Source organism: Homo sapiens, chromosome 2, assembly GCF_000001405.40.
Source record: "Homo sapiens chromosome 2, GRCh38.p14 Primary Assembly".
Classification (NCBI taxonomy): domain Eukaryota; kingdom Metazoa; phylum Chordata; class Mammalia; order Primates; family Hominidae; genus Homo; species Homo sapiens.
The window spans coordinates 146,521,629-146,665,807 of NC_000002.12; the positions used below are offsets into that span (position 1 = coordinate 146,521,629).

General features: G+C 35.3%; 1 long non-coding RNA gene and 1 pseudogene across 2 annotated transcripts, besides 6 other annotated features; one reads left to right on the top strand and one right to left on the bottom strand.

Moving 5' to 3' along the window:
• Positions 17,754-18,383: an enhancer, noted in NCBI's record as "OCT4-NANOG-H3K27ac hESC enhancer chr2:147296950-147297579 (GRCh37/hg19 assembly coordinates)". NCBI's record gives its function as "activates a minimal SCP1, AML or CMV promoter by ChIP-STARR-seq in naive and primed H9 embryonic stem cells {active_cell/tissue: H9 hESC(naive and primed)}" and the evidence as "EXISTENCE:reporter gene assay evidence [ECO:0000049][PMID:30033119]".
• Positions 18,384-19,014: an enhancer, noted in NCBI's record as "OCT4-NANOG-H3K27ac hESC enhancer chr2:147297580-147298210 (GRCh37/hg19 assembly coordinates)". NCBI's record gives its function as "activates a minimal SCP1, AML or CMV promoter by ChIP-STARR-seq in naive and primed H9 embryonic stem cells {active_cell/tissue: H9 hESC(naive and primed)}" and the evidence as "EXISTENCE:reporter gene assay evidence [ECO:0000049][PMID:30033119]".
• Positions 18,393-18,687: a silencer, noted in NCBI's record as "tiled region #508; HepG2 Repressive non-DNase unmatched - State 24:Quies, and K562 Repressive non-DNase unmatched - State 24:Quies". NCBI's record gives its function as "represses a minimal TATA promoter and a strong SV40 promoter by Sharpr-MPRA in HepG2 and K562 cells {active_cell/tissue: HepG2 | K562}" and the evidence as "EXISTENCE:reporter gene assay evidence [ECO:0000049][PMID:27701403]".
• Positions 19,015-19,643: an enhancer, noted in NCBI's record as "OCT4-NANOG-H3K27ac hESC enhancer chr2:147298211-147298839 (GRCh37/hg19 assembly coordinates)". NCBI's record gives its function as "activates a minimal SCP1, AML or CMV promoter by ChIP-STARR-seq in naive and primed H9 embryonic stem cells {active_cell/tissue: H9 hESC(naive and primed)}" and the evidence as "EXISTENCE:reporter gene assay evidence [ECO:0000049][PMID:30033119]".
• Positions 20,160-20,671: an enhancer, noted in NCBI's record as "NANOG-H3K27ac hESC enhancer chr2:147299356-147299867 (GRCh37/hg19 assembly coordinates)". NCBI's record gives its function as "activates a minimal SCP1, AML or CMV promoter by ChIP-STARR-seq in primed H9 embryonic stem cells {active_cell/tissue: H9 hESC(primed)}" and the evidence as "EXISTENCE:reporter gene assay evidence [ECO:0000049][PMID:30033119]".
• LOC124907895 (uncharacterized) lies at positions 33,834-69,870 on the bottom strand. The gene is made up of 2 exons (XR_007087254.1): positions 69,270-69,870; positions 33,834-37,446 (listed from the first exon to the last, which is right to left on the bottom strand). It is a non-coding gene; the product is annotated as an uncharacterized LOC124907895 (long non-coding RNA).
• Positions 65,429-69,362, top strand: PABPC1P2 (poly(A) binding protein cytoplasmic 1 pseudogene 2; annotated as a pseudogene). The gene has a single exon (NR_026904.1). The product of NR_026904.1 is annotated as a poly(A) binding protein cytoplasmic 1 pseudogene 2 (transcript).
• Positions 112,224-113,423: an enhancer, noted in NCBI's record as "BRD4-independent group 4 enhancer chr2:147391420-147392619 (GRCh37/hg19 assembly coordinates)". NCBI's record gives its function as "activates an origin of replication core promoter dependent on BRD2, P300/CBP, MED14 and CDK7 cofactors, and independent of BRD4, by STARR-seq in HCT116 cells {active_cell/tissue: HCT116}" and the evidence as "EXISTENCE:reporter gene assay evidence [ECO:0000049][PMID:35650434]".

Sequence of the window (144,179 nt, forward strand, 5' to 3'; positions counted from 1 at the left end):
GCAGAATGAATTACACTGTTTCTGTACAGGGTCAGTGTTGAGCATCTAACACAGCTCAGGATGGGCAAGAACAAATATAGTGGCATCTCAGGTTTCCAAGATTGACACCATTACTTTACTCTAAACTCTTTTCTTTTGCTTTCAATTCTAATTTCAAACCAGAGAACCTTAGCAGTATTAAAGAAAATGATGAGTCTCGCTATTCAAAGTGTGGTCCACAGACGGCAACAACAGCATTACCTGGGAGCTTGTTAGAAATGCAAAATAATCCTGCATCTTCTGAGTTAGAATCTGTATTTTAACAAACCCTCAGGTGATTAGCATGTACATTAAAGTTTGTTAAACACTAATTTGGAGACCTGAAAGATGTTCTAGTTATATTCAGTATTAAAAACCCTCTCTTTTTCCCCAAGTTCTGTCTGTGAAATATCACTTGCTAACATCTTTTACAAGGCTAACCTGGATTACAGCACTCCTTTGAGAGAAAATATACTAATTATTCAAACAGTAAAAATAAAATATTAGTATAAAAGTTAAGGAATGTTTCATTTTTATGGAAAAATAAATGAGGCAAACAGGTAGAAATCAGTTTTGTGGTTTAACAAACAATGTATTGCCTGACTGTAATTTTTTTTCTACTTTGTACTTTATTTTCCCTGAAATTCACTTCTATATTAAATCTAAACCTAGTCACATGTAGTTAACAGCAGATGGGTTCCTCAATCAAACTATTAGAAGAAAAGCAAGAAACTTTCTTTTGGACATCGGAACATAAATTCAAATAACTGAAAATCAGCTAAGAGGATTTTACCACAGAAGACAATGGGTATTATTTAAATATTTTCAACATCATTTTCTTTTCAAAGTAGATGGAATGTGAATTAAACTTCATTTTAACATCTAAATCATATCTTTTTCTTTCAAAGTGTCTGTGAAAAAAAAAAGTTCCTGCATGCATTATTTGTAATAGGGACATGCTCACCTATAAACTGATGTAAAACGTGTCCCTTTTTGGCTGTGACTGCCTAAGTAATGAGGCAATGGAGAGAGTAAAATTTCCCATTCCCACACCCGTCACAGGCACCAGCATTGACTTCACACAGGCTCTTCTTAACTGTGAACCTTTCCTGGGACTAAACATGCACAATGCATGAGATTGTATATTTGCTCTTCAATTCTTTAGTTTTTGTAAATAAAAATGTCCTGCAGCGTTTAGCTTTTGTTCATTTTAGATACAACTGTAAAAGTGGAAAATAACATAATTTCATTCAACTTATAGTAGGTTCTGCTTGCTGGAAAATAATACTGTTGTTCAATTGAATCAGTCCTTCAAAGTAATCAAACCAGCTAAGTTCCTAGAATATTCCATAAGAGTAAAATTGTTTTCTAATCTTCACTGAGATCCTATTCAATAAGGCCATTTTCTTATCAAACTATACATTTGAGAACAAAATATCACATTTTAACAGGTACTATAAACATTTTAATTCTGTTAGGGCCAAAATAATGATAAACATGGATAATAGTAATAATCTCTTTCCCCAAAGAGTCTTAGAAATCCTAATTTACTGACTGGTAGCTACTTTCACTAAGTAGAAATACAGTAATTTAATAATCTTACCATAGCAGTTTTCACAGAAGAAAATTAACTAATTCATTATTGCTTATAATTTGCTGAGGCATAGCTGCCATATTTGTAAAATCAGCAGGTTCTGAAAAAAAATACAAGTTTTTAAATGAATGTTCAATTTTCCCCTAAACACATAAATGATACAATTACTTAGCTCCCTCTAGTGCCAATTTCTAATATAAACTTAATTATAATAACTGTATTCACCATGCAATTTTGAAGCAAATTAAAATTTTACTTGGCAATAATTAAGTAAACTTTCAAGGGTTTTATAGGTTGAGTTTGAGATCAGAGCCAAGCAAGATTCACGGATGACACTGTCATAGGTAGGCTCATGACTACAGTTACAGTAACAGTATTTCTTCACAAATTTTATTTCATATGTTTCAATTAAACACAAATAAACCAATAGAGTGTAAAAGAATGTTGATAAAAGAAATTAAGGCTTGCCATTGAATATTTTTCTACACGTCAATTTAGCTATAACAATCTCACTTAATCTGTGGCTTATATTGATTTTTCTTTGAACAAACAAATTTAAAACCCAAGAAGAAAGACACATCAAAGCTTCTATCAAGGTATAGAGAATAAAATTAAATTTTCAACTGTAGAGGAAAACAGAGCAGGCAGAACATATAATTTTAAAAAATTATAATAAAAACAGCTAACTTAATAAAATGACTTATTAACGTATGTTTCCTGGAGATTTCTCTTAGGCTGAAGCATATAATTGAAGACTTTTATTTCTAAGTAAAGGTAACATAATTACTTTTATTAGGTAAATTGTTTTGTATTGAATGCATTTAAAGAAAAGATAACAAGGAGGAAGAGGAGAGTAGTCAAAAATAGAATCTCATTCAATGAAAAACTGTAATAAAACTAGTGGATTTTCTAGGAACACAACTTTCCACAACAGTTTGTATATTCATTGCTCTTTTATTTTGTAATATAGTCTAAAGGCTAAGAGGGATGACAGCATGAATTTAGGAATCAAATGATATGTATTTGTTTAACAGAACTATGGTTAGTCAGTAAAATACAGATATTGCTTCAAATTAATAAGGCTCATGAAAATTAAAGAAAACGTGTATGTGAAACACACAGTTGAAAAATGATAGTTAATAACTTTTTTCTGTTGTGTTAGTAATTTTTAAATGTTCATAGAATAAAAACATATAATTGAATTGTACTTGTGATCATTGGTAACGTAAACATTATTCCTTAGTGCTGAGAATTAGTACTTTTAAAAATTAACTTATTTTTATTTCAATAAACATTTTTGTCCCAAATAAAAAGAAGAAATCTTTTCTAGAATAATACATGAGATTTTTACTTCTGTTTATTATTAGAGGGTATTATTATTATTGAGATGGAGTCTTGCTCTTGTTGCTCAGGCTGGAGTGCAATGGCGCAATCTTGGCTCACTGCAACCCTTGCCTCCCAAGTTCATGCAATTTTCCTGCCTCAGCCTCCAGAGTAGCTGGGATTACAGGCACCTGTCACCATGCCCAGCTAATCTTTTGTATTTTTAGTACAGGTGGGGTTTCACAATGTTGGCCAGACTAGTCTCAAACTCCTGACCTCAAGTGATCCACCCGCCTTGGCCTCCCAAAGTGCTGGGATTACAGGGGTGAGCCACCGCGCCCCGCCTACTTCTATTTATTTGTGTCATAATGACCCTGATTCAATTTGAATGACTGGACATTAATTCTATAAGGAAGGCAAGAGTCTTGGCCCCTGTATTGGCTCCTACTCCTTCTAATTCCTTCTATTTGCAATTTCCATTTGGCAAGGTTGGACAAGTGCCTTTCTTCTTGTGCAGTATTATGGGTAATTGCCTTCCACAGTTGTTCCAATAAAAATAAATAAATAAGCCACATGCAGGGAGAAGCTTTGGAAAATGCTCTGTACCAATACAATGGGTTAATTTTATTGTGATAGATGTTAATAAGACAACTTACCTGCAATGCTCATAGAGAGAGCTCTCCTTCTTTCTCCTGCCATTGAAGTTCCTTCAGTGACTACCTTTTCACCTATCCTATTCTTGACATACCTGCTTGACTTCTGAAACATTGTGGTAGATGGATTAATGAAATAATTTATCTCAAAAAAAAAGGAATAATAGATGACATTTTTGTGCTAAAAAAATTAATAAATATTATAAGCTGTCTTTTCTCTATGCTGAATGCAGAGATGTCACAGACAATATTCTGAAAAGTGTATACAAGCATATCTCATTTTATTGTGCTTCATTTTTATTTAAATTTTACTTCACAGATATTACTTTTTTTAACAAATTGAAGGAATTATAGCAGCCTTGTGACTAGCAATTCCTTGGGTGCCATTTTTCAAACAACATGAGCTCCCTTTGTGTCTCTGTGTCACATTTTGGTAATTCTCACCATATTTCAAATGTTTTCTTATTATATCTGCTATGATAATCTGGATCAGTGATCTTCGACGTTACTATTGTAATTACTTTGGGGCATCACAAACCATACCCATGTAAGATAGAAAACTTAATAGATAAATATTGTGTGTGTTCTGACCACCCCACTGACTGCCCATTCCTCTATCTCTCTCCCTTTCCTTAGACATCCCTGTTCCCTAAGATACAACAACATTAAAATCGGGCCAATTAAAAACACTACAATGGCCTCCAAGTATTCAAGTGAAAGAGTTGCATATCTCTCACTCTAAATCAAAGGTAGACATGATTAAGCTTAGTGAGGAAGGCATGACAAAAGCTGAGATGGACCAAAAACTAAGCCTTATGTGTCAGTTAGTCAAGTTGTAAATGCAAAGGAAAAGTTCTTGAAGGAAATTAAAAGTGCTACCCCAGTGAACATATTAATAATAAAAAAGCAAAATAGCCTTATTTATGATGTGGAGAAAAATTTCAGTAGTTTGAGTAGATCAAACCGGTCTCAACATTCCCTTAAAAGCCAAAGCCTAATCCAGAGCAAGATTCTAACTCTCTTCAATTCTGTGAAGTCTGATAGATGTGAAGAAGCTGCAGAAGAAAAGTTAGAAGCTAGCAAAAGTTGGTTCATGAAGTTTAAGGAAAAACACCATCTCAGTAACATAAAAGTGTAAGGTAAAGTAGGAAGTGCTGATGGAGAAGCTGCAGCAAGTTATCCAGAAGTCCTAGTTAAGATCATCGATGAAGGTGGCTATGCTAACAACTGATTTTCAATGTAGATGAAACAACTTTACATCTACATTGGAGGAAGATGCCATCTAGGGCTTTTGCAACTAGGGAGGAGAAGTCAGTGCCTAGCTTCAAAGCTTCAAAACACAGGTTTACTGTCTTGTTAGGGGCTAATGCAGCTGGTGACTTTGAGTTGAAGACAAGGCTCAATTTACCATTGCAGAAATCCTAGGAGCCTTAAGAATTGTGCTAAATCTACTCTGCCTGTGCCCTATAAATGGAACAACAAAGCTTGGATTACAAAATATCTGTTTACAGCATGGTTTACTGAATATTTTAAGCCCACAGTTGAGAACTACTACTCAGAAAATATTTCTTTCAGAGTATCACTGCTCATGGACAATGTACCTAGTCATTCAAGAGCTCTGATGCAGATGCACTAGAAGATTAATGTCGTTTGTATGCCTGCTAACACAACATCCATTTCGTAGCCCATAGATCAAGGAACAATGTCAACTTTAAGCCTAATTATTTAAGTAATACTTTTTATAAGGCTCTAGCTGCTATAGATAATGACTCCTCTGATGGATCTGGGCAAAGTAAATTAAAAACTTTCTAATAAGGATTCACTATTCTAGATGCCATTAATAACATTCCTGATTCATGCGAAGAGGTCAAAATATCATCAATATTAACACGAGTTTGAAAGAAGCTGATTTCAACCCTCATGGATGACTTTAAGGGGTTCAAAATTTCAGTGGAGAAAGTAACTGCAGATATGGAAGAATTATCAAGAGAGCTAGAATTAGAAGTAAAGCCTAAAGATGTGACTGAATTGCTGCATTCTCATGATAAAACTTTAATGGATGAGAATTCACTTTTTATGAATGAGCAAAGAATGTGGTTTTATGGAATGGAATCTACTCCTGACCAAGATGCTGTGAACACTGTTTAGGTCATTATTTTGACAAAGGATTTAGGATATTCCATAAACTTAGTTGATAAAGCAATGACTCTAGTTTCAAAAGAATTTCTACAGTGGGTAAAATGCTATCAAACAGCATCACATACCAGAGAGAAATCTTTCATGAAAGAAAGAGTCCATCAATCCAGCAAACTTTGTTGTTATGGTGTTTTAAGAAATTGTCATAGCCACTGCAACCTTCAAGCTACCACCACCCTAATCAGTCAGCAGCCATCAACACTGAGGCAAGACCCCCCACCAGCAAAAAGATTATCACTCACTGAAGGCTCAGAAGATTATTAGCATTTTTTAGCACTAAAGTACTTTTTAAAGTATGATATGTCTATTTTTTGGACATAATCTTATTGCACATGTAATAGACTACAGTATAGTATATACATAATTTTATATGCACTGTGAAAACAAAAAAAAATTCTATAACTTATTTTTGTTATGATATTCAGTATCGAACCAAACCCTTGATATCTCTGAGGTATACCTGTGTGTCTAAAATTTTCTGTGAGTTTACAAACTTAAGAGCATTTTAGAAATATTTAAATAAACCTATGCTATTATAATTGTAGTCTTTTATTTTTATTTCTAAATCTTAACAGATAAAGCCTAGTAACTAAATATTACAACACAATTACATGATTAATTAAGAATTTCATCTTTCCTCCCCTCCTTTGATTCAATGAAAGAAACACTTGTAAGTCACCAAAAAAGATAAGGTTTTTCTTCTTACTTGTTGGAAACTAGAGAGTTGGCCTCTATAATTTTCAATTAGGTTGTTACTTTCTCATCTTACTTACCTGTGACCATAACTTTTTTGATCAATTACCATTGTCCACTATTCTAAATGCTCCCTCTTTTACAACTGGATAGATTTGCACTGCTATCAACAGTGAAATTAAATGTACATCTTTAAAAAATCTTCCTTTATTTAGAACTGAAAATACAAGTTAGATTTTTTGCCAGTGGAAAGTTGAAATGTGATTTCCTATACTCTTGAAAAATTTAAATAATTCCCAAGATGTCAGCCCTTTCCACTCTCAAGTACATGGAGGAGGTGCAAATTTTTAGGAAAAGAAAGTTGATTTGGGAAAAAATACGTATTTAACGTGAGAGAAATCTACATTGGTAGATTTCCTGTCTCAGCAGAAAGTCAGATAATCCTGATCTACCTATCAATAGACTAGAGGACAACAGCTAATGAGGTGACTACATTTCATCAAAATTACTCCTTAACCGTGTTTCAATTTTCTTGATTTGCCTACCTTTCCTAGATGGTACAGTTTTGGTTAAAATTAGAAACTTGCAAAGAACAAATTAACCTCACATTCATTTATAGATATAGGCCACAAGGTTAGAATTGCCCTAATTTTAAAGTTACTTCCCAGGAAACAAATAATTCATTCACTAACCATTTGGAGGAAGAAATGTGTATTTTCTGGAACAGCCATAATGAATTTTACTTCAGATTTCCATTTTTCTGTTGAGGCATCTATTGCTGAAAAAGAGTTCAGTACTATGCAGGCAAATAAGAAGTATGTTTTTAAAACCTATTTGGAGAGCCAATTTTAACAGCTTCTCTTTTGTCGCTGGCTAAAGTTTACATCACAAGAATTTGAGTGGAACAAAAAAGAATATGTTCAAGTATTATTATTATGGCTGGATCATGGGCTAATAATAACAACAGTAACAACAAAAACAATAAAACAACTTTTTAGTCTTATGTTCTCAGGGCTTTAAAAATATATATATTACTTCATTTAGTTCTCCCAATAACCTTATGATTCAGGTATCATTATCTAATGAGGTACAGAAAAGTAAAGTCACTTGGTAAAGTCTACTCTGTCCATAAGGAGAACAAGGATGTGAAGGAACTAGGCAATTGGACTCTGGAAACTGAGCCTTTAGCTGAATGACTATTGTCCCAAATATGACAAAGAGGTCTGGATTAATAACACAATAATCATAGAAATGTATATTTATCTGGCAAATTGACACTTTTTCAAAGCAATATTAATTCCTTTATCTCATTCAAACCTCACAAATCTGTTAGACAGATAGGTCTATCATTTTCTCTTTTCTTGAAAATGAGAAAACAGAAGTTGTTCTGTGACTTTCCTAGATTATATCCCTGAAGGTCTGAGGAACAGGACAAAAAAAAAACAAAAACTAGGCATTTTTACTCATAAACACTAATAGTTCATGCTTGTAATTATAAAATTGTCCAATTTTAAATTTTATTAAGGGTTTATCACTTTGAAATCCAGAGTAATGTACTTTTAAATGAACCTTTAAAATAAAAATGTTTTAAATTTTTTTTTAATCTTAGCCAAAACCCATAAGACAAAATGTTTCCAACATCTTATGCTTTCACCTGTTCATAATAGTGCCCTTTATTTAAAGTTTCCCCAAACCAAAATGTAGAAAATAAAGTTCCTTCTGAGTCTGTGATGCCATGTAGTTCTACAATGCCACAAGAGCAACAGCAAAAATACTCTTCTAAAATGGTTTCTGGATAGTACTAAAGGTTAACCCACGTAATAAAACAATGATGTTATTGCCAACTAATTGTATTTCCTGTGTTTTCAGTGAGCTGAACTAATGAACTGATGGATATTGAAACTTAGGTGTTTTATGGCTAAATTATAACCATAATTTCTAAAACGTGTAATATTTTTTCAATATAGCAGCAACACCTGCTGCTAAATACGAAAATGATTAGCCACAAACTAACCTACTATAAAATATCAAAATGCATTTGCCCAATGAAGAACTAATGGGAATTATGCAGATTACATTTCCTTCCCTGCTGAAGGCAACCGAGCTTCACCTCATAGCAAAATGAAAATATAACTCAAATACAAAACAATATATACACAGAGACATAACCAAATACGTTTCTGATTATTTTTAGACAGGTTTCCTTTTCATGTAATTATTTGGCAACAAAGAGCTAAAATAAAGGTTAGAGCATTTGGTGGGTACCTGAATAGCTCTGTGTTAACCAACTAGGAATATTATTCAGATACCTCATACCAAAACACTCATTCAGAATTATAATGTAGATGTGCATGCTAACAGAAACCAATTTCTTACAATACCTTATCATAATTAGATTTATTCTGTAACTTTTCTTAAAGCACTCACTATTCTGCTGATAGCAAAGAATTGGACAGTAAGAAACTTGTGCAATTGGCTGATTGACTTTGGGAATTAGAATGAATTATCTAAGTTTTCTCTTTCTGTAGTACTAAATACTAAATAAAAATCGACTTTAAAATTATTTCCATAGAATTTGTATTGTTGAACAACTCATGATAAAGGTAACTGCTTTTTGTAGCTGTGTGTGTAAACATAGGATGCTTTCTTCTGTAGACAACTTTATTCAAATGAAGAATGCAGAGATGGTGTATCATCATCCTTTTATAGATGAGCGTCACTGAATTATATATAATAAAATATCTTTTTGCACTCTGAGCAACTGGCAAAGAGAAACAGAAGCATCCTTTAAAAGTGAAGATTTTTAGCATATATTTAAATTTAGTTATTTAGATGTGTGTTTCTATTGCTGAAGCTTCAGGACATATTTGCAAATTTTAAAACTACCACCTAATCATTTTGCTGAAAAACAGCAATAGTTAGACATTGCACAAATCATAAAGTGCTTTGCACAAACTCTGGAAACTGTCTTGTCTACAGAAACTTTCCTTAAGCAACAGCAGGGATAAACAGATGGGCCATACCATGTTTTAAAATGCCTATAGCTTTAGATTCTGTTAGAAAAGCTGGCAAAATTATATCCAGGAAAAAAACTGATAAAATTTAATTTCATTGAATGTCATTATGATTATTTGTGCAATAGTAGAAAGGAAATCTTAACTGATCTCCATCCATAAGTATAAAAGAATTGTCAGATCAAAGCAGTTTGCAGAGCATACCACTCTTCACATTGTAAATGATCAAATGAATACATTGAACAGTGTTGCTTTTAGAATTAGAAAGATAGAGGACATAAAAGATAATACAGCAATGCCTTCTGAAAGTGACAAATAATTGTGTTCATTCCCCAGTAGTTGTTTATTGTAATGCCATTCTCTAAACTATAGTAATTGTTTAGAGTAATTTTTTGTTTGTTTTTGGATACTAACATTCTCCACATTTTCTGCACAAATTTTCCTGACTGATCTTACATACAAAGGAGTTTAGAAATCTAAGAACTAACCAAGTATCAGTCAGCAATCTTGAAATTTACAGTTGATTAATAAGCCTAAAAATGTACTATGAAGTCCAAATGAGTCTCACTAAACACTAAAATAATTCATTTGATTTTGGACCGTTCATTCCAGTAACAGGAAGTTTTACACTTATTGTTCATGGTAACTTTGATCATTTAAATACATTCTTAATAATAAAGGCTACTTTTAACTAGTTTCTAGAAAACCAACATATTGAATAGCAGTTGCTGTATCAGTTTATTAGCCTTCAATTTAAACTCTTAAGTAAAAAGTGTTCTTTGGTTAAGCCAAATCACTGAGGACAATTCAGCCAGATGGCCATGGTGCCGATTCAGAAAATATTAAACTGCTTACTGGAATGAGTCAACTGCAGGACTGATTGATTTAGTCACATATTCAAAACTTTTGCTTCTTATCCCATTAAAAGTAGTACTAATGAGCAGCGGCTATGACCTTCCAGTGAGAAGCCACAAGTTCCACAACCCCTCGATATTTACCACCCAAATTTAATCTTTTTAATGGACACCTTAAAAGGGATCTGATAGAAAATACTAAGAGCTGCTCAGATACTAAAACACTTAGGGAGGCTTTTGATTAATGTTGCATGATTAATCAATTGATTAATATAGTTTTCAATACAGATGTTAGGACACTGTCTACTTTAATCAACCATTCTGAAAATAGTGAAGATAAATGCCATACTTTTGTGTCTGCTAAGAAAAAAAAATCCTTTCTTTAAAGGTTTTTAATTATGACATAAGCCTTATTTACCACACGCAAATTTTATCTAATGTTGACATATTTATACATAGGAACCATTAATGAGATAAGTGGGATCCTTTTGGCAAAGCCATATTTTAATCACTTTAAAAATAATTTATTTAGCCATTTTATGGACGTTTCCCTTAATGAGAAATTATTTTAGAATAATGCTGTAAAATGCATTAGAATCTTAAAGTTTTTATTATTATTTTCCAAGACCATTTGTAATTTGTGATAATGCTTTCCACCATACTAAAACTGAAATCTTTATTCCAGTCAAAAATAATCACCCTGTAATTACTGTGACAAACTGCCCAAGCTGTATCATCGTGGCCATTTCAACTAATGATATTGTATTAGAATGCCTAGCAATAGACTTCAAATGGAAAATATAATTATGTGCATTAGTTTGTCTAAGCATTTATAAGATCACATATCCATCAGTTTTCAGGTCTCATAAAGAAAGCCATACATCACTGTCACTGTGAGTTTTGTTATTGAAAGCGCAGGCCTAACAAACTGAGCTTAAGATGTGTATCTTAAATTTCACTTGTTTTGTGGATCACCAAAATCCCTGTAAATCAAGCCAGCATAATTGAGAAGAGCTTTTCCTCTGGTGATGGAGGAACTCTGAGCACAGACCACTTGACACTCTGACTAAACAGAAGACTAGCCAGCCTGAGACAGCTTAATCTAGCTTTTCCACACCTCCTAAATCTGTGGGAGTCTGATTTGGCATAAAAGCCTATGGAATGGCTTTTGGGCAAGGTATCAAATTAAAGGTTTCATACTGTCGGCTCCACTGACCTGAGAGAAATTAGAAGGAAAAAACGTGCAAAAAAATGATGTACGTTTGAGTTGCGAATGGGAGGAAAGAGTTCTTTGAAAAACAAATATGCAATGAACTTGAATAAATTATACTTCAAATAAATGACAGCATTAGAATTAAAATTTGACAATTATTTACTGGACTCTGCACACAACAAATCATAGAACCTTGGGAACGTTGCTCAGCTTTTTTGTCTCCCAGTGTTCTCATTTGTAAAATGAAGCCACAGATGGATTTTTTTACCGTTTCTAGTTTTAGCTTACTCTAACAATGTGAATCAAAGTTGAATTTAAAAAATATTTGCTCTATCAGTTCAAACAAAAAAATACATTAAAAAGCGAAACCTACTTTGGGATAACAAAAGAAAAATGTTTTAATTGGTTGCAAAAAATAACCTATCAACAGGTATAAAAGTTTCTCTTCTACTAGGAATAATTACGTTACAAAATATTATACCCCCATGGACCCAAATTTGAATCTGTTAACTTCTCATGTTGTGTGTTCATTGTCTGTAGAAAGTGATAATTTGTGTGTGATTTTCTCCTAAAATGTGTCACCTGTACATGATGCTGAAAATGTGTTAAAACATGTTCTGGCATCTTTAGATCAGTCTCTACTAGATCTGGAATGAGAAAATTCACTTCTCTATGATATAAACCTAGTAGAGGTGTGTTTCTAAAGAGCAGCACTACTGACATTTTGGGTTGGATCATTCTTTGTGGTGAGGTTATCTTGTATATTCCAGGATGTTTAGTGGCATCCTTGGTCTGTACCTATTAGGTCCTGGTAGAACTCACCCCCACTCCCAGGAGAGAAAACAAAAAATGTCTCTAGATGTTGCCAAATGTCTCCTGGAGGGCAAAATCACCCCTTGTTGAGAATCACTTTCTGACAGTATAAGCAACTAGTAAAAACATTGTTAGACCAAGAAAAAGTAGAATGCTCTGAAGTCATAAATACGTAGATTTTGAAATGATTCCGTGGTTATTTATTTATTTTATGTATCTATACCAAAGCATGTGAAAAAATTTAAGTAACACAAATATTTTTTGGCATTCATGTGTCTTTTTTCTATTGCTGAATCTGAAGATGCTTTCTAAGTCCTGCCTCTGAGAAAAAATTTGACTAGGAATAATTCTTAACCCAATGTTAATCTAATTGGAAAGAAAAGGTCAAAGTCAAAAAAGCCGGGAAATTATTAGATAAGGTAAGATATTTTTCTATTCATGAAAGGGCAGAGTTTGTTGTTGTTTTTTAATAGTCAATTGATTATCATGATTACTCAGCTCAACTAGTTAAGGTTCTCATGACCTCGTGGATGTCCAAGACAACAGCTTCCAGTTGTCATAACCATATATACATATATACCTATGTTTTACATCTTTTAAATTAATACATCATTTTCATAAGTCAGGAATAGTTATTCCTATTCTATAGATTAGAAAACTGAGGCTTAGAAATGTCAATACTACCATTAGGTGACAGAACTAATAGTCAAGTCTAGGTTTTCTAACGCAATGATTTGTGATCTTAACTCACTGTTCTCAGCTAGGATATTTTATTAAATTCTGCATTATTTTTTACAAAGTATAAATTATATCTATTCAGCAGATGAAAATGTTACTCAGTTCTGTTTGCCTCAGCTGTCTACAAGCCAAAAGCTGAGAAATAAATGACTTTATGATCCTATTTTCATATAATGCTCTCCCTTAACTCATAAGTAGGAAAAATTTTAAAAAAAAATCAAATCTTTTTTCCTCTTGAGGCCACTAATTCATCAGTTCATGGTGTATAGACATGATTCTAAACCATATAAAATATTGTAGCACTAAAGTCGTCAGTATTTAATCCCCCAAATTCCAGAATTTAATTCACCATTTCTATGAAGTATTCACCAGGGCCTTAATTTCTGACTTTCTGAGTTCTGGAAGGCTTGTAGGACATGCAGAATAAGATAGTCATCTTTAAACCCCATGTTGAAGACAGGTCTACCATTGTAGGAGCACATTCATTTTTCTCAGTAGGAAATATTACTATTCCTTTGAAAGTCTAATGCTATGCTAACATCAAGTAACATTCAGCAAAATTCTGCCTACATTGTGTTATTTCCATGTTTTGGCGCTATATACATTTGTCTATGCTTTCAACTCAAAAGTTGAGCAATATTGCTTGCTGTATTTTGGTGCCAGCATAGATTTAAGCCATCCAAACAAGACTGCGTATTTGAACTGACAGAGAGTAAATGATTTGCATCTGGCATAACTGATGGTGGTGTCAAAACCTTGGAAGATAATTCATTGGTAAACATATTCCTCTGGATGCCTAGCCACACATGCCCAATTTCCTATCAAGGGATAGAGCCAGATCATTGCCAGAACAATGTGAAATATTTTATACAGATAATTCAAGAGATTATTTTGCTCTGACAGAAAATGGGGGGTGGGGGACGGGAAATGTGGTAGTGTTCCTCATTGATGAGGCAAGATAATTTTTTAACCTTCATTGCAGAAATTAAATTTCATGCAAAAATGCCTTTATGACAACTATGGAGTTGATGAACTAGTAAAAATAATCACAAACAGCAAGCTTAAAAAAAAGTAATCTACAATTCCTTGTTGTAATTGATAAAGAAAAAAAAAGTTTTCATCAGGCCATGACTAAAATGATGACAAAGAAGGAATACAGCATTAAGGCCTTAACACACGTGTGTGAACTACCCAGATCTCTTGAAAGAAATAGTCGTAACTAGATACTGTGCTAAATTCATAACAAATGTTCAATTCTAACAGTAGTTTTACACTAGTAGCCTTTTTGAGATACACAAGCTCAATGGAATAAAAATCTTTGAATCTTTCCATTCCTTTCCATTCTTAAGGAATTTATACATTACTTCAGATGTCTGTGTTAGTCTGTTCTTGCGTTGCCATAAAGGGGTATCTGAGACTGGGTAATTTCTAAAGAGAAGAGATTTAATTGGCTCACAGTTCTGCAGGCTGTACAGGAAGCAGGGTGCTGGCATCTGCTTCTGGCGAGGCCTCAGGAAGCTCACAATCATGGCAGAAGACGACGGGAACCAGCATGTCTCATGGAGAGAGCAGGAGCAAGAGAGAGAGGAGGAGGTCCCTAACTCTTAAACAACCAGATCTCATATGAACTAGCTGAGTGAGAGCTCATCACCATGAGGATGGTGCTAAACCATTCAAGAGGAATCCATCCCCAAGATCCAATCACCTCCCACCAGGTCCCATCTCCAACACTGGAAATCACATTACAACATGAGATTTGGAAAGGACAAACATCCAAAGCACATCAATGACATATGCAAATGGAATTCTGTCCAGGTGTTCATAGAATTGGGTTGAATTAAATAGTCTCTTGAAGAATGAATGCATGTCATATACAGGGAATAAACTTCAAGATAATTTAAATCAAATAAAACACTCTTGCTATTAAACTATATGCACCATAGTTTATTATCTCTCTGATCATTTAGTTGACCTTTCAAGATCTCGTGGCTCAATCAAACACAGCTATTGAGTACCTATTGTGTCATATACTCTGTGCAAAGTATTGGATCTGATAGAAAAATGACTGTGGCTTTTATCTCTGTCTAGCTCTTAGTCCAGGGAGGATATTTAAGAAATTCACTTTTAAAAATATCATGATGGTAGAACACACTATTCCAATAGATATGGGCACAGACTCTGCCTGGGTTATTTCAAAGGCTTCACTGTGAAGGGGATGGTGAAGATGGCCGTCACAGTCTGTATGTTTTTGTCCCCCAAAAATCTGTGTGCTGAAGCCTTAACTACCAGTTTGGCTTTATTCAGAAATGGGAACTCTACAGAAGTAATTAAGGTAAAATAAGGCCTTGATCCAACAAGATTAGCGTCACTATGAGAAGAGATAGGCCGGGTGCGGTGGCTCATGCCTGTAATCCTAGCACTTTGGGAGGCCAAGGCGGGTGGATCACAAGGTCAGGAGATCCAGACCATCCTGGCTCACACGGTGAAACCCTGTCTCTACTAAAAATACAAAAAAGTAGCCAGGTGTGGTGGCACGTGCTTGTAGTCCCAGCTATTCGGGAGGCTGAGGCAGGAGAATGGCATGAACCCAGGAGGCGGAGCTTGTGACTGGGCAACAGAGCGAGACTCCTGTCTGAAAGAAAGAAAGAAAAAGGAAGGGAAGGGAAGGGGAGGGTAGGGGAGGGGAGGGGAGAGGAAGAGAGGGGAGGGGGAGGAGGAGGGGAAGGGGAAGGGGAAGGGAAAGAAAGAAAGGAAGGAAGGAAGGAAGGAAGGAAGGAAGGAAGGAAGGAAGGAAGGAAGGAAAGGGAAGGAAGGAAGGAAGGAAAGGAAGGAAGGAAAAAGAAAGAAAAAGAAGAAAGAAAGAAAGAGAAAGAAAGAAAAAGAAGAAAGAAAGAGACATCATCACTGAGCGCACCCGCTCTCTCTCCCTCTATGTGTGCACACAAAAAAGAGGTTATGTGACCACACAGGGAGATGGTGACTGCCTGCAAGCAAGAGTAGAGCCTCAGAATAAAACCTACCCAGCTGGCATCTTCATCTAAGACTTCACAGCCTCCAGAATTGTCAAAAAATTCATTTCTCTTGTTCAAGCCATCTAGTCTGTTCATTTGTTATAGCAGCCACAGCAGACAAATACAATGATATTTCAGGTGCATTTTCAAAGACGAATCAAAGCTTTCTTACCAAGACAAAACACATGGGAACAGAAATAAGTAAATGGGGAGAAGGGGTAGATGGAGAGTAAAGAAGAGATCAAGAACAAGACAAGGGCAAGGAGCAGCCTGAGTAAAAGAGCCCATTGGAACAAAGCAGGACAGAAAACATATGCATGGTCAGAGGTAGAATGTGAGGAAATTAGCATGTGATTTATTGTTTCTTTTTCCTGTGTCAAGCCAATCTTCTGTTGTCAAGGGAGGTAGGGATAAATAGGTGGCTTAAAGTAAATTGTAAAGGTTTGAAATATTTGCTTTGGGGAATGAAGAAATGAACTAAGCACAAATCAATGGTAATCCAACAGGATTATTAGAGTTAGGTTGGAAAGAGGTTTATAATGACTAATGAGTGTCTTTTGGTGGTGATAGTGATGGTGGGTGTTTTCCATGTGCAACAAAAGTGGAGGAAGTAGATGATCGGATTTGCCAGGTCTGGCTGACTGGCAGGGCAGCTGTGGCAGAAGCAGGAGGTAAGGCTACTGTGGGTGGTGGAAAAGGTTGCCTGGCTAATCCGATGTCCCGGCTGCAATAAAGAAGAAAACGGAAGGGAAGAAAGCAATGAATCCTGTGAATGGGGCAAAGGTGTGAAAAGCTGAAAGAGAGGAAAAGGGGAAAATTTGGTTAGAGGATGAAGGAAAAAAATGATAGATTATATTTAATGGAATTAAGAGACAAGAAGTTTTAAATATATTGGGAATGTATTTTAACTTGCTAAGCATAGCAGAGACTGGAGGAGCTCTTCACCACACCAGTTTCCTTTTCCCTCTGGATATCTGGATAAATCACCACTCTGGAGGGAAGAAAAAGTAGTTTTCTCCTCCCCCATCACAAGGTTCATGGCCAAGGCCCCTATAAACAAAAGACAGATTAACAAGAGAAATGCATAGCAATTTTATTTAATCAAAGTTTTACATGGCATGGGAGCACTCATAAATGAAGGCCTAAAGATGCAGGGAAAACTGTATCTTTATGTTAAGTCCGATGAAAGAAGAGGATAATTGTGGAGAAGAAACATGTCTCAACAAAAAGGAATATGACCTAATGGTAATGAACTGGGGGAAACTCAGGAAGGCCTGTTTGTTTCGTCTTTTCTGTGTCTCAGGCTGATATTCCTCCCCATTTATGGGGCAAGACACTTGTCACATGAGGATCTTCATGGGAGAACGGAAAAGATCAGAGCGTGACCTTCCTAGCTTTTATGGCTTGCTTCGGTGGAGAGGAATTCTAGTTTCTAAGACCCACTTGGGGGAAGAAAATGGGACCGGAGAAGGCAAGGCTGGAGCAGGTCTATGAAACTGTCTTGTTTCTGAGGCCTTCCCAATCTTATTCAGCTCAAAATCGTCAGCATGTCAAAGTGTCATGCTTTCAGGTATCATATTCAGAGCCCAAATAATTCCCATCTGGCTTATGAAGCATAAGAAGAATGGAAATAAGCCACGTTCAAGAATGGGCTGTAGTAACCTCCTGAATGTGATCCCCACTTATTTGACCTTCTGTGGTGACCTTGGAAACCATGTGTTGAAGATGCAGAGCCACACGATGGAAGGAGAACCACAGCCACTTGCAAATCAAAATTACCTGCTTTGACTATTGCCTTAATAATAGAGGGAGAAATATGACATATTTTAGGTATTTCAAGTGGATTATTTTCTGCCAATGTTATAAGAATACTTTTCAATTTCTATAAGATAAATGCTAAGTAAGCTTATGACATGTATGCTCTCATAATGCCATGTGCACTCTCATAATGCCACCCAGCTAATCAGGGAACTGCTGCATGTTTTCATATGAAATATTTTCGGGGTTCCAAAGAGAGTAACTGTAGTAATGACCATAAGCTGTTTAACCAAGTATAATGATTAAATATATAGGCAAATACTTTTACAGATTTTTAACTCAAAATGCCCAAACATATCTTCTGAACACAATCCTTGCTCTCTAGGTGTCAGGCCTCTGAGCCCAAGCTACGCCATCATATCCCCTGTGACCTGCACGTACACATCCAGGTGGCCGGTTCCTGCCTTAACTGATGACATTCCACCACAAAAGAAATGAAAATGGCCTGTTCCTGCCTTAACTGATGGCATTATCTTGTGAAATTCCTTCTCCTGGCTCATCCTGGCTCAAAAGCTCCCCTACTGAGCACCTTGTGACGCCCACTCCTGCCTGCCAGAGAACAACCCCCCTTTTTCCTTTACCTACCCAAATCCTATAAAACGGCCCCACCCCATCTCCCTTTGCTGACTCTCTTTTCAGACTCAGCCCGCCTGCACCCAGGTGATTAAAAGCTTTTATTGTTCACACAAAGCCTGTTTGGTGGTCTCTTCACATGGACGCGCATGAAACTAGGTATCTCTATAAAACAGGGTGGGAGCTGAGTTTTGAGGTAGAAGGGGGAGTTCAGAGAGGTAGAAACCCTGAGGAGAGACTTATGTACCTCAATTCCACTCCTAGCACCTTCTGAGTAGTTTCTCCTCCTCCTGCTTTCAACATGTCTTTGAGTGACACAAACAAAGCCACTGTTTTGGGGAGAAAAAAATGCAATAGTCTCACAACCATTCTTCCTTTTAGCCTCTTAAGTGGTTTTCTAAGAGTATTTTACAGCTTGTTCCTCCAGATAAAAGAAGAGAACATTTTTTAAAAGCAGCCTCTAAAGCCCTATCCTTTCTCTTTTCACTTGGAAGACAAAGAATGCATGTAAATGCTAATGAGAGCTTTTGCATAAACAGAGGAAGAAGCAGTGAAAGGCCTTGTTTCTTAATACCAGAAGTGGCAAAAATAAGTTTTTACCTCGGCTTCTTCTTAACTTGCCAAACTCTAAAGCACTCTCCTCCCAGCCTCCCACATTCTTCTGAGAGCTCAGCCCTGAGGAAGGTGAGGGAAGGTAGAGCTTGGCAAACCAGTATCAATAAGACAGACCATTTGTGAGCTTTAAGGGAGGGTGAGAAATTCTGATGACTAGGCACTGTTTAACAAAGCAAGTACTGAAGACCTGGGGTGCTTTGAAAATAACATGTTTTGGAGTCACTCAGACCTGAGTTAGACACCTTGTTCTATTGTTTAAGAGCTGTTTGCCTCAGATAAGCTATTTCCTTTCCTGGAATCTTGTTTTTTCCTACCTAAACTGTGGGGCGGGGTGGGGGGGGGCAGGGGGAAGTATCAACATCACAGACTTGTTATGAAAATTAAAGATAACAGTTGGCCGGGCACGGTGGGTGGCTCACACCTGTAATCCCAGCACTTTGGGAGGCCAAGTTGGGCGGATCACAAGGTCAGGAGATCAAGACCATCCTGGCTAACATGGTGAAACCTTGTCTCTACTAAAAAGACAAAAAAATTAGCCGGGCGTGGTGGCATGCGCCTGTAGCCCTAGCTACTTGGGAGGCTGAGGAAGGAGAACCACTTGAACCCGTGAGGCAGAGGTTGCAGTGAGCCAAGATCGGGTCACTGCACTCCAGCCTAGGCAACAGAGTGAGACTCTGTCTTGAAAAAAAAAAAAAAAAAAAAAAAAAAAAAAAAAAAACCACGCACACACACACACACACAAAAACAGTTTAAGTAATGTTTGGAGCCTAGTAAGGAAAATATTATATGCGAGCAACTTGATCAGTCAAGAGATATTTGAGTACCCTACTATATGTGATATCAGCTTTGTAATATTAGCAGGGAAATGGTAGGGGAAATAAGGTGAGTGTATTAGGGAATTGGGGTTTGAACACAAAAGTATTTGAGACAGTTCTCAATCCAGAAAGTTTATTTTGCCAAAGCTAAGGATGCATTTGTGACATAGCCTCAGGAGGCCCTGATGACATGTGCCCAAGGTGGTTAGGGCACAGCTTGGTTTTAGACATTTTAGGAAGACATGAGCCATCAACCAATATGTGGGAGATGTACACCGGTTGTGTCTGGAAAGGCTTCCAAGTCACAGGTAGATAAGGAATGAACAGTTGCACTCTTTTGAGTCTTTGATCAGCCTCTCACTAAATATACAATTTACATGTGAAAGGGGGTAGAGAAATAGTCACTTATGCCTTAGTCTGACTCAGTGAATCTGCATTTTTACATAAACAATAAGACAGAGGAAGCAATCAGATATGCATTTGTCTCAGGTGAGCAGAGGAATGACTTCTGTCCTTCCCCGCCCCCACATCTGTGAAGATAAGCTATTAATTTACATTGCCCAAGGTGAAATTCAACAGAACTGTTTTAGGGTAAAAACCTTGAGACCAACAATGAATTCCCTTGTGGGTGAATTTTGAGAGGTATGTAGCTTTAAAAAAAAAAGAAAGAAAGAAAGAAAGAAAAGAAAAAAGAAAAAAATCTTTGTAGCTATCTTATTTAGTAATAAAATGGGAGGTAGTATACTGATGCAGTTCCAAGCTTGACTTTTCCCTTTGGCTTAGTAATTTTGGGGTCCCAAGATTTATTCTCCTTTCACAGAGGAAATAATATGAGTATATGAGGGAATCCTTTGCGCTTTCTTTGCAACTTTTCTGTAAATCTAAAAATAGTCCCAAGTCCAAAGTTTATTAAAAATAAAAAGCAGGAAAGCCACAGCCTATGTCTAATAAGCCTAATAATATGCTTCTTTTCTACACCATTTGTGAAAATTATTTTGTGCTGGGCATGAAACCTGAAGCTGAATTTTAGCTAAGACAAGACCATAGGTGTTTAAAATAATGCCTAACAGCCAGTAGACTTTTAATCAGGCCTAGATGCATTGTAGACATCTGTATTAGTAAAAGTTCTCTAGAGGGACAGAACTAAAAGGAGCTCTCTCTCTCTCTCTCTCTCTCTCTCTCTCCATATATATATATATATATATATCTCCTATGTGTGTATATATATGTATATCCTATGTGTGTGTATATATATATCATATACATGTCACACATAAATATATATACCCTATGTATATATGTATACACACACATAGGGAAATCTATTAACTATTAATTTACATGATCACAAGGTCCCACTGTAGGCTGTCTGCAAGCTGAAGAGCAAGGAGAGCCAGTCTGAGTCCCAAAACTGAAGAACTTGGAGTATGATGCTCGAGGGCAGGAAGCATCCAGCACAGGAGAAAAATGTAGGCTGGGAGACTAGGCCAGTGTTGCCTTTTCACATTTTTCTGCCTGTTTTATATTCACTGGCAGCTTATTAGATGGTGTCCACCAGATTAAGGATGGATCTGCCTTCCCCAGCCCACTGACTCAAATGTTAATGTTGGATAGAAAGTGCTCTAGGAATAAATGCTCGGTGCTACAAAGTGAAACCAGCACTCAGGCCAAAGTTTAATTCTCTAATTAAGGCAATTTACTTCTGCAAAAGGGTGCTACCTGCATCAATCAAGGTCGCAACAGCACAGGGAACAAAGGAGAGCAGCAAGCTTTTATCTCTGACGGTAGTCCCTACCTCTATGTCACTCCCCCATGGGCTGGGGTCGGACCACATATTCTGAGCTGACCCAGTTGGCTACTTGCAAATATTTTTCTAAATATGTAAGGGGGACGTGAGGTACAGTGGTGAAGCTTGTGAGATGTGCAGTTTCTTGGGGATCAATAGGTGCAGGTAACCAAGCGAACAGATGTGAGTTATTGATTAGAGCTGACGGGAAGGGGTTAGGCTGTTTCACAGTAACTAGGTGCAAGGAGGAACAGGAAAGTTGAGTTTAAGAATAAAAGACAAGGAAGTTAGCAGGCTAAATCTTTGAAGAGAAACTCAGAGAAATTCACTGTATCTTACATTAATCTCCTTTGGCAACATCCTCACAGACACACCCAGGATCAATACTTTGTATCCTTAAATCTAATCGAATTGACACTCAGTATTAACCATCACAAGCCCACCCCTTGTCAACTTGAACTCATACACATCTCCTGAGATCATACATAATCTTCAAATAAAGACAATAATAAGATCATAATTACACCTAACATAATACAACTATCCTTTGTACAACTGGAAATGCACCAATCCCCTACTCAAATACTATTACATAAGGTTAACAATACTTCAATGCTGGTATGAATTCAATAAATCTTATGTCACATGATAGAGGAAATAAAGATATTTTCTTAGTACAAGTGTATACATGCACAAACATGTTTTTAGCAAAAGGAGGAGGAAATACTCATGACAATTATAGTCCTCATTTCCGCAGCTGGTCACGTGGTCATAGCTGGTATTGATGACTACCTTCTTCTACTACCCATTCTGTATTCCCTTTGCAAGCACCTTAGGAAGTCATGGATTTTTTCCTGGTGGAGTGACAGAAATCCTCATTCCTGAGAGGTCTGGCCCATTTGTAGTCCTGCCTGGATTGGGCTATTGTAGTTTCCCATTGACCTTAATCACAAGGCATGGTAATACTAACAGATGCCTTAGTGAATCTCCTGTATTCCATGTATACTCTTCCTTACTTCCATTGTGGAGTAGTAGACTGATTTCATCTTGATAGTCCAGGTCAATCACCCCAGACAACACTGTAACTCCCTTCTTAGCCTGTTGACTTAAAGGTAGGAGGAGCCCAAAGTGTCCAGGTGGCAATCATAACTTCCAGTTTAATGGAATCATTGTGTCTCCTGGTGGCAGCATCCCTCCCTCTGGAACTAAGACCTCTAGGCCAGCAGAATGTAATGTTGTGGGAACAGGAAGCAAAAAATTTTGCTAGTGGATCACTGGGGGTGATGGTGAGTGGTGAGTGGTGCTACTTCCACTTCCACTCCTTGATTTCTGGACCTGTGAATCCTGGCTATGGGAGAAACAGTAGCATATATTGGATGCTGACTCAGAGCATACATGGCCTTCTGGAGAACTTGCCTCACCCTGCAAAGTATTGTCACCTAGTCAATGTTGTAATTGTGGCTTCAAAAGGCCATTCCACCGTTCTATCAATCCAGCTGCTTCAGGATGATGGGGAACGTGGTAAGACCAGTAAATTCCATGAGCATGAGCCCATTGCCACACTTCTTTAGCTGTAAAGTGAATGCTTTGGTCAGAGGCAACGCTGTGTGGAATACCATGACGGTGGATAAGGCATTCCATGAGCCCACGGACAGTAGTCTTGGCAGAGGCACTGTGTGAAGGATAGGCTAACCCATATCCAGATTAATTGTCTATTCCAGTGAGGACAAACCTCTGCCCTTTCCATGATGAAAGAAGTCCAATATAATCAACCTGCCACTAGGTAGCTGGCTAATCACCCAGAGGAATTGTGCCATATTGAGGGCTCAGTGCTGGTCTCTGCTGCTGGCAAATTGGGCACTCAGCAGCAGCCATAGCCAGGTCAGCCTTAGTGAGTGGAAGTCCATGTTGCTGAGCCCACGTGCAACTTCCATTCCTGCCTCCATGGCCACTTTGTTCATGATCCCATTGGGTGATGACAGGGTAGCTGGGGAAAGAGGCTGAGTGGTGTCCACAGAATGGGTCATCCTATCCACTTGATATCCTCCTCTGCTGATGTCACCCATTGGTGAGCATCCACATGGGATGCAAATATCTTCACGATTTTTGACCACTCAGAGAGGTCCATCCACATACCTTTTCCCCAAATTTCTTTGTCACCAATTTTCCAATTATCCTTCTTCCAAGTCCCTGACCATCCAGCCAAACCATTGGCTACAGCTCATGAATCAGTATATAATCGCATATCTGGCCATTTCTCCTTCCATGCCAAGTGCACAACCAGGTGCACTGCTCAAAGTTCTGCCCACTGGGAAGATTTCCCTTCAACGCTTTCCTTCAGGGATGTCCTAGAAAGGGGCTGTAGTGCTGCAGCTGTCCACTTTTGGATGGTGGCTGCATATTGTGCAGAACCAGCCATCTGTGAACCAGGCCCTAGTCTTCTCTTCCTGTTGACTGATCATAGGGAACTCCCCATGAGGCCATCAGTGCAGGCTGGGGGAGAGAAGGCAAGGTGGCAGCAGTGGAGACTAGGGGCATTTGAGCCACTTCCTCATGTAAGCTACTTGTGCCTTCAGGACCTGCTCAAGCCCAATCGCATATATACCATTTCCATTTGATGATGGAATGCTGCTGTGCGTGACCCACTTTATGGCTAGATGGGTGAGAAAGCACCCAGTTTATGATAGGCAATTCAGGTGCCATGGTGACTTGATGAACGAAAGTCAAACGTTCAGTTGCTACCAAACCCCAGTAACAGGCCAAGAGTTGTCTCTCAAAAGGAGAGTAGTTATCTGCAGAAGATGCCAGGGACTTGCTTCACAATCCTAGAGGCCTCTGCTGTGATTCAACTATGAGGGCCTGCCAAAGGCTCCAAACAGCATCGCTATCTGCCACTGACATAGCAAGCACTATTGGAAAAGCACAGAAGCCTGGACCTGTTGCAGAGGTTCCTCCTGTTCTGGACCCCACTAAACTGGCAGCCTTTCAGGTCACTCAATAAATGGGCCGAAGTAACACACCCAAATGAGAAATGTGTTGCCTCCAAAATTGAAATAGGCCCACTAGGTGTAGTGACTCTTTCTTGGTTGTAGGAGGGGCCAAATGTAGCAACTTATCCTTCACCTTAGAAGGAATGTCTCAACAGGCCCCACACCACTGGACCCCTAGAAGTCTTACTGAGGTAGAAGGTCCCTGAATTTTAGTCGGATTTATTTTCCATCCTGTGGCACACAAATGTCTCGCCAGTAAGTACAATGTGTTTGCTACTTCTTGCTCACTGGATCCAATCAGCATAATGTCATCAATGTAAAGGACCAGTGTGATATCTTGCAGAAGCAAAAAGCAATCAAGTTCTCTCCAAATAAAATTATGACACAAAGACAGAGAGTTGATATACCCCTGAAATAGGACAGTAAATGTATATTCCTGGCCTTGCCAGCTGAAAGCAAATTGTTTCTGGTGGGCCTTGTGGACAGGAATGGAGAAAAAGACATTTTCCAATTTAATGGCTGCATACCAGGTACCAGGAGATATGTTAATTTGCTTAAGCAATGAAACCACATCTGAGACAGCAGCTGCAATTAGAGTCACCACTTGGTTAACCTTATGATAATCCACTGTCATTCTCCAAGATCCATCTGTCTTCTGCACAGGACAAATGGGAGAGTTTAACAGGGATGTGGTGGGAATCACCACCCATACGTCTTTCAAGTCCTTGATGGTTGCACTAATCTCCACAATCCCTCCAGGGATGCAATATTGTTTTTGATTTACCATTTTTCTAGGTAGAGGCAGCTGTAATGGCTTCCATTTGGCCTTTCCCACCATAAAAGCCCTCACCAGTCAGGGAGCCAATGTGGTGGTTCCACCAGCTGCTAAGTATGTCTATGCCAACTATACATTCTGGCACTGGGGAAATGACCGCAAGATGAGTTCAGGGACCCACTGGACCCAATGTAAGTTGGATCTGAGCTAAAACTCTATTAATTACTTGACCTTCATAAGCCCCTACTTTAACTGGAGGAGGACAATGACGTTTTGGGTCCCCTGGAATCAACGTGAGCTTACAGCCAGCGTCCAGCAGTACCGGAAATGTCTCATTTCCCTTTCCCCAGTGCACAGTTACCCTGGTAAAAGGCTGGAAGTGTCCTTGCAGAAGGATGGGAGAAAGATTCACTGCATAAATTGTCGGTAATGTAGTGGGGTTCTTTCTCAAGGGGACCCAGGGTCCCCTTTATTCAAGGGTTTCTGGGTCTGTAAACTGGCACAAGTCTGGAAATTGATTGAGGGGCCATGATCCTCAGTTTTTATAATTTAGTCTTTTGTCCATTCGACCTCGAGTTTTTCTGCTTGTATAAATTAACTAGGAATGCAGTAGGCTTCCTATCAATTTCACTTCTAAGGAGTCCATGATTAATTCGCCAATGCCAGAGCTCTACATGAGTCAGACTGTTCTGATTGCTGCTTTGCCTCTGCTGTCCATTATGTTAGCTATGCCCACCTTGCCTTTGACAGTTGAGTGCCGCCACTTGGCCCCTGCCACCTCGGGATCCAATTATTCCCATTGTATTTAACTTCTGTAGTCAAGTGACTGCAGTTCCCACTGTTAGATCTGACACACAGAGAAGAGCAATTACAGGACTCTTCAAAGATGCAGGTGCTGCCCTCACAAATCTATTTTGCAAGGCATTGGTTAAGGGTATATCTTCTGGACCCTCCCAGCTGGGATGAGTATGTCTAAAGTGACTAATCCACCCCACCATCCCAATCTCCCTAAGCCTTTGGATCCCTTCCTCTACATTAAACCAAGGGAGATCAGGCATTTCTAGCTCACTCACAGTGGGCAATCTTTTAATCCACATTTCAGCTAACCAGCAAATAAACTATTAGAACCTTTTTTAACTCCTTGAGCTGCAATATTAAAAGCAGAGTCCCTACTTAGTGGGTCCAAATCAATAAATTCAGCCTGATCCAACTCTGTGTTCCTTCCACCATTATCCCACACCCTTAATGTTCATTCCCATGCCTATTCTCCAGATTTCTGTTTATATAAATTAGATAACTCAAATAGTTCTTTTTGAGTGTAGCACACTTCCTCATGGGTCACAGTCTCAATCTCATCTCCAGGGGCCAGCCAGGACTTCAGTCTAGCTATAGTTGTAGAAGCAAACAGGGGTGTTGGGGGTTTCTCCTGAGAAGAATCAACATTATTTTGTCTGGCAACTGCCTCAGGGGAGGTCATCACTGCTGCCTCAGGCAGTGCAGGGTTTATCTCCTCAGACAAAGGTGGAAAGGCTGATGGCAGCATAGGATAGGGAGGGGATATTGTCTCCACTAGAGATGGGAAAGCTGCTCCTTCTGGCAAAAAAGTTTCATCAGAGTTTACAAACTCAGTGTCCCCAGTTTCATCAGGGCCCTCCCACATGTCCCCATTCCAAGTTTCAGGGTCCCATTCTTTTCCAATCAATGCCCTCACTTTAACAGTAGACACCTGTTGAGGCTGTGCATACATCTTTCATTGCAGATCAGCCACTCGCAGAGCTTGTGTCTGTTTTTCCACAATTTCAGCTCTTTCTCTAAAGGAAATAAGACTCTGACTCAGGGCAATCTTAGCAGATTTGAGGCTCAGTATCTGCTTCTGAAGCTGGGAGACAGAGCCCCTGAGTTCATCATTTTCTTTCATCAGTTTGTCCACTGAACTTAGGAACAACCAACCAGGTTCATTATGTTTTCCACATATGGTCAAAAGTATTATGTAGAGAGTCACTAAACTCCTTGCCTCTCAGGAGCAGTGAGTCAGGAATGTCAAATGCATTTATTTTTCATAACTCTCTAAATAGTTCATGCCAAGGACTATCAGTGTTCTTCATACTATTAGAAGTAGAGTCCTTAGCATTGTTGGATCTAATCATATTAAGCAGCCAAATGCAGAAACCCCAAGACCAATGAAATAATTCCATCCTTAATATTCTATTCCTCTAGAACCACTCCTGGTATGAAAATCTGTATTAGTCAGGGTTCTCTAGAGGGACAGAACTAATAGGATATATACATATATATATATATATATATATATATATAGGAGTTTTTAAATATTAACTTACATGGTCATGAGGTCCCACAATAGGCTGTTTGCAAGCTGATGAGCAAGGAGAGCCAGTTCAAGTCCCAAAACTGAAAAACTTGGAGGCCAATGTTCAAGGGCAGGAAGTATCCAGCACGGGAGAAAGATGTAGGCTGGGAGACTAGGCCAGTCTGGACTTTCCACGTTTTTGTGCCTTCTTTATATTCCCTGATTAGATTGTGCCCAACAGATTAAGGGTGGATCTGCCTTCCCCAGCCCACTGGCTCAAATGTTAATCTGTTTTGGCAACACCCTAACAGACAAGCCCAAGATCAATACTTTGTATCCTTCAATCCAATTGAGTTGACACTCAGTATTAACCATCACAACATCCTTCTTTGGGGACCTCTAAAATTTACTAATCCTTTATCTGAATCCACACTCCTTTATCTGAAACTTTTGGGACCAGATATGTTTTGGAACTCAGAATTTTTCAAATCTTAGGGGAAAAAAAAAACCTCACAAAACATACTAAATGAGGTTTGGGACAGCACCCTGTAATAATCACATTATGTTAAGTCTGCAGTGAAATCGAGAATATTTCAAGAAATGAACTGGAGAATATAAATAGTCTCACATTTGGTCAGATGCAGTTTTGCCACCCAATGGGCTGTAGGGGCTGAGGGCCCTGTGAAGGTTCACTGAAAAAACCACTGACATGAGGCAGATTAATAGGAGTAAAGGCATAGAAATGTATTTAACATGTATACATGGGAACCTTCAGAATGAAGACCAAAGATACACGGAAAATTCTCCATTTTTATGCTTAAATTCTACAATGTATGGACAGCCATGTAGAAACAATATTGGAGGAAAAGAGTATGATCTAATATTTAAAGACTGAGTGAGGAAACCCACAAGCCTATCTGTCTAGATTCTTCTTGGCCTCTCTGAGCATATATTTCTTCCTTCTATATATGGAACAAGATCTTCTCTGGAATGGGAGTCTTATAACCTACAGTCAAACAAGGTAGGTCAGATAGTTTCTTTAAGGCCAGTTTTTACACAGATAGGGAAGAGGGAAAGTTAGAGTAATACTTTTAGGTTTTTTGGCTGGCTTTGGGGAAAAGTGGTTCTGGTTTTTATGATACACTTTTGGGAAGAGGGTTTCTAGTTTATATGGCTAGACTTGGGAGAAAATGGGCCTGAGAGACAGGACGGGAGGAAAAGGTCAGAGAAAAACATTTTATTCTGAGGCTGCTGCTGAGCCCTTCATTTTGGGGTATGTTTTCTGAGCCCCAATAGGGCATTCATTTCAGTCTTAAGTGTCTTCAGGACTTAGAAATCCCAGATAACAGAATGTGAATATGCATACTGAAAATATCTTTGAATTATCTGCAGTCAAAGTTTGCTTTCCTTTCTCCCCCACTGCCCTGTAGACAAGTCCTCAGCAGGGGAATTGCTTTCACCTCAGAAGCAGCAGACAAATGTACTCTGTTTACAAGTTTAATAAAGGAAAAAGTAAAACATAAAAACTAAAATCACATTTCTTTGTCCCATTTTGACAATTCTGTGTCTTCTGTCTTCTTGGGATTAATTACCCATCTCCCACCCTTGTTTCAGCTTCCTACATGTGTCACAGGCTTAGTCAAGCTTTTCTTGCTTTAATGAAGAGAAAAAACAAACAAACAAAAAGCCAGGTCACTCTATTTTCCAGAAATTAAACCTTCATTGGAGACTCTTTTATTTTCCCAATCATTAAAATAATTACTTATGCACTAATTTTGTTTTTCTTTTTTTGGTTTTTGACCTCCTATGTTAAAATTGGTAGGCCAAATGAATATTGCAATTTGAGTAATTTAAAAATCTTTGAGTCTTGCCTTCTTTATAGATAAAATTAATTTAGAAATAGCATTTTTGAAACCAGACATTCTTTCTAAACTAAGAATTCCAGATGTTTTTAGTCGCTGCCTATGACATTTCCACAATCAGAATAAATTGTGTTTCCAGAGTAATGTAATAGATAGAAGTGCTGAATAAATCTCATGCAGTTGAGATGACAAAATTAACATGCTGATGACATTTTAATGTTTCAATATAATCAAGGGGGCATGGATCATGCCTCCACTAGTTCTAATATAATTCTATTCTCGAATCTTTTTCAAAACAAAATAAAATATAGATTTCAGAAAGTATATAAGCACAGTGTGCTACAGTCTTCAGGCAAGCTGTTTAGGATGCATCTGAAATGCTATTTAGGTTCAGCTTTGCCAGTAGTTATTTTACCAAAGCAAATGAGTTATATATATAAAAATCCTGGGTTAAGGGCAGATATTTTGTTAGTTTTATTCTCAAGGCTGCTGTCGGTGCTTCTGCTACAATTACTATTTTATATTTAGGCAGATAGTTTGCTAATTGAAATAGAGAAAATAGTCTATTTTGATTGGATACAGTGAACAGCTGCTATTCACCTATTCTCACAACAACAACAACAAAATGCAAACAAATAAATAAACTTCTTGGGCTCAAAATGAGAAAAAAAGAAAGACAAATAGCTGATAATAGCTATTTGAAATCTTAAAGTCAAATTTATCCCTGGAAAAAAACCAAACAAACATAGCTTGACTACACATGTAGGTTGAAAAGCTGTGTTGCGTGTTGACAAAGTTGTATCCCATTTTCTCAGTGGCATTGGAGAGAAGAATGAAGACAAAGAGATGGAAGAATGGCAATATCTTTTTCCTCATCTGCCCACAGAAAGGGTGGTGATGATAGGCTAGATGGGGACAAGAAGCAATGATGGTTTTGCCAGAACTCAGGTGTAGACAGAAATGAGTGACATAAGATATGTGATTTCTTGGGCACTCATTGAGCTCACTGTAAAACAGTGACAGAATAAATGCTTATTGCTAAACAGCACTTTTCAAGCATATACTTGAATGTAAACCTCAAGATTTTCCTTGAGAAAATTTTCCTGAAGAAAAGTCTCATTCAGAAACATAATATAAATATATTAAACTTATAAGAGAAGACCCCCCTGAGTGGAGCTGGGCCAAATGGCTGGCCCTGCTGTGCCTTTCTAGAGTACAATATTAAATCTACTGTTGCAGATTCACCAAAACACGGGACAGACACATTTTTTTCCCCCAAAATTATTTTCCCAACATATTCCTTTCTTTCAGTCACTGCTGACAAACTGATCTTTCTAAAACATAGTCTTGAATACACAGTATCTTGCAATGGATTATGTATTATCCCAGCTTTCTCACCTCCACATCCATTGCAGAGGATACCCAGCCAGGCCACTAGTGCTTCTGCTTACCTCTCTAGTTCCCATGTGCTCTCTGTGTCGGAGTAGATGCTTTAGCTACAATGAAAGGAAACCCTATTCAGGGTGGCTTCAGTAATGAGCAAACTGTTCCCAGCTTACAGTTAGAGCAAGTCAAAGCAGAGAAGGAAGAATGGCTTGAAGATAACATCAAGGGGCTTAATTCTCTCATCTCTCTGTTCCATCAACCTATGGCTGTTTCTTCTGGTGTTCTAAAGATGGCTGACAAAGAGAACTGTGGCTTCTCTTGCTCAGCTCTACCAAGAGAGGAGAGGGTTGGAAAGGAGAGGGGAGCAGCGGGGAGGTGCGGGAAGGAAATTGAGGAGAGACAGAGAGCCAAGAAAGAGGGATACAGCCAGTCTATAATCCTGGAAAATAAGTCCTCATTGGCCCAATCACAGAACCATCAACAATTGGCAAGAGAAGACCAAAAGTCAGCTAGCAGAGGAGAGGAAAGGAACATTCTGTGAGTGCATCCATGATTCCAACTCTACCAAAGTTTGTCCCACAACCCCCCATCTGGTGATCTGTTAGCATAATCCACACTCAACTGCCAAAAGTAAGTATTCAGAGGCTGAACACTGAACCTGAACAGCAGCTCTGGCAGCAGAGTCTGGATGTTTTGTTTGTTTGTTTGTCTTAGGTAGGGGGCTTTTTTTGAGAGTATGTTGAATGTTGTTCAAAAGAATGTGTTTTAATGTCATACCCAAGAGATGCAAGTATGCAATATATCAATGTGTTTATTTCTCCCTCTCTTCTTGGAAACCTTGAAAGAAAGAGTGTACTGATACTTTGAATTTTGATCCTTCCGGAATAGGCTGAGGAATCTCTAGAAAGTAGAATTGTTTTACACTAAAATACTAGCCCACATCCAGGACATCACACGTACAATCAAAACACTCCAAGTTGTCAGTTGCTTTAGCAGATTGATGGCTCTAAAGACCTCCCATACACTAAAAACCTGAAGTTCCCTGATAGAGGTTTAGTTAAGAGATGTCTTCCTTCCCATCTTGCTTATTGAATTTGAAAACTTCTTAGCTTTTTCTGTCAGGGAAGCTACAGAAAAGAGAATTGTTATAGGAATGAGTTAAAAGAAAAGAGTGAAAAAAGATAAATGTAAATGAACTTTTTCAGCTCGAAACACTGGCAAAGACTAAATATACTTTCACTGAAAGACTGTAAGGGAGGATTTTTTAAATAAGATTTCTAGCCTCGGAATATTTCTAACCACAATATAACACTGTTACAGTAGACTAATACTTTTCTTTCAGTAAGAGAAAAGAAATAATTCAAAGCTTTCCAAGTTTGTTTACACAGTAATGATAAAACTGTTCATCATTTTTTCATTAAAAAGTGAATTACCAGTGCATTCTGCTATTAGGGTCAATTCAAGTCGAATTTGTGAAGAAGATAGAATTTCTTATGGTCACTGTCATTGTTTTAGACACCTCCAAATATAGTACCAAATCATCCAAGAACCTCACTGCAGAAAATCATAGAGATCTCAAGACTTTCTCAAACTCCTTCAATAAAATGAAACTTTGTGTGTTTGTGTGTGTGCAAGCTTTCTTCTGGGTGACTATATTTGTTTAGAGATTACACTCAATTATAAATATATTATTAAATAACAATTTCTAAAACTATTATCATAAGACTTGGGTAATACATTGTCTTTCTGATAAAATGTCTTAATTAAGACAAAATATAGAATTTCTCGAATGGTCCTCCAACATAACTTTTACAATGGACATTTTAGAAAACTTCTAGTAAGGAAGTAGAAAAAATTCTTTGGTAGGCATATTCCTATACGTTTCCTACATATTAATCCAGTTTACTGAAGATTCCAAGATTGTCATTCTTAATTCATTTTTATATTTGTTACCCAAATAGCTGTTTTGAATATTCAAAAGAGTTCTAGATTTGGGGTCTCTTTAGTCTCATACTGGGTGCAAGATTTTGGCCAAATTATTTAAACTTTTAAATTTCACATTTCCTCTGTAAATGGAATTACTGACCCCAGGTGTGTCTTACTTTATGGATAATGTAAGAGAGCACAGGGAGCAAATTCAAATACAAACATACCTATAGGGGCTAAGCAGTGACCAGTACATGTAAAGAAGTTTGAGTCAGAGTAGCATTAAGGAAAGAGATGTTAGACACAAATTAGGATATTTTGAGAAAGAGTTCATGTGGTAGCCATCCTCCGAGGTTGCCTTTAATGATCTTTACCTGGTGGTATTCATATCCTTGTATATTCACCTCCTATATTGACCAGGGTTGTCCAGTGAAGCCAGTAGGATCCTGTGGATATGACACTGTAACTTTTGAGGCTAGATCATAAATGACATCATGTCTTCTATCTTGCCCTCTCTTAGGTCACTCACTTTGGGGAAACCAACTGCCATGTTGTAAGAATACTCAGACTAGCCTATGGAGAGTTCCATGTGGCAAGGGCTAAGCCCTCCCAACAACAGGCAGCATGAACTTGCCGGCTGTGTGAGTAAGCCAACCTGCAAGCAGATCCTCCAGCTCTAATCAAGTCTTCAGATGACTACAGTTGCTGCCAACATCTTGACTGCTACCTCATGAGATACCCTGAGCCAGGACTACCTGTCAAGAACTCTGGAGGGTCTATGATTTTACTGTAATTGCCAGCTAATATGTTAGCCTGCCCTATATTTATGGATTATAGCAGAAGACACAAGATTCCTGGGTCAGAGCCAAATAAGTTTTTATTCACAGCAGTAACAATAGCCAGAGAGTTAGCATGTTCTCACACATGTTCAAATCCCACTTCCCATAGGCACCACAGAGGACCAGGTGACACCTCGTACAATGAATTGCATTATAAGAGAGGAATCTTGAGCCTAGGAAACCTAAATATTTTATACTGGACAGTAAAGATGGCTATCCTTGGTTCAGGTAAGAGATCTTATAGCTATCTTCCAAGGCAGATCACTATACAAATATCTTTGAAAAGATAGCCTTGAATAAAGGTCATCAGTGTCTTGGTTCTCAATACATGTAGAAATGTGAGGGATTCATGGAGAGTCCTCTCTCAACCTTACACAGCTAAGCCACTCCTAAATTCCTGACCCACAGAAAATTGTGAGATAATTGTTCATCTGTTTTGAACTCAGAAGTTTTAAGGTAATTTGTTACATAGTAATAGATAACTAATATGGTTTATCTACAAAAAAAGAAAAAACTAAGTATTAATAGAAAACAGTAATTATTAAATAATGGCTAATTGGTAAGGAGTATGCAGTGAACCTCGGACTAGCAGCAGTAGCAGTACTAGCACATGGAGGACTGAAGAGATTAGGGGAGGAAAAGTTTACTGAAAACAGGAAGGAGCAAGAATCACATAGAAGAAGCCACCACTTGAGATGAGGCAATCTTCAGTTAAGGCTGGTGATTTCACATGGGGTTCATCCAGGAAAATAAATATCCTAACTACTCTTCATTGCTTTTTACTTCTCCACTGGCTGAAAGCAAATGGAAATCAAAAGAATGGAAGCTTTGTTGATGTCATTCATGCAGATACACTTCCCAGGTAGAGAAGGACGGAAAGTGAATGTAGGGAAGCAAATAGGGAATATCTGTCACAACCTGGCAAATAAAAGAGCTCATGCATGCCTCTTCTAAAAGAAACAGTTTCTACTCAGAAGTAAATGATTATATTGCTATTGGGTTATTTAGCTGGAAATACAGAAATTGGAGAGGCATCAAAGTAGGGGGTGGGAGAGGGCCTTAAACAAAAGGGAGAAATAAATTACTTACTGCATGGAGACTCCTTCCTCAAGGGTCATCAGTAGAAGGCATTACTGACTGAACTCATTTCATTCAAGCCCAACAATGCTTCCCATGGCCAGGTATTCTTCCCAAGTGTCAATGTCAAATGTGGAGACATTTGATTCTCTGAACCCAAATTTCTGACCGTTTCAAACCACTGTGCCTAGCCGAGACTTGTAGGTAATTGAAATTCATTTGCATATTGTGATTGGATTCTGGATCCCAAAACTCAGCTTGAGATAGAGGAAAAAGTACTTTGCCAATTATCACATAGAAAGCAAAATAAAGTGGGACACTATGAACCCTTTTTATAAAAAGACGATTTATCAATTTGAAAGCCTTTATAAGTAATCAAAAATCTCATGATTTCTAGCAATTCAACCATACTGGATTTTTACATAGAGTTTGACTCTAACCTAGATTTAATTTCCATCCATCATTTACACTCAGGGCCAGACATAGAGAAACAGATTTTGATATATTTACTAAAACTTAAATACAAAGCAGATATCACAAACTTCTCTATGAAACAAATATACTGTATTATCATTTGGAACAAAAGTTTCAGGGAAAAAAACTACTTCCGTCTTTTTTTTTCTTTTGAGACGGAGTCTTCGTCTGCCCCCAGGCTGGAGTGCAGTGGAACGATCTCAGCTCACTGCAGTGCAGTGGTGCAATCTCGGCTCACTGCAACCTCCGCCTCCCGAGTTCAAGCGATTCTCCTGCCTCAGCCTCCCGAGTAGCTGAGACTACAGGCACCCACCACCACACTCGGCTAATCTTTTTTTGTATTTTTAGTAGAGTCGAGGTTTCACCATGTTGGCCAGGATGGTCCGGATGTCCTGACCTTGTGATCCGCCCACCGTGGCCTCCCAAAGGGCTGGGATTACAGGTGTGAGCCACTGTGCCCAGCCACTTCTATCTTTTTCAGAAGTTAAAACAATACGAAATTTTATCTATAAAAAGGTGATAATACTTTTAATGTAAAAATGGGGTTCAACCTATCATTAAAGCATTAGCACATTTAGATAATATTACTTAAGGAGATATTAACTAACAATTCATAGAATAAATGATTAATGTATTAAGAGTCAAATAATTATAAAAAGGGAAAGATAATAATTTCAATTAACTAAGCTCTTGGTTAGACTATATGTTGTTATAGACTTTCTAGAATGCCCGTTGGGAGTAAACAGCAAGAAATTTTTAAGAGTTCACTTAATTTTATGTCAGAATTTCAATTTTAAAGACATAATCTGAGATTTGAGAAGAGAACTGTACATAGAAAAATGAACCTCAAAGAACTATTTTACATTACCAAAAGTATTTGGAAACATCTCCAGGCTTAGCTACAAATTAATATATCCAAATCTCATGTCATAATTTTGAATGTTAATTGGCTATTAAATGAGAATCAAATAGATTTTTATAATTTTGAAGTGTTCTCACAATATGATAAAAGCAAAACAGACAATATTATAGACAGTGTGATTGCAAGCATATTAAATATTCATGTATATGTGACTAAAAGTAAATATGCTATAATGTAAATATTAATTGAGGATATATTTGCATGGAGGGATTATAAATGATATTTTATTATTTATAGTTGCTATATTTCCCAATCTTTCTAGTAAATATGAACACCATTAGCTTTTAAAATGTTCTTTATCCTTATTTTAAAAGTCCAAATGAGCAAATATTGGCCAACTGAACAACATAAATGCACACTAAAATACCTTTTATCTACTGTCAAAACAACATTCTCCTAACCTTCCATTAATAAGGGGGCTTATAATATAAATTACTGAGTACTTTTTTATGACTCTAGTACCAAAAGTCATCAATCCTATCTGTAGCTTTTCACAACACACAATAGAATATATATATTGAATTCAAGCCAAGTGATTACTAACTGGTGTTTTAGAGTGAGAATTCACGCCAAGTGACTGCTAACTGATATTTCAGAGTAAAAATTCTGGGAATTCAGAGTGATAGCTTCACTACTTGTTCTTTTTCACCCCATGAGCACATTGGTGTTTAAAGTCCTAAGTATAAATTGAGGATATGTAATCACACAAAAGTATGTGGGCACAGCACTGTGTCTTTACTGTCCTTGGGGGGAAAAAGACAATAGAGAAATATGTTTGTGCTATAACCATTCTTCTCTACATCTCTTGTTTTGCTGATAAAATGAAAGTGGAAGGATATTTTCATTTAATTTCAGACACATAATGAAACGTGAAGGTTTCAGATTCCTTCACTTTATTGGTGTTTAATAACTTTAATTTTTATAGATCTCAAACACTGCTTATAGTAAACTTTTCATGTCATTCTACAATAACTATTTGAAAGTGTTCATTTCAATTATCTAGGGGATATTTCCTGTTCTGTTTATTTTATCTACTAACTAATACCACAAGGCACAGTTTGGTCATCTCTTGCCTGAATTGTTTCAGTAGGCTCTTACTGTTACCATGGTCTCATTCCCTCCTCTCTTTCATCCATTTGCCTCATTGACTTCAAAGTTACCTACAGAAAAACAAATGTAAACAAAAATAAAACATAAGTTATGTACTTCATAATTCCTTAGCACACATTCACAATCTGACCTTCTTTCCTTTACCTGTGTGTGCATGTATATTCATACCATCACAAATTTACTTCTTCTCTTCTTTCATATTCCACCTGGAATCTCATGAACTCTGACTGTATCTTCAGTGTTGTACTTATTTAATAGTTCATTCTGCCATTTTATTCCTTCCTTATTCTGTTTTGTCCCTTAGATTGCAGATAGTTGAGGTACATTTTCTTCAGTTCTCTAAATCTGCAGGATTTTCCCCAGTGATTTCATTACCTGTTGGATGAACAAAAGGCCTACCAAACTCAAAATTTTACTTCAAATATATATATTGATCATTGCCTCTGTGATGTTTCATTTGTCTGAAACCTTGGTTCCAGGAGAGTTAGTTACTTCTTCATTGTTATATACCAATGTGGTATATATGAGGCTCTCATCTTTTCCCATAATCTCGTTGCTCCATCAACTCCTTCAGAGACTATCTAATTATGACTTTATGAAAAAAGACTAGTTCTTGGATATTTTCAAAATAATTTTGATGTACCAGTTTTTTTAAAAAGTTAATTGAAAAATAATTAGTTTTTTCATAACTTTATCTTTTTAAAAAAATTTTTATTTCCATAGGTTTTGGGGGAACAGGTGGTTTTCGGTTACATAAGTAAGTTCTTTAGTGGTGATTTGTGAGATTTTAGTGCACCCGTCACCTAAGCATTATACACAGAACCCAGTTTGTAGTCTTTTATCTCTCATCTCCCTCCCACCCTTTCCCCTGAGTCTTCTTTCTCCCAGTAAATAATTATGGTACAACTCCAATGTTCCAAGCATTCCTCTAGGTACCAGAGGTATAGCAATGACCATGTCAGACACAGTCTTTGCCATGATGGATTTCTCAGGTTAGCAGCAAAAGCAGACATGATAGAAAGATTTACAGAAAGAATTCTGTAATTGGAATTCTTGGAATTGTAGTAAGTGCTAAGAAAAAAATGCATTCTTTCTGGTAAGGTTTATTTGGAAAACCTACCAATTCTGGGTAGTTAGAAGAGGCATTCAAAAGAAGCTCATATTTAAACTGAGATTTGTGAAATTAGCAACAATTGACACAATAAAAATTAAGCAGGAATTATTCTACCTAGAAAGAACACCATATGCAAAGGCCCTGAGCTTGGATACGACATGAAGTAACTGAACGCCAATGTGTCTAGAGTACAAAAACGGAAAAGAATTTATCCAAGAAACATAGGTTACAATATTTCCCTGATAGTTCCTCAATTACTTATGTTGATGAGGAAGAATCGATTAAGTAAGACAACAATAGCTGTGGCTTGGTGAATACTTTGCAGCCAACTTCTACTTCCACAAAGTGACAAATGAGAACAGAGACTTCAGATAGGATACCTCTGCACTGTCACATTTTTTATCAACCCTGTGCAAAATCATTGAACTAGAAGTGGGTGAGAGTGGCTTTCAAATAAAATACATTCATCTTGATTCAGAAAACCTTATTACTAGACTCTTTATAAGGAGCCTATAGCAATATAAGTGAAGTCCCCCCTTTTTTTTTTTTTGAGATGGAGTCTTGTTCTGTCTCCCAGGCTGGAGTGCAGTGGCGCGATCTCAGCTTACTGCAACCTCTGCCTCCCGGGCCGGGTTCAAGCGATTCTGCTGCCTCAGCCTCCCGAGTAGCTGGAATTACAGGCTCATGCCAGTACACCAGGCTAATATTTGTATTTTTAGTAGACATGGGGTTTCACCATGTTGGCCAAGCTGGTTTCGAACTCCTGACCTCAGGTGATCGCCTGCTTCGGCCTCCCAAAGTGCTGGGATTACAGACGTGAGCCACCGCCCTCAGCCGTAAAGTCCCTTACATGAACATTTAAGTTATTTTGATTAGAAATAGAAACAGTAGAAGGAAGAAACACAAAAATCAGGGAATTATGAGATGCAGAATTATAAGAGATAGAGAAGAAACAGTGACAAAATAAAAAAATTCAAGGAAGGATTCCAGCCACTATGGGAATAAGATTGTTATTCAAACTAAATTAAAAAAATTTTTTTTCAATATGCTTCCTAGTGAGCATTTAATTCTTTTACCTTATTTACAAATTCCAGAGTTGTTTATAATAATTTTTTAAAAACTTTATAAGTATATTAATGAGTTTTGCAAAATATTGTGTGAAGGAAAAGGCCTTTAGAAACATAACAGAAAAGTGTCAGTCATCAAAGAATCTCACCAATACAGAATGCTTTGTTAATATGAGTGATCCAAAGGCAAACAGAAGACACTTTGTTTTACATATAGGAAGGATGCTTTTTGAAAGATATGGCTGTTTTTCAATTGAAGAACCCTCTGGTTTACAATTTTCCACTTAGAAATCTTTACCAAAAAAATTTTACCATATTGCATTTAACATGTTCAAAGATTGTTTTGATCTTTTTTTTTTTTTTTTAAGATGGAGTCTTGCTCTGTCACCTAGACTGAAGTGCAGTGGCATGATCTCAGCTCACTGCAACCTCCGTCTCCCAGGTTCAAGTGATTCTCCTGTCTCAGCCTCCCCAGTAGATGGGATTACAGGCTCACGCCACCATGCCTGGCTAATTTTTTGTATTTTAGTAGAGATGGGGTTTCACCGTTTTGCCCAGGCTGGTCTCCAACTCGTGAGCTTAGGCAATCCTCCCGCTTCAGCCTCCCAAAGTGCTGCAATTACAGGAGTGAGCCACCACGCCCTGCCTTGATCTTTTCTTTTAAAGTCAGAATATTTTGTTTTTTTTAAGGAGAAGAAATCTATTTAAGATGAAGTAATACTGGCTCTCTATTAAAAAGCATTTTGCTAACACTGCAGATAAAATTATTCTACCAACATTGTCTTTAAAATGTTTACAGCAATATTTAATATATGTATTTTGAGGTTTCATAAAAATTGCAGATTAGTGAAAATTCAAATTGAAAGTGATAACCAGCATCCTTCTCTAGGGCAGAGAGGTCTGAAAGAGGACAGAGACATTCAGCTCTGGAGGTGGGCCTCCTGGGATTTCCTTAGCTCACAGGCAACTCCAGGCAAATTTAAATAAATTGGGGTTTAGACACCCAGATAAATGGCCAGATTACTGCTAATTAGTGGACTATGCAAAGAGCAACCAACAATATGGTTATGTGATCTTTGTTCACCTCTCTTTTTCTAAGACCTTGCGTACATTCCTGGGCAGAAAAAACAGATGCAGAGGATAGGCCATGGAAATTCAGGCTTGTTGAAGAGAGAGAAGAGAAGAAGAAAGGGAAAGTGAAAAGAGAAAAAAGAAGGAATAGAAAGAAGGAGTGGTGGGATGAATAAATTATGGCTGGAAGGACAATGATGAAATATAGCCATGAGGAAGATAGGAAAATGAAGAGAGGAAAGTGTATGGAAATGAAATATAGCTGTTGAATCAGAAGTTCAATTAAATATATTTCAATGAATAGTCTCCTATTGTCTTCTAGCTCTGAATTAGTCAAATCCACAGTAATTTGACTAATGGAATAAGGTAGAAAAGCGGTTTGGTAAAGTTTTGTACATTTTTAACATAACATTACTTCTGGAGGCAGCATGTAAGGGAAGCAACATGTTTATAATATTCAAAAATAATACAATTCAAATTTGCTTATATCATTTTAAAATACTCTATTTTCTCAAAAATTATGCTTGCACTAGGAATAGACAAAGTAATGTCATGTCTCCATACCTCTGCCTTCTAAGATTCTTTCTCCCTATGCTATCATCTATTGAGCCTATCATTTTAAAACATGTATATCTTAGGATCTGGCTGTCTCTTCCAATTACATTTTTAAAATATTTATTTAAGAATATATTTTTGTCTCAAGTGTTAATTATGGATTCTATATTTCTATGGAAATAATTGTTTCTGAGGTCTGTGACATAAATGAAATTCTTTTCTTTTTGAGTTGAAATGAATCAGCAGTTAGAGAAAAACAACCCAGGTTCAAACCACAAATGTAGACTTCAATTTCTCAATTTTTTTTTTTTTACTACACTCTGAGGCATGTCTCCCTGCTATGTATATTTAAAAGACAATGTGGGTTGTATTTTATTTCATTTCTAAAATTTCTAAGAAAACCTGAAACAATTTACAACTTGCTACATTATAATAAGTATGTGAGTCAAGTTCAGTATCCTCTTAGCTTCCACCCACCCTCATCAACTTCCAGATGCACATTCCACTTCCCAAGCTGCTCCACGGCCTCTATTATGTGTTCCCTATAATTTAATATCTATTGTACACTGGTTAGACACTGTTTGACACAAATATCTATACATAGTCTAGAGAAGAGACCACAAAATTCAGGGTCAAGCTGCTAATACTACTAAGTACTACTAATTACTTTGAATATAAAGGTCTTAATTCTGGATTCCAATTCATTGCCAAAATGAATTTATTCTGGGAACGACGTCTCAAAGATATTTGAATAGCATTGCAGTTATGTGAACTGCCCTGAAGTCCACTGGAGTCACATATTTTTAATTTATTTCTCAAAAATATAAATGTAAAATTCAATATGCTGATGTGTTTAAATAAATAAATAAATAAGTATACACATATACAATTCAATATACATTTAAAATCACTTCTGAAAAAGACATGATTTTGATGGTTGCAGAATACATTTTTCCTGCAACTTACACATATTCAATCATTATAAATAATTTTCATTCTAGGACAGAGTGTGCTTTGTCTTGTAACAGTTATTGCTAATTTTATTCCTCACATCCCATTCATTAAATATCATTTGTGGCATCAAACGCTAGGTATTTTAGGGAATGTAAAATAGGCTATTTTAATCTTTGAGAATTACATAAAGTAATAGGGCAAACAAGATATCTGGGAGCAATTTTGGCTATAATATGTATTCATCCAATTATATTTATTCAATTATGTCCATCTTTTATATGCTATAAGATACTGAGGACAGATACAGAGATAGGTAACATTTACTAAATGTTACTGTGAATGTGTGTCACATGAATTAGCCACCAAGTTCTCACAAATAAAAATAAGACAGGTACTAATTTATCTTTTTTTTTTTTTTTTTTTTTTTTTTTGCAGTTCAGGAAATGAGACACAAAGTGGTGAAGTTCCTGTGCCCAAGCCACATAGACAGTAAGTTGTGGCACTGGCAAAGTCTTTTCTAAAACTGACACCTTTAGCCATTGTATGTTGCTGTCCCTCAAATGCAAACAAAGGAGCAATCCCTTCCTTCACATTTAAAACCAAGCTGAGATGCCGTACCTGCAGATTTAACCACATTTATACATACTGGAGATAAGAAGAGAACAATTTCAGAGCAGTATAAAAACAACCCTATTAAAGAATGATATATAGTATAGATAGTCCATGGATTCCTTTAGAACTTGAAAACTCTTCTGGCAGTAAAAACTTGAATATAAGTGAAACATCTAAATGTGTAATTCAGGAGGACAAAACTCTCCTCAAAAATCCGATAAAGAAAGATTATGTCCAGGATGCTCCCTCAGATGACCAACAGAGCCAGCTGGGATTTGACCTGGCAGAGAAAAATTCTTGGGCTTAAAATGAATATGTAAGTTCACCAAACTAGCTAAGTCTAGTTCTTACCTTGTTAAACCTCTGAGTTGTTTCTTAATGGCAAAATTTCTCATGATTCCAGGACTTATACACTACTCACTAGTGATATATAAATGCATAAATAATGAAAAGTTTGGAGAGCAACATGTTAAACTTAGTGTCTTCAATAAGCATTTAATTTGATTCACTAATAGAGTCATTACCTGTTAATTGAACACTACTATTAGGTATATACAAGATATGACTTAATTATGTCACTTAAAATAATTATGTTAAGGACACATATTAGTGGATTCGCTATTGAGTTATGCAAAAGTTAAGCCTTTTACTTTTTGAGGGAAAGGAAGATTAAATGATCTCTGATCATGACTCCTTTTATGCATTGGAACCTTTCATAAACAGTTAATATTAATGCATCCTGAGACCAAGGCCATTTGCAATACAACTGTTTCTGAAAGTTTCCAGTACAGAAAAGGAGTCATGATCTGAGATTATTTAATCTTCCTCTCCCCCAAAAAGTCAAATGCTTAACTTGATGTTCAGGAATGTCTCCTCTTGCTCCAGCCTTTTATAATATTTATATACTGTCAAATCACTTTATTTTATATCCAGGTGTTTCATGTACTTTAGGAATTTTCATCTACTACCTTTAACATAGAAAACCAGAAACTAGATCTTAACGACCGACTCATTAATGATTTAGAAAAGAATGCCATAGATTCCTGCTGTAGCCAGGAAGTAGCCAGTCTCTGTTAGGGCAACCACACAATCAAATTTATTTTGTTGGTGACACCTTTGTATCCCACAGTTTTTTTTTTTCACATGTAATTAAGATAATCAAAATCAGTATTAATTCAACTTTTTTCAATAATGGTTTGTTATGATTTGCAGCTATTAAAAATTATATTGTAAAATAATATTTGAGAAAAAGTGGTCTTTTACAAAGTATATTAATATTATTAAATTTTATTAAGAAACTGTATACATACATACATGAAAAATTACCAAAAACTCAGGTTAGATGTTGAAATTATATTTGTATCACAATTACTACTGACGTTTTTCTCACCTTGGTTCTTTACTAATTTAAAATATTTTTTGACAGTAAAATACACTTCTATTTCATTAAAATATTCTAAAAATCCTGCTACCTAGTTCTCATGTACTTATATTATTATGCTATGCACTGTATGTAGAAAATTATTTCATCTAACCCGACTCATGTCTTCCTTCTGATCTCTCGATCATGTTGAGCTAATGTCAAGAACCTCAATACCAGAGTTTTTCTAACCGCAAGCCATGATCCGTCAGTTAATAGTTACAATCAGTTTTTTTAAAAATATATATATATAAAATAGACAAATTTTTAAAGAAAATATCAGTGTGCAGTGTGTATAGTAAGAAAAATATTTTGTGAAACTTTTTCTGTTTTATGTATATATGAAAATATATTGGTTCATACAATAAAATATATTTCTTACTATTGGACTAAGTCAGAAAAGTTTGAAAACTACTTCATTAAAATAAACTATATAAACAGATAAAGAAATGAAACTACAGAGGGTTTAAAACAACTTACTCTAGGGTTTACCTAAGTAAGAAGAGGCCGATTCAGAAGTGGTATTTACTTAGAACTATCTGGTGGTTATCTTAATCATGTTGCCCACAGAGTACACTGTGTAAATCAAAGAACGGCAGCTAGCAATAACATATGTACTCCGTATTTCAGAACTTTTATTCTTTTAACTCAGCAGCCTTTCTTATTATGGCAAATATGGAGCACTCCAGAAGAAAAACAAATAACACATAATCATTTACATAATTAATTTGATTATTTTAATAAACATTGTTTCTAGTCGCTATAAAAACGATACCAAAAAATCTATATTTTGCTTCCATTAGTCTCAATTAGTAACATAGTCATTTCTCAATTATATCATTGCCTACCATACATGTATCCAATAATCTAAAATTAAAATCCAGTATGCTGTGCCATTCTCATTAAATGCCTTACATCTAATCTGTTGCACTTGAGCTAGTGAAGGATATTGTTTTGGAAAGGTAATTAGCAATATTATTTCTTACAACATTCTATCTGCTACAATAGAGATTTTTAGAAGAAACTAGCAAATATTCTAATTGAACTATCCATTTGACATAAGTATTTCCACTGATACTGTTAATTATTCTCTACTTTAACTGGTCAATTAAAACTGTAAAAGGATGACCAATGTGAAAGTAGTGTTTTTAAAATGTTGTGTCCCCATCATTAACTCCAATAACTTAATTGTATCACTTTCACCAAACTGAATCAAATGCTTCCAAGTGCACATATTTTTCTTAAAATTTAAAATCAAGTAATAGTCTGTGTCATATGGAGACAAGAACAGTTCAAAGCGCCATTATCAATGCTATCATGGTGATAATTAATTCTTTATTATCATAATGAGAAACCATGTTCAGAAAATGCTAACTGAAAAATTCAGATATCAAACACAAGTTATTCATTGCCTATCAGCCAAATTGATTCTTACACTTTTGGCAGATTAGCACAGAGCCTTCCAAATAATTTATCTAGCCTACTCCAAACTTTTCTAGCCTTCTTATGTTTCACTTCATGATTTTTTTAATGGCCCGCTCTAACATGAAGTACCAGTATTACACTTTTATTTCTTAATTTGTGATGGATCTTTCATCCTAATCAGAACTGTTTCCTGATTTTGTTTTAAATATGGTCTATATTTCATTCCTTAACTGAACTGACTGGAATAAGTTTGTAAGTGTCTATGGTTAATTAAGTCTGAAACTTTAAAACTTCCAAGTATAACTTTATCAACTTCAAAAGAACTGATAATCATTTTCATATTGCCCAGTGAAATCCATAAGTGAAATTAACATTCCAAGGAATCCTAACTCCAAATTCATCTAGACACATTATGGGTACAGAATAAGATGATGCTTTTTTTCCCCAACATGTGAAAACTCCAAGGACTATATGTCATATAAGTGAAAACTCCAAGGACTATATGTCATTACACTATATGTCATTAAGTGTAAAGTATCTTAAAAGGACTGTTTTCTGAATTTTTTCTAGAGTTTCCATCTTGTATTGACATGTGGGACACTTCCAAAATGATGTCCTGTAACCACCTGAATATACACTGAACTCCCTAAGTTTTGTCTTAACTTTGCTTACCTTACTGTCTCTTTTTTCCCTACTTTTCTCAATCTCAAAACTTGAGGGTTATTAAAATCAATTTTTGTATTTGACAATCACACTCAACTGGCATGCTTATACATATATATCCAGTAATCAGGTTATATTACAGCATCATTTGACACCTTTTCTTATGGTCCTGTTGAGTCATGAGGAGCATCATATAATAAGAAACAAATAGAGAGGATTCATAGCAAAGCACAAACATGAATAAAATATTGGGTGGTAAACTGCAAGGGGGGCATGTTTGCAAGGAAAAGATCCAAATTTCCTCAAAGGAAAGCACATAAAAACTCATCCTTGAAAGTCCTTCTATACCAATATGCCCACTTCAAAAGAAAGGAAAGATAAAATAAAAAGCAACAGGGGTAAAAATGAAAATTAAATGGTTGCTCCAGTTATATTCCCAGAGCCAACAAAAAGTTAAAATTCTGTGAGATGGCTGACCAATGGCTCCAGCAGCAGGAATCGGACAGTACAAATTCCTGTTGAGAGGTTTCATATTCTTAAATTTACCATCCTACAGAGAACTTTCTACATTAACCAAACTTATAATTATACTGTACTAGAATGTCAGCAATGTATTAGTTCAGGCAAAGCTTCATTCATAGAAAATTTGGATTGAGATGATTGCTTCTCTATGAGCAATTTCTCTAGAGATATCTTTCTAAATCAAAGACTTGTTCAATATGCCTGTTTATTATCACAATCTAATAGTGCTGTCTGTCAGCTTGTGTATTAAGACTGGTATAAACTGCATTTACATCTTTAATGTAGCTGCCTTTGTTATAATTTAATGGTAAAATCTATTTTCTTCCTTATGTGGGATATTTAAATATAGGTGAAATGTGGCTATTGCTGTCTCAATATGCTTATTCAACAAGGATGACTTAAAATCTGACCATCCATGCAAATGGAATTTTGAACTTGTGGAAGCAAGAACTCAGGAGGGGTTCTCTCCAAGTCACTAGTAACTTTCTGTGTTCTAAAGATTACTTAGTTCTCTGTTCAAGCTGTCTTTTGTACATAGCCATATATTAACACAGGACAATTTTGGCAGTCCCTTGGCTAGGCAAACAGGAACTCGCCATCCTATCTCTTGGGTCAATAAATTCTGCCCAAAACATCCTGACTAATTGAGCTAATGGATACTTAGATATGTAGGGTTGAAGAAACTGTCAGATTGGACAGCTGGGGGATCATTATGCACTACTATCATAACTAATCAAAAGTCTGGAAAGGGACCGGAATCATTGGCTGCTATTATTTAGAGGACAATCCTCCTCTGCTACTATAAAAAATACAGACCACATTCTGTTCTTCATTCAAACGATGTTCTTTCTCAGCTTTTTATTAGCATATACTGTTTCCCAAGCTGACAATTGCTAATGTACTTCTGACTTTACCTGCTCTTTTTTCCTCCAGTGACTTATCCTAATCTACTTGATAGGATTTTCTTTTAAAACAGTATACCCCATATTTTTGTAAGGGCACACTTTTATAGACATTCAGTCAACTTCTCCTAACAACTCTTAGTGTGAACAAAATTAATGAACAGTGCACTAAAATGGTCATAAATAGCACAAACAGACGAGGTGATGAACATGTACAGCTCTTCCTCTTAGTCTTTCTTTCCATTTTGCTCTCTTCTCTTCCCTTTCTTCCTTAGTCCTTTTCCCCTTTAAAGTAGTCAGACCTAAAGCCATTAGGTACAGCACAATGACTTATGGGTTAAGGGATGGAGGCCCCTGGGGTAAGGTGGACAGGGAGCAGAACAGGTTATGAGAGCCTAAGCAAGGTAAAGAAGGCATCCGCGCAGAGGCGCAACCCTGTTGGAGATGTTAGATACCAAGCAGGAAAGCGAGGGCAGGCTTGCATAACAAAAGCCCACCTTTGGATATTGGAGACCAATCTGTAACGGCACAGAAGGAACAGCAGTGGAAACAGTAGTTTGTATACATATAGGGATTTAATCAAATAAGTATAATGAGAATATTGGGAGGCAGGTTTCCCAATGGAGAAGAAATTTACCAATATGGAAAAGTTAAAAAAACTACAAGAAAACCCTGTGGAAATAGATTGGAACTGAAATTAGTGGTGAAGTTGCACATACACAGGTGAACACACACATATATGCACATATATGGAGTTAAATGTAGAAAATACATAGATGTAACTTCAATAGATATACGTTAGATATGCATCAATGATAGATATCAGTATAATATATATATGTCCACACACACACACATTGACACATTGACACACTGATAGGTGCTAAGAGCAATGGTATCCCAGTAACAATAAGAAAATATAGAGAAATCAGACTGTGGCTTCTAAATACTACCCACTACTAAAACAAAACAAAACAAAATGAAAAACAGAGCCCATTTGAGAGATAGTTGATTGTAGGACCAGAGCAGGATGAGCCAAAAAGTCTTGATTTATTGAAAAAAAAAAAAAAAAAAAGAGATGCTCAAAGAATGACGGGCACAAGTCAAAAAGAGATAGAAACTAGCTTGAAGTGCTCCCACTGGACAAATCAGGATAACATGACCATAAAAATAAATGACAGGAATGGATTAGAAGCTGTTGAATATAATAGAAAACCATGAATCCATCTAGATATAAATAAGCTTATAAATATAATGAGAAGACTATTACATAGTTTAAAAGTATATAGAATACTTATTCTAAGGTTTACAAATGTTTCAGAGGATTTGCAAAATTTGCCAAAAGCTTCTGAGTAATTGTGCAAAACCATTAGTGGTCCACATGATGCATGTGTGCCTGGCTTGGGAATCCTGGCAAAGATCACTCTGATCAAGCAATAAACATGGGCATCATAAGTAATCAGGGAAACAAAAAAAATCATGAGCTTCTTGATGGGACATAATGAGAAAAATACAGCATCAATTCATTGATACTCTTCTTAATGATGGATAATTGGAATCTAATCAGGAGCACCAATCCACATTTAATAACATCTGAAAAATAACGGACCTTTAAACTTCAAAAGCATCAAAACCATGAAAGTCAAAGGTTGAGCAACTGTTCTAGGCTGAAGGAAACTATGGAGATGTAATAATTAAATACACTACTTGACTCTGATCAGATCCTTGGAGGATTAAAAGGAACTGCTATATAAATGTTAATTTCCTGATTTTGATGGTTGTACGGTGGTTGTGTAGGAAATAAAAACTAAAGCATTTCAGGAGTGAAGGGACATGAGGACACTGAGATATACTCCATAGGTACAGGAAACAATGTTATTTGTACCATACTGGCAAGTTTTCTGTAAGTTTATGATTATTTCTAAATCAAAATTAATTAACTAATGAAAATTGTGTAGAGAAATGAATAGAAAATAATCAAATGTGGTATATGGGTTTTCTAGCCATCCTCAATCTCATATGTTTCTCTACAAATTTGTTTACCATATTGCATTGGAAAACACTGTTTAAATCTCTCTCCTATAATCTCCTTTATAGTCTACATTTATGGCCCCAGTGCTTAGAAAAGCTCATATCTGTTCTTGAAGAGATCATGTTTTGTTCATAACTGAGTTGTAAGTAACCTATCTTGGTTTGTCTTTTTTATACAAAAGAGAAAAGTTTAGATATATTTTAAAGCAGCTAGAGAAACCAGAAGCAACTCAGTATAGCACCCAGAACATAATGCATTCAGCCAATGAATAGAGTCATGGCATTGGTTTCTTAGAATTATTCAGAAAATTATTTCTAAGGCTCACAAGCTCTCTGTGCCATCTTCTGGAAAAAGAAACACTGCATAAATTATTATAAATTTTTTTTAAAAGAAGTCAAACATAACAAAAGAATCTCCCAGCTTGTAAACTGTGCTGAAAATTTTCTTAAGAGGAGGTTGTTTTAGTAAGATACTCCTCAGGTAATGTTTCTGCTCTATTATTCCTTTTACTAATTGGCAAAATATGGTTACTGGATAAATGATTTTTAAGATTATTCCTACTTTAATGTTTGTGGTTCTATCCTTTGTTTACCTTTTCAAAACTCCGAAGTAATCAAGGCTTACATTAACTGGAATTAATATACACAGGAGAAAATATTCTTTTGCCTTTTGGGAGTCAAATACCCCATGGCATGACTTAATATAAAATTGTAATAATCATCATTAGGATTTTCATTAAGATAAATGATATGTATCTCATGTTGTATATAAATACTACGTGTGAAATGTCAAAACTTACCTTGCAACTAATAAAATAATATAATTTCCATGGGTTCAACATAGAACGAAGTTTCCTTTCTTTTAGGCCTGTTGCTTATTTTAAGTTAAACATCTTTGATAACCTCGTTTTTCTCACTGCAACTGCAGTGAGTTGAGGAAAGATATACATCTTAAAACTCAGGACTAATTTTGAGTTCTGTTTCAGCTGTCCCACCCCCACCCCAACCCTCTGCATTATTTCTTCTAATTTCCATGGACTATTTTATCCGAAGACAGTGTGTAATATTAAATTACAATAATAGCAATCAAAGTCATGGGGAGCAAAAGGATTTTCGATTGCAGCCCATGCTTGGCTCTCAATAGCACGGCAGAAGGAGAGCCTGAAAAGCACAACAATTCACAGAACTTGCCAGGAGACCCCATTGTCCTTTCGGTTTCTAATGACACTGAAGTACTTCCATGATTAAAATTTAAAGGCTTCCCGGTAACCAAGTAATTTGCCCAAAACTCCTTATCCAGCACTTACCAACAAGACTCTGATTTTAATATACTATTAATCAAGCTCCAGCCAAGTTTACCACTGATACTTTCAATTACAGAGAGACTAGCTTCATCTCTCTCAGTATGTATGTATGAGATATTTTTTTCTGATTAGTCAGTTACCCAGCAATGAAATAAACCACAAACTTGGTTTAGATACACATTACTAAGACACTAGTTGTGGATTTGCTAACAAACTAAGATGTTTTGAACTATTAATCACTAGTAAGATGATTAAAATCTGAAAGCCTTGGTGTTCATTACCAGGAATTAGTTATTAGTATTATTAAACCTGCAGTGTACTCATTAAGACACATGCTAAAACAGGCTTTATGATATAAAAATCAACTAAGAAATGTATTTCAAGAAAATAGTGATGAATATATATCATCAGTTTCAGTGCTGTCCATATCATATATTTACAAAAATATATAATATTTATATTATATTTATATCAAATATATGATATAGACATATTTACATTGCATAATATTTACATCAAAATAGAAAGTTGACTATATAAATTATGAATTATTCCTTCAAAAGATTGAATAATATAAAAATAAGTTTATAATATTTTTACTAATATGGAAAGTACCTAAGTGGAAAATAGCTGGTTTATTTTGTTAAATATATGCAAGTGATAAGTGATACTGTAAATATAATCACCTATATGTAACCAATGCTTATCTTTTGCTGATTAGGGATTGTTTTTACTTCCTTAATTCTGATTTTTTAAATTTGCATTTTCATCATCAAAAATATATTGCTTTGTAATCAGAGAAATGATGTAAATGCATCTCATTTCACACATAAGAAGGCATCTATATAGCCAAGGAAAAACCAAAGTATTTTGTCCTTTTCTTTCCCCCTCAATATTTATTTAATACCGTAATGACTATTATACCAAGTCACATAATTCTTTTAAAAAAATATCTGGAATGCTATTATATTATTGATGTTTGCAACAAAAATGTAGACTATGCATGCGGCTTAGTGGATGATAAAAAGATAATCACCAAATTACTTTGGACAATTCAGTACAAAATAAAAATAATTTTGTTGATTTATTTTTTACTCTATTTTTAATGTTTTATATAAGATAATTTAATATCATTAAGGACCAGGAATTTTACTATATATCTAAGGTTAAATATAGGATGATTCTAAACAATAAGTGACTATATGATAGCATTTGTTAGTGTTAGCAAGATAAGATGAAATTTAAAAATTGAAATTATGTAGATTGAATTAGAAATTGTTAATTATATATTACCTTATGTATTGCTATGATGTAAATTACATTTTCTGATTAAATATTCATGCAATGTGGAAGAAAAATAAATTTTCTGAAGAGGGTTTTAGCCAACTAAATGTATAGCTTCTAATTCTGGAGGCATGTGGGCTTATTACTGTTTTTATGATCATTTGAAATAACAGTAATATAATTGCAAAATCAAGTTTTTATACATAGCAATTATTCACTAGTATGTTAGTGATAGTAGCTCATATTTATATAGCATTTTACAAAACACTTTAAAAACAATGATTACAACTAAATCTCAAAAAAAATCACTGAATTTTATATTTTAATCATTATTTGCAGATGACAAAATTCTGTATCAGATAGTATATAAAAATGTTCAACTTTGCTAATGATTAGAGGTAAATAAGCAAGCATCTGTTATTTTAAATTTTAATTTATAATATTATTAAAGATTATTTTTTATTATTTTGATGATAATATTTACTGTTGTTAGAGATGTAGCCTCCTAAGTTTTCTCCTATTTCTATGAAAAAGTACAGTCATTTTGAAAAGAAATGAAGCAATAAGTATCAATTTTCAAAATATTCACATCATTGAACCAAATAATCCCCTTTCTGAGACTTAGGTCTAAAGAACTTAACTAAAATAGAGGAAGAGTTCAACTAAAAATAATTGACACAACTTAACATGCAGCAATATCAAAATAGGCAATTAAATTTAAAAACTATAAATTTATTAAAATAATAAAGTTGTTTTAATAGCAAGATAATTTTTTATCTTATGTAGTGCTTTACTACTTTGTCATGGTGATGTTTTTCAAAAAATATGAAGATTAAAGATGAAAATGAAATGTACCAAAATGTTAATGGTAGTTATCTTGCAAAAATATTGGAATTGTTTATTTTTTGTTTTAATATTTCTTCTTTCTTATAGTTTTCAGACTTTCAACACTGAGCAAATGTCACTTCTTTAAACAGAAAAAGATAAAACTAATTATGTTTTAAAACTTTTCATGTTAGCTAAACAGTCTCTTGACGTAGCTTGAGCTTGATTTGACACTATTCACCTGACGTTATCCAAAACAAATTACTTTGAAGATGACTAATACCAACAGAGAGATAAAATAAGATTTTCTATAAATGAGAATTTAAAAGATTTCAAACATTTGATTCAATTTTTTCATTAATACTGGATTTGCAGAAAGTATATTTGGGAAAGTTTAAGTTTCATTATGTAGCCAAAAATTGATTGAAAACATTCACTTTGCAGTTTTAGACATTCTTGATGATTAAAATGATTTATATTATTTATGTAATAATCAGTAACTTGGATTTTAAAAATATTCCACAGTAGATGATTCATTAACCCTATTTTAAATGCACTTACTTTTAAGATCTATTTATGCTGGGAGAGGCACCTCTCCCAGCATAAATAGATAGATAAATAAAAAAGCCATTTCTTTTTCAGTTCTCTTTTCTGATAGCTATGGTATGAGATTAACAATTTTCTACAAAATCAAATGGTAAGAAGAAGATGGAACGACACATTTTAACCAATTATAAGTATAATATATGTGAACATACACACGTCTTTAAAACATGTAAACATGTGTCAATATACTTTAGCATACACCATGAAAAAGTTTTTGAGGACTTTCTAATTTTATACAAAGTAAAGAAAGACTTTTCTGTGAGCTTTGATTTCCTATTTTAATAGTGTACAATCACCTGTACATAAAATTAGAGAAAATCTTAGCTTCAGTAATTGAAAGTGCCAAGTAAGTGGAATTAAAGTAAAAACATAAAATCACAGGTAGTTTGTACTGATTCCAAAAAAAAAGAATTGCAAATTTTATAACTACTATTTTTTTGTGTCCTTTATGATAGTGGTAACTTACTATAAACACACAAAAAATAGATCTCTACTCTTTCTGAGGTGATTTAATTACATGTATTTCACTTACGGTGTTTTTTACTCAGGTCATCTAAATATAATAACTATATATTTAACTTTTTAAAGTACTCTCCATCACTAATTTCTCAGGTTACTAGAAGCTATCAAATGAGGCTACAAATGTGTAGTATATCTACCTTACATAATAGATAAATAATTACACAAGCACATATATACACAAATACTGAGTAAATAAACGTGAGGAGTGTGACCTGAAAAGCAGCCAATATTAATTCATTAATTTCTCTTTTTAATGAACACTTTTTTTCCTACTTTGCATATAGACTTGATTAAGACATATTCAAGTTGGCTGTTACATGAAAGATTTGAGTCCTCCTATGAACTGCACCTTCTCTAGAATGCAGGTTTATTCTTTATTAAGGGGAATTCTCAAGTTTGTTTATGAGTGCTAAGTAGATCTTACAACAGAATATTTAGGCAATTGTCTACAGTCTAAAATAATGTTGAGTTTCCCTCTGCATTACCTTCCCACAAAATGCACAGCATTAACCAATTCTTTTCTGTCAACTAGCAATTTTTGGCAGATCCCTTTTGCATGATTCATGAAGGACCAGTAAAAGGCTAATTGTTCAAATTAATTTGCGTAAATGACTAAGCAAGAGATAACAAAATTACATCTGCACTTGTTTGGCAAAGATTCAATAGCAGCGGCCCTGTACTGCCAGCTGCTTCCAGACAACACTCTTGCAGAAATTAAAAGCTACAAATATTAATTAATACACTTTTTTGGTACGTTAATTTGCACTGAAAGGTTCCGGAGTGCAAAACTGCTGAGAAGATGAACCATGATAATTAGAATTAATGGGATGGATGCATGTTTTTTGCAGCTGAAGTTTTAAAAACCCATGAATGGAACTGGGAACTTGAAACTGACATTCTCATAAATCTCTATGATAATGCAGCTATTAGTATTAGAAGGATTAAGTACTATGGCTCCAGAGTTATCAATCACATGACACGTTATATCCCATCTGTCATTGCAGTAGCTAAGACACGATAGCCGTCCTTGAGGAAGCCATATGAAAAGCTTTGGGAATTCAAGGAATTGTAGTGATGACTGTCAGACTACAAAATGAATACCTCAAAACTCCGACTTCCAAACAGAAATAATAGCCAACACTCTATTTGTCAGCTTGGTACTTTGCAAATACCCTAACTCTAGTATCTATATTTAAGATTGGTTAGGCAATGTGAATTATAGATAGATCACACTGGAAAAAATGGTAGTAAGATGTCACAGATTTTACCTTTAATACATATGTAACTTCACAACTATGAGTTTTCCTGTAACATAGTTTTTACTGATTACATTATTAACTATACATAGAAGTATCTTAAAATCTTACTGTTGACATACTAGAAAATATGCTGAAATAATCTTGATACAAAGTGATTAAAAAATAAAAATGCAAAAAATAAAAATGGGCTTTTAGCTTTATCCATTGATTTGTAGATGTTATAGTTCAATAACTGGCTATAAAGATATAACATCAGTTTCTACATGTAACGTCCCAAATACTGCTAATTAATGTATGCCACCTAATTAGACAGACACATTTACTTTTGTTGCTTAAATAATAAAAAGCCACATTTGCATGAAAGTTTGTAGGATACGTGCAACACTTTATTTACCTAAGCTTTCTATTTAATTTACCTAAGTTTGTATTTAGAAAGAATACAGCATAGAAAAACCGAGAGGAATTGTTTTACAGCATTCTAATTTGGATCAGTTAACACTTTTTTTTTTTTTTTTTTTTTTTGTAACAGTGTCTCGCTCTGTCGCCTAGGTTGGAGTGCAGTGGCACGATCTTGGCTCACTGTCTCCTCTGCCTCCCGGGTTCAAGCGATTCTCCTGCCTCAGCCTCCCAAGTAGCTGGGACTACAGGCACCCACCACCACGCTCAGCTAATTTTTGTATTTTTAGTAGAGACAGGGTTTCACCATATTGGCCAGGCTGGTCTCGAACTCCTGACCCTGTGATCTGCCCACCTTGGCCTCCCAAAGTGCTGGGATTACAGGTGTGAGCCACCGTGCCCGGCTGTGGATCAGCTAACACTTTCTAGAGTGTTGCAACCACTATAAAATACTGCCTTTAACGAGAGATTATAAGAAAATGAAAAAAAGTTTTAATGTTTTTTAAAATATTGAATATTTGGAAAAATATTATTCTTTATACCAGGCTACCAATACGCAGATGGATGAAGGGAAAACTCCAGACTTAAGAAAATTTTTTCATTGATATTCAAAATTATATCCTAACATGTTTATTCATTTTACAGTGATTTTATTTATTTATTTTTTTCTTGAGACGGAATCTAGCTCTTGTCACCCAGGCTGGAGTGCAATGGCTTGATCTCGGCTCACTGCAACCTCCGTCTCCCGGGTTCAAGCAGTTCTCCTTACTCAGCCTCCTGAGTAGCTAGAATTACAGGCCTGCACCACCATGCCCGGCTAATTTTGTATTTTTAGTAGAGACGGGGTTTCACCATGTTGACCAGGCTGGTCTCGAACTCCTGACCTCAGCTGATCCGCCCACCTCAGCCTCCTAAAGTGCTGGGATTGCGGGCATGAGCCACCGTGCCCAGCTCATTTTACAGTGATTTTAAAACACATATTCCTTGGATAGCTTTCCCAGATATTATCTTTCCTAAGATTTTGTGGCAACTTGTGTGTACTTTTTTCTTCTGGAGAAATGCCTGATTATATGTATATTTTTTTATTTTCATCTTTTTTTTTTTTTTTTGAGACGAAGTCTTGCTGTATCACCCAGGCTAGAGTGCAGTGGCATAATCTCAGCTCACCGCAATCTCCGCCTCCTGAGTTCAAGCGATTCTCCTGTCTCAGCCTCCCAAGTAGCTGGGATTACAGGCATGCACTGCACCTGGCTAATTTTTGTATTTTTAGTAGAGTGGGGTTTCACCATGTTGGCCAGGCTGGTCTTGAAATCCTGACCTCAGGTGATCTGCCTACCTTGGCCTCCCAGAGTGCTGGGATTACAGGCGTGAGCCACCGGCTCGGCCAACCTGATTACATTTTTACATTATATTTTCAAAGATGTTAAGACTCAAGTTTAAATTCAAGTCTTTGATCTCATTTTTAGTGGAAATATATGCATTGTCAGGAAGGCAATATTTAAAACTGCTAACCGTCCTTTACTGTCCCTGGAAATAGATTTTGAGTTTTCCTTGATAATAGTATCCACAAAGGGTGCCAGGAGGACACTGGTGTGATTATAGATGGAAAGAAGAGTCTCAAAGTGAAGAAGGTTACAGTAACAGAAGGCTGAGTGACAGGGTAAACCTTGCCTAGCTCAGAACTGTGCTCAGGGCCTGAGTTGCTTTTGAAACATGATAAAGAACCTAAGTAATTTATTCTGGGGAAAAAAGATCATGCAGTAACTCAATAGTTTAAGTATTTGGTGACTCATTTCCAGGAAGAGACTGTACATTGGACTTTATAGAGAATATCTTAGTAGCAAGACTGATGAAAGCTGATGATACAAACCTGATGAAAGTATAGAGTGTTTCTCAGGGGATGAAGCAGAACTGACATTCACTTACTCTTATCACAATAAACAATTTTCAAATATTTTTTCCCAAAGGGAGGAATTTATAGCTATGAAAGTATATTTAGTTATAGTAAATAATCTTTCTGTAAGCTCTTTAAATGGCCAGCTAATATGCAGAATACGAACTTTTTTGTTAGGATGGAAAAGGTGATATGTCATGGTGTCTGTTTACTTGATTGATAAAATCAATGCAAAAATTCTAGAATGCTACCATATGGTGTTCATTTGTCCCACCCTTCATGGGTTATCTCTACTATTTACCAGCTATACTAGCTAGACTTGGAAATATGCCCATTCCACAAGCATTTGTAACTAGTTGGAATTCCTATCATACCAAAAATTTCACAAAGTGTAAACATGTTATCAAATACTTCTTTGAGAATTCAATAGGCTTTGTTCTATAAAAAATAGTTTTCATAAACCCTTTAGTAGGACATGCCTAAAAATTGTTAAAATACTGTTTTCTAAATTTTAGAATGAAATACAAGTTTCTAAAACACTTCATGAGTTTATCATTTATAAAGATGACTTTATACCTTTAATATTCATAATTGATTTGAGTCTCATAAGGTCCTTGTCAGAGTAGTTAAAACATTTTATCAAGGAGCACATAATATTTTTTTCCATTGGGAATGTGTTTCTACGTCTATATGTAATTTCAGAATCACATGAAAGCTTTATGGCTTTGTGGGTGCCAGCTTAGAACAGTGACTGACACAGATCAAGCTGCTGTTTTACCAGGGAAGAATTATTGGCCCTTGTCTAAGCATGATGGCGTTGCCTGGCAAAATGTTAGCTGCTTCTTTTATCATGTTATTTGTAAGTTAATATTTCAGGATATAATCACGCATCAACAGGCAACAACATTCAAATTTAAAGAAACTCCCGATATACAGAAAAATACACGCAAATATACAAAGCAAGCAAACATCACGCAGATACTTAGGCAAGTGTCAAAAGTTAAGAAAAAAAATCTATACGACAAAATAAACATAATTTAAACAAAATTAAAACCAGCATTTTAAAAAATGATCAAATTCCTATCATCAACATTCAATCTCCATTTTATTTTGTCCATAAAGAAATATCTCATAAATAAAACCTAGAAGACATTTCTTTCCCAAATCTTAAGGCAATAAAACAATTCTCCTGAATCCATTTTTTAATATTATGGTTTCATAAATCAAACACATACACAGCTTTATCCCACTTGGAAGATCATACACAATAAAATCTGTGCAGCTATTCATAAGTGGGTGTAGTACAAAGTCTCAGCCTGATAGCTTCTTTCCAGAATTCTATTATTTTAATCAAAGAAAAGGAATTATACCTCATCTGCCAGTGAATTTCTTCACCTAAAATGCTTTCTGAGCAAACATTAGAAAAACTTCGTTTTAAAAAAGAAATGTTTATGAAGGACGAAACCTACATTAGCAAAACTTCATTTTAAAAAAGAAATGTTTATGAAGGACGAAACCTACATTAGCCATTCTACTTTTAAGTGATCTTTCTGGCCTGCTACCTGCTATTCTCTGCACAATGTATAGATCAATAAGCACACTGTGCTTTGGGATATCTACGGTTTTATTTCCTTCAACTATTATTTGAATTATTTGTTTGTATTTATCTTTCCATCAGTCTTATTATTATGTTACCAAACTGGATTGTAAACTCTTCAAGGACATGTTCTCAAGCTCATATGACCTCATACAGCTTGGTATTCACTACAATTCCCAATATGACTTGTCTGCATTCGATTTACCCCACTTTGGGAAGGTCTTCCAACCTTAACACTGACCCTTGTTATCTGGAAATTTCACTTGTTAAAATCTGCCCCTCACTTCCACTAGTGCATACAACTGTAATGCAGAAGCCTGTCTCTCATACTCAAGTGGGCACTTAAGCTACAAAAACCAGATATTTTGCCCTCAGAAGTTGGACATTTGTAACCGAGGAGTCAGTTTCTGAAAATCTTTAGAACTAAGTCAGTTTAACTACAGTATTTTAGATAAAAAGTCTGTGAGATTTCTAGATTTTCATTCTTGGTTGTTTACCTGCTTCTTGGATTCCTCATCATGGCTCAATATAATTCCATAATTTTTCCTTTTGGGAAGGTGGCTGGAGTTGCTTTCCCTTTCTTTGCGTTTTCAGTTATAATTCTAGGAAACTTAACTAATAAATACATACTCACTAGAATTAGCATCATGAAGGAGTTTCAAAGAAATATAGTCTTTATGCTGGTCATGGTGGCTCATCCCTGTAATCCCAGCCCTTTGGGAGGCCGAGGTGGGCAGATCACGAGGTCAGGAGTTTGAGACCAGACTGGCCAATATGGTGAAACCCCATCTCTATTAAAAATATAAAAAATTAGCCGAGCGTGGCAGCACATACCTGTAGTCCCAGCTACTCAGGAGGCTGAGGCAGGAGAATCATTTGAACCTAGGAGGTGGAGGTTGCAGTGAGCCAAGATTGCGCCACTGCACTCCAGCCTGGGTGACAGAGTAAGACTCTGTCTCAAAAAAAAAAAAAAAAAAAAAAAAAAAAAAAAGAAAAGAAATATAGTCTCTACAACAAATTTTAAGAGAAAAAGTACTGATTTCTTATCAGACCCCTTTGATAAATGAATAAAAACACCCGCCTCTGTATGTATGTATCCTATGAGCAAACCCATTATTACTAAAACATCTCTATGAGTTGTGGGGAATTTTATTACATGCATTTAATCAAAATATTCAATCTGATTAAAATATATTTGAAGAATCCCAGTTACACTTGTGCCAAGCTTTATTTACCTTGAGGTAGGTATGTAAGTTTTTTTGTAGTTTTTTGTTGTTGTTGCTTGTTTGTTCCTAAGTAGAATTCTCAAATCAACATCAAAATAAAGCTGTCTTTTGAAAATAATTTATCGTTCCTAAATTCTTCATTGCATTCTCTATATCATGAAATGTATTTGTGATTAGGAAGAGTCAACATCCTATAAGACATTATATACACCTCCATAATATCTTAAAAAGTAAAGACAATTTTTCCATTAGTGAGTGAGAAAAAAAATAAAGCAATCATTAAGAAGTCATATGGTTTTGGGATTTGGGGGACAAAGACACTTTGAGAGAGCATCTTTCATGACAAAGACTGTTCCTTTTTTTGAGAGGCACACAGAATCTACTTAGTAGAAAAATTATTGACTCATAAGGAAGCCCAAAGGTGGAAACCATTTATTTGTAAATCTATTTCTTGAATGCTTGTTTTTGTTTCTTAAATCAAGTTACTGAAATTGGTATTAAGAAATAAAAAATTATTTAATACACAGTCACTAAGATTATCACTCTATGGAAGAAAACATTTGACGTGTATGTATAAGTTATATAATATATCTAGAATGTTGATGATATAAATAGAAGAGGCATTTTAACGCCTCGTAGTTTCCTGGAAAACAACTTACCATCAAGTGTAGTGATGAAAATAAAACGCCTTAAATTCCCCCATCAACATGTGGCTATGTTAAAATTTTAACGATCAGAACACCTAATGTTCAGTCTGGGTAGTAGGACTGGTTGTAGAATACTAGATGGATAGGTTAAAACGGTACCATATGTCTTCAAAACAATGCATTGTGACTAAATGATCGGCCACAGTGCCTTTGGCAACCGTTCCTCTGAAGTTCAACTTAGAAATGGAAAATGAATGAAACTTGTTTACCACTGACTGGTTTATTTATTACCACTAACTCACTGTAATCTTGCAAAGGAAAGATCTGCTACCAGGTTTCTCATAATCTTAGGTTTTTGTCATCCTAATTCCTTTCAAACAAAAGGTTTTATTATTTGAAAGAACATTAGAATAAAATTCCTTCTGAGATTACTTTACATTTTCTATTCATAAGCCCCAAATAATAGCACACCAGGGTAAGAGCAGCAGTCTAATATATTCGCCACATGTCTGACCACTGATTACCTTTTATTTAGAGAAATATCCTGGACATCAGGTATAGGTTTCTTATAGCCATGTGACAACATAAAAAAAAAAATTATTGTTCTGGGAGCAAAAGGGAGCAAAACTCCTCCAGTGGCTCTTGGGTGATCTTGAGGAAGTCATTTCAATTACCCTAGGCTCAGTGTTTGCATCCAACATATGGCCATGCAAACTCTGTATTATTCACTAACTCAGTGATTCAATTCGAAAAGGAATGTCTACTAAAACTGAAGGCTGATTTTATCTTTTCAAAAGAAAAGGCAAACATACCAAAGAAATTGCCACTCCTTTCTCTTGGAATATATAATTCATTTTACATGGCGTTTGCTCTTAATGCTTGAAAACGGGGCTCAAAGAAACAAGCCAAGTGAATAAGAATTTGCCCATGTTTTATTTCATGTAACCAGCACTCACTATGGTGGTGGCTGACTCTTTTTTTCTGGACCACAAAAAGGAGTTCATACTGTTTGCGTAAGAGATTTAAACAACCAGGTTTCATGCTTTTATCATTTGGTAAAGCTGCCAGAAGAGGTCTGAAATCTCAAACTATCAATGAGTAGAAGAATAAAAAAGATCTTACCTTTTAAAAAAGACTATGGAAAGTTGGAAAGGAAAATAAGGAAGAATATAGGTAAAGAAAGCAAAGCCAAGAGGAAGTAATAGGGTTTCCAGTACTACTTAGCATGTCAAAACTATCAGGGATTCAATCAGACTTTTTTAATTAATTTTTTTTCTCATAATACAAATACAAATTTGTATTAATACTATTAATAATTAATAATTGATTAAATGAGTAACTTTTTTATCGTATTATTTTTCCTCAACATTTGTCTATGATTCTTAAAGGAAAAATAAAATATCACTGAATAAAACCCCAAATCTGGCTTTCTGAAGAGTATTCGACCTTGGAAAATGGTCGCATGCTTGTCACATTTAGTCTACTACATAGTTCTAAGTCTATGTAAAAATAAAAACAGATATTGCTGAACAAAGCCTTAGCAAGGCAGGACTGTGATTCAAATTGCCCTTTTCATTCAACACCTTCTGGTGAGTAGAACTAGCCAGGAGCAATGCAGACTGGGATTAAGAAACATGACCAGCTGTCCAATGGAGTCAGGTTCTATGAAACTAGTGGCATTTTCTCTTAGAAGTAATTAAACAAGATATTTATCATTGTTTCAGTTCAGAGAATGGAGAATATGCATTTTGAGAAGTGAGAAAATAGGATGAATTAGTTTTAAAAAAAATGGAAGAGACATGCTGGTAAGGGTAAAAGAATGAACTGATAATTTTATAAGAAATATTTTGGTGGATTTTATTATGTAGTTTTCTTTGGTTTCTCAGTTTTTTCTAACCTATGCACTTTTAGGAATAAAGTGATTATCACTAATGTGTCTAATAGCCAATTTAGTTAATGTAGCCAATTTATTTAATAATTATGACTAATGTGCCTTTATATACATTGTAAATTACAAGCTTTAATTCTCACCAAAAACATGTTCTAGTGAATAAAGATTGTATTAGTCGGCTAGGAAAATCATAACAAAATGCCACAGACTGCATGGCTTAAACAACAGAAATTTATTTTCTCACAGTCATGGAGCCTGGGATTCCAACATCAAGAGGCCAGCAAGGTTGGTTTTTCTTGAGATCAGTCTCCTTTGTGTACTCAAGGTCACCTTGTTGTTATGTCCTCCCATGGCCTTTCCTCTCTGTGTGGGTGCATTCCTGGTGTCTCTCCTTCTTTTTATAAAGACACCAGGTATATTGGATTAGGGCTCCACTCTTAGGACCTCATTTATCCTTAATTACCTCTCTAAAGATTCTGTCTTCACATACAGTCACATTGAGGGTTAGGGTTTCAACACATGAATTTTAGGAGGACACAATTCAGTTTATATCCAGCATGCGATAACTATAAAATTTTTAAATGCATTTCCTTATTATAAAGAGACTCCTTCCTTATTCATCCATCTCTTTAAAATAGTTATTACTATGACTTAAGTTTTAGCTTCTCTTTTAATGAGAATAATACACCTAGATCTATCAGACCATTTTTAGGAAGCGTATTTTAAAAAATTTCATATCAAATAAGATCTTGACCAAACCAAAAATTGTAAGCAGCCAATTTAGCATAAAAACCAAGAACACTGTCTACTTTGGTATAGTATTGAAGCGACTCACCAATTTAATCAAACCACACTTAGGTGCTAGTGTAGTGACAGAATTTTAGAATAATGTCTTTAAAGAAGTGCCTACATATAACTATTAGAAAAATCACCTGAAGTTTGGAAACAAGCAATAGATTACTAGGTGCTCTTTTATTACTTTTCTATTTGCTGTTCAAAATTTACAACTCTTTAGGAACACAACCTAATGTACAGATTTTTCTCAGGTAAATATGCAAATCATTTCTCTCCAATGAAGAGATAACTGTGAAAGTTACAATTTATTGCCCAGAAAGACATTAACTAGTTTTATATCTAACCCAAGAATCTCACCCTAATATGTTTTCTTAAAATTACCTCTATACCTACCTCATCAAATGTTATTTGAACTGATTTTAACTTTCCTGGTCCATTCATTAATTAACAGGTTAAATAAAATATTTGACACGTCTATTTAATATTTGCCTCAGAGGCACAGATTTACCCTCCTGAAAATAATTCTTAAGCATAACCAATAAACAAATATTCATTGATTAATACCTTAGGTTGGCATATTATAATAAACAATCTAATCTGGAAATTGAATCATTAATAGAGACTATAATACCAAATGATTTATAGTTTAATTTTAAAATTACTTGTCATGCTTTTAGGGAAAAATGGAAAATTAAAACTTTAAGAAAAGCACCTGGAACATTAAAAAAAAATTTCTGTTATTTTTATGTTTATGTAAACATATAGTAAAAGAATAGGTAAATTTCTAAATTTCTTGTTTCCCATTGTCATTTAATAACCACATGTTAATTCTGTATGTAGGCATTGTGAATACATATTTATAAAGAGAAAGAAGGGAAATTAGTATGATTTTAATCTATGGCTATTTATAATAAAGCAAATCATCTCTAACCTCATGGGCTTTGAACTCCCTATTACTAATATAGCTAGAGTCCCACATTGACTCTAAGTGTTTTGTGGGGGAAGAAGAAGCTCAATGATTTTTCTCCCAAAGAAATCTGGCCTAGTGTCCTGAACGGAAAGGAACTAGCTAGGTGGATTGTTGGTTTATGGAAACCTAAATGCAGGTAGGATCCTTTTGATATAGTCTTACTGGGTCAATTCTTCTGTTTCTTCAATATTCAAGGTCAGGAATCTTTTTCCATTGGGAAGTCTTCCTTGCCTACAAACATTAGCTAAATTAGACGCCTCTGAACTCCTATGCCGCCCTTTAATTGCACTTAACATGTATTTCGTATGTTTTATGATACTGCCTCCTTCTTTATTCCATAAGCTCAATAAAAAGAAAAACTGCAATGTTTGTCATCCAACTAATTTAGTGTTTGACATCTACATACTAAGTAAATAAACCGGGATAAAATATATTTGATCAGAGGAACTAATTAGCTTGACATAAAAACTTGAATATAGCCTTTCTCCCTGGCGGTTAGTGCTGAGGCTGAGGACAACATGCATTTACTAAAAATTCAAGAAAAGTCTAAAAAAATCTTTTAAAAATATCCCCTCAAATCGGCATCTACTCCTCCAGAGAGTTACTATAATATTTTTTCTTCCCCTTTTATTAAATAACCCTGTCAGCAGCCAAAACCGACCCCACCCGCGGCCCTGCAGCAGCCGTAAGGAGGAACCACGAGACCCAGGCCTTCCCGCCGCCCGAACCGGACACCGGCAGCCAGCAGACAGCGGCGGACAAGCGACCTCGCTCTGTGGCCAGTGAGTTGTTTCTGATTCGGATGATTTTTGTCCCTCGGCGCGTGCCCTTGCTCCCCGCCCCCGGCTGCGAGACCCCCGGCCCGGCACTCGCTCTCCTCCTGTCACGAAAGGGTCGCGGCCTGTAGCCCTGTGGGCAGCCGTGCCGCGATGAACCCCAGCGCCCCCAGCTACCACATGGCCTCGCTGTATGTGGGGGACCTGCACCCCGACGTGACTGAATTGATGTTCCAAGAGAAGTTTAGCTCGACAGGTCCACCCTCACCATCCGGGTCTTTAGGGACTGGCTCACCCACCTCTTCGTGGGCTACGTGTCCGTGAACTTCCTGCAGCCGGCAGACGCGGAGCGTGCTCTGGCCACCATGAACTTTGATGTTATAAAGGGCAAGCCAGTATAAGTCCTGTGGTCTCAGCGCGATCTATCGCTGCGCAAAAGTGGAGTGGGCAACGTATTCGTTAAAAACCAGGACAAATCCGTTGAGAAAGCACTGTGTGATGCATTTTCTGCTTTTGGTAACTTCCTTTCGTGTAAGGTAGTTTGTGATGAAAATGGTTCTAAGGGCTGTGGATCTGTACACTTTGAGACACAGGAAGCAGCTGAAGGAGCTATTGAAAAAATGGATGGGATGCTCCTGAATGGTCTCAATGTATTTGTTGGACGGTTTAGGTCTCCTAAAGAACAAGAAGCAGAACTTGGAGCTAGGGCAAAAGAGTCCAAAGTTGGACCTGCCTCAAGTGTAAAAGTAATAACTGATGAAGGTGGAAAATCCAAAGGATTTGGATTTGTAAGCTTTGAAAGGCATGAAGATCCACAGACAGCTATGGATGTGAATGGAAAGGAGTTCAGTGGAAATCAAACTTACATTTGTCTAGCTCCGAAAAAAGTGGAAGAGCAGACAGAACTTAAGTGCAAATTTGAACAGATGAAGCAAGATAGAATCACCAGATACCAGGGTGCTAACGTTTGTGTGAAAAATCTTGATGAGAGTATTGATGATGAACGTCTCCAGAAAGAATTTTCTCCATTTGGTATAATCAATAGTGCAAATGTTATGATGGAGGGTGGTTGCAGCAAAAGGTTTGGCTTTGTATGTTTCTCCTCCCCAGAAGAAGTAGCTAAAGCAGTTACAGCAATGAACGGTAAAATTGTGGCCAGCAAGCCATTGCATGTAGCTTTAGCTCAGTGCAAAGAACAGCGCCTGGCTCACTTCACTAACCAATACATGCAGAAGATGGCAAGTGTACGAGCTGTGCCCCACCCTGTAATCAACCCCTACCAGCCAGCACCTTCTACATGTTACTTCGTAGCAGCTATCCCACAGACCCAGAACCGTGCTGCATACTATCCTCCTGGCCAAATTGCTCAACTAAGACCAAGTCCTCCCTGGGCTGTTCAGAGTGTCAGACCTTATCCATTCCAAATATGACCTGTGCTATCCGCTCAGCTGCTCGTAACCACCACTCTGAGACCAGCTTCTTCACAGGTTCCACCAGTCATGTCCACACAGTATGTTGCTAACTCATCAATACAGACAATTAGTCCATGTCCTGTAGCTGCTGCTGCTGGCTCCACTCCTGCGGTCTACATCATTCCACAGTACAAATATGCTTCAGGAATTCTCATTCCTCAGCAGCATCTTAAAGCACATCCACAGGTTACCAGGAAGCAGCTTGCTGTTCATGTCCAAGGTCAAAAACTTTTGACTGCTTCCATGTTAGCATCTGCCCCTCTTCAGCAGCAGAAGCAGATATTGGGTGAAAGACTCTTTCCTCTTATTCAAGCCACGCACCCTACTCTTGCTGGTAAAATCACTGGCATGTTATTGGAGCTTGATAATTTAAAACTTCTTCATATGCTTGTGTCTCCGGAGTCTCTGAAGCTGTAGTTGTACTACAAGCCTACCATGTGAAAGAGGCTCCAGAAAGCAATTAACAGTGCTACTGTTGTACCAACTGCTTAAAATTGATCAGGGACCACCAAAAAACAAAAAAACAATAAAACAAAAAAAACTTGTGTTTCAACAAAGAAAAATATCTAAACATCAAAAAACTAAAATATTATGGAAAAAAATTACAAAATATAAACAAAAAAGGAAAGCAAACTTTGAACCTTATGTACTGAGGAAATACCAAGTCTAGCAAACTTACTAGTCCTAGATTACTTATTGATTTGAAAATAACAGAAAAAAGAAAACAAAAAAATAGGAAAATTTAAAAACAAGCTGGGTGTGGTGGCTCACACATGTAATCCCAGCACTTTGGGAGGCTGGGGTGGATCGCCTGAGGTCAGGAGTTCGAGACCAGCCTGGCCAACATAGTGAAACCTCATCTCTACTAAAAATGCAAAAAATTAGCTGGGCGTGGTGGTGGGTACCTGTAATACCAGCTACTAGGGAGGCTGAGGCAGGAGAATTGCTTGAACCCGGGAGGCAGAGGTTGCAGTGAGCCAAGATCGCACCATTGCACTCCAGCCTGGGCAACAAGAGCAAAAAAACTCCATCTCAAAAAAAAAAAAAATTAAAAACAAATTAATGTTTTATAGATCCTGGGAAAAATAATTTTCAGCAAAGTATGAAAATTTAAAGCATTCCTTTAATTTTTTAACTCTTAACTGTGGAAAAGCTCAGAATGTCAGTTATGTTTTAAATAACAGAATTGATAACTAAACAAGGAAATATAACTTGGATTATGAAATTCTTGGTTTAATAAAAATTCTTTAAATGGTTTAAAAAAACCTGAATAGGCTCAAAAACATAAGGTGATTATGCAGTGTATGTACACATCAAAGGAAGATGTGGCTGGGTGTGGTGGCTCATGCCTGTCATCCCGTCACTTTGGGAGGCTGAGGTGGGAGGATCACGAGGTCAGGAGTTCAAGACCAGCCTGGCCAACATAGTGAAACCCCATCTCTACTAAAAATACAAAAAATTAGCCGGGCATGGTGGCAGGTGCCTGTAATCCCAGCTATTCAGGAGGCTGAGCCAGCTGCCTGGGAGGCAGAGGTTGCAGTGAGCTGAGATCACGCCATTGCACTCCAACCTGGGCAACAGTGCGAGACTCTGTCTCAAAAACAAACAACAAAAAAAGAGAGATGTGTATGCATTAATACTAATATGTGAATCAAAGGATTACTCTAATTTTTTCCAAAGTAATTGCTTATTTAACCTATTCAACCATTTTGTTTGTTTCAAACCTTAATAGGAATATAAACACAATCTAACTCTCAAACAGGTTAAATCTAAACTCTCTACACCTTTATCTAGCAAGTGCTATGTTGTATAGCTTTCTTCACTGTCACATCACAGCTATGATTTTGTAAAGCATTTATTTTTACCTCATTGGGATTTGTAGCTATTAGAATATCAAAGCTATAGGAATATTTCAAATATCCCAAATATAAAAACGAATTTGATTTCAAAGGGAGGTTTTACACATTTAAATGCCTGAAAATAAGGGGTATAATAAAGAGCCTGGTAGACTGTTTACTCTGACAATATCACTGAAAATGGCTATAAAATATGATGGAAACACTGAAAAATTACCTTTGAGGAGGATGCAGAATCCGTTTTCTTTGTAAACTGACCCTGAAGATGTGTCAAAACATTTGTAATATCCACAATAAAGAGTCAACGGCATGACTGGAAGATTTCTTGGGCCTGAAATACAATATTCATTTTAGTGATTCTTCTTATTTAATGTGGTGAGGTGAAAAACTGATATAGTCTATCCATTTTTCTTTAGGTATCCCTATTAATATCCACTTCTAAACTTTCAAAAAGCATAACTAAACAATGCAAAAAATATTTGTGATTGCCAGAGTAGCACAAGGGAACAGCAAAGACCTCTCAGCCATGAAAGAAGGAAACAAATGGGTTAATTTTTTCAATGCTTAAAAACAATCCATCTCAACCATGTCAGTAGTCCATCTGATTTGATTTTCTTCTAACTTAAGCTAAAGTACAGGTTATTCTCACACCTCGGTAAGGATGTAAGGTATTTGAAGACGAGTCCTGTAAGATAAAAATGTCAATAATATATTTATTTTTTGCAGTAAGATGCAGCGTTTTGCAGTCCAATAATTCAATTAGGAAAATGGAATATGCTACTCTGGTTTTTTGAACTTCTTTCCAAGTTTTTAAGAGGTTATTGTTCTAGCCTAGCAGTTATTATTACTCAAAAAATACTAAACTTTTTTTTTGTTTCTATGATGTATTTATTCTATTAATTTTTACTAAGTATTAAGTATGTATTATCAAAAATGATGCATTCTTTAACCTTTCTTATAAATCAATATTTGGAAAGATAGGCTGGTAGAACTGTTACTAAAATATGTAGGCAATTCATTCCTCATAGGGATAAAATATCTTCCAACAATTAGTAGGTATTATATCCCATTACCAATCTTATTCCATTATGACAGTCAAAAGTTTGTTTCCTGGTCAAAAAAGCGCTTCATTTATCAGCACTTATGTATTCTGTGTGTTTCAAAGACTTTGGTAGTTGTCTCCTTGTAGTATTTCAGCTTTTAAGCTGCTTCCTTGCCTCACTGAGCTCACATAAGATACATCTGAAAGCTTTAGTACAAATTTACTTCGAATAAAGTCTTCAATTCATTTTCATGGCACCAAAAAGACAGCTTTAATAACTGCAATGACAAATAAACTGGAAATCATTCCAGGCCTTTTCACTTAACTGACAAGTAGAACACTCTCATAATGAGCCGCAGGTTTTACGTTTTCTCTTTGACCATAATAGCTTCATTTAAGAGTGTCAGACCCTGACACTTCATCATTTATCTACATTATTTCTCATCTTCTTTCAAATAAATTACGGAATACTGGACTGAGAACATAAAAACAAAGTGACTTGTTATCAGTAAACAGTAAGATAAATTGTCCAGAAGTTCCTCATTAAGTTCCTTTTAAATTTAAGGGCAAGTTATTGGGTGCACCTTTTTTAACTTCCAACGTTTGCATTTTTACAACCATCTTATTTCTCTTGCCACTGGCCTCTGCGCACTCATCCAGAGCCTGATGTGGAAGGCATAAAGTAATCCCATTATCCCAAGGTTGGCCGCTGAAGTACAAAGAGGCAGAAGGGGAGAAAATCAAATAAACAACTTCGAGAGAGATTTCTCCACATCTATAAAACCCCCCATCCATAATACATCTTGTCATACTAGAAAATGTGACAGTTCAAAGTAATGAACAGTGCAACTGTAACTCTTTTAGCCCTTGGAAATACAGCACTGACTTTAAATGGATGGGTGAATGCCATCTCCTCTCATTGAATCTTTTTTTTTTCACCTTATGGAACTGGAGGAAATCAAATAAAATCCCGATCGGATTGTATTTCTTTTTGAAACTGTTGACCAAGTTTATGGAAATCCTCACCTCTCTTCCTTCTTGCATATTGGTTTAGTATTAATTTCAAAGGACGTAAAGAATCAGATCACATTAATACAAATATCAGTATTTTAGAAACACTAAAATGTGTTTGTGTGTGTGGTAATACATATTAAAGTCTTATTTATATGCTAAATGTATCAGTGAAAGATGTATAATGTAGATAGTCATAGGCTGATTGTATATTAACAACTTTTTATTGACTTGAGTTATTCTGGAATTAAGCCTTAAGATACTGTTGTGTTGTTTTGTTTTTCTTTTTCTAGGTATTACAATCAGTTTGGTCATAATTATCTCACAGATTTAGCAACAATGTAACATGGAAATTTAAACACTGGTAACTTAGTAATGTTTTATAGATGCCCTACTCAGTGCAAAATTCTGATATAGGGAAATACAAGAAAAGGCTATATGGCATTACCCATCCTCAAAGTTCTCTGCAAATAGGTTTACTTATCTAATTTTGGGATGCTATTTAGCTTCTGAGATTCTATAGTGGTGAGAATAATTTAAGGTGTGAATAATTTATATGCCTGTATATTTATATTTTGAGGAACTTTTCCAAGTTTTAGTTCCTGAGAAGTTGGTGTAATAATATGCTATTTTGGCTCCTTCTTCTAACCCAAACATGAAGATATTTCAGAAAGAGATGTTGATGAATTTCTCAGCCAGCAGATATCATAGAAATGTTGGTGGATGTGTGGGGGCAAAAGAAGATGGTTAGGGCTGTATGTGAATGGGAGAGTGTTGGGAGGTGGAGGTCGAGGTGGAAGGAATGCAAGGCAGAAGAACTTGGAGTAGAAACAGTCTAGGTCATGTCAATTTAGGTAGTCATACATTTTGGTGGAAAAGTGCCTTTTCCCTTCCTCTATTTTGTACCCTTGCAGGAATAGTCGGCCTAGGAGACAGGGAGAAAAGAAATATCTCTTTAAAAGACAGTGTCTGAGTAAATGTACAGATTATCTCATAAAAGCTCTTTATGCTATGGCATGTCTCCTGTCCCCTAAAGTCACCAAGAAAGACAAAGGCCAGGACAAAAATTATCATCCCATCCCCAAGTGTACAACCCAGTAAAGGTGACTAACTCCCAAAGACAATACAAACTCACAAGGGAAAATAAAAAGACAAATATAAGACAAAGACACCAATCTGCAAACCTATAGGCTGAAGACAACAAACTGCAAACCTACAAATTAACTTTAAAATGAGTATGCTAAATATCTTCAAATAAGCAAAAGAAAGTATTGTACACTTTGTTTATTGAAACAGAAACAATAGTAAAATATAGCAACAATGACAACTAGTAGTTCTGGGTGTGAAAACATCACAGAAAAGAGAACTCAGTATATGGTTCACATACACACAGCTGAAGAATTAGCAAGAGAAATGGAAAACAAGATGACGCAGTTTATTGAGAAGGATTACAAAGGGAGAATGCTAATAAAGGAATGCAGAATGAAGGGGAAGGTTAAGTTACATATCCAAAAAATTCAAACAGATTAAAAAAGAAATGACTGGAAAAATTTAATGAATTACTGATGCGGAGTTTAACAAATAAAATTATGAGAACTCAGATACAAAGGATTTATGGCAAGTCAAGCAGGACAAATAATAAAAACGACTGATACCTAGAAATGCAGTGAAATCTAAGAATTACAAAAACATAAAGACAATTTTAAAGGCCACCAAGGAGAAAAAAAATAGATCTTCTATAATAAACTGAGAAACAGTCTTGCTTCTCAACATCTACAGATAATGTACTAAGTAGCAGAGCAGTAATATTTTCAGCATCATAAAGAAAAAGAAATTCCAACTATATAGTCATATATATAGTTAAACTACCATTTAAATGAGCAAAGCCCAATAAAGATATTCTCAAGCACATTTCTTGATAAGTTTCATTACACAAAGAACCTCTTTGATAGTACCATTGGGTATAAAAAGATAAATATATTTAGGTGGTTTCTATCAGCAGAAAAGAGAGTATTAAAAGCTATGATAAATAATAAATATCAAACATGTAAATCCCCTGAAGTTGGTCTTATCATTGTCTCTATTTTATGGAATACAAAATTGAAGCAAATAAATTTCACACACATGGGAAATAAAAATGCCAGGATTTGAACCCAGTAGTTTAGCTCCAGAGCTTGCATTCATACTTGCTACAAACAATACACATACACACACTTATACACACACACAAACACATACATAAAACAATTCAGAGTGAAAATTCAGAACTCCAGAACTGCTGTGTCATCGAACTCTAGTGAGCACCATTCACATGGAATATATTGTAATAACAGGGACCGTCCTTCACTTCGTAGTTTATGTAAAGGGCACCTTCTGGAGCTGTGCAATACAATGGCTCCATTTTTATTAGAACACTATAATTGGCTAAGTCTATTTAAAAAACAACAGCTAACTATAAAACTCATACTTCCACATATGAACACATACTCCAAATTTATAGAATTAAAAACAGTGTAAAATTGGTTCAGTAATAAACATTTAAATTAGAATAGAATGGAAAGGTAAGGGACACACATACACACATAGGCGCTTGGCATATGAGAGAAGTGGCACAATAAACCAGCAGAAGAAGTATGCACAACTTAGATAGAAAATGTTGAGAAAATGGTTTACTATTTGGATACAATTAAGATATATCACAGTTACACTGTACACAATGGTGAATTATGATAGCTAAAATGTCAAAGTTAGGTAAAGAAGGACTTCTGAGTAAGACCCCAAAGTTACAAACAATAGATAAAGTTGAATGCCATAGGAACATCTGTGTTGAACAGTAGATACTGCAGATAAGGTTAATATGTGAGTAATGTATTCAGAGACAAAAGCAGACAAAGAATTAATGCTTGCAATTCAAGTACTTTTGCAAATCAACTAGGAAAATTGATGAAACTTAATGGGAAAATGAACAGAAACATTGATGAACAATTTATACAAGGGACAACAAACATCAAAATCATTCAGAATCAAATGGAACAGTAATTTCCCTAGCAAAATTTCCTGTATAAAAAAGGTCAAAATTTGAAATAAATACTCTCACCCACATTTACTCATTTTCTTATTTATTATCTAAATTATATTCTGAGGAACAATAGCTGGACTCAATTTTACTATGAATTCTTCAGAAAAAACTGATAAATATCTAAAACACTCAAAATATAGTATCTGTAGTCCATAGCCAAAATTTAAAAAAGGAAAAATATGTGAATATGAATATATATTTATAATAATAGTTATGACTGATTTATAAGAATCAAGGAAACCAATGAAAAATGGAAGCAAATTTATATGCGGTGATACACTTACAACTCAGTGTTTAAAAATGTGCAAAATCTATTTAAACAGAGTTAGTGGCCAGGTGCAGTGGCTCACGCCTGTAATCCTAGCACTCTGGGAGGCTGAGGCGAGCAGATCACTTGAGGTCAGGAGTTAGAGACCAGCCTGGCCAACATGGTGAAATGCAGTCTCTACTAAAAATACAAAAATTAGATAGGCATGGTGGTGCACACCTGTAGTCCCAGCTACTTGGGAAGCTGAAGCAGGAGAATTGTTTGAACTCGAGGTGGAGGTTGCAATGAGCTGAGATTGTGTCACTGCTCTCCAGCCTGGGCAACAGAGTGGGACTATGTCTCAAAAAAACAAACAAACAAAATGGGGTTAGCAATGCTACCTATAACATTTTTTTGATGATAAGGTTCATGTATTTATGTTTTCCATCCAAAAAATAATGACTGGCTGGCCCTTAGTATTTAAAATATATGTATAATTAACTAAATGTCCTCCTAAACCAGCATCTTAGATGAATTATTACTGTAATTATATAAAGAATACTTTCTTTGGTCCCATTTATTTTTCTGCTAGAAAGTAAAGAAACAAATAATGTATGGTCCATGACTAAGTATAACTTACTTGCATAAATTGATAAACTGTAGAAATATGTAATTTTCACATATGAGGACACAAATGAAGATCCCCTAAGCCAACATGGAGAGAGATACAGGACCTGGAATTCCTCTAAGATATAATAACACCTAAGCCACATCTTAAGAGAGTAGATAGACTATGTGAATTAGAAGACCCAATATTAAGATGTTTACTTTCCCTAAATGCTGTAATCCAGATCAAAATCTCATGTGTAGTGATAGATAAATAGATTGAAGAATCATAATAGATTGCAGAAATAGACACATATTATCAATTGGTTTTCAACAAAGGGCCAAGGCAATAAATGGAGAAAAAAAATTTTGAAAAACATGGTTCCAGAAAAACTAGATAAATGTAAAAGAAAATCAAAACAAGAAAAAAACTTTGACACATACCCCACTCCATACCAAAAAATTTAATTTGAAATAGATCATAGACTAAATATAAAACCAAAAGCTATAAAGTGTTTTGGAAAAAAATATAAAAATATAGATTCCACAAAAGAAAAAATACAAATAAACTGGACTCTATCAAAATTAAAGACTTCTCTTAACCAATACTGTTAAGAAAATAAAGCAGATCACACACTGAGAGGAAATATTTGCAATACACATAACTGAAGAAGGACTTATATTTAGACTACATAAGCAACTTTTAATGATAAGTAAAAATAAAAACTACAGCAAAAATGGGCAAATTTCTTTAGGAACTTCTAAAAGGAAGATATATGATTAGCTAATAAGCACATAAAAATTGCTCAACATCTTAGTCATCAGGGAAATACAGTTCAAATGACAAGAAGACACTACTATACACACCTAGACTGGTTAGAAAAAAAAAAAAGAACAACAAAAAAGAAAATTACTGCAACACCAAATGTTGATGAAACTGCAGAGCCACTGGAACTCCCATTAATTGCTGTCAAAGTATGAAATGGTTCAACCACTTTGGAAAACCAAAAGTTTCTTATACACTTAAACTTATCATATGGTCCAATATTCCATTCCTAGGAACTGTCTAGATAAATAAAAATTCATTTATTATTACTATTGTTCTTATTACAACTACTATATACACATATACATATATACATGTATGTGTGTATTTGGTTGAAGTGTATGTCATTAGTATATGGCTCCCGTGAATGTAATATCACATATACATATATACATGTAAGTGTATATAGTAGTTGTAATAAGAATACATGTAGAATACACATACATGCATATATGTATATGTGTATATAGTAGTAGTTGTAATAAGAATAATAGTAATAATAACTTACCAGTCCCTGCGACTACATTGGTAAATCTCAAAAACATGATGTTAAATAAAAGTATGTGGATACAAAGGAGTACATGCTGTGTGATTTCATTTATATGAAGTTCAAGAACAGGAAGGGCTCATCTATGGTTACAGAAATGTGAAGAATACGTACTTACGAGGTCTGTGAATTGACTGCAAATGGATATGAAGAAAATTTCTGAGATGATGAGAATGAATGATTTATATGTTGACTATGGTTTTTGTACTTAGATATAAACATCTGTTGATAGTAATTGACAAATACCATATATACACCTATGTAGATTCTATCTTAATAATTAAAAAAAAATACTAAAAACCCCCTTACTAGTTTGGTGGTAGATGTCTCACTGGATGGGCTTAACATACTGAACATAGCAGAGAACCAGATGAGTGAACTCAGAAAATATGTCAATAGAAAATATTCAAACTGAAGTACAGACAGAAAAATGAATTCTAAAAAAAAAGTCAGAATATATGAGAATAGGTGGGACTCAACCGAAAGGTCAAATAAGCTTTAATTAGACTCCTAGAGTGCAAGGGGTAAGAGAATGATGCAAAAAAATTTTTTGAAGTAATAATCCAAAGAACAACATCAACCCACAGAAGAAAGAATCTCAGCAAATCCCATAGGATACATACATAGAAAACTAATCATAGGCAATCATTGTCAAATTGCTAAAAATCAAATACAAACATAAAATTCCACAAGCAGCCAAAGCAAGATCTGATATTACATCCACGGGAGCCATATACTGATGACATACATGTCAACCAAATTTGGGGAGCTAGAAAACGATAGATTGAAATATTTAAAGTACTGAAAAGAATAAAAAAGCTACTAAAGTGTATATCCACTGAATATGTGCTTTTAAGATGAAGGTGAAATAAAGGTTTCAGATAAAATAAACAAAAACCCTGACTCCTTGCATTCCTCACACTTGCACTTCAAATATTACTGAAAAGATTTCATCACCATGAAGAAACATGATCTCAGATGCAAACTCAAAGCTTCAAGTTGGAATGAAATGACCAGAAACGATAAATGTGTAAGTAAATGAAAATGAATATTAATGACTTAAAGTTATAAAAAAAAACCAGGTTCTGACCAAGAAACAGAAAGCACAGTAATAATTTGAGCAGAAAAATATTAGTATAAAAGAATTATTAAATAGGCTGGGCTCGGTGGCTCACACCTATAATCCCAGCACTTTGGGAGGCTGAGGCGGGTGAATCACCTGAGGTCAGGAGTTTGAGACCAGCCTGGCCAATGTGGTGAAACCCTGTCTCTACTAAAAATACAAAAATTAGCCTGACATGGTAGCGGGGGCCTGTAATCCCATCTACTCGGAGGCTGAGGCAGGAGAATCACTTGAACCCCAGGAGGTGGAGGTTGCAGGGAGCCAAGATCATGCCATTGCATTCCAGCCTGGGTTACAGAGCAAGACTCCAAAAAAAAAAAAAAGAATTATTTAGTAAAAGGTGGTTAACAAATATAACAAAAGAATATAAGAAAATGCTAAGTAATACAGGAATAGCAAATAGCCTTCTATCTCCAAGGCTAAGGAAGAGCACCCAAAGATGAAATAAACCTGGGTGACCCCTTGCTTCCCAACACTACTACTAGCCTGAGATTCAGTTCTTGCTAAAGAGGATAAGTCTGTGGCCTACTGGAGGGTGAAGACACTCACTGGGTGCCATGGCACAGAGCTGTTCCACAGCCAGTAGACTGGGAATGGTGAGCAGGAAGTTGCTTGATTTTTGGTGAAAATCTGAAACTTGAGAGCCACTGAACATTGTTTCATGTGCTGCTGGAAGCAATGCCATAGGAAGCAGAAAGAAAGGCCAGCAGAACCCAGAAGACAAGCTTCTTCCCTTGCTTTGCCCTGCAGTGTCCCAACAGCACCCCCCGCCCCACCGCAAAGCTTACTATTGAGCCAACTGATGAAGGAGAACTGATTGCAGCAAGCTTGTCCAGCCCGTGGTCCATGGGCTGCTCAGACGATTTTGAATGCAGCCCAACACAAATTCATGAAATTTCTTAAAACATTATGAGATTTATGCACGGAGCTTTTTTTTTTCAGCTTATCAGCTATCGTTGCTGTTAGCGTATTTTATGTGTGGCCCAAGACAATTCTTCCAATGTGGCCCAGGGAAACCAAAAGCTTGGACACCCCTGGATTATGGGGTGCAATTCTAGTATCATGAGCAAGTAATGTAGGGCAGATCACAGCTGAGAGGCAATAAACTTATAACTGGCGTTTAACATAATATCTTGTAGGATATATAACGTGTAATTGTAAAATATGTGACTATGCTAGCACAAAGAGTGAGAGGAGGGTAAACAGTTAAATCAATGTGAGATACTTGTTTTGTTTGGGTCATAAAAAATAAAGTAGTTTCAACATACAGATGTATATCATACTAGAAACTAACCAAAGAGATCTCACTAAAAAGAATTTTTTAAAAAAAGATCATCAGCAAGGATATCTGTCTTGCTTTTTCCCATTATTATAATTAGAAATATTTTTTCTAGCAATAGAAAAAAATTAGATTTATCCACACAACTAAATATGGTTCTATAATTTTAGAGAAACAGGAATTGTAAATGAGTATGTACCCACAACAAATGTTCATTATATGAAGTCTAGTGATAAAAATAGATTTTAAAAGTGTAAATACTATCTTTTAATAGCTAGATTATTGAGCACTTGTGGCATACCAGGCACTCGGCAACATGTTCTCATTTTATCTTACTGGCAGCCCTACAAGGTATTACCTCCATTACAATATAATCCCATTTTCATAAATACAGTCACACATATATTTATAGGAAAAATACTAAATTTATCTCTGATTTGGTGGGATAACCAGTACTTTTAAATTAACCTCCATTTGCTTTAGAATATTTTCTATTTATCTCCACTGTGAACATGTATTAGTATTCTGAAAAAAAAATTAAATAAGCATGTAGAATTAAAGCAATGGGTAATCTAATCACAATTATTTACCTCAGACAGTGGAAAAATTAACCTATAAATTTAAGAAATATGCCTGAAGATTATGAGACTAAGCAGTTTATAACTCAGTAGTTAATATAGTTTGCAGATTGTTTTTATTCCTTTGTTAAAAGAATCAGTATGGAAGATTTGGCTTTTCATCATGCCTCTACCATTAACAAGAGTAAGTTGTTTTCAATTACTTTGAATATGAAAAACTACAAACATTACTTTCAAGAGATTAATTAAGGTCTCATAACTTGTTCTTTTAATTTAGGTACACTGACATAAGGTATCCACAGATGGTTCACACAGTTGATCCATGGTTGAAACTACAGGACCTGTATTATATCTGAAATAAACAGAAAGACATGAATTTTCTGCTCACAAAAAAGATAGCAATCTTTATTTAAACAGCTCTGTGTAATATGAATCAAAGAGAACAGACAGTTTAGTAAGTAAGAGGACCCAAACTTTTATGCAAGATCTATGATATTCATCTTTTTTTTTTCTTCTGAGCACGTAAATGTCTTTGCAAAACAAACAATTTTGGGACTTACTGAATAAATAAATTGATCTGTGTAAAGTAGATTATAATAATGTAAGGATAGAATATAAAGTCCTATAAAGGTAAATAAATGAAGTTTTAAAATGTGGGTTCAAGGGAGTCTTCCATAAGGAGGTAACATTTCATCAGGACTGAGGGTCCAGACCTGTCCTGGGATATTCTTATATACTACAGAGAAGGCATCCCTTGAAATATGCACTCCAAATAAAAGTTCACTAGGTCTAATATCTGTACACTCTGTTTCTTATCCTTTCTTCTAAAAGTTTTTAAAATCTTGCTGTCTGTCATGATCCATTCCTGGTGTCTTCTACTGGTCTCTCTCGTACCTCTCTAATTCTCTTTTATTCACATCTATTCTGCATTAAAACTATTCATAAACTTTTTTATCTTGTTTCTTACAATTTCCAGTTCTAGAAGTCATATTTGTCTTCTAATATTTTATCATTTCAAATTATTTTTCCAGATTGTTATTCTTGTCTTTAAAATGACCTGAAGTGTAGTAAGCATTGTTTTTATTGAAAGTCTGCATTTTATATTTCCAATATCAGGAGCCCCAGTGGATGTCTTTCAGTTTCCCTTTTTTCCAATTTATTCTGATTTATATATTTTTTGTCTCCTTGGTTGTGTATAATTAGATGCTCGACATGATAACCGATAATTTATTTGTAGATATAGTTTGAAGTTTAGGATATTGTTTTCCACTGGTGTGGCACCTGGGAGAAGTAGCTTTCCAGAATACCCTAAAGAAATTTGAGCAACGAATATTTCCAAGGCCATTCAAATGACTAGAGGCTGGACTATGGTTTGGTCTGTATGAGGACTGATTTGTGTCCACTTCACCTTCTGTCCCAATTCAGAGATAAGGGGATTATACCAGGGTCACTGTCCTTGTGAACCCTTTACTCTAAATTGTGACTGCAAGCCATGAAAGAATTTCAGAAGAGCTATTCAGACTTGCAGCCACCTCTCTGAGAATCTGCAGAGGTCCCAAAGGTGACTCACTTCTGTGGATTTCAATCTTCTCTTGGAAATTGAGCTAGAAACATTTCATAACTTTTAGCTTTCTGATGCCTTCAAGCAGCTATTTTGAGTAACTGCTCCCACCTCCTAATTTCTAGTTTTCTCAATGAGAAGGTTACTTAGTTATTTTCTAATTTGCAATTTTAAGAAGAGGAAGTCTCCATACAGAATGTTAAGGACATATACTTTACAAGTAGTTCAAAGTGGAAGAAACACAGCTAAGAACAATCCAGGGGTTATAAACAAAACATAGTCTGGAGGAATTTGACCTAATTGGTGAAAGTCATTTTGGCTTTTCGTGATGAAATATTAAAAAAAAATCAAACAAGTGATTTTTTTTTTTTAGAAAGCTAACTCTGAAGGCCTCTGAGGACTTACAAATGTGCACCGTCTGTGAGGCACTAATACAAACACTATCCTTCCTGCCAAGGCAATGCTGCATGGCTAGAAATGGGAATGCCTTGTTTATACCATCAAGCTCTAAAGACACACACACACACGCACACACACACAAACACACACACACCATTTTCAGTCATTCATTGACATTAATTATGGCTTGTTCTCTTAGCTCTTGAATTACACAAGGTTGGCTTCATAGAAAAGAACTCAGTTGATAACATTTGCTTATCTTTATGGATAAAAACAACTTTTAAGAACACAAATATGTTTTTCCTTTGATTAAAACAAATGATTCAGGAAAACATGAAGCTGTTTTGTGTTTTTCTCTATCTTCAAAATAGTTTTATTCTATTTTGGGAGGCAAGGCTCTGGCGATTGTCAACTACTGCATTCTAGGACACTGCATATAATTCCAAAGTTTAAAGCATATGATTTGCTTAAGGTAATCAAATAAGCTAAGTTCGTATCAAACCTTCCTTCTGTTTTCACCATGTCTGAATAACCTTATAATGATGGAGACCAGAACCATTGCCTAGCTTTGCATAGGATGGCATAAAAATACAGCCTTCACTTGTGAATGTCTTTGATAAAAATGAAATGTAAATATTTTTCAGTTTTATTTTACAACTCAAATTCAAAACATCCATATTTTAAAGACCACTCACAAAGAGAAAAAGGTAACACAAATTTTAATAAGATATATCTGTTTTGAAATAATCTACTCTAGTAAGTATAAGAGGTTTTGTCTTATTGATACCAATTATAGATAAAATATTACAGAATGAGTGTACATTTTGAGATTGCTAAAAATAGTAGCATTAAAATAATGGATACACAATTTTATGCTATTTAAAAGTTCAAAAAGAAATAAAACCTATATATCAGATAAGACATCAGTTTAAAATTTGCAAGAAACATATAATTTACTGTAGATTGGTTTTCAATGCTCATTTTATACTTACATTAGTGGTATTTATTAAAATATTTACAAGTTGTTTCAAGAAGGAAGGATAATCTGTAATTTAGCTTTATGTTAAAATATCTCTGTAAATAAGATGTTAAACTGTTAATTTTGACTATTTCTGATCTACAATGTAGGCTTTAAGTATAAATCCTTAAAAGAGTGCCTTAATGTGTATCTTTTAAGAAATGTATCCGGGCATGTAAGATTTTAAAGAAAAAGAACAGAATAATTTTGTGAAACAAACTGTGAGTTACATTAAAGAAGAGTACTTAGTTATGAATATATTAAATAAATTCATAATTTGTACTCTTTATGACTGAAATTATGTAATGTTCAGTTCTGTATGTGTGTTTTACTTGATTGATACCCAAATGAATGCTGCATTGATTCTATATTATCCTTCTTAATTATCTTAAATCTAAATGTAAAATAACACACATACATGTACAATGTCTCAGGAGTACCGTGGGGTGTGTAGCACTTTTAATTAAATTTGGTAAACATTTTAATGTTCCAAAATTTATTTCTATTTTCTGATTTACTGTTAGTTGTGCAAGAGATTAAAATAACCAGTAAGAGGTAATATAATCAAGCAATACTGTTATGAGAACCGGTACATGCATTACTTTCTAAAGCTGACATGTTTCTCCGGGCCCTTCTGCTTTTTAAACTCGATTACAGCCTGTATTTTCTAAAACAATGGATGGACTATATAAGTCTGTCTTCTGAAGTGATGAGTTAGAGAATGTTGCAAGAGTACTTGCCAAATCATAGTACCATTATTAATTCAAGCATGATGAAATTGCTCATTTTTACTATAATCATGTAATTCATCAAAATACTACTAGACCATATCACTCTCGGCTATTACACTGATATAGCACCTAATTCTAACACCAACAAAAGCAGAAAATTATTTTGCTGTTTATCTCCCAAAAACAGTAATTGTTTTGAATTTGGGCAAGCGTTGACTCATATTTTGATAAAAGGAAAATTTCAACATGTTTTTATGTACTGACTTGAATGTAGTTGTTTTGCATTTGAATAACCTCATCTATTAAACTTTAAAATACGTCAGGGTGTTGAAAACTGAAATTCCCTCATGTCAGTTTCTTTATTATTCTTGATGAATATATCACAAACTGGGGTAGTATACAAGTAAATATCCCCTTAAGTCATAAACAGAATCATGAAAAACTACAGTCTCATTACTGAACAGTTCTTCCTTGAAAGTTTCTTTTGCCGTCAAACTTATATACTTCCAAATGTTATGTTGGAAATTGAAATGCAGTGGACAATAGCCCTACTTCTTGTCATTTACCCATAAAAGTTTTGTTGAGCACAATTCATTAGGAATAAAAAAATCAGTAAAATGTTTGTACATATTGTTTACTAATATACTCAACTTTTGTCTAATGCTCATGGATTTATTTCATAAAATAAGAACCATTTACTGCTACTAAAATATTGCAATGAATAACAATATCCACTTATTTATATGCTATACTTGAGCGTTCAACATGTGTGAAATTGTCCCTGCTCCTTTCTGAGGACTGAATTGTCTGCACCACAGTGCCATGCAGAGAACAACCTTATTAGAAGGTAGAGTTATCAATAAATAGATAAATTAAAATAAACTAAGCTAAAATAGATTTTAAAAAAAGAAACTCTGGTTGCTTCTTGTGCCACTGAATCTATTATTTTATTGTATGTTTCCTTTGTCTTTATTTTAGAGTTTATGTTTGTAATTTAGTTTTCTTCATCCAGTGGGTCTGACAACCTTGGAGACCTTCAGTATGGTAGATTTTTAAGGTAGGTAGATCCCGCTACCCCCACTGATTCCGATTTATATGGGGAGAGGAACACAGCCTGAAACATATTCCTTGCCCTTGCCGCTCCTCCTTTCCTCTACCCTGATTTCAGATCACTGTTTATTTATTTTATTTATTTTTTATTTTACTTTAAGTTCTGGGATACAAGTGCTGGACATGCAGATTTGTTACATAGGTATGCATGTGCCATGGTGCTTTGCTGCACCTATCAACCCAGTCATCTAGGTTTTAAGCCCCGCATGCATTAGGTATTTGTCCTAATGCTCTTCCTCTGCTTTCTCCGGATCCCCCAACAGGCCCCAGTGTGTGATGTTCCCCTTCCTGTGTCCATGTGTTCTCATTGTTCAACTCCCACTTATGAGTGAGAACATGAGGTGTTTGGTTTTCTGTTCCTGTGTTAGTTTGCTGAGGATGATGGTTTCCAGCTTCATCCATGTCCCTGTAAAGTACATGAACTCATCCTTTTTTATGGCTGCAGAGTAGTGCATGGTGTATATGTGCCACATTTTCTTTATCCAGTCTATCATCGATGGGCATTTAGGTTGATTCCAAGTCTTTGCTATTGTAAATAGTGCTGCAATAAACATACATGTACATGTGTCTTTATAGTAGAATGACTTATAATCCTTTGGATATATACCCAGTAATGGGATTGCTGGGTCAAATGGTATTTCTGGTTCTAGATCGTTGAGGAATCACCACACTATCTTCCACAATGGTTGAACTAATTTACACTCCACCAACAGTGTAAAAGCATTCCTATTTCTCCACATCCCCTTCAGCATCTGTTGTTTCCAGACTTTTTAATGATCACCATTCTAACTGGCATGAGATGGTATCTCATTGTGGTTTTGATTTGCATTTCTCTAATGACCAGTGATGATGAGCTTTTTTTTCCACGTTTGTTGCCTGCATAAATGTCTTCTTTTGAGAAGTGTCTGTTCATATTCTTTGCCCACTTTTTGATGGGGTTGTATTTTTCTTATAAATTTGTTTAAGTTCCTTGTAGATTCTGGATACGAGATCTTTGTCAGATGGGTAGATTGCAAAAATTTTCTTCCATTCTGTAGGTTGCCTGTTTAATCTGGTGATACTTTCTTTTGCTGAGCAGCTCTTTAGTTTAATTAGATCCCATTGGTCAATTTTGGCTTTTGTTGCTATTGCTTTTGATGTTTTGGTCATGAAGTATTTGCTCATGCCTATGTCCTGAATGATATTGCCTAGGATTTCTCAAAGTTTTTATGGCTTTAGATTTTACGTTTAAGTCTTTAATCCATCTTGAATTAATTTTTGTATAAGGTGTAAGGAAGGGGTCCAGTTTCTGTTTTCTGCATATGGCTAGCCAGTTTCCCCAGCGACATTTATTAAATAGGGAATCCTTTCCCTATTGCTTGCTTTTGTCAGGTTTGTTGAAGATCAGATAGTTGTAGATGTGTGGTGTTATTTCTCACGCCCTTGTTCTGTTCCATTGGTCTATATATCTGTTTTGGTACCAGTACTATGCTGTTTTGGTTACTGTAGCCTTGTAATATAGTTTGAAGTCAGGTAGCATGATGCCTCCAGCTTTGTTGTTTTTGCTTAGGATTGTCTTGGCTATACAGGCTCTTTTTTAGTTTCATATGAAATTTAAAGTCGTTTTTTTCTAGTTCTGTGAAGAAAGGCAATGACAGCTTGATGGGAATAGCATTGAATATATAAATTACTTTGGGCAGTATGGCCATTTTTACAATATTGATTCTTTGTATCCATGAGCATGGAATTTTTTTCCATTTGTTTGTGTTCTCTTTTATTTCCTTGAGCAGTGGTTTGTAGTTCTCATTGAAGAGGTCCTTCATGTCCCTTGTAAGTTTTATTACTAGGTATTTTATTTTCTTTGTAGCAATTGTGAATGAGAATTCACTCATGATTTGGCTCTCTGCTGTCTATTATTGGTGTACAGGAATGCTTGTGATTTTTGTCCATTGATTTTTTTATCCTGAGTCTTTGCTGAAGTTGTTTATCAGCTTAAGGTGTTTTTGGGCTGAGACGATGGGGTTTTAACACTCTCTTCTTTTTTAAAACAATGTTTAAATTAAATTAATTAATTTATTATTATCATTATTTATTTTTTTGGTAGAGAGAAGGTCTCGCAATGTTGACCAGCCTGGTCTCACACTCCTGGCCTCCAGTGATCCTCCTGCCTCGGCCTCCTGAAGTGCTGGGATTACAGGTGTGAGCCACCATGCCCTGCAAGATCACTCTATTCTTTGAGTTCTGGAAGTTTGCAGTAAGCATCTTCTATTAACAAAAACTGTAAACAAGGTTTCCAGAATGTGGAAATTAAATTTACAAACTGAAGCAATTGGATTAATTTAAACAGACCAAAGTCGTGCCATTCAGCAACAAAGCCCTTGTACCTACTTTACGAGCTACCCAAGGCTCTTCTATTGACTGCCTATTGCCCAGTGATCTCCTACTCATCTGTTGTAACACACCTCATCTAATACCTTGAAAGTAAAATGAATATATGAAATCTTGCTGTATCCCAGTTCCAGAATATCCAAAGTAAAAATAATATACATCTTTTTTATAGTAACACAAATGTCAAAGGTTCTGCTGAGTGCAGTAACATAGATCTATACAAAGCAACTTTCCCAAGAATTAAACAAATATGAGATTGAATTACAAAAAAAAATCTGTAGGCTTATTTTTTTTTAAACCATTTATTTTGCTTAATCTCTAGTGTTAACAAGTGAACTATGATTAAAAATAATAATAAGTATAAGTTCCATACTAACAGAACTTTCTGCTGTGATACTATAAATACTATAACTCCTTATCTTGTTCAGGGCTATAAAACTTGGCTTTTGTAGAATTTGTTTGTTTATGGTTTCTGGAATTTAAGAAAGCAATAAAAATTTCTGATTAATCTACCTAAGTATATGAGTAGAAAGATGTCACGTGGGCCAGTTTAAAACATGCTGTGAATTTCCAGATTCTTCATTTTGAAGCTAACTTAAATAGAAGTTTATGTTGTAATTCACTTACCTTTCACAAAGCATGCCTTCATATGGTAAAGGGGGAAAGTGTTCATCAAAGGATTATAAAACATAAAATATTTATTGAAAATTAGTAATTTAACATTTTCCATTCAAAGTGAGGAATATATATATGTATTGACTCACCTTCTTAGCAATGGAATTCCTAGGCAGGGAGGGGGAAAGATGAAAACTATTTGAATATTGGATAAGATTTAAAAATAGTTCTAAATTACAACAAGCTTATTCCTCTAGGGAGATTGTTATTTCTGCTATAGGAAAAGAAAGCATTTTGTTAAATCTTTTCTAAAAGTTCCTATTCCATTGGGATGTCTCCTAGACAATGGGCTTTCTTGTGTAAGAATTGAATTTCTAGGATGAACTTGAGTGTATCAAGTGGATCAATACAAGTTTTCTGAATAGCATACAATGTCAGAATTCTCACTTCAGAACTTTTATTGGGTTATGATCTCTTCTTCTTTCCTCATCCCCCTTTAAGAGCATACATTTTTTGTAAGTTTGAATTAAGAAAAGACTATTGAATCCTTTTACATGAATATTTATGTCAAAACGTCACTTTGAGCATTACATATATACAATTTTATTTGTCAATTATACCTTAATAAAGCTGGAAAAAGTTTTCTTTAATGTTCTATCTTGCAAACATTATATAAATGTTTGCGTATATGATATATATGTATCATAATATAAGTATGATATGAAATATTCATCTGAAAGGATTAAAGCAATTAACAAAAAAGAGACCATATAGTCTATAAACAAATTTTAAAAGAAACACAAATTTTTAATGCTGTCTAAGGCCAACACATAAAATACTTGATGTCATCAAATATTGCTATTTGATTCCTTCACAAAATTTAGATGTGGATGTTTTCTTTAATTGTATACCATGATATGTACCATAGAAGTATTTAGAATAAAAGATAGTCAATTCAGCCCCTGCTTTTTAACATCATAAAATGTGTTCAATTTAGTAACAATAAAAACTCAAATATAAATGAGAAATAAAATTGATTTTATTTTATTAAATAATAAATTTTATTTATCTGTAACTTTGCAAGCATTTCTATAATGTTCGAAGACAGAACATTTTAAACATTTTTTTTCAGCTGTATTAAGGTATAATGACAAATAACATTGTATATATGTAATGCTCAAGGTGATGTTTTGATATAAATATTCATGTGAAAGGATTAAATTGGGCTAATTAACATATTCAGCACATCACACACATGACATTTTTTGTGGTAAGAACATTTGAGATTTAATCTTTAATCAATAGTAATACAATATTATTAACAATAGTGACAATGTAGTTCAATAGACTTCTAGAATGTATTCATCCTAACTAAAACCTTGTACCCTTTAGCCAACATTTCCCCAAATCCCTCACTTTCCTCTACCCTGTGTCCTGGCAACCACCATTCTACTCGGCTTCTCTCAGATGGATTTTTTAGATACCCCATATACATGAGATAAGGTAGTGTTTATCTTTCTGTGCCTGGCTTATTTTACTTAACATAATGACCTCTAGGTTCATCCAAATGACAAGATTTCCTTCATTTTAAGGCTGACTAGTATTCCATTGTGTATATATACCACGTTTTCTTTATTCATTCATCTATTGTTGGACAATTAGGTTGCTTGTATATCAGGGCTATGGTGAATAATGTTTCAATGAACATAGGAGTGTAGTTATCTCTTTGACATAGTGATTTCATATACTGTGGATATATACCCAGTAGTGGGATTGCTGGATCATATGACAGCTTTATTTTTAATTTTTTGAGGAACTTACATATTGTTTTCCATAATGGCTATGCTGGTTTACATTCTTGCCAACATGGGCATGAGTTCCCTTTTCTCCACATCCTCAACGAAAATTATTAGCTTTTGTCTTTTTTATAATAGCCATTTTAAAAGGTATAAAGTGATATTTCACTGTGGTTTTTATTTGCATTTCCCTGACGATTAGTAATATGCACATTTTTTCATATACCTGTTGGCCATTTTGTATCTCTATTCCAGTCCTTTGCTCGTTTTTCAATAGGATTATTTGTTTCCTTGCTATCGAGTTGTTTAATGTATATATTGGATATTAACCTCTTATCAGATGCATTGTTTACAAATATTTTTCCACATTTAATAGACTGTCTCTTCGCTCTGTTGATGATTTCCTTTGCTGTGCAGAAGCTTTATAGTTTGTTATAATTCTACTTGCCTATTTTTGCTTTTGTTGTGCTTTTGAGGTCATATTCAAAAAGTAATTTCCCAGATCCATGTCATGGGGCTTTTCCCTTATGTTTTCTTCTAGTACTTTTATAGTTCAGGTCTTATGTTTAAATCTTTAATCAATATTGAGGTGATATTTTTATTTGGTATGAAATAAAAATCTAATTTTTCTGTATATGGACATCCAGTATTTCCAATACATTTATTGAAGAAACTCTTTTCCCCATTGCGTGCTCTTGGCAGCTTTGTGAAAAATCAATTGACCATAAATGTGGATATATTTCAGGCTCTCCATTCTGTTCCATTGGTTTATGTGCCTGTTTTTAGTCCACTATTATGGTGTTTGATTACAATTACTTTGTAGAAGAATTTGAAGTTAGATAGTGTGATACCTCTAGCTTTGTTTCCATGACCATCCCCCATACCCCAATATTGCTTTGGCTATTTGAATTCTTTCATAATACCATAAAACTTTCAGGATTTTATTTTTCTATTTCAGTAAAAAATGTCATTGGCATTTTGATAGGGATTACATTGAATCTGTAGATCACTTGGGTAGTATGGACATTTTAACAATATTGATTTTTTAAATCCGTGAACACAGGATATCTTTCCATTTATTTGTGCCTTCAATTTCTTTTATCAATATTTTATAAATTTCATTGTACAGATCTTTCACCCCTTTTGTTAAATTGATTCCTAAGTTTTTTGGCTGCTTTTTAAATAGCAATTGTAAATGAGTTTTTTTTTTTAATTTCCTTTTCGGATTTGTCATGGTTAGTGTATAAGAATGCTACTGATTTTTGTATGTTAGTTTTGTATTCTGAACCTTTACTGAATTTATTAGTTCTAATAGTTTTTTTTTTTTTGGTGGAGTCTTTTGGGTTTTCTACATATAAAATTATTTCTTTGCAAATAGGGATAATTTAACTTCTTTTCCAATTTAAATGCCTTTCATTTCTTTTTTTTTTCTTTTTTTTTTTTTTGCCTAATTGTTCTGGCTAAGATGTCTAGTACTATATTTAATAGAAGTTGTGAAAGTAGACAAACTTGTCTTGTTCCTGATCTTAGAGAAAAAGCTTTCAATTTGTTTTATTGAGTATCAAGTTAGCTGAAGGATTGTTATATATGGCTTTATGGTGTTGAACTACATTTCTTCTATACCTAATTTGCTGAGAGTTTTTATCATTAAAGGATGTTTAATTTTGCCCAGTGCTTTTTCTGCATCTGTTGAGATGAGCACATGGTTTTTGTTTTTCATTCTTTAACATGGTGTATCACATTTATTAATTTGCATACATTGAACTATCATTGCACACCAGGACTAAATTCCACTTCATGATGTTGAATGGTCCATTTTATTTGTTAGTATTTTGCTGAAGATTTTTACATCTATGTTTTTCAGGGATATTGGCTTGTGATGCTCTTTTCTTGTAGTTTTCTTGTTTGACTTTGGTATCAGGATAATACTATCTGCATTAAATGGATTTGGAAGTATGCTCTCCTCTTCAATATTTAAAAAAAAAACTTTTTAAAGGATTAATATTTATTTGTTCCTCTTAAATGTTTGTAGGAATACAGCAGTGAAGCCATAGATCTGGGCTTTTCTTTAATAAGAAACTGTTTTAAACTGATGCGATCTCCTTACTCATTATTGGCCTGTCCAGATTTTTTTATTTCTTCATAATTTGGTCTTGGTAAGTTTTATGTTTCTAGGAATTTATTCATTTCTTCTAGGTTATCCAATTTGTTGGTAAAAAATTATTTATAGTAGTCTTACATAATTATTTGTATTTCTGTGGTATCAGTTGTAATGTTTCCCCTTTTATTCCTGATTTTCTTTCTTTGAGTCTTTCTTCTCTGTTTTTCTTAGTCTAGCTAAAGTTTGTTGATTTTGTTTATCTTGTCAAAAAAACACAATTCTTTATTTTGTTGATATTTTCTCTTGGTTTTCTAGTCTCTATTTCATTGTCTATGCTCTGATACTTACTAATTTCTTTCTTCTATTAACAATAGACTTTGTTACTTTTCTAGTTCATTGTGGTATAACATTAAGTTATTTAAGATCTTTCTTCTTTTTTGATAGGCACTTGTTTATATAAACTTCTTTTCTAGAACTGCTTTTGCTGCATCCCATAAAATTTGGTATGCTGTATTTCCATTTTCGTTTAACTGACACTATTTTTTAAAATTTCTTTTTTGATTTTTTCTTTGACACATTGGTTTTTCAAGAGCATGTTGTGTATATCCACATATTTGTCATTTGAACAATGCTATACACTAAAAGGATCTAGAACATTCCATCAAACAGCAACAGAATATACTTTTTTCTCAACCACATTCTTCAGAATAGATTATATGTTAGGCTACAAAACAAGTCTTAGCAAATCTAAGAAGACTGAAATTATATCAAGTATCCTTTCCAATCATCACAATTCACATTCTGCCTATGTGTGTCCTTAAAGCTAAAGAAAGTTCCTCGAGGCAGCATATCGTTAGAAATTGTTTCTTTATCTATTCAGCCACTCTGTGTTGTTTGATTGGAGAATATAATTTATTTACATTTAAAGTAATTATTGATAGATAAGGACTTACTACAGTTATTTTGTTGTTACCTGTTTCATATGTCCTTTAACTCTTCCTGTCTTGTTTTCTTCCTTTGTGTTTTGATAATTTTTGTAGTCATATGCTTTAATTCCTTTTTCTTTATCTTTTGCGTATCTATTACAGGTTTTTTCTTTGTGGTTACTGTGAGGCTTACATAGAGTATCCTATATTTATAACAGTCTATTTTTTAGCTGATAACAACTTAACTTCAACCAAATTTTAAAAAACTACATTTCAACTTCCCTTCTCCCCACATTTTATGTTACTAATGCCACAACTTACATCCATTACCAAATCTTGAGTGTTCATTACCAAATCATGTAGCTTCACTTTATTCATATACTTTTACCTTTTAACTGTCTTGTTAGAATTAAAAATTAGAATATTCTGAATTTCTCTATATTTTTACCTGCACACTGAATTTTATACTTTGGGTCAGGTTTTCATGTTCTTAGCATCTTTTTATTTCAATTGAAGAAATTTCTTTAGCATTTCTTGTAAGGCAGGACTAGGGGCAATGAACTCCCACAGCTGTTGTATGTCTGGGGAAGCCCTTATCTTTTCTTAATTTCTGTAGGACAGCCTTGCCAGGTATAATATTCTTGGTTGGCAGTTTTTTTTTATCTTTCAGTACTTTGAACATATCATCCTACTGTCTCCTGGCCTACAAGGTTCCTGCTGAGAAATTTACTGATAGTCTTATAAAAATTTCTTTGTATGTGACAAGTTGCTTTTCCTTTCTTATTACAAAATTCTCTGTTGAATTTTGAGAAACTGATTATGTCTTGTTAAAGATCTCTTTATATTTAATTCATTTGGGGTTATTTTTTCTTTATGGATCTGAACGTTCATTTCCCTCTCTCCAGAGATGAAAAGTTTTCTGCCATTATTTATTTAAAAAATATTTATTTGTGCCCATTTATCTTTCTCTGCTCCTTCTGGTACACCCAAAATGTATATTTTGCTTTGTTAAATGTTCCCAAAATTCTTGTAGAATTTCTCCACTCTTAAAAATACCTTTTATTAATATACATAAATGTGATGTTTTGTTGGGTAATAATCTGTGATTCAGAAGAATTGGTATCATTTACTAAGCCCCTCCCAGACATTTTGATACCTACTACTATCAAAGCACTTGCTACACATAAGAAGGTGTAGCAGCTTTCTAGAGACCATTAAATGGAAAAACAAAACATTTTTTCTGCAATAAGAATGTTTTTGAGTTTCTAAGAGCCAAAGATGTGGCAGAATAGAAGATAGGAACTGTTCCTGTCACTGAAATGTTCACAATCTAGTGGCTAAGTATTCAAATAATCAACAAAATATAATTTCCAGAGTCTCATTAGCCATGTTGAAAGAATAAATAGGTCAATATAATAAAGAAGCAATAGAAAAGCATTCTTCATATACAGTTTGTCAGAGAAGACTGCTGTGAGGCAGCAAATATGCAATTTGTGAACCAAGAGGTAAAAGATGAGAAGCCACTTATTAAGTAAGGCCCTGATAATTCACAACCTTACTATTTCTCCCCAGGGATCCAGAGAACACTGCCTTATTTTGGGCACCAAAAAATTGTATGTATGAGGAGAAACACTGACATGTTTGAGAAATTTGATGATGGCTATCATTTATCCCCAGTCCAGAGATGATAGCAGAAAATGTCACCATCAAATTGGAATATAGAATTTCAGAAGACTGGAGATCAGATAGAAAAATTTAAACAACAATCAGAGGTAGATAAAAAATCTTAGAAGACAACAATTGCATAAAGCAATCAGCAGAGTTTGACCTACAGAGATCTATGATGATTACTAATATATCATCGTGTTATGAAGGGAAAGATAGATGGACAATTAACCAGAATTTGCTTAATAATAATAATAGAAGAGCTGATAAAGAGAAGTCTCACTTTATCAAGTTTCCAAATTTAAGACAGGTCTCAGATTCTGAGCTCACTAATTAAAAAGAAGTTCGGATTCCCACTGAGGTGATTCTGCAAAGCAAATGCAGGATATAGGGTAAGTACAGCACTATGATGCTTTCCCAAGGAATCTGAGCCTATTTACAAGTGTAGCCATGCGCTATAGAAAAGGGGATATCTAGTCTTTTAAGGACTGTTAGATGTGGGATCTGAGATGAAATTAATACAAGAGGGACTGAAACACTGTTAGAGTCTTCCTGTTACGGCAGTCTACATGAGTGTTGGATGGAGTTCATATCTTACTGATTTATAGGGTTCTCAGACACACCCTGTAGTTATTTCCCTCTCTCCTGAGTATGTATTTCATAACCAGAAGCAGCTGCCTGATAGAACAAAGAGTAATAGAATACAGAGTGGCCTGTTTAAGGTTCAATCTTCCTTGCTCAAATGTCTCTGCCAGCACCATTCAAGGGCCCAATCCATTGTCATGGTGTCACATATATCACTGTAGGACTCCTATAACCACAAAAGTATATTATAACATAATAATCATGAAATTTATTGTTCTGTGTACACAGCTGCCCTGATATAATGGGGAAATTGCTTGTTGGGAGGTGAGCTAAGGTACCAGCTCAATAACAACACCTTCAAGGTTGAGTGGCCATCTACTAAATAAGGTATATGCACTTGAGGAGGTAAATAACGAAATGAAGGTAGAAATAAATTAGTTCTTTAAAACCAAAGAGAACAAAGACAAAATGTACCAGAATCTCTGCGACACAGCTAAAGCAGTGTTTAGAGGGAAATTTATAGCACTAAATGCCCACAGGAGAAAGTAGGAAAGATCTAAAAATGACACCCTAACATCACAATTAAAAGAACTAGAGAAGCAAGAGCAAACAAATCCAAAAACTAGCAGAAGACAAGAAATAACTAAGATCAGAGTGAAACTGAAGGAGATAGACATATGAAAAACCCTTCAAAAATGAATCCAGGAGCTGGTTTTAGAAAAAATTAACAAAACAGATAAACCACTAGTAAGACTAATAAAGAAGAAAAGAAAGAAGAATCAAATAGACACAATTAAAAACGATAAAGGGGATATCACGACTGATCCCACAGAAATACAAATTGCCATCAGAGAATACTATAAACACCTCTATGCAAATAAACTAGAAAATCTAGAAGAAATGGATAAATTCCTAGACACATACACCCTGCCAAGACTAAACCAGGAAGAAGTCAAATCCCTGAATAGAGCAATAACAAGTTCTGAAATTGAGGCAGTAATTGATAGTCTACCAACCAAAAAAAGCCTAGGAGCAGATAGATTCATAGCTGAATTCTTCAAGAGGTATAAAGAGGAGCTGGTACCATTCCTTCTTAAACTATTACAAATGACAGAAAAAGAGGAACTCCTCCCTAACACATTTTATGAGGCCAGCATCATCCTGATACCAAAACCTGGCAGAGACACAACAAAAAAGAAAATTTCACGTCAATATCCCTTATGAACATCAATCCAAAAATCCTCAATAAAATACTGGCAAACAGAATCCAGCAGCACATCAAAAAGCTTAACCACCATGATCAAGTCAGCTTCATCCCTGGGATGTAAGTCTGGTTCAACATATGCAAATCAATAGACATAATCCATCACATAAACAGGACCAATGACAAAAACCACATGATTATCTCAACAGATGCAGAAAAGGCCTTCAACAAAATTCAACAGCCCTTCATGTTAAAACCTCTCAATAAACTAGGTATTGGTGGACCGTATCTCAAAATAATAAGAGCTACGTATGACAAACACACAGCCAATATCATACAAAATGGGCAAAAGCTGGAAGCATTGTCTTTGAAAACCAGCACAAGACAAGGATGCCCTCTTTCACCACTCATATTCAACACATTATTGGAAGTTCTGGCCAGGGCATTCAGGCAAGAGAAAGAAAGAAAGGGTATTCAAATAGGAAGAGAGGAAGTCAAAGTGTCTCTGCTTGGATTGACATGATTGTATATTTAGAAAACCCCATCGTCTCAGCCCCAAATCTCCTGAAGCTGATAAGCAACTCCAACAGTCTCAGGATTCAAAATCAATGTGCAAATATTAGAAGCATTCCTATACACCAGTAACAGACAAATAGAGAGTGAAATCATGAGTGAACTCCCATTCACAATTGCTACAAAGAGAATAAAATACCTAGGAATGCAACTTACAAGGGATGTGAAGGACCTCTTCAAGGAGAACCATAAACCACTGCTCAAGGAAATAAGAGAGGGTACAAATGGAAAAACATTCCATGCTCATGTATAGGAAGAATGAATATCTTGAAAATGGCAACACTGCCCAAAGTTATTTGCAGATTCAATGCTATCCCCATCAAGCTACCATTGACTTTCTTCACAGAATTAGGAAAAACTACTTTAAATTTCATGTGGAACCAAAGAAGAGCCTGTATAGCCAAGACAATCCTAAGCAAAAAGAACAAAGCTGGAGGCATCACGCTACCTGACTTCAAACTATACTACAAGGCTACAGTAACCAAAACAGCTTGATACTGGTACCAAAACAGATATCTAGACCAATGGAACAGAACAGAGGCCTCAGAAATAATGCCACACATCTACGACCATCTGATCTGTGACAAACCTGACAAAAACAAGCAATGGGGAAAGGACTCCCTATTTAATAAATGGTGTTGGGAAAACTGGCTAGCCATATGCGGAAAACAGAAACTTGACCCCTTCCTTACACCGTATACAAAAATTAACTCAAGATGGATTAAAGACTTAAACTAAGACCTAAAACCATAAAAACCCTAGAAGAAAACCTAGGCAATACCATTCAGGACATAGGCATGGGCAAAGTCTTCATAACTAAAACACGAAAAGCAATGACAACAATAGCCAAAATTGACAAATAGGATCTAATTAAACTAAAGCACTTCTGCATATCAAAAGAAACTATCATCAGAGTGAAAAGGCAACCTACAGAATGGGAGAAAATTTTTGCAATTTATCCAGCTGACAAAGAGCTAATATCCAGAATGTACAAAGAACTTAAACAAATTTACAAGAAAAATACAAACAACCCCATCCAAAAGTGGGCGAAGGATATGAACAGACACTTCTCAAAAAAAGACATTTATGCACCAGCAAACATATGAAAAGAAGCTCATCATCACTGGTCATTAGAGAAATGCAAATCAAAACCACAATGAGATACCATCTCATGCCAGTTAGAATGGCTATCATTAAAAAGTCAGGAAACAACAGATGCTGGAGAGGATGTGGAGAAACGGGAATGCTTTTATACTTTTGGTGGGAGTATAAATTAGTTCAACCATTTTGGAAGACAGTGTGGCAATTCCTCAAGGATCTAGAACCAGAAATACCATTTGACCCAGCAATCCCATTGCTGGGTATATACCCAGAGGATTATAAATCATTTTGCCATAAAGACACATGCACACATATGTTTATTGTAGCACTGGTATCAATAGCAAAGACTTGGAACCAACCCAAATGCCCATCAATGATAGAATGGATAAAGAAAATGTGGCACATGTACACCATGGAATACTATGCAGCAATAAAAAAGGATGAGTTCGTGTCCTTTGCAGGGACATAGATGAAGCTGGAAGCCATCATTCTCAGCAAACTTACACAGGAACAGAAAACCAAACACCTCATGTTCTCATTCATAAGTTGGAGTTGAACAATGAGAACGCATGAACACAGAGAAGGGAACATCACACACTGGGGCCCGTCAGGGGGTAAGGGGCTAGGTGAGGGATAGTATTAGTAGAAATACCTAATGTAGATGATGGGTTGATGGGTGCAACAAACCATCATGGCATGTGTATACCTATGTAACAAACCTGCACATTCTATACATGTATTCTAGAACTTGAAGTAAAATTAAAAAAAGAAATAAAAATAAAAATATAAAGGATGAAAGCTAACAAGTGTTGGCAAGGATGTACACTCCTGGCAGCAATGTAAATTAGTACAGCCATTATGGAAACAATGTGGAGTTTCCTCATAAAATTAAAAATAGCGCTGCCTAATGACCCAGCAATCCCACTGCAATCACATAACCAAAGAATATGAAATCACAATGTCAAAGAGATATCTGCACTCCCACATTCATTGCAGCGTTATTTATAATAGCCAAGATATGCAATCAACCTAAGTGGCTATCAATGGATAAATGGATAAAGAAAATGTGGCGTATATTCACAATGGAATACTAGTCAGCCTTAAAATGAAGGAAATCTTGTCATTTGTGACAGCATAAATGAACCTGGAGGACATTATGTTAAGTGAATTAAGCCAGTCACAGAATGATACCTATCCCATTATCTCACTTATATGTGGAATCTAAAAAAGTCCAACTGAAAGAAGCATAGAGTAGAGTAGTGGTTTCCAGGGACTGATGGTGTGTCAGGGGACATTGGTTAACATATACAAAATTTCAGTTCAATAGGAGGAATAAAATTCAAGAGATGTTAGTTAATTATAATATATTTAGCATTGAAAATCACTGAGGACATTTTGTTCTCACCACAAAAAAATGATGTATGTGAGATAATGCACATGTTAATTAGTTTGATGTAAGCCATTTCTATACATATTTCAAAACATGTTTTATTTCATAAATATATACACCATTTTTGTCAATCAAAATAAGTAAACTTTAAGAAATGTCCTGATGTGATGAACAAATGCTACCACATTGGAACAACTCTCAATTCTAACAAGATTATGGACAACGTGTGTGTGTGTGTTTTTGAGTGATGTTGAAATTCACAGAAACTCCCATTTGACCAAATGCCACTTTACATCCACATTCTTTGATTTCCCTCAGATAAGAATCCTAAAGTCAAAGAGTTGGTATTATTGAGGTGCCTGAAAACCAATAGGCATATTCCAAGCTTGGACCCTTTAAATTCTTTTTAACAGATGAACTCAGTCACCCCAGTGAGCTTTCAAATCCCTTGAGATTCTTTAAAATCATGGAAAGAATTTTGTTCTAAACCTTGCACATAGCATGCACTTAATAAATAAATAATGAATTGAATGTCTGATCAGATTATGTATAACTGAACCTTCTGTCGATATTTCTTTAATCCCTGGACTCCAGTGGGGCTCACTGGGCTATCTACCACTGAACACCACCTGTCTCTCACCACTGAAGGGTGAGACTTATGCTTCTTTCTTAGGACTGGAATTTCTTCTCATCTGTGATGGCTCAGCGTCTACCAAGCATCACGTGTTCTCCAGTTAATATTTAAATAACTTTCTTTACTTTTCTACTGGCCAACTCATTTAATTAGTAATTCAATGTGTATATGTGTGCTCCTTTATTTTTGACAAGATACAACTTTCTAGTAAAAGGTCCAAAATAAAAGACAGTTTTATAAATGTTGCACATCTCATTTATTTAATAAAAATTCACTAGATAGGAAATCAAAATGCATCATCATCCATTTGAACCCTATCTAATTTTGGCTCGGGTTGTAGATAACACAGTAAATGTAATTTGTCATCATAAATTTATGATTATTTAATCATATGAAACTTTTAGTTTATCTTGAGCAAACTTTATAGTAGTTTTAATACACAGGAGCCATCCCTGACAGATATGATGAAATAGATTTATCACTCTTGACAAATTATATTGCAAAATGTCCTCTCATGACTGCCCACAATGGAACTCACATTCCCATATTCAACAGAAAAGTCACCTGTGATTCTTATTTTATAAGCTTGTTTGGTGGCAATCTAAAACTGCTTTTCGGAGGGACTGTATTTAGAATGTACGATGGTTATATAAATAATTGTATGAATGAAGGAAACCTGTAGTCCTTTAAATCAAACTAAGTAGTGTTTTATTAAAGTGCTCAGCAAATCAATCTAAATCCAAGGATAATAAAGCCCTAATCAGGTGGTAGGAAAAATAATAGGTTGTCATGCATGAGAAAAAATAGGCAATCATGAAATGTTTTCTTTAATTAGGTCATGTAAAGTGGAGGAACTGAGTAGGTGCTGGCAAAACATTCATCATGAGCAAGGTGGGAAATTATTTAGATTACTAAGGAAGGAAAATTGAGTGTGATACACTTAGATTTGACTGGACAGAAAGTTAAAGCTTTTTTTCTTCACTATATGTACTATTTTAGTGGTGATAACTATTGACAGGTGTGGAATTTTTTTTTTTAAGCTGATTTCAGCCAGTTAGTCATCTAGTTGGCTAAGTCCTCATACGTTGCTTGTTATCTAATGATTTTAATTTCAGCAATGCTCTGGGCCAGTGAATGTGTTCCTCTGGCATTCTTACTGCAAAACTGCCTCTCACCTCCAATGGAATTTAGCTCCTAATAAACTTGAGATTGATTATTAAGCACTTCTCATTTTCTTCTTAAACTGAAAGGAGTAATTAATACTAACTGGGATTGTTAGTACACTGCTCTGTACAGGGATACTGTTACAAATTACAAACATCAGTAGACAGATTTCTTGTTAGACATTGTTGCCTTCACAGCTAAGAGTATTAAATACGTCTCTTTAAAAAGGCCTAATTTAGGGAATGTAATGACATGATTTCTAATATATGCAGTATTGTGACAACCACCTTAGACAAAATTACATTTACCAAATTAAATCTGAGAACTCAGCCTTCACCATCCCAAATAGCATCATCAAACAATTGGAACATCGTTGGCTTTATTTCTCTACTGTGCAAGTCATCTCTACATGTTTCCAGTGATACTGCTAATTAAAGACACTATGGTAATGCAATGGCGCTTCTGTACTTCTTTTTACGTCTATCAACCATGCAGGGGAAACAAATATACCACAGAAATCTGAAAAGGTTTAGTTTTCCTAAATTATATTCATGGGGTTTATAATAAACTAAGGAATGGCAAATGCTGCCAAACACACCTACAATATCTGTTGACAGACTTTCACTCATTAAGTCCAGATTTGACTTACGAATCTTTTTGGAGCACTGCATAGTGTTTGTGCCTTGCCCATATTTCCCTGGCCCATTTCAGAGGTCAGATGGCACTTCTGTGGTCAGTTCCAGTATTTGTCAGAGGTTTCTGTGTCAAGCAACTGCTTCTAAGAAGATTGTTTGACCAGGGAACAGAGTAGGCCATAGTGCCAAGGTGTGACAATCCCAAGAGCATGCCAGAGAGACCACCCTTCCACACTGAGAAATGAGGGCTGGTATTACTACCCAGACTCTACACCTCTCACAGCAACTTGTCTGAGTTGTATTCCTTAGAGTGCTTTAAGGGGTCTCTAGTGGGATTGAGCCCCAATTGCCCAGAGCAATAACTTCACATTAACTGAGCCCTTATTTGCTTACCTCCCTTCCCTTTCCTACTTCATCTGCCAAATACGCTATTTGTTTCTGGGTCTGCTTCTGTGGCAGCTTCTCAACACAGAATTCTGGGCAGGGATTACCAATCACCATAGCTGCCTACAAGATGAGAATTCTCTGTCAATGCAGCAGTAGGTATTGGCAATATTATAATCTGACTTCTACTCAAGCAGCAACAGACCGAATATTGATTTATTATTTTATTTCCTCCCACTCTGTCACAGTCATTTCTGTATAATTAATTACAAGACCAAATTATTTTGAGACTCTTTGTTTAGTTTGGCAAAGTCAAGCTACTATACTTATAAATTAGGTAGATACCTTACAAACAAGCATCTCTTGCTTTTTATGGACAAGTTTTTACTGAAAATATTCCTCAGAGGGTAATTTACCAGAAGGACAAATTTCCCATTACTTTTAATTGAAGAAAAATCACTTATTCTTGAATTCCAAAACTGGCACCTATTATTTTTAAAATAGCTGGATACCCTAACTAGAGACAGTTATTTCAAAATTCAAATCATCAAACATTTCCCTTTAATGAATTATGCTATTTATTGGTTTTCATTAAACACCTTTATAATTATTATAAATGATATATTTAATAGTATGCTAAAATAAAACATTTTAAAACTCACATAAATTAGTAAATATAAATCAATACAATAATGCATTTTGGATGACATAATGCACAATATTATTTTATAGACTAACCAGAATACTTTGAGAGGAGGCTGTAACAAAATATATACCTATTATAAAAGTGTTTAGGTGATTAATGTTATTGTGTTTCATGCGGGAAATCTAAATAATCTCTTTAAAATGTAAAATAATTTTTAAAAAGCCTCAGAAGCCCAAGGTAAGGCTTAATGAAGCTCCTTGTACATTTGAATCTTGTAAACTACATTTGTTAGGAAAATAGCCAAACCTCAAGATGGGTAGACATTCCTGAAACTCGCTGACACAGTGTAGTTGTTTTTGTTTCCCATAGTATCTGAGCCTAACACATGGATTCTTAAAGTTTAGATTTCATCAGAATCACCCAAGAAGTTTTGTAGAAATGTAAATTTCTAGCTTCAAAAAGCCCCAGGAAATCTCAAGCCAAACAAGTTACATATGTTTCTGCAAAAATCCCGGTTAAAAAATCTGATATAGACAGTCCACAGACAGAACTTTCAGAAAACCTAGTCAATTTAGTACTTAATCAATTATTGTTGAATTGAAATTTAAATGTTCAAACAAGTTGACTATAAATAATTCTCACCTTGCTTAAGCAGGAAGAAATATAATATACTAAGATAAACATATTACATATTTTTCCACGGATCATACCAATCTACTGACAGTCAGTGGATGTGAGAATAATTAAACTACTACTTGCTGAAAAGCAGACTCTCATTAGCCTACTGGAGATTTGCAGAAGATTGAAATCACAGTTTGGTCCCAGGAATGTGTACCATGTTCCATTACCTTCGGGTAATATTAAACTAACTTCATACTTGCATAGTTTTCATATTTCCATGTGCTGCCTGGCTGGATGTCAGCCTGAGTGCCAGCAAGGTCTCCTTGATTTAGTGGTTCAACAGGCCTGCCAAAGAGGTCCTATTGCCTCTCTTCCACCACTCATGAAGAACCAACCTACAAATCACTTGTCAGCAACTTTGATCTACCTTGTTTCAGGTGGTTTACTCTCTGTCTATTATTTCTGTTAAGAGACCCGTGAAAATTAAATACAGACCCTGCTGATGCTTGACTGACCCGGTGTTCCATCATAACAGCAGTGTAATAGCAATAAATCATTTCAACTTTAATCTATTGTTATTGATGAATGTACAATTATTTGTCATCTAATATGCTGAAAATGATGACCAAAGAAATAGATCAACTTTTTTTCTTCCTCCAAGTGTGGCATTGATGGATTGTATCCCTAAGCTGTTATTACACTTATAATGTACTCCTCTGCACTGACAGCACAGCTAGTTTTTTAATCATTCCATAGTAATCAACTTAAGACAACATAGCAAGACTCATAACTCATGTTCTTTTCTTTTTTGGCAGTGATGGGAAATGAAAATGTTTTTATTCTTTTGAAATAATTCTTACCTGACTAGGCTGAAGATTGTTCTAAAATTGTAAATAAATGGTTGTTTATTGAGCTGGAACTGAAATGTGACATATTAAAATGTCTCTTTCCAAAGGGGGGAAAAATATTATTTAGGCCTGAGTGGAGTGAGACAGTGAAAGTATTTTTTTTTTTTTCTTTAACTGGTTCATTGCTAACTCAATACTTTAAGAGAATATTTAAAAAGCAATGTATTGGGCAAAAATGCTATGGAGAAAATGACAATATTAAAATAAGAAACAATAATTCCTCTTAAAGCACTACTCTACTCTTCCGGCAGATGTTTCGCCAATCTTCTTGTTGGCTTCCATTACTAGCTCAGGTGGCTGATAATTTTTGCATAATGAACCACACACATCAGAAAGCAAACAGAAAATGATTCAACAAAAAATTGATTCAAGTTTATTCTTAATCCAAATGTTGGATTAAGCTAAATGGAAGGTTCAGCATGTGTGGGCCAAAAAGTGAATCAACTTTAATTTCTCTCATAATTTCTACTCATGTCATGAAAATTTTTTCTTAAAAACCTTCTACTGAACTCTAATCTAAATATTTCTTGCTGCCACATATTCATAGGAATGATTTTCCCACAACTAAAAAAAATTCTAAAGTACCATCACTGGGTGTAAGTGAACAAACTTTGATTTCCATACAGGGCCCTACTTTTAGGTCCTTACTAACTTTAGAACCGGTAAAAGCAAACAAACAAACAAACAGCCATATCTTTAGGTTCTTAAAGATATACAGTTAGGATGTTTTGTAAATAGGAAATAGATGATAGCTTAATTAAATATAGCCTAATGCAGTGGCACTCGAAGTGTAATTTATAGACCAGCAGCTCCAGCATTACCTGGGAACTTGTTATAATACAACTGTGTAGATCCCAACCTGCTAAATCTGAATCTCTGGGGGAGGGCCTCAGGAAACAATTTTAGCAAGTCTCTAGATAATCCTGATGTATACAAAATTTAGGAAGCACTAACTGTATAAGGCTCCCTCTATTTTGTTATTTCTTACCTGTGAAAATTTCCAAGGTAGATATGGCAGGAGGACACTTCTACAGTTGGCCAGCATAAGGTAGTTATTGAGAGGATGACTCTGGAACCACCCTGCTTAAAATGTGTCTAAGTTTCTAGCGCACTATCTGTATGACCCAGGGGAATTTATTTACTATTTCTTTGCCTCAGTTTTCACACTGATAAAATGGAGATAAGAACAGTACTTACTTTCATAGCATTACTGAGAAAATCAATTAGCTAATAGATGTAAAAGGCTTAGATCAGCACCTAGCATGTAGTAAGCACCCTATAAATACTAGCTATTAGCAATACTCTTTTACCCAAGGTTGCAGAATATTTCTGTGGAAGTAAAAATGACTTGGAAAGGATAGTGACTTGAAGTAACGTGGGTAGTTCCAATATTATGCCCTAAATAACGTTTTAAAGCTTCAAAAAGGTCCACTTGAAAATCATGTTTTACTCTTGCTGTATAGTTGAGAATACATGAAAATTAAAAAGGAAATAATTACCATTCTTTAATTAAGCTTGTCAAATTCCTGATTTACAAAAACAAATGAAGCAAAACAAAACTGGAATGACTTCATGATTCAGATCACTACTACATATCACTTAAAAGGCACAACGCTCCAGTCTTAATCTAGTAATTACTTATGTTTTAACTTTCTCTGATATATCTGGTTATTCTGAAACGCTGGCCTCTGTTAGGGCAACATGATCATGGCTTTAAGATGTGACATTTTCTGTGGCCTGTTGCTGTTAATCTTCTTTTAGGGCAAAACTCCAGGCATGTAGGAAATAGTCAAATTGCAGTCTCATGAATTATGACTTCTGCTATCTTCTACTTGAAGTCTGGGTCTGTTATGGAGAGGAGCAGGAATGAACAACACCACTGAATATTCTCAGAGGGAGTAGAAAGCTCTAACTGTCAAAATTGAGCCATAGAAGGTGCACTGAGTTACAAGCTGTTTTCTGCAATGGTAGGAGACAACTGGAGAGGCTCATAAGCAGAGGAGACTTACTGTAGCTACAGTGTAATAAATTACAGTCTACATGTGCTATGGTTTAAATGTTTGTCCACTCTGAAACTCATGTTGGAACTTCATCCCCAGTGTAAGAGTATTAAGAAATCAGGCCTTTAACAGATGATTGGGCCTGAGGGCAGAGCCCTCATTAATGGATTAATCCATTCATAATTAATGGTTTAATGAGTTATCACAGGAGTAGGTTAGTTATAGAACTAGCGGGTATAGTGGGTCTGTTATAAAAGCCAGTTTGGCTTTCTCTCATGTGCCATTCTCATCCTGTGGTGCTTTCCACCATGTTATGAAGCAATAAGAAGGCCTTCATGAGATCCAGCCCCTTGATCTTCGACATTCCAGCCTCTAGAACTGTAAGAAATACATTTCTCTCTCTCCTTTTTTTAAAAAAAATAAATTACCCAGTCTGTGGTATTCAATTATGGAAACAAAAAATGGACTAAGACAACAGATGACTTAGACCATAGTTTGTCATACCTACCACTGATCTTCCTTTATCAACTCATAGTAGGTAGTATGGTGTAGAATCAAGGACTTTCTGAGGTTACATAAATTAATTACACTGTAATATCAAATATTCATTTGCTGTATTCTTTAATAGGTCTTTATCCTTAATCATTTTATTTCCATTACTATTCTCTGTGATGTTCATACAGAGAACATCTGTATGAACAGATGGCAAAGACTGGAGTAGCAAAGACTTGTGTCCTGTCCACTTTCAATGACAGCATAGGGGATGAAACTTTTCCTTATCTTAACAAAAAAAACCCTACTTCTATTGTAATTTTAAGAAATCACTATTGTTGTGACTGTGTTTTTTAACTGCCAAACACTCATGCACACTTTTAATTTTCTCTGTCTCTTTTTCACTCTCTTTTGAATTATTTATACTAAATTTTCATCTAGTCTTAGAATCTTTTGCAAATTATAATACTTTGCAAATGGAATCCCTTTTGTTGTGTTCTTTCCATACTGATTAACATCTTATTTATCTGGCTTCATTAGTATAGGTCGCACCACTCAGTTTATTATGTGTAAATTTTATTAAGACAGGGGTAATTGAGAATGAGTTAAAAAATACCAAATGCTACCCATTATAGCTGCTTTCTGGCACCATTCTTATATTTAAAATTATTTAAATATACAAATGAATATACGGTAAATGAACAGAGCTTGTAGAACAGTGTCTCCTTTTCAGTGCCATAAACTAATTGAGCATTGGCTTTGTTTTAAGTACAAAGTGTATGGAAACATAAATTTCTAAAATATTATTTATAATGAGTAGACAAATAGAATCTGAAAACTTACTTTATCTTTATCTCAAAAATATGTCTGGACAATATAAGAAGCCTTCAATCTAAAGAAGATGTCAAGTAAAATGTCTTTTATCCAAGCTAAATCATTATTTGCCTGTATGTTCTCTCCATATGCTTAAGTTTCTGCCTAAATTTGTTTTTGTTGGTGATTAATTATTAGCAAGTTGTCCTATGTAATATTACATCATTTCATAAATGGATGGTGAAAAGAGTTAAGGAAAGGAAAGAGGTAGAGTGGTCAGGTAGGTGCTCCCAAAATTGTTCAGTTCTTTTGAAATGCTGCAATGTTTTGGTAATATGCAAGATCTGAAACATTTCAAAAAATATTCAATATGTTAAAATGAAGTATCATTAGGACCCATGTATTAGTCTCCATATTCTTCTGCAGAATTCACTCTACATACTACTAATTCACAAAACAGTAATAGTTCATTGAACATTTTCTCTGTGTCAGGTATTCTACTAAGTGCTTCATATCCATTAGGCATGATTACCCTTATTTAATGTATCTAGAAATTAAGATTTGAGATATGAACAATTTTCCCACTGTTATTAAAAGGCAGAAACTGAATTAAGAGGCCAGATGTGTGTACTTCAGTGGCAGTTGTGATGAAAACAGTGCTTGTACACCAAATATTATCAACACTTTTCTACCTGTCTCAGGCTATTTTGCTATTATATTGAGGCCATGTGTCTATTTCTAGTTAACGAACTTTAAATGGAAGTAATGTGTGTCACTTCCCACCAAGATGGATAAGAAACAGTGTACAATCTCGATGCTTCTTTCTGTTAAGCCTTCTTTAGAGGCATCTTCCAGATGGTAAAATTACAAAAAGGAAAATGTCCTCTTGTATTACTAGTTTCCTAGGGCTCCTGTAACAAAGCACCATAAACTAGGTGACCTAAACAACAAAAATTTATTACCTCACAATTATGGAGGCCAAAACTCTAAAATCGAGATGTCAGCGGAGCCTTGATCTCTCTGAAGACTCTAGGGAAGTGTTTGTTCCAAGTCTCTCTCGCAGGTTCTGGTAGCTTTAGGCATTCCTTGCCTTGCAAATAGCCATCTTCTCCCTGTGTCTCTTCACATGGTCTTTGCTCTGGGTGTATCTGTTTCTATGTCCAAATTTATCCCTTTTTATAAGAACACCTATCATATTGTATTAGGGCCCATGCTAATGATCCCATCTTAACATGCCTGGATCTGCACAGACTCTGTTTCTAAGTAAGGTCATATTCTGAGGTACTAGGTGTTAGGACTTCAAAATCTATTTTTTGGAAGACACAATACAACCTGTAACACCACCTAATCTGCATTAGACATGTGAGCAAAAATTTAGTTTTCATTTGATATAATTTTTCTGCATTTTATAATATAGAATATACTATATATATATTTATATATGAGGTATAGTACCACAGGATACCCTCTGTTCTAAACTTATTCTATATTATGTGAAGTTATTCTACATCATAACAATTTTAATTAGTTTTCTTTTTCAGCATTTCTATTCCCATGCCATGTTTAGTCCAGTTTAATAAAACTACATATGGGCATTATAACAACATTTTGATTCACAATCTTAGTTAAAACTCAGAGTCCCTTTAGAATACTGATCCTGGTCACTGGTCATACATTTTACCATTTTCCTTATTGACTATTATTAATGGACAATATTCCTTTCAAGATCCATAATCAACCTGAATATTCTTTATTTCTTCTTCTTCCTTGGTAAAATGACAGTCAGCATGTTTAAGACAGCCCTCTGGCCCTGTGAAAGTTATGTTAGAATTGAGCAGCATAAGGATTAAGTCCTAAGTCTATGCATGGGAGTATAAGGATTTCTATAATATGGCTCTGTATACTTACTTCCCCACCCCTCTCCATACCTCTCTCCTCCACTTACCTGACATGACAAAAATACTGAATGATAGGAAACATTGCATATAAACAGTTTTTCATTTCTCTATGCCTTTGCTCTTGTTATTTCCTGTGTGTAATTGATCCACCAAACCCCACCCCCATCTCTTCTATATATACCACCTGAAAAAAAAAAACTCATATATACAATTAAGGAGTCCATTTTAAGCATTTCCTATTTCCTTTGGGCAGATTGGTAGATCAGTAGATTAGTTACAGGAGCATTTGCTGCTGCAATAAATTATCCCCAAATGTCAGTGGGCTGATATGTGGACACATCAGTCCAATTATAATGTTCCTGATCAGTAATGATTTAGGAACCCAAACTCCTTCTATCTTGAGGTGCCACTTTCCTTGTTGGGGTAGGGGAAGGGGAAAGAGTTGGGAAGGCACATTGATATAACAAGGTCTGGAAGATATGGTCCTTTTCTGGGAACACATCTTCACCAATAACTCTATATGAGTGGTCAGCTAGGCCTCTCTGCCTTACTGCTCCTTTTACTTCACCTCTTTCATAGTATGTATTGTATTAAATTGCAGGCTATATTCTTTTTCTTATGTTTGCCTTCCAAATAGACTGTTAATTAATTGTGAGAGCCAATAGTGGCTTGATAATGGTATTTTCTCAGAATGGTACCTGACGCGAGGTAGGAAGCAAATAAGCGTATATTTCACTTACTTATTGGATTAAGCTAAATTGTCCATTTCTGGCACTATTTGTACTTTCATTATCCTGTGATTTCTGGTCTCTTAAAATCAAATATGATAAAAAGGAATCCAACCCATTTGTAACACTCTGACTTTTTTTTTTTTTACTAGATCTAAAAGATAGTTAGCTAATATTCATAGCTAAGCTTGTTAAGCAGTATGCCGAAAACCCCTAATCAAATCTAACATTGCCGGTGGCATCTAATTGCTCAAATATTCAAGTAATAGAATGCTGAAACATACATTTTGTATTAGTAAAGTCTTGATAACATCTAATTTGGTTATTACTATTTCCAATGATTTGAAACTCAATACTGTTTCTAATAGGTTTATATGATAATGAATTTTCCTATTTTATTTATTGCTTAGAATTGTTTGGGCTATGGCATTCACATTGTTCATGGAATTAAAAAAAAACCTATAGAAATATTTGGAGCACTAAATAAGAAGAAGTAAATTCTAAATATGCAGCTGCATGGAACCTCTCATGTTAAAATTTATTTTAAAATTTTATGATCAGTTTAGATTTCATTATGTATGGTTCCACATTTTTATTTGTTTCCACATGTGTTAGCTAAAATGAATTGCTGTAATTAGTATAAATTGCAGTATAAGAGAAATAAAGAAGTTAAAGCTATCTTGAGGCCACTATAGCTCAAATTTTGGTCAGGAATGTCCCAATTCCTCTTCTCCACATGGTATCATTAAAACATTACACACTTAATAAACAGAATTTTTAAAGAAATCTAACAGCAAAGTTGATAACATTAATTCTTGATTATAAATCTCATCATAAAATTGTATCAAGACAGTATATCTTTTACTAAACCAATAATATTGAAATATTTGTGAACAGTTCTTTTATAAATTTGAATTATAGATACTTAAGTTTCTATGCCACAAAACCCTCAATAATCCATATTTTAATAATGTTCTAAATGCATATCTCAGTATAAACATATCCCAGTATAAACTCCAAAACTATGTATACTCAAACAAAAAGCAAATGTTGATTTTCAAGCCATAAATTCTGACTGGCAAAAATATAACTTGATTTTTAAAATAATTTCATCTTTACTTTGAGATTCTTTTCTGACTAGTGGCAGAAAAAACAATCTAGGTAACATCAGATAAACTGGATACTCTAGTATTTTTCTTAGCCATTTCAAGTTCGAACTCAGCCAGATAAGATTTCTTTCTTTTCCCTGCCTTCTCCATGGGCTGGACAGTTTAGGTATCCAGGCTTTAATTAACCATGACCTCAAGAGAAGGAGTTGGTTTCTGTTCATGACAGCCTTTTTGGGTTGTAAACACATCTCTACTTCTTAGCTCCTCCATACTGATAATATCAAGCAGTGTCTTAGTTCATTATGAATGTTTTACCAGTATAACATAGACTGGGTAGCTGATAAGTAACAGGAACTTATTTCTCACAGTTCTGGTGGCTAGGCAGTCCAAGACGAAGGTACTGGCAGATTCAGTGTCTGGTGAGGGCCCACTTTTTGGTTCATAGATGGGACCTTCTCACTGTGTTCTCACATGTTGGAAGGGGCAAAGGGTCTCTCTCTCTGGCCTCTTATACAAGGACGCTAATCCATTCCTAGTGGCTTTCCAAAGGCCCCACCTCCTAACACTATCACCTTGGGGGTTGGAATTTTAACCTAGGAATTTGAGGGGACACAAACAGTAAGACCATAGCAACGAGCCTTCAATTAAATAGTCCAACCTGATACTTTCTAGGGCCCTGACTAGCTCACTCACATGCTTTCTCACATTCTGTAAATATTATGTTATTCCCCAGTTATGGGTAATGAAAAAGTCCCTTGTTTACTGTTTTGCACTGTTTCATATAGGAAGTAGATCACATGACCCTTCTATTCTCACAATCTGCAGAATTACCTAGTTTTATCATATTCCTGGAGTTCAGCCTAGAAAAGTGAACATAGCGCCCCGCTTTGGAGACTCTCACTATATGCCCACCAGCACTAGAAATATTTATAAACTGTAAGCAGTTAAACTGGTTCTTAGATTATATTACATTGCAACAGTTGTCATTATTTATGTAGTAAATATACTTATTTATGTAAAACAGAACATATCTAATAAAATAATGTATCACATTGATCAACCAAAGAATCAGTGGGCAATGAGAGTGCCAACAGGTCAGCCTCCAAAGTGAAGGAGTTGCCCAGCACTGGCCAGAGGAATGCATACCTGTCAAGCTAAATCAAGAATCTCATCTGCTTCAAATATTACAGCATGAGGCCATTACACATTTGGATCATGTAACTAATTATCCCTATGCTTATTTTAGACTTACTTAAATAACCCTCTGGCAAGCTAGCTTCCCAAATGATACAGGAAATATACTGGTGAACTCTCATACATTTTATTGTACATGAATATATCAGCATAATTTTATACATCATCCTCTAAAGAGTTTTATTTACATAAGTTCATATTCTCAGTTCTGGTTTATGCCAGGATACTCACAAGAAAGTACCTGCCCTCCTGCCACCACTGGGTTCACAAGACTGAAAAAAGTGGTGAATTTAGTTAGGCAACTGCTGTCTTCTGTGGAATCTTTGTCTCAATGTTCTTTCCTCAAAATTCTACTATATGAATTTTCCAGGTCTATAATATCCTACTAATGTAAAGGCTTTTTACATGATTGTTTTATTTTGTTTTGTTTTTTGTTTTTTTGAGACAGAGTCTCACTCTGTTGCCCAGGCTGGAGTGCAGAGGTGCAATCTCAGCTCACTGCAACCTCCGCCTCCCGGGTTCAAGCAATTCTCTGCCTCAGCCTCCCGAGTAGCTGAGATCACAGGTACCCACCACCAAGCCCGGCTAATTTTTGTATTTTTAGTAGAGACGGGGTTTCACCATGTTGCCCAGGCTGGTCTTGAACTCCTGACCTCATGATCCACCCGCCTCGGCCTCCCAAAGTGCTGGGATTACAGGCATGAGATGTTTCAAGTGATAGCCTTAAGCAGAGCTGCTCCACAATTTTCTTTTATAAAAGATCTCTAAATACAATGCCGGTGGAGAATTTACTAAAAAGCTTGTTATTGGCTGTTTATAAATATTAGCCCAAGATTTATTGCTATTTGTCATATAAATATCTAAAATATTTCATTGTGCTTAGTTTATATCTATAAGTGAGACTTCCTTGTTAAGGAGGTATATTCACACATCAGAGCAGTCAAGGCTCACCTCCGAAAGGAGAGTCATCTGACGTCAAGAAAAAACCAAAAGTAAGTATTGTGAGGGTAGCAGGGAAAGAAAGCCTGGGTAATCCACATACCTGAACGAGTACTTGTCTGCACCTCATATTCAACTAGTGCCAAACAGGAGTCAGTTATTATTGATTCCATAGAGCTGAGTCACATGAAATTCATTCTCTCTGGGATTTGGCCAGAAACAAGGTTTATTAAGCCTTACATCACTTTATTATCCAGGTTAACTCCTCACTCTAAGGGCTAAGAGAGCTTTATTATTAGTTTGCAATTTTGTATGTTTTAAGTGGAATGACATTATTTTGCCCAAGTGAATAAAATGAAGCACAGTAATTGTAATTGCTATTGCCAGACTCCATAGCGAGCCTCGCAGGATTTTCCAAAAGTAAAATGACAATGCATCTTTGTCAACCTGGCCACCAACCCACCACGATGATTTCTGGCATATTTCCAACATTCTCCAACAATTCTTGGGTGTCCCTGCATAAGATATACGACATGTCAAAGTCCAGATTCATTACATTTCTGCTTTTTTTTCTTTAGTACAAGATAATCCTTCATCATTGACTCATTTTTTAACAGAGTGCTCCAGTTAAAAATATATCAAGATCTTGCCACAAGATGTCTTGACACTGACTCATTATTATAGAAAAGAATATGTTCAAGGAAACGAATGGGTAGGATAATGGCCAAGTGACAAAGCACAGCACTATACACATAAGATGGATAGCATTGACATAAGATGATAAACTGGAGTACCTGAACGCTCATGATAATTTAAATTGTATCCGTTTAAGAAAAGTGCAGTTGAGAATTAAAGAGAACCAACACATCATATGAATATAACAAAGTTAATGCCTTAGGCTTACATTACCTGGTCCCCGGCCTAAGAGATAATCTCATCACTCACTGCTAATTTCCCTCCTCACTCCCCTTCGCATTCCTTGGTTTTGTATTTGTATGTGTGCAACATGCACAATATACACACATGAGCACATACTTGTAACCTACCAACTTGACTTCTGACAGTTTCTTGACTACTTCATACTTGTACACATCACTAGCATTTTGTTCTTCTAGTACCGTCTACTCAAAACTTTCTTGTTTCCTTTACTCTTTGTTCTACTAATATAGGCCCAGTATAGATCTTCGTTCTCAGAAATATTTGGTTTACAATGAAATAAACTGGTACAAACTTAAGCCAAAATGTGGATGCCACATATGACATGGCCACTTCTCATAGAACCCAAGCATAGCCATGTGGTAGAAACAAGGTTTAGAATTTGTGTGTGTGTGTGTGTGTGTGTGTGTGTGTGTGTATCAGTTGTGATAGAGCCATCATATAGGAAGGTCCAGTTTCCTCACAATGGAAATGTAGTTTCAAGTAAGCCATATTCAAACTCTGCTTACACTATGCTAAATGACCCCGTCATACATACTTGTGGAGTTGGTATCAATAAATAAAACAAGCTTTATACAAGTAGTATTTAACACTTTTGAGAATAAAAGCATTTCTGCGTCATTCTCTGTAATCCTCAAAGAAAAATGAAAAGAACTCTGAATATCTTTGATTTGAATGTGCCCAGAGATTGATGCAATAGAAATATCAATTGAAATAAAAGAAGCAACAAATAACCTGAGATCAATACGTTATGTCTATTTAGTTTGATTATACCAAAATTTGCTTCAGAATTTCAGAGTTATAGTAATCATATAACGTAACTAGTTAACCCTGTGGTATTGCACATGAGAAAACTAAGGCTAGGTGGGTTTAGTAAATTACATAACCAAATGTACATTACAAAAGCAGTATCTACGTCTAAAAGGGCTCACGTAGACTAAGTAGAGAGAAATTAGGCTCTCGAGAGAAAATTATATAGTTGGCCAACTATGATGAGTTTCTACTCCACTGATTAAGTGCTCTTACTCTAGTTTCTCTTCTATAAAAGCATGGTAATAATATATGCTTCATAGAATATTGTGAGAAATATATAAAATAATATCAAGGAGACTCCTAGCCCAATAACTGGGACAGAACAGGCCTCTTAATAACATCTTCCTCTTCCTGGTTAACTCATATGAGTTTGAATTTAAAATACTATTCTAACTTTATTTACAAATTAGATTAGTGTGCAATGTATCAGATAATTTTGCACTTTTATATTTCCACAGAAAAAGTATATTATTTGGGGTATATGTGTTATGTGTTTTACATAAGTGTTACGTTCCCTCTCTACCTTGCTGTCTTTATCAACAGTATAAATTAAATAACTTTCCATGTAGTTATATTTTGTTCCTTTTAACTATAGCAGAGTATTTTATAGTATGAATATTCTAACATTGTTTAAGCAGTCTCTAATTTATGGACATTTAGATTAATACAGTCTCCCTCACAATATTGTTATAAAGACTGAAATAACTGAAATAATATTGTAAAGTTCTCAGCACAGTAAGCAAATAACAAATGCTTGAAGTTGGTATTCCATGTTCATAATATTATCATAATCAGTTTTAAAATTATTCTCATTACCATTTTCCACACTTTTCCATTTCCCCATATAATTTTTTTAAAAGGCAAACTTTATATCACTTTATTTTTCTTCAGTTCCCTTTAAATTTGCATTTTACTGTAGTTTGATTTCATCCCCATAAAGATTTTACAAAAAATACTTTTACTGAGAACATCAACAATCTCTTATTTTTTAAATAATGGGACAATGTATAATGTTTACAGATCTTTTTACTGTATTGACAACATTTATTTATCTCTCTCTTCTTTTTAAAATGTGTATATATATGTATGTATGTATATACACTCCTTCAAGAATTATATGAGTTAAAAACCAAAACTTAAATATATAAAATAAGTAATATTTGGATGCTTTTAGAATTGTATATAAAATGAATTATCCTCATTATTATTTACTACTATTACTAAAAATAAAGTAATATATTGTGCATTGAAGAAACCACGCAAGCCAAAAGACAATGGAGTGATGCCATCAAAGTGCTGAAAGAAATAAAACTACTAAACCAAGAGTCTATACCCAGCAAAAATATCTTTAAAACTGAAGAAGATGTACTTTCTCATGTAAAAAAATTGAGAAATCTATTGTCAGCAGACATGTACTATAAGAAACGTTGAAATAAATTTTTGAGGAGTATGATAGCAGGTAGAAATTTGGATCTACATTAAAAAATGAAAAGCACAGGAAAATAAATAAATATAAATAAATATGACTTTTCTCCTTATTTTAAATTGCTTTAAAAAACTGGATGTATGAAACAAAAATAGTAGCAAGGGTATTGTATGTGTATATTTCAAGTAGGTAAAAGTAAAATGCATGACAAAATATTATTAAGGATGGAAAGAGGAAATAGAATACTGTTGTTAAGTTCCTTACACAACATATGAGGCAATATGTTAGTATTTAAAGATATAATCTGATTAGTTAAAAATAAATATTATAAAGTATGAGGCAACCACCGAAAAATTTTTTAAACCTGGCACGAATAGTAAGGCAACAGTGAAGATAAAAAGGAATCCTAAAGATACAAAATTAACAAAAATAAGTCAGAAATTAAGGATGAGCTTGCTGTTGTAATAAAAAATAAATATACCAAAAAAAAGTCATAAAAAGAGAGAAAAAAGAAACAAAACAGAGGCAATAAAGAGAAAACAATTAACAAGATGGTAAATTTTAATTCAGCCATATCTGTAATTACATTAAATGTAAACAGTCTAAATATATCAGGTAAATATAGAGATTATTAAATGAGATAAAAACTAAGACATAAGTACCTACCTTCTTAAAAACATACATTACCAGGAAAAGAATGAAAAAATACATACCAATTCATACCATGCAAACATGAATCAAAACAAAGCTGAAAGATTAATACTAATATTGGGCCAAGTAGCTGAAAGACTTATACTAATACTGGGCAAAGTAGAATTTAGAACAAGGAATATTATCAAAGAAAGAGAAACATCATATGATAACAAGTCAGTTATCTAAGAATAAATAATAAATCTAAATATTCAAGCACCTTTATGTACAATTTCAAAATACATAAAGAAAACACTAAAAAAAAAGAAGCAGACAAATGCACAATTGTAGTTGGGTACTTCAATACCCCTCTCTCAGTAAATGATACAGCAAAATGCAAAAACTGGCAGAATTCAAAGAAGGAGGCAGTTCTACAATAATAGTTGGATACTTCAGTATTAATCCACTTTTAATACAGAATAAAACATCGAGGTAGAAGATCACTAAGGAAATAGGTGGTGACTTGAACCATACTATAAACCAACTAGACCTAACATTCATAATTATTATACAACACTCTAACATCAGAAAACTTCACATTTTCCTCAAGTGCACAAAAGACATTCTCTAAGATAAACCATATGTTAAGCCACAAAACAAGTCTCCACATAAATCTTTTCAATCACATAAAAAGATTGAAATTGTGTAAGTATCTTCTCCAATCATAATAAAATGAAACTAGAAATCAATAACTGACAGAAAACTAGAATATTTACAAATATGTGAAAATTAAACAACACATTTTAAACAATGTGTCAAAGAAAAAATATACGGGAAATTAAAAAGTACTTTGAGATCAATGAATATGAAAATACAATATACCAAACTTTGTGAGATGCATAGAAAACAGTGCATATAGAGAAAATTATAGTTATAAATGCCTCCATGTAAAAAGAAGATCTCAGCTGGGCATGTTGGCTCATGCCTGTAATCCTAGCACTCTGGGAGGCCGAGGCGGGTGGATTGCCTGAGCTCAGGAGTTCGAGACCAGCCTGGGCAACATGGTGAAACCACATCTCTACTAAAATACAAAAGAAATTAGCTAGACGTGGCGGCATGCACCTGTAGTCCCAGTTACTCGGGAGGCTGAGGCAGGAGAATTGCTTGAACCCAGGAGGTAGAGGTTGCAGTGAGCTGAGATTATCACGCCACTGCACTCCAGCAACAGAGCAAGACTCCGTCTCTTAAAGGAAAAAAAAAAAGAAGAAGAAGATCTCAAATCCACAGTGTAATTTTAAAACTATAGGAACTAGAAAAAGAAAAGCAAACTAAACCCAAAGCTAACAGAAGGAAGAATTAAAGCAGACATAATATAGAAAACAGGAACATTCTGTATTTTAAAGCAGACATAATACAGAGAATAGGAAACCAATAAGAAAAATCAATGAAACTAATAGTTTATTCTTAAGTTAAATACTTATTACATAAGCACAGATACAAACAAAGTTACCAAAAAATACGCTAGACTAATTAGGAAAAAAAATGACAAAGCCAGGCACAGTGGCTCACGTCTGTAATTCCAGCACTTTGGGAGGCTGAGGCAGGTGGATCAAGAGGTCAGGAGTTCGAGACCAGCCTGACCAAAATGGTGAAACCCTGTCTCTACTGAAATACAAAAATTAGGTGGGCATGGTGGCACGCACCTGTAATCCCAGCTACTCAGGAGGCTGAGGCAGGAGAATCGCTTGAACCTGGGAGGTGGAGGTTGCATTGAGCCGAGATCATGCCACTGCACTCCAGCCTGGGTGACAGAGTGAGATTCCATCTCAAAAAAAAAAAAAAAAAAAATGACAGCAGATGCAAATAACTAAAATCAGATGATTTTAGTGGAAATGGGCCCATTACTACTGACTGTACAGAAATAAAAAAAGACAATAAGCGAATACTATGAACAATTGTATGGCAATAAGTGAGATAACCTAGGTGAAATGCACAAATTCTTAGAAACACAAAAATGGCCAAAATGCATTCAAGAAGAAACAGAAAATCCAGATAGACCTATCAGAAAGAAAGAAATTGAACAGTAACAAGAATCCTCCTATCAAAGAAAAGCCCAGGGCCTGAAGGTTTCAATGGCAAATTCCACCAAATATACCCAATATTATTCTTTGAATTAATACCAATCATTTTCAAACTCTTCCAGAAAATAAAAGGGAATATTCCCTAACTCATCTTATGAGGCCATCACTACTTAAACCTGAAAGTTAGATAAAGACATCACAAGAAAAGAGAATTACACACCAATATCCATTATTAATATAGATGATAAAAAACTCAACAAAATGCTAGCAACCTCAACACAACAGCATACTAAAAGGAACATATACAATGATCAAGCGGGATTTATCTCAGGATTTCAAGAGTGGTTAAAAATGAAAATCAATCAATGTGATATACCACATAAATGAAGAAAGAAAAAAACCACATGATCATCTCAATTAGTATAGAAAATGCATTTGACAAAACAATAACATCTGAGTTAGTCCATTCATGTTGCCATAAAGAAATATCTGAGGCTGGGTAATTTATATAGAGAAAAGAAGTTTATTTGCCTCACATATCTGTAGGCTATACAAGAAGAGTGGCAACGACACCTGCTTCTGTTCAGGGTGGAAGGTAAAGGAGTAGCAGGTATCACATAACAAAAGGAAGGAAGCAAAAGAAGGCAGGGAGGTGACAGGCTCTTTTTAACAATCAGTTCTCGTGGGAACAGATAGAACAAAAACTCACTCACTACCTCAGGAACAGCACCAAGCCATTCATGAGAGACCAGCCCCTATGACCCAAACATCTCCTATGGGGCCCTGACTCCAATACCAAGGATCAAATTTCAACATAAAATTTGAAGGGAACAAATAGGCGAACTATATCAGTATCCAAAAGAATGAACAAATTAAATAAAGAAGTAAGAGATTTGTACACAGAAAACTATAAAATATTGCTGAAAGAAATTAAGAGGACCTAAATAAATGGAATGACATCCATGTTCACCTGGAAGACTAATGTTAAGATGGCAATACTACCCAAAGTGATCTACACAGAGAATAGAATCCCTATCAAAATCAAAATGACCTCTTTTACTGAAATGGAAAAGCTGATTCTAAAATTAAAATGGAATTGCAAGGAATCCTGGATTTCCAAAACAATGTTATTATCTCACTAGAAAAATCATTTGACAAAACTTACCATTCATTCCTGATAAAACCTCCAAGAAAAGTAGGGAAAAAAAAGACTTCCTAATCCTGACAAAAGGCATCTACACAGAAACCTACAACTAACAGCACACTTAACATTAAAAGACTGAATGCTTCCCTCCAACAATCAGGAAGAAGAAAAGGATGTCCACAGTGGAATTTCTAGCCAATGCAGTAAGGAACATAAAGGATATAAGAGGTATTCAGCTACGAAAGACAGAATTAAATCTGAAATAAATATTTACATATAATATGATTTATAGATAATTTACAGATAATATAATTTACAGATAATATAAAGAAAAGGTAGAGGGATCCACCCAAAAGCTACTATAACTATTGAGTAAGTTTAGCAATATCACAATATAAAAGATCAATGTACAACAATTAATTGAATTTGTATATACCAGAAACACACAATTGAAAGTTGGAATAACGGGATCTGTTCCAAGATGGCTGAATAGGAATAGCTCTGGTCTGCAGCTCTCAGCATGATCAATGCAGAAGATGGGTGATTTTTCCATTTCCAGCTGAGGTATTTGGTTCATATTATTGGGACTGGTTGGACAGTGGGTCCAGCCCACAGAGGGTGAGCCAAAGCACAGTGGGGTGTCACCTCACCCAGGAGGTGCAGGGGGTTGGTGGATTTCCCTTTCCTAGTGAAGGGAAGCCATGACAAACCGTACCTGGAAAAAACAGGACACTCTCGCCCAAATACTGCACTTTTCCCACAATCTTAGCAACCAGCAGGCCAGGAGATTCTCTCCCATGCCTGCTTCAGTAGGTCCCATGCCCACAGAGCCTTGCTCACTGCTAGCACAGCAGTCTGAGATAGACCTGCGAGGCAGCAGTCTGGTGGGGGGAGGGGCGTCCACCACTGCTGAGGCTTCAGTAGGTAAACAAAGCAGCCAGGAAGCTCAAACTGGGAGGAACCCCCAACAGCTCAGAAAGGCCTTCTGCCTCTAATAGACTCCACCTCTGTTGGCAGGGCAGAGCTGAACAAAAGGCAGCAGGAACTTCTACAGACTTACATGTCCCTGCCTGACAGCTCTGAAGAGAGCAGTGGTTCTCCCAGCATGGTGTTTGAGCTCTGAGAATGGACAGACTGCCTCCTCAAGTGGGTCCCTGATCTCCGTGTAGGCTAACTGGGAGACAACTCCCAGTAGGGGCTGACAGACACCTCATACAGGTGGGTGCAGCTCTGGGACAAAGCTTACAGAGGAAAGATGAGGCAGCAATATTTGCTGTTCTGCAATATTTGCTGTTCTGCAGCCTCTGCTGGTGATACCCAGGCAAACGCGATCTGAAGTGGACCTCCAGCAAACTCCAACAGACCTGCAGCTGAGGGACCTGACTGTTAGAAGGAAAACTAACAAATAGAAAGGAATAGCATCAACATCAACAAAAAGGACATCCACACCAAAACCCCATCTGTAGGTGACCAAAATCAAAGACCAAAGGTAGATAAAACCAGAAAGATGGGGAGAAACCAGAGCAGAAAAGTGGAAAATTCTAAAAACCAGAGCGCCTCTTCTCCTCCGAAGGATCACAGCTCCTCAGCAACAATGGAACAAAGCTGGAAGGAGAATGACTTTGACAAGTTCACAGAGGTAGGCTTCAGAAGGTTGGTAATAACAAACTTCTCCAAGCCAAAGGAGCATGTTCTAACCCATTGTGAGGAAGCTAAAAACCTTGAAAAAAAGTCAGACGAATGGCTAACTAGAATAAACAGTGTAGAGAAGACCTAAAATGACCTGATGGAGCTGAAAACCATGGCACTAGAACTTTGTGATGCATGCACAAGCTTCAATAGCCGATTTGATCAAGTGGAAGAAAGGATATTAGTGACTGAAGATCAAATTAATGAAATAAAGAAAGAAGTTTAGAGTAAAAAGAAATGAACAAAGCCTAGAAGAAGTACGGATGATGTGAAAAGACCAAATCTACGTTTGATTGGTGTACCTGAAAGTGATGGGGAGAATGGAACCAAGTTGGAAAACACTCTGCAGGATACTATGCAGGAGAACTTCCCCAATCTAGCAAGATAGGCCAACATACAAATTCAGGAACTGCAGAGAATACCACAAAGATACTCCTTGAGAAGAGCAATCCAAAGCACATAATTGTCAGATTTACCAAGGTTGAAATTAAGGAAAAAATGTTAAGAGCAGCCAGAGAGAAAGGCAGGGTCACCCACAAAGGGAAGCCCATCAGACTAACAGTGGATCTCTCGGCAGAAGCCTTAGAAGCAGAAGAAAGTGGGGACCAATATTCAACATTCTTAAAGAAAAGAATTTTCAACCCTGAATTTCATATCCAGCCAAACTAAGCTTCATAAGTGAAGGAGAAATAAAATCCTTTACAGACAAGCAAATGCTGAGAGATTTTGTCATCACCAGGCCTGCCTTACAAGAGCTCCTGAAGGAAGCACTAAACATGGAAAGGAACAATCGGTACCAGCCACTGCAAAAACATGCCAAATTGTAAAGACCATTGATGCTATTAAGAAACTGCATCAATTAATGGGCAAAATAACCAGCTAACATCATAATGACAGGATCAAACTCACACATAAGAATATTAACCTTAAATGTAAATGGGCTAAATGCCCCAATTAAAAGACACAGACTGGCAAACTGGATAAAGAGTCAAGCAAGACCCATCAATGTGCTGTATTCAGGAGACCCATCTCCTGTGCAGAGACACACATAGGCTCAGAATAAAGGGATGGAGGAATATTTACCAAGCAAATGAAAAGCATAAAAAAGAAGGGGTTGCAAACCTAGTCTCTGATAAAACAGACTTTAAATGAACAAAGATCAAAAGAGACAAAGAGGCCATTACATAATGGTAAAGGGATCAATTCAACAAGAAGAGCTAACTATACTAAATATATATGCACCCGATACAGGAGTACCCAGAATCATAAAGCAAGTCCTTAGAGACCTACAAAGAGACCTAGACTCTGAAGCAATAATAATGGGAGACTTTAACACTTCACTGTCAATATTAGACAGATCAAAGAGACAGAAGGTTATCAAGGATATCCAGGACTTGAACTCAGCTCTGCACCAAGCAGACCTAATAGACATCTACAGAACTCTCCACCCCAAATCAACAGAATATACAATCTTCTCAGCACCACATCACACTTATTCTAAAATTGACCACATAATTGAATGTAAAGCACTCCTCAGCAAATGTAAAAGAACAGAAATCACAACAAACTGTCTCTCAGACCACAGTGCCATCAAATTAGAACTCAGGATTAAGAAACTCATTCAAAACCTCACGACTACATGGAAACTGAACAACCTGCTCCTGAATGACTTCTGGGTAAATAACGAAATGAAGGCAGAAATAAAGATGTTCTTTGAAACCAGTGAGAACAAAGACACAACATACCAGAATCTCTGGGACACAACTAAAGCAGTGGGTAGAGGGAAATTTATAGCACTAAATGTCCACAAGAGAAAGCAGGAAAGATCTAAAATCAACACCTTAACATCACAATTGAAAGAACTAAAGAAGCCAGAGCAAACACATTCAAAAGCTAGCAGAAGGCAAGAAATAACTAAGATCAGAGCAGAACTGAAGGAGATAGAGACAAAAAAAAAAAAAACAAAAAAACCCTTCAAAAAAAAACAATGAATCCAGGAGCTGGTTTTTTGAAAAGATCGACAAAATTGATAAACTGCTAGCAAGACTAATAAAGAAGAAAAGAGAGAAGAATCAAATAGATGCAATAGAAAACGATAAAGGAGATATCACCACCAATCCCACAGAAATACAAACTACCATCAGGGACTACTATAAACACCTCTACACAAATAAACTAGAAAATCTAGAATAAATGGATAAATTCCTGGACACATACACCCTCCCAAGACTAAACCAGGAAGAAGTTGAATCTCTGAGCAGACCAATAACAGGCTCTGAAATTGAGGCAATAATTAATAGCCTACCAACCAAAAAAAGTCGAGGACCAGATGGATTCACAGCTGAATTCTACCAGAGGTAGAAAGAGGAGCTGGTACCATTCCTTCTGAAACTATTGCAATCAAAAGAAAAAGAGGGAATCCTCCCTAATTCATTTTATGATGCCAGCATCATCCTGATACCAAAGCCTGGCAGAGACACACACACAAAAAAGAGAATTTTAGACCAATATCCCTGATGAATATCGATGTGAAAATCCTCAATAAAATACTGGCAAATTGAATCCAGCAGCACATCAAAAAGCTTATCCACCACAATCAAGTAGGCTTCATCCCTGGGATGCAAGGCTGGTTCAACATACGCAAATCAATAAACATAATCCATCGGATAAACAGAACCAACGACAAAAACCACATGATTATCTCAATAGATGCAGAAAAAGCCTTTGACAAAATTCAACACCCCTTCATGCTAAAAACTCTCAATAAACTAGGTATTGATGGAATGTATCTCAAAATAATAAGAGCTATTTTTGACAAACCCACAGCCAACATCATACTGAATGGAAAAAAACTGGAAGCAGTCCCTTTGAAAACCGGCACAAGACAAGGATGCCCTCTCTCACCACTGCTATTCTACATAGTGTTGGAAGTTCTGACCAGGGCAACCAGGCAAGAGAAAGAAATAAAGGGTATTCAGTCAGGAAAAGAGGAAGTCAAATTGTCCCTGTTTGCAGATGACATGATTGTATATTTGGAAAACCCCATCATCTCAGCCTAAAATCTCCTTAAGCTGACAAGCAACTTCAGCAAAGTGTCAGGATACAAAATTAATGTGCAAAAATCACAAGCATTCCTATACAGCAATAACAGACAAACAGAGAGCCAAATCATGGGTGAACTCCCATTCACAATTGCTTCAAAGGGAATAAAATACCCAGGAATCCAACTTACAAGGGATGTGAAGGAGCTCTTCAAGGACAACTACAAACCACTGCTCAACGAAATAAAAGAGGACACAAACAAATGGAAGAACTTTCCATGCTCATGGACAGGAAGAATCAATATCGTGAAAATTGTCATACTGCCCAAGGTAATTTATAGATTCAATGCCATCCCCATCAAGCTACCAATGATTTTCTTCACAGAATTGGAAAAAAATACTTTAAAGTTCATATGGAACCAAAAAAGAGCCCGCATAGCCAAAACAATCCTAAGCAAAAACAACAAAGCTGGAGGCATCACGCTACCTGACTTCAAACTATACTACAAGGCTACAGTAACCAAAACAGCATGGTACTGGTACCAAAACAGATACATAGACCAATGGAACAGAACAGAGGCCTCAGAAATAACATCACACATCTACAATCATCTGATCTTTGACAAACCTCACAAAAAAATAGAAATGGGGGAAGGATTCCCTATTTAATAAATGATGCTGGGAAAACTGGCTAGCCATATGTGGAAAGCTGAAACTGAATCCTTTCCTTACTCCTTATACAAAAATTAATTCAAGATGGATTAAAGATTCAAATGTTTGACCTAAAACCATAAAACCATAAAAACCCTAGAAGAAAACCTAGGCAACAACATTCAGGACATAGGCATGTACAAGGACTTCATGACTAAAACACCAAAAGCAATGGCAACAAAAGCCAAAATAGACAAATGGAATCTAATTAAACTAAAGAACTTTTGCACAGCAAAATAAACTATCATCAGAGTGAAAAGGCAACCTACAGAATGGGAGAAAATTTTTGCAATCTACCCATCTGACAAAGGGCTAATATCCAGAATCTACAAAGAACTTAAACAAATTTACAAGAAAAATACAAACAATCCCATCAAAAAGTGGGCAAAGGATGTGAACACCCTTCTCAAAAGAAGACATTTATGCAGCCAATAGACACATGACAAAATGCTCATCATCACTGGTCATCAGAGAAATGCAAATCAAAACCACGATGAGATACCATCTCATGCCAGTTAGAATGGTGATCATTAAAAAGTCAGGAAACAACAGATGCTGGAGAGGATGTAGAAAAATAGGAACGCTTTTACACTGTTGGTGGGAGTGTAAATTAGTTCAACCATTGTGGAAGATATGGCGATTCCTCAGGGATCTAGAACTAGAGATACCATTTGACCCAGTGATCCCATTATTGGGTATATACCCAAAGGATTATAAATCATGCTACTATAAAGACACATGCATATGTATGTTTATTGCAGCACTATTCACAATAGCAAAGTCTTGGAACCAACCCAAATGACCATCAATGATAGACTGGATTAAGAAAATGTGGCACATATACACCATGGAACACTATGCGGTTATAAAAAAGGATGAGTTCATGTCCTTTGCAGGGACACAGATGAAGCTGGAAACCATCATTCTCAGCAAACTATCACAAGGACAGAAAACCAAACACTGCATGTTCTCACTCATACGTGGGAATTGAGCAATGAGAACTCTTGGACACAGGGCGGGGAACATCACACACTGGGGCCTGTCAAGGGGTGGGGGCCTGGGGGAGGGATAGCATTAGGAGAATTAACTAATGTAAATGACGAGTTGATGGGTGCACCCAACCAACGCGGCACATGTATACGTATGTAACAAACCTGCACATTGTGCACATGTACCCTAGAACTTAAAGTATAACAATAAAAAAATAAAAAATAAAAAATAAAGTTGGAATAGCAAATACCATAGATTCAAAACTATAACATATGAAAGAATAAATGTGGCTGAACATACGGAAGTTCTATATATTAAAAACTCAAAATTTTTATGATTGTAATTCTCCCCGAATCCATCTGTGGCTTCAAAGTAGCCCCAGTAAACATTCAGAAAGACTTTCTTTGTAGTAATTGACAATCTGAATTTAAAATTTATATAAAAAATTAAAGTACCTACAATAGCAAAAACAACTGTGAGAAAAAGAGAACAAAATTGGAGGGCTAACATTAATTGATATTAAAACATATTAGAAAGCAAGAATAAGCAAAATGTGTGGTATTGGCATCATGATAGATGAATAAATCAATGCAACAGAAGAGAGTTCTAAAATAGGCTTGTGTACATAGACAACTGATTTTAGACAAAGATGCAAAAGCAATTCTGTAGAGAAAGAATAGTTTTTCAGTAAATGGTATGGGAACAACTGTATATCCACATTTAAAAAAACGAACTTTGATTCATACCACATGCTACATGCAAAATTAACACAAAGTAGATCATACTATTAAATGTAATATTTAAGACTGTAAAATGTATAGATGAAAATATGAAAAAAAATCTTTTTGACCTTGGGTTAGGCAAGGCTTTCTTAAATATGACACAAAAAGCATGATCTATAAAATAAAACTAACAAATTTGATTCTTTCTATATTAAAAACTTCTGTTCTTTGAAAGATTTTTAGGAGAAAGAAAAGACGAGCCCCAGACTGTGAGAAAATAATTGCAAATTATATTTCTAATAAAGAACTTATATCCAGAAGAGATAAAGACTCTTAAAAATCAACAACAAAGAAACAATCTGCTAAAAGAGGGGAAAAGAATATGAAAGGGCACTTAATCAAGGAAAATGCATACATCAAATAAACGCATGAAATGATGCACACCATCAACTATTAAGCAAGCTAATATTAAACACAATGTGATACCACTATGCACTTACTTGAATGGCTAAAGTTAAAAATATTTACTTATATACAAGATTTGATGAGGCTACAGAGGAACTGGAACTCTTATGCACTACTGGTGGAAATGAAAAATATACAACTACTTTGGAAGTCAGTTTCTTATAAAGTTACACATACATCTACCATATGACTCATTCATCTTACTCTTAGATGAGGGAAATGAAAACATGCATCTATATAGAGACTTGCACACTGATAGGTATTGCAGCTTATATTTTAAAAGCAAATCTGGTAAAAACACAAATATCATCCGCTGGTGTACAAATTAGAAAACTGTTATACATAAAATAGAATATTAGTAAGCAATAAGAAGAAATAAACCATTGATACAGGCAAAAACATGGATGACTATCAAAATAATTATAAAGAGTAAAACAAGCCGAGCCAAAACACAAGCAAAAAATAATCATACAGTATTTTTCCATGTATAAAAAACTTTTAAAAATGCACATCAATGTATACTGACAAAAAAGTCAGTAGTTACCTAGAGACAGAGTGTGGTAGGACAGAGAGGGAGGGATTAAGAAAGGAAAAAGACACTTTGGGGGTTGTTAAATATGTTCATTATCTTGATTGTGGTGAAGAAATAATGAGCTTACACATTAAGCCTTTTCAAACGATATACTTTAGGCACAGTTCGTTTCGTGTTGTATACTTCAATAATAAAAAATGAAGAAAATAGAAAAGTTTCTATTTTTATGGCTAACTCTAAACTATGTTTGCTAGAGAAATACAAAGTAGTAATCTTGTAATTCCCTCGTAGTTAGGGAAACCCAGGTAATTGTTTATAGAGAGAGAAAAAGGAAGCTTCCCCAAAAAGAAGAAAAACAAGAGCTGGAAAGAAGGGATTTTTTAGGTTCTCTGTGGGCTTCTAGGTTCTCATTCTTACCCACTTCCAAGACCAGTTTGCATGCAGCCTCACAATTCCAGGACACACTATCTACTGAACACATCTTTGTTATTAACTCACATATTCACATTTAGTGATTTTGTTTTCGTATTTTTGGCTTAAGTTAGCACAAGGAGGCTTCTGTTACTTGCAACCCAAAATATTCAACTAATATAATAACTATCCCATAACCCAGTACCCCTAAAGCTGCAAAACCGGTCCTTTCTCTCTTGCCAGATTGACACCAGAGGCCATAGCATAAGTAGCTTATTTGGCAAATGTGGAAGCTACACAAAAAGAGCTAAATTAAAGTGTTAATAGATCAGAGTCACATAGCTTTACATTTTAATGTCATAATAGCATGTCTTAATCTTGCCAATGAAGTTGTAATAATAGTCCAAGTCCATTTTTTAAGCCTCTCTTTTTTGGACAGTGCTTGAAATAGTATTTATTTCCAACATTATCCTCTGTAATCATATCATCTTTATATTCATCACTTGTCAATCCCCATTTTGCAATATTTCTTTAAATAAAAGGCTATACACTATCAAGTTCAAGTTGAGTCTTCTAGGTGTTTCTGTTTATGTCTTTTCTTATCTAATAAATGTTGATTTAAAAAATTAAAACTTGCAGAAAAAATAATATTTCTCTTATTTCCAGATCCTTCAGAGATACTCCATCATTATTCCTAATTATTAATGATAATATTCACATTATTAACTGGGCTGTAGTCAGAAATAAATTAAAAATTTTGTGAAATTGCAAACTGGAAACCCTATTCAAATGTGAAATCTTATTATTTTAAAATAGTCAAAAATTGTTTTAACATGCATTTTTGTCTATTATATTACTTTCTTTATAAGAAATGTAAATCATCTTACTTTTTTAAGTCTCCTATGTCATTTAGCAGCTAGAGGCTAAAAGGTATTAGCCCAAAATATACATAGATAACTATACCAGGAGTCATATCATCTCAGTGCATACTACTGGATCCATAAATGACTATGTTGTACAGAGTCTAGGAAAAGTTGTGACATTTATTCTACAACTCATGAATGGAGGGGTGAATGGATGGAGAGACAATAGACATACAAATAGATGATAGGTAGACAGGTAGATATTGACAATTACTGAGCATTTGGATAGTCTATAGAAAGTATAATGGTCAAGGAAAATTTAAAAATAAAAAGCCACACATAAGTCCTTGGAGGCTCAGATATGAGAGCAGGATTAAGAAATACGTGTATTTCAGACGTGCAGTTAAAGCATTCTGTCAGTAACAAGAAGCAAGTCAGTCCACTGGAGGCATAGATAGCCTCAAAGAAGGCCTGAAATGGAAAAGATATTTGGCCATATCAAAAACTTTGAGTTTCCAAACATGGTAGAGACTGTTCCTTATCCAGAAGTTAAAAATTACCTACTCTGAAGAGTCAGAAAATGTAAGATTAAAATGTATTAAAATGTGATACCAGTTCTCACCTATTAGAATGGTCAAAATCTGGAATACTGACAACACCAAATGCTGACAAGAATGTGGAGCAACAGGAACTCTCATTCATTGCTGGTAGGAATGCAAAATTGTACAGTCATTTTAGATAACAGTTTGGCAGTTTCTTACAGAAGTAAACATATTCTTACCATATGATTCACCAATCGAGCTCCATGTATTTACCCAAAGATGTTGAAAACTTATTTCCACACAAAAACTTTCACATGAACGTTTATTCATGTTTACTCATAATTGCCAAAACTTGGAAACAACCAAGATGTCCTTTAGAAGATGAATGGATAAATAAACCGTGGTACATCCAGACAATGGAAAATTATTCAGTACTAAAAAGAAAATGGGTTATTAAGCCACAAAAGACATGGAGGAACCTTAAATGCACTTTACTAAGTTAAAGAAGCCAATCATACATACTGCGTGAATCCAACTACACGACATTCTGCAGAAAGCAAAATTACAGAAACAATAAAAAGATCAGTGGTTTTCATGGGCTGGGAGTGCGGAAATGGGTGAGAAGGCAGAGCACAGAGGATTTTTAGGGCCATGGAAATACTCTTGCATGATACTGTAATGATGGATATGTGTTACTATTTATTTGTCCAAACCCATAAAATGTACAAAACCAAGAGTGAACCTAATATAAACTATGGATTTTGGGTGACCACGAGGTATTAATGTAGGTTCCTCAATTCTGACAAATGTACCCTTCTGGTGGGAATATTGATAATGAAGGAGGCCATACATAGGTCGGGAGGATATATGGAAAATCTCTGTACTTTCCTCTCAATTTTTCTATGAGCCTAAAACAACTCTAAAAGAATAAAATATTTTAAAAAATTATTTTGCAAAATGTGTTTTGTTTAGAAAATATATGCTGCGTTCAGATCTCTTGTGTTCTGATCCTCACTACTATGTGACTTGGACACAAAACCTTTATCTTTTTCTCAGTTTCCTCATTTGTAAAATAATCCTATTAACTGTACCTACTTTGTAGGTTTGTTGTGATGATTCAATAAGTTAAAAATGTAAAGCACTTAGATTCACGATCTAAGTAAGTCCTGCCACGTGGTCAGTGCTCAGCAAGGGCTGGCTTTTATGATCAGTGTATGAATGACCACAACTCTTCACTCTTCTTGCCATTGCAGAAGATCAGGCCCAGGCCTCAGAGGTCACATAAGTTTATTTTGCACACTGCATCATCCAGTATTGAGGAAAAAGAAAAGCCTGTATATTCTCACATAAATTCTTCTTTGCTGGTAAAATATTCTTTAGTCTTAGTTGATTTATTTCCCTATGACTTACATTTCTTTTTCTGTTTCTTAGAAAATTCTACATTTCAATTGTACCCCTATTCTCTGAAGAAATTCAAACACCTTTTTTAAAAAAAGATTAATTTACATATTATCTGCCTGAAGGGAAGTTCTAATCTCTCTAGACATTAATAAAATCTGTCTTTATGAAGGTAATAAAAATAAAATTGAGTTTATTGTGAGTCAAACACTGTACTAAATGCTTTATTATTTTTTAGTTTATTACGTTATCATAAGAACACTATGAAATAAGTATTGTTATTTTCTCTAGTATACAGGTGCAGCAATTGAAGCATAGAGAGGAGTCAGCCTTCTAGTAGGCAGCAAAGCTAGAATTTCGTTTTGGTCTGGCTTCAGGAAGAGCTTACTGGTTACCAGACTCAGGGTCAAGCACTTTACACGGATGTTGCTGAATTTTACCAAATGCCATAAAAATCTGCTTCAAAATTTAATTGAAGCCAATCTGTAGCTGAAAACTGAGAGGTCCTTTCATCCATTTTTTCTGTGCAGAATGTGCACAGAACACACATTTTTTTCTGTGTGTTCTGCTTTCAGGTACCAAAGCAGGTACTGTGGATACAATAATAAATAAGCCAACTACCTATTAAGGACAGACATTGAAGTCAGATCCAGAAATAAGACATGCGGGTTATTGTACACTTTTCTCCTTTTAGCAGATAGCCATTCAGTAGCTTTTGACCAATACTGTGGGTAGTTATTACATACATGATGTGTTTGTTGGACACTGAAAAAGCCATAATCAAAATGTAGCCTTCAATTTGAAGGGTCATAAAATTTAATTTAAAAACATTACTACTAATCTTAAGCATTAAATGGAGATATACAAAATCATTGATTTAAGACATCTGAGCAAGCAGAAATCATGAAAATGGGATGTTGATTACACTTCCCAACCAAACAATAACAGGAACAAAACCAGGAGCAGTTCTGTTTTACGCATTACTCAGTTATGTATCTAAGCAGTATTTGGTATGAACCAAGAGATTCTTGGCTAAACAAAGAGTCCAATAACTATCAGACAGTACATCCCTTTTATCTTTCACAGTTTACAGGCCACTGTCAAGTTACTGAAACAACTCCCTCCCTTCCATGGCTGTGAATGTCACATCAACTTCTCCCTATACTCCTGCTTATAGAGTTTCCTGAAAACATTTTTCAAAAATTAAAAGATGTAACACACAGCATCTTGTACTCCACTCCTCAAATCTATCTATATTCAGGTTTCAAACTTGCTCTATATGGATTGGAATAAAAAATCTCATCATTTCTTCTCATTTGGCAGCTCTTCTTGCCACTCTACCAATTCTATAACCCTGAGTTTGGTAACAGCATATGAGAAAAGCTATGTTCATGTGACACAGTGGAGATTTGGTAGAACAAAAATAAAGAATCCACCTGTTCAAAAAAATTTAAATGCATCAAAAGAGGTACAACTGAGTACAGTTTCATAGAGTTTTATGAAATTAATGCTTGATAAATCAAAATGAGAGTATGGGCTTTGGAATCAGATAAATCTGGGTTAAAATTACAGAGCTTCTAATTAATCCATATAAAATTGGACAATTTATTTAATCACTGATTGACCCTCAGGAAATGGGGATAATAAGAGCTAAATGATAAGTTATTATGAAGTATAGTACAGCAAATTAATTGTTATGTAAAAACATGGCCAGACATGGTGGCTCACACCTGTAGTCCCAACACTTTGGGAGGCTGAGTTGCGCAAATAGCTTGAGGTCAGGAGTTTGAGACTAGCCTGAACAACATGGTGAAAACCCATCTCCACAAAAAATACAAAAATTAGCCAGGCCTGGTGGTGTGTGCCTGTAGCCCCAGCTACTCTGGAGCTCAGGTGGGAGGATCAATTAAGCCTGGGAGGTTGAGGCTGCAGTGAGCTGTGATTGCCCTACTGCACTCCAGTCTGGGCAACAGATTGAGACCCTCTCCCCCATTACCAAAAAAAAAAAAAAAAAAGTGACAAAAAATGAGAGGTCTAAGTTTCATATTTGGGTGATTTCTTTGCCCGACTCATTCTACTCTGTATCCAGCAATGCCATAGTCTCAGACAGAAAGTAAAATGGTTACTGTTTTATTTTATATATGTTGATACTGCATATTTTATTCATCAAGTATTAATAACCTATTTTTGAGGGCACTGAGTTTTAGACTGGGGCACAATACAAAGTATACAAAAATACAAGTTGAGTTATCTAGTAAAAATCCCAATAGCTCAGGATGATTGAAGCAATGACCTCCTTTCCCTAAAAGCCTCAAACTTATCTCAGAATTACCAGGTGCTAGCCACCTGCAGCCTTAGAAAATTTCCTTTACAGCTGGAATTCTCACAAAGAATTAGAATTCTCACTCTGCTGCCCAAGTACTCTCTTTTACACATTACAGTAGCTCCCCGCTTATTCATGGTTTCAGTTGTTGCAGTTTACCCATGATCAACCAGAAATATTAAATGGAAAGGTCTGGAAATATAAAAGTGTCAGGGAACCTGCCCCGATAGTCACATAGGTTCTTTTCTATTTTCCCTATGCATCAGCCAGTTTGAAAAATAAAGGGACAGAGTACAAAAGGGAGAAATTTTAAAGCTGGGTGTCCGGGGGAGACATCACATGTCGGTAGGTTCCGTGATGCCCCACAAGCTGCAAAACCAGCAAGTTTTTATTAGGGAATTTCAAAAGGGGAGGGAGTGCATGAATAGGGTGTGGGTCACAAAGATCATGTACTTCACAAGGTAATAGAATATCACAAGGCAAATGGAGGCAGGGCAAGATCACAGGACCACAGCACCGCGGCGAAATTAAAATTGCTAATGAAGTTCTGGGCACCATTGTCACTGATAATATCTTATCAGGTGACAGGGTTTTGAGAGCAACTGGTCTGACCAAAATTTATTAGGTGGGAATTTCCTCTTCCTAATAAGCCTGGGAGTGCTATGGGAGACTGGGGCTTATTTCATCCCTACAGTTTTGACCACAGAAGACAGCCACACCCAAGGGGGCCAGTTCAGAGACCCACCCTTAGGCGTGCATTCTCTTTCTCAGGGAGTTCCTTGCTGAGAAAAAGAATTCAGTGATATTTCTCCCATTTGCTTTTGAAAGAAGAGAAATATGGCTTTGTTCTGCCCAGCTCGGCTCACCGGTGGTCAGAGTTTAAGGTTATCTCTCTTATTCCCTGAACAATTGCTGTTATCCTGTTCTTTTTTCAAGGTGCCCAGATTTCATATTGTTCAAACACACATGCTCTAAAAATTTGTGCAGTTAACACAATCATCACAGGGTCCTGAGGTGACATACATCCTCCTTAGCTGAAAGGATTAAGAGATTAAAGTAAAGTCAGGCATAGGAAATCACAAGGGTATTGATTGGGGAAGTAATAAGTGTCCATGAAATCTTCACAATTTATGTTCAGAGACTGCAGTAAAGACAGGCATAAGAAATTATAAAAAATATTAATTTGGGGAACTAATAAATGTCCATGAAATCTTCACAATCCACATTCTTCTGTCATGGCTTCAGCTGGTCCCTCCATTTGGGGTCCCTGACTTCCCACAACATATAAGTTTTACTTTTTAAATGGCATGCTGTTCTGAGCAGTGTGATGAGATATTGCACTGTCCCTCTTTGTTCTGCCCCGGAAAAGAATCATCAATTTGTCCTGTGTATTCATGCCATTTATACCACCTATCTACTACTGTATAAGAAAATAATAGTGTATATAGGGTTTGGTACTGTCTGTGGTTTCAGGCATCCACTGGGGGTCTTGAAACGTAACCCCCATAGATAAGGGGGGAACTAAAGTAAGTAAAAAGTTTTTCTCACTCTTGTATCATGAATGTTGAAGAGCAAGGGATAGGATTCTTCCCCTGACTCTTATTCCACTGTGTATCCACCAATGCCATAGTCCCAGTTTGTCTTTCTTCTGGATTAAGAGGCAACAGGACCCTCTTACCTCCTTTTTGCTGAGCCTTGAATTATATTTCCCTAAAAAGCCTGTTACTTACCCATATGAAATTATGAAATTTGCTTTTTCCCACTTGACATATAAATGTATAACAAGGTATGGCTTCTTTACTCAATGACTTAAAATGTGTAGATACTATAATTTATAAAATGTGATAAAGGCATTGACATAGTCTAATCAGAAAAATATTTAACACTTAAATTAATTTTTGAGAAAAGGCAATTTTCTTGACTTTTATAGTGGCTGTTAGAGTCCTTTGGTAATCAAATAAGTAGCAAGCAAGTTTTAGTGGCATCTGGGAATGAATAAGCTATGTATGATCATGGCAGGATCTTTGTCTATTGTTAAGTCCATCTGGGTTTCTAGTATAATTTGGAAATGATTGGAATGCTATAAACTAATGTTTGTGTCATATGTTGACAACCTAATAACCTAACTCACAATCCATAAATTGAAAACCTAATCAACAATGTCAGATATTGGCAGGTACAATCTTCGGGAGGTAGTTCAGTCATAAGGGTGGATCCCTCATAAAAGGGATTAGTGCCCTTATAAAGGAGACTCCAGACAGCTCCCTTAACACCTTCCAGACTGTGAAGATGCAGCAAGAAGAAGGCTGTCCATGAAACAGGAAGCAGGCTCTCACCAGATACTAAATCTTCTGGTGCCTTGATCTTAGACATTCTAACCTCTAGAACTGTAAGGAATAAATTTTGTTGTTTATAAGCCACCCAGCCAATGGTATTTTCTTATAGCAGCCTGAATGAACTAAGACAAGGGACTGTTTTCAGAATCTTGGACACCACTCGTGACCTAATGATGCCTGCCACTATCATAGGAGTTAGCAGTACTGCATTTCAAATCCTATTCAAAACAGTACATTGGAAGAAGTTATGCCTCTCACCATATTTCAAAATTATTTTGCATTTCAGCCCATCTACCAATTATTATAATAAACAATATTCCATTACAAACAGGAGTTTACAAAGAGATTTGAGAGGAGCAAGTCTTCAGGCACAGCTTTTCCTATAACTTGAATTTACTTATCCTTATGCATATTTATCAGATGATTATATTATCTTTCTATGGAACCCTGGCATCTTGTCACTTACACTTCTTTGTTAGCTCTGGAAAAGTCTTGAGCTGACTTCAGTTATGCCCACCCAAATTTAGTGCCCTTAAAAATAAGAAACAATAAAATCGTATTATATCCATATCCCAGATCTCTCTAACCAATATTAAAAAGGATTTCTGCTGGTTGTATCAATGTACAGATTCTTTAAAAAATGAATGATGTTAGACAACTATAAAGTCACTGCCTAAAAAGAGAAGAAAGGAATACAGATTTTACCTGGTTTAAAATTCTTATTTCCACTGACCAATTAATCAAAACATATTGTCTTTAGTCAAGGACAACCCTTTACCTTCTAAAGAAAGGAAGTTAGAATAAAAGCAAGGGGTGGACACAAAACTGTATGCAAATAAATCATAGACCTTAATGTAAGAGCTGAAAGTGTGTAACTGTAAGAAGAACGCACAAGAATAAATTTTCATGACCTAAGGTCAAGAAATGTCTTCTTAAATAAGGAACCAATAGAACAAAAACAAATACAGATTAATTAAACTTCATCAAAATTAAAAACTTTTGTGCTTAAAAGGACATCATTTCAAAGTAAAAAGATCCACAGAATGAAAGAAAATATCTGCAAATGATGTATTTCATAATAGACTTGCTTCAGGAATACATAAAGCACTTTAAAAGAACAATAAAAAAAGAAAACTCAAATGAAAAATAGGCAAATGATTTGAATAGACATTTCTCCAAAGATACACAAATGGACAATAAATACATGAAAATGTGCTGAATATAATTAGCCATTAGGGAAATGCAAATGAAAATCACAATGATATACCACTCTGTACCCACTAGGATGGCTATAATAAAAAAGACAGATAATAACAGGTGTTGGTTAGTATGTGGAGAAATTGGAACTCTCACACATTGCTGGTAAAAATGTAAAGTGTTGCAGCTGCTTAGAAAAATAATTTTTCTGAAAACGTTGAACATGGAGTTACCATATGATCCAGCAATTCCACCCTTCAGTATATAACCAATAAATGAAAACATAAAATCTTATTTTGACACAAACACTGGTACACAAATATTCATTGCAGTATTTTTCATAATAGCCAAAAGTATAAACAATCCAAATGTCTATCAACTTATGAATGGATGAATAAAACATGATCTAGCCATAAAATGGAATATTATTTGGCAATAGCAAGGTATGAAGTACTGATACATATTGCAATATGCCTTGAAAACATTAAGTGAAAGAAGCTGATCACAAAGAACCACATATTGTATGATTCTATGTATGTAAAACATCCACAATCGGTAACTTTATACAGACAGAAAGTAGATTAGAGGTTGCCCAAGTCTGGAGGGTAGGGGAGAAATGTGAATAGGAAGTTACTGCCAATAGGTATGGAATTTCTTTTTGAGGTGATGAAAATGTTCTAAAATCCACAGTTGCACTACTTACTGAACATGGTAAACAACATTGAATTGCACACTTTTAAAGGGTAGAATGTATGTTTTAAAATTGCAGCTTAATAAAGCTATTTTTAAAAAGTCAGGGGGGGTTGGCATTTGAATAAGTGACCAATGACATCTCACTGCTGCATATCCATACGTTGAGTCAGAACAATCTTAAAGGGAAAACAAAACTGTTAAGTATTTTAAAGATGTCTATTGTGAGCCACTATGAGTGACTGTAGCTCAGGTATACAGTCTCAAGAGGTCCTGACCTGTGGCAGTCAGATTAGTTTGGTTTTATACATTTTAGGGAAGCAAGAATTATAGGCAAAGACTTAAATCAATACATGGAAGGTATACATTGGTTTTGCTCAAAAAGACAGGCTATCTTTAAGTGGAGGTAGGGGCTTAAAGGCTGCGGGTGAATTCAGAAATTCTTTAATTTGCAATTGCTTAATGAAGTAAAGCTCTGTCTAAAATTTGGAGTTAGCAGAAAGAAATGTTTTAAGTTAAGGATGCTATGTAGTAACATTGATGGCCTGCAGATGTGACTTAATCCTTGCCTTGCACAGCTTTAGGTCTTGTTTATAATTTGGTATCTTATTGTCACAAAGAGTTCATTTTGTTAGTCTTATGATCGCTAGTTTAACATTAATGCTGGTCAGTTGTACCTAAACTCCAAAAGGGAAGGGATATAATGAGATATGTTGGACCTCCCTTCCCATCATGGCTGGGAATTCAATTCTTAAGTTTTTTCTGGGGACCCCTTGACCAAGATAGGGGTTGTACTCCTTTAGGAGGAACCAAAATGGCCTAATTTCTAGATTTGACCAAGGTGTTTCTAACCTATTCAGAACTAATGGACCTTGAGCAGAATGAGTCAGCTTTCAGAGAAAATATGTCCAGGGTTAGTAAGCCTTTCAACAGGGCCTTTACTGGAAGCACTTTAACCATCCTTTAAATCAGGAAGAGGTTTCCCAGCTTTCTTCCTGCTATGTTCAAGAAAGAAAACATAGAAAGCCAAAGGGCTTTAAAATTGCCTCAGTAGATCAAGCTGTGTGGCAACAGTCATGCGACCAGAGATAGATGAATTCACCACTGATCATGACCAGATATGGATAATGCTGAAATTGATGTCACGTGTATGCCAGTATGAAAAGAAGTATATTTTTAAAATGACTTCTCAGCCAAGATCTGTGACATCATTGATTGTAGAAAGGTCAATGGCTGTCACCTTAAGACCCTTAGATGATGCTCACTATTATTATTAAATGAATTTTAAAGGTAGGGGTCCAGTGGGAGCTTGTAAGCACTTGATATTCTTACATGTGGAAAGACGGCAGGTGAACAATTATGAAGATATTAAATAAGCAAAATAAAAAGTTTTCTGTCCAATACTTTGTCATAATGTGTAGTTTGTCAGGACTTTTGACCTGATCAAAAGTTAATAGTTACATATTTTATTTACATCTTTTACTTTATAAACAAAGTGAATTATTTAAAAAATATATTTACATATTTGTATCATCAAGAAAGTATTAAACTAATTAAATGTATACTAAAGGGAAGAAATTATTATAAACATTGAAAAATTGTGCAATAGAGCTTCATTAGGATACTTTATTCTATCTAAAAAGAAGATCTTTCTTTTGTTATTAAGCTATTTGCAAGATTTAATTGTTGCTATTCCACAGAGAATGGTTGACAGTGGATTATTATTCCTCATTACACTTTAAAAGACAACCTGCTTAAACTAAAGACAGACACTCTCCCTCATTTGGAGTTATATTTACTTAATTATTGTCCTGTTTTCTTAAAGAGATTTAAGTGGGTTTTTTAGAAGTCACTAGATTCACTGGGCCCAGAGACAACATTATCATTTTCTATAGCAGTTCTCATTTTTCTTAAAATCATGACCCATTTGATATCTTAAAAACAGCAACATTAATTTTAATTTGTCTTATTGTAGGGTATAAATTGACTAAATGTTAATAGCATTCTTCTAGAGTAATCAGTTCTACATGATTAACCTAAAAATTGCCAAAACATTGTTTACTCTTCATTTGTATCTGAAGAAAAAGGCATGATGAGTCAGACAGATTTGGATTAATTTACTTTCTGATCTGCATTAAAACTTGCCACAATGATTCATAATCATTTTACTTGATATTTATTTTGACAAAACAACTTAATTTTGAAAGCAGTTCACTGGAAAATAATTTAGGGCCAAAAGGTATTCCACTTCATAACTACAATTAAGTTGCATGGAAAATACTATTCTACTTTATTTTTCTTGCTTCTTCTCTATCTAATAAAAATTGGGCAAAATACAACCTCTGAAACCTTGTAAGCATTCCCTTTTGAAGACTTTTTTTTTTTTTTAATAAAATCAGAGTAGGTAGCTTGTGCTTTTACCACCATCTAGTGGGCTTCTTTTGTGACAGCAAGTGACAACTAAGGAGAAACAAAGATTCAGGGAATGGGATACTGACCATTAAATATGTTAAACTTTCCAGAATTTTCCTGTGAGGGCAGGGTCAAGGGGCCTACACTGAAGAAGACACTTAGTTATATGTTACAATTTTTTAAAAAAAATCTTCATTTGACATCTTTTCTTAAGAATGAGGAAACAGAATAGTGACCACATAAATACTTTTTTTCCTTAAAAATTGTTCTAAAAATGGGAAAACACCAAAGTCATCTTCAGAAGTGTAAATTGACAGTGTTCCCTTTTGAACACATAATTTTGACCACAGATGATTCAGCAATACAACAGAAATAGATATAGCTAATGAAAATAATATAATGAAATGTTAAAAATATAGAGTTCCTTTATCTTGTTTCAAAAAAAATAAGATTTTAACACACACAATTGTTAAAACCTTGTTAATGATTTAAAAGATATGTTATAAATAGTAACTGATTTTACATTCACTATAGCAAAATCACTTTACAACCTTTCTTTCAAAGGTACCTGATATTGAGATTACATGGAAACCAGGGAACCACAGTCTATGAATAATCAACACTACTCATCATTACATATAAACCTTGGCACATACTTATAAAAACCTATATTTTCAAATTTGGCTCAACATAAACAGTGTCTTCATTTTCAACGCAAAGAATTGAATCCAGTCTAATATAGACAGAGACCTAATCCAATTTCTACCATAATTTACTTAAGTATCTATATACCATTCTAATGAAATCATTTTTCTCATGCTATCAATCAACTCCTCCATACTAAATCTAATAATTTCTTTAAAATCTAATTATTCCTGACTTTTAAAAATGTATATGATATTTTGAAAATTGCTGAATTTTAAAAACTCCTTTTTTCCCCAGTTTCTATGAAAGAAAATAGGAAAATATGCTTTTTAGAGCCTCCTTTTTGCCTTCCTCAGTTTCCTCCACTGCTCTTTAAATGTAAATAAGCCCAGTTTCTATGACCCTTGACTTTTCTTGCTTATGTAACCAGCTATCATCTCTATCCAAGCAATATACAAATATAGAGTTACTGGTTTTGAACACTCAACAACATTTTTTTTTCTCTCTGCCTTAGGGGCACAAATATTTGTCCATCTAGCTTATTGTTTAAAATTCAATTTGTATAGAACCATGCTCTGACCTAAAAAATTCACTTTTCCAATATTATTTAAAGTTTCCATCATTTGAACATTATTCTTCTATTTAGAATCAAATTTAATTCTCTACACTTAAAACCTGGTTTGAAGGTCAGGCACGGTGGCTCATGCCTGTAATCCCAGCACTTTGGGAGGCCGAGGCGGGCAGATCACCTGAGGTCAGGAGTTCGAGACCAGCCTGATCAACATAGAGAAACCCTGTATCTACTAAAAATACAAAATTAGCCAGGTGTGTTGGTAAATGCCTGTAATCCCAGCTACTCGGCAGGCTGAGGCAGGAGAACCCAGAAGTCGGAGGTTGCAGTGAAAAAAAAAAAGTAAAAAAGAGAGAGAGAAAAAAAAAGAAAACCTGGTTTGAACACCACATTCTAAGAAAATGCTGCCTTAAACACATTTCATTCTGCACAAGTGAGACCACATACTCTTTCACATACAATCAATTCATTTTCTTGTCATGCATTTGGTCACGTCATTCTCATTGGAAAGCTCCTTTCTCTCCTCTGTATAGTCTAAGATACCTTTTCTTAAAAATCACACTCATTTAGTGACCTCTTCATTGTGCTTACATAAACTTGAGATCTGTAGGACTCATCATGCATATGAGGAACATACATTGTTGGCTCTTTTTTTCTCTCTTTAGTCTATTTCTCCAACTAGATTTAAATTCTTTTGACATTAAATGTGAGGTGACAGAACTGTGTATTCCCAGCACACAAGCAGAAAGCTCTACACACGTACAGTATTCAATAACTATATGCTATTAATGCTGTTGATGGCAGAGTTGTAATCTTTGTAATAGGTAACAATAACCAGGTAGACAATATCAATCATTTAAACATTTTTTACTCCAAAATTTAATACATAAGCAAAAAATTTTCATCACTATTGCATTCACTACTCTTCTTGTCACCATCCAATCTAGGACCACACAGTTCTCCACCCACAATATGTCCATTCATCAAATTAATATCTATTGAGTGTCTCCGTGTTTTAGGTACTGAACATACAGAAGACACATACACACACATACACACAAAGATGTGTTTACTCCCCCTTATGATGCAGTCCAGCAGGAGAAATGTATATTAAACAAATTATTATATATACAGTAGTAGTTAATATTTACTGGATATTTATCATATGCTAGGCACCTTTTTAAGAGCTTAAACAAATTAACACTTTCAACATGTACAGTAATTCTATTTTGTAGGTATTATTTTTCTTATGTATAAATGGGAAAAAAAATGAGGTGTTGAAGGATTTTAAAACTTGTCCGAAGTCATCAAGCTGGTAATTGATAGTCGATATTCCAATTTAGGTAATGTAACTACAGAGATGAAGCAGAACAAATCTCATTGTAGATTTGTTGGCGATGAGGTTTGAGTTCCTAAAACTGAGATGTTTGGGTATAAGGTAATAGGCATTAACGAAAATACCATTGATCCTTGGATAAGAGAACTTGGCTTTACAATGTTCACAAAGCCAGGGAAGTTGTTACATGGGCATCTATAGAACCTTATTCATCCACTTATGATATAGGTAAAATTATTTCCATTACTATTTTACAGATAAAGGAAGTGAAATCTATGTTACATGAATGGATAAATTAAGTTCTGAGAGATTCCTAAACTTACCAAAGCTCTCAAGGCTGGAAAGGGGCAGGGATGAGATTCAAACCCAAATTATAACTCCAAGTCCAGGTCTCATCTGGCTGTAACAGAACTGCCATGAGTGGGTAAAGCAAAGACACTAGGGTGTTTTAATTTCGTAGGACAATTTCTTCATTTATTCTTTCACCAAGTATTTATTAAATAGCTCCCATGTTCAATCACCATTCTAAATGCTTTGATATATAAGATCTGGTCTCTGTTCTCCACCACTTCATAATACAACTTAGGAAAAAGGTATATATATAAATACCTGTGATATAAGGCAGCATATGACAAATCCCATGTGGGTATGACCTAATTGTGAGGGAGCAGAGTATCTTGCATAAAGCGAATGTGGCAGAAAACCCTTGTACAATCTTGCTTCAGCCCACCCAAGGTCTCTCAGCCATTTTCTATGTCAGCATTACCTTCACTTGTGAACATTTAGACTTCTTATACTTTTGCTAAAAGAATGCTATACAGCAAGACCTGGACTGTTGTAATCCTATAATAATTAGTCTAACACAAATGGAAGATAGAACAAAAGCACAATATGTTCTAAAGTTTTTAAAATTATACACTGACAAATTATAGTTATACAGTATAGCTAATAATTGAGTACTGTACATCTCCATATCACTAAGAAAGTAAATCTCAGATGCTCTCACAGCAAAAAACGTCAAATGTTTGAAGTGATGCATAGGTTAGTTAGCTTAATCTAATCCTTCCACACTGTATTAAAAGATCATAATGGCAGTTTGTGCCTGTATTCATCCTACTGTGCAACAGACCTCAGAAAAAATCAAACTTATTTCTCCTAACTGAGGCTTTGCAGTCTTTCATGATTATCTCCCCATTTCTTCCACCCCTACCTCCCGCCTCTGTTAAACACCACTTTACTCTCTGGTTCTATGAGTTCAATTGTTTTAGATTCCACATGTAAGTGAGGCAATGTGGTGTTTATCTTGCTGTGTTTGGCTTATTTGGTTTAGCCTGATGTTCAGTTTCATCCGTGTTGTCACAAATGACAACATGGCTTTTTAAGGCTGACTAGTATTCTATTGTGTATATATACCACAAGTTTTTAATCCATTCATCCACTGATGGGCACTTAGGTTGATTCCATAACTTGGCTGTTGTGAATGGTGTTACAATTAACATGGGTGTGCAGACACCTCTTTGACTACATCTGATAAGGGATTAGAGATTAATATGCGAATGACATAAGGGACTGAAGCAA